General features: G+C 45.5%; 4 protein-coding genes and 1 pseudogene across 5 annotated transcripts; 2 read left to right on the top strand and 3 right to left on the bottom strand.

Annotated features, from left to right (window-relative positions):
* Nucleotides 1-15,547: 15,547 nt before the first annotated feature.
* On the bottom strand, nucleotides 15,548-103,982 carry NXF1 (nuclear RNA export factor 1). 2 transcript variants are annotated; one of them, XM_077287538.1, is made up of 21 exons: nucleotides 103,818-103,982; nucleotides 58,576-58,768; nucleotides 57,853-57,994; nucleotides 56,910-56,993; nucleotides 56,014-56,118; nucleotides 49,742-49,819; nucleotides 49,547-49,616; nucleotides 49,377-49,465; nucleotides 40,353-40,460; nucleotides 39,390-39,499; nucleotides 36,691-36,727; nucleotides 36,418-36,486; nucleotides 36,274-36,329; nucleotides 28,478-28,588; nucleotides 28,340-28,398; nucleotides 28,121-28,236; nucleotides 27,861-27,900; nucleotides 26,801-26,873; nucleotides 25,748-25,930; nucleotides 25,213-25,273; nucleotides 15,548-15,879 (listed from the first exon to the last, which is right to left on the bottom strand). In XM_077287538.1, exons 1-21 carry the CDS (start codon nucleotides 103,843-103,845, stop codon nucleotides 15,841-15,843), a joined length of 1,851 nt encoding a protein of 616 aa, XP_077143653.1. In that variant the 5' UTR covers nucleotides 103,846-103,982; the 3' UTR covers nucleotides 15,548-15,840. The 2 variants fall into 2 exon arrangements, with proteins under 2 accessions (XP_077143653.1, XP_077143654.1); XM_077287539.1 differs by lacking the exon at nucleotides 103,818-103,982 and adding an exon at nucleotides 61,034-61,097.
* LOC143806719 (ran-specific GTPase-activating protein-like) lies at nucleotides 17,266-22,771 on the bottom strand (annotated as a pseudogene).
* Nucleotides 82,952-89,701, bottom strand: LOC143808959 (uncharacterized). The gene is made up of 3 exons (XM_077292136.1): nucleotides 87,836-89,701; nucleotides 86,261-87,741; nucleotides 82,952-83,287 (listed from the first exon to the last, which is right to left on the bottom strand). Exons 1-3 carry the CDS (start codon nucleotides 88,503-88,505, stop codon nucleotides 82,952-82,954), a joined length of 2,487 nt encoding a protein of 828 aa, XP_077148251.1. The 5' UTR covers nucleotides 88,506-89,701.
* Nucleotides 96,556-99,043, top strand: LOC143806716 (uncharacterized). The gene is made up of 6 exons (XM_077287537.1): nucleotides 96,556-96,738; nucleotides 96,828-96,902; nucleotides 97,010-97,096; nucleotides 97,197-97,410; nucleotides 97,504-97,663; nucleotides 97,775-99,043. Exons 1-6 carry the CDS (start codon nucleotides 96,571-96,573, stop codon nucleotides 98,790-98,792), a joined length of 1,722 nt encoding a protein of 573 aa, XP_077143652.1. The 5' UTR covers nucleotides 96,556-96,570; the 3' UTR covers nucleotides 98,793-99,043.
* A 24,912-nt stretch (nucleotides 103,983-128,894) lies between the features above and the next one.
* On the top strand, nucleotides 128,895-135,108 carry LOC143806718 (protein RD3-like). The gene is made up of 3 exons (XM_077287540.1): nucleotides 128,895-129,029; nucleotides 133,078-133,391; nucleotides 134,671-135,108. Exons 2-3 carry the CDS (start codon nucleotides 133,087-133,089, stop codon nucleotides 134,978-134,980), a joined length of 615 nt encoding a protein of 204 aa, XP_077143655.1. The 5' UTR covers nucleotides 128,895-129,029; nucleotides 133,078-133,086; the 3' UTR covers nucleotides 134,981-135,108.
* The last annotated feature ends 9,071 nt before the right edge of the window (nucleotides 135,109-144,179 follow it).

Here is a 144,179-nt window from a genome sequence, read left to right on the forward strand (position 1 = left end):
CAAGCAGTAAAACTTATTGCAAAAGTTGCAGCTGTTTCCAGGACAAACTTTTCATTTATCCCTGGATTTTCTATATCATACTTTTGCAACATTCATCTATAACTAGTGATGAGCGAGTGTACTCGTTGCTCGGGTGGTCTCCGAGTATTTATGACTGATTGGAGATTTAGTTTTCATCGCCGCATCTGAATGATTTAAGCTACTAGCCGGCCTGATTACATGTGGGGATTCCCTAGCAACCAGGCAACCCCCACATGTACTCAGGCTGGCTGTAAATCATTCAGCTGCAGTGATGAAAACTAAATCTCCGAGCACTAACAAATACTCGGAGACCACCCAAGCGTGCTCGGGAAAACCCAAGCAACGAGTATACTCGCTCATCACTATCTATAACCATTCATGCAATGAATTATGATATTTTGTAAACATCCTTCAGTTACATCATTTGTAATATATAATAGGTTTTGCTCTTACAATCCATCCAGGATGTAATTATTTCAGCATTAAATTGTAGAATTTTCAGGTTTCTCAGTTTCACACTTCCCCGTGCTCTGTTGTATCCTATGGATAACGTGGTAGAGTATAATTCTGCATGGGGAGTGCAAAAAAAAAAATAAAATTGACACAAAGTGGATCCGTTACCAGATTACACAATATAAAGTGCATACACAATTAAAAAGATCTTACACTAATGAGGCTGGAGTACTTACTTTGAAAATCCATGTCATAAAAGATGTATAATCCTTGAAAAAAATTCTGCCTTATATTAAATGAGCATTTCTGGATAGCAGCACATTTACATGGAGATTAATCGGTTTACTGTGGATGGGAGGCTGCTGCTTTTCCCATGTATTATGTTATTCTTTCTAGTCGGGTTTGCACTTTTGCACTAAGAGTTTTCTTAGCTCTGCAAGTTTGAGCTTTACGTCTTAGGTAGGGATGAGCGGACCCCTGGAAGTTAGGGTTCTCTCTCTTCCCCCAAAAACCCTCTCTCTCTATTCCCCCAGAACACTCTCTCTTCCCCCAGAACGTTCTCTCTCCCTGTTCCCCCGGAACTCTCTCCCTCTCTTCCCCTAGAACTCTCTCTGTTAATCCAGAGTTTTCTCTCCACCCCCGGAACTATCTCTCTTCTCATCCCCCAAAACACTCTCTCTCTCTCTTTCTCACTTCCCACTGAATTCTCTCTCTCTGTTCCCCTGAAATTCTCTCTCTTCCTCCGGAACTCTTTTACGGTGTTCACTGAAGGGGTTAACTAGTGGGAGAGTTTTATAGGTTGGGCGATACTAAATATGTGCACTTTTATTGTTTTTTATTTTATTTACATAAAGAAATGTATTTATTGGAACAATATTTATTTTCTTTATTTAGGATTTTTTTTTGTTAAATATTTTTACACGTTAATTTTTTTCTTTTTACATTGTCCCAGGGTGGGACATCGCTGTATAGTGTCAGATCGCTGATCTGACACTTTGCAGAGCACTGTGTCAGGTCAGCGATCTGACAGGCAGTGCAGGAGGCTTGCCGGTGACTGCTCTCAGCCGGTAAGGGTCTTTTTTGATGACAAATCTGCCTGCCAGGACTTGAGCCAAACGGTACGACGGATGGCCACAACATTACTGGACGCCTGAGCGGCACAAGACGCGGCGTCCAGGGAAGCAGAGACCAAATATTCCCTAGCGTGGGAAATCTGGGTGGCAAGTTCCGCCAACTGTTCTGGTGGAGCTCCGGCCAGAATGCCCTGACGGAGTTGTTTGGCCCATTCGGATATAGACTTCGAAACCCAGGTGGAAGCAAAAGTCGGGCATAGGGTGGACGTTGCCGCTTCGAAGGCCGACTTGGCAAAGGATTCTATGATTCTATCGTTGGAATCTTTCACAGACGCTCCACCAGACAGCGGGAGGACTGTGTTGGTGGAAAGTCTAGTAACTGGCGGATCCACAGAGGGAGAAGAAGTCCAGTTGGCGATGAGATCCGGAGAAAAAGGATATAAGACGCCAAGGCGCTTTCCTCTTTGAAAGCGTCTGGTCGGATTCTCTCTTTCTCTGGTGAGAAGCTGATCGAACTCAGGATGACGAGCGCAAACCTTGGAAGGTGTGTTAGACCGTCTAAACGAAGCCGCCTGATCTGCGGGTTCCGTAGAGGAATCTTTGATGCCACAGGGCTGATTGATTGCTCCAATGAGACTCTGAATCATATCCCTCATGCTAGCGATTTGTTTCGAATCCAGCTCCAGATTATCCTTGGAAAGCGCATCAGAGAACGCCTCACCTGACTCAGGGGAGGAGGACCGGGGAGAAGCCGATTGCAGAGAACGATCATGGGGAGAGATGGAACGGGAAGAGGATTCAGACCGGCGTTTCTGTCTGGATCTTTTGCGGCCTATAATGGGAGGCTCGGACGGAGGTTCCTGCGCTGGCTACTGCGGGAGTCTGCAGGGTCAACCTATCAAGCACGGACACAAGGGTCTGTGACATCCGTGTTAGATCCATTACCGATTGTGACAGAGTGGAAGCCCAGCCAGGAGCGTAGACTTCACTCTCAAGCGGAGCGGCAGGTGGATCCTGGGTGGTGGGCATAATGGGTTTGCTGCAGGCCTGACAAGAGAGGAGAGGACTGACCTGAGGGAAGTTTGCAGTTACAAGACGAACACGCAAAGTGTTTGACTAAGGCAAAGGAAGTAGAGGAAGAAGGAGGAGGACGAGAGAGAGCTCCCTTAGAATTAGACATGACGAACGGGCCCCTGAGGAATGCCAGAAGGTTAGGGGACAGGAGGGCAGAGGAGAGTGTCAGTCTGCAGTACAGAGCTACTCACGGCAGACTAAACAGTTTCCAGAAGGAAGAAGCTGCCCAGCTGTAGATGGTCCCCCAGTGGAAGATAGCCCTTCAGGCAAGAAGGTAAAGCGACCCCTGCAGCGATCCAGTTAAGGAGACCTGGGACACAATGTCGTACAGGGAGCTGGTGAAGATGGCGACCGTAGATGGGGACGCCAGACTGCGCTGAAAAGGGCGGAGAGAGGCGTGCGTGGGGCCGAAATAAACTTCTGCAGCGGCACAGGGAGAAAAGGTGGAGCTAGCCGCGCGGAACAGGAGCACGAAGTTGGCGCCGGTGGGCGGAGCTAGCCAGGGGAATGATGGTCGGGTGGGAGAAAAACCCACCCGAAGAAAAAGGAAGTGGGCGGAGTCGCGGAGCCAGAACTAGGCCCGAGCAGAAGCCGGGGCCTAAATTAGAAACTGGCGCCCGCCGACGAGGATCACGGAGCCGGAACTAGGCCCAGCAGAAGCCGGGGCCTAAATTAGAAACCGACGCCCGCCGATGAGGATCACGGAGCCGGAACTAGGCCCAGAAGAAGCCGGGGCCTAAATTAGATAACCGGCGACCACCGACGAGGATCGCGGTGCCGCAACTAGGCCCGGGCAAAGCCGGGGGCTAAATTAGATGCCAGCGACCGCGGAATAGCTGCCGGCCGCCAGGAGAAGGAGCAGGGCGGCAGCCTGTAAAGGCCGCCCTGCCGATGCGGCGAGGACCCCCCGCCCGTGCCAAAAGGTAGTGCTCCTGGGATAGCTCCGCGTCCCTTTAGAAAATCAGGGCATCCCTTAAAACCCCAGGGGGTAGTGCAGAGTTAATTCCCTAATCTGGATGCAATACTCACCTAATAAATCCCACGCCGTCATCTACTACGGAAGCCTCACTCTCATGGAATTCTGAAAGGAGAGAGAGGTACCTCAGCTCAGGGAAGGTATCAAACGTCCGGAGCTGAAGGACATCGTCTCCGCAACCGATAGGCTCTGGAGGGCGAGTGGGTGGGAGACGGAGCAAGGACCGGTCTGGATCTCAACACTCTTCTGTGTTAGGGGTCTTGGTCCTGCTGTGGGATCTATGAGGATAAGGGGTGGCAGTACACGCCGTACTCATAGTCCACATTGTGGGATTACAGTTGTGACTATTCACACTGTATCCCTCTCGGAAATCTGAAAGGGAACAACGCACATTGAGGTAGATAAGGGTCTAATAAAAGACCCGTGTCCACCTCCTACTGACTCTAAGCTAAACTGAAGTTCATAATGCCAGTCGGTGGGGTGTACACTGCAGAGGAGGAGCTAACTTTTTTTGTGCATAGTGTCAGCCTCCTAGTGGCAGCAGCATACACCCATGGTTCCTGTGTCCCCCAATGAGGCGATAGAGAAAGTAGTTTTCTCCCACATATGAGGTATCAGCGTACTCCGGACAAATTGAACAACAACTTTTGGGGTCCAATTTCTCCTGTTACCCTTGGGAAAATACAAAACTGGGGGCTAACAATAATTTTTGTGGAAAAAATAGATTTTATATTTTCACGGCTCTGCGTTATAAACATTAGTGAAACACTTGGGGGTTCAAAGTTCTCACAACACATCTAGATAAGTTCCTTGTGGGGTTCTAGTTTCCAATATGGGGTCACTTGTGGGGGGTTTCTACTGTTTAGGTACATAGTTATTAAGGTTGAAGGAAGACTAAGTCCATCTAGTTCAACCCATAGCCTAACCTAACATGCCCTAGCATGTTGATCCAGAGGAAGGCAAAAAAAACCATGTGGCAAAGAGTAAGCTCCACATTGGGGTAAAAAATTCCTTCCCGACTCCACATACGGCAATCAGACTAGTTCCCTGGATCAACGCTCTATCACGGAATCTAGTATACATAAACTGTAACATTATACTTTTCATGAAAGGCATCCAGTACCCTCTTAAATTTTAGTAATGAATTACTCATTACAACATCATACGGCAGAGAGTTCCATAGTCTCACTGCTCTTTACAGTAAAGAATCTGCGTCTGTTATTATACTTAAACCTTCTATCCTCCAGACGTAGAGGATGCCCCCTTGTCCCTGTCTCAGGTCTATGATTAAAAAGATCAGAAAGGTCTTTGTACTGTCCCCTCATATATTTATACATTAACATAAGATCACCCCTTAGTCTTTGTTTTTCCAAACTAAATAGCCCCAAGTGTAATAACCTATTTTGGTATTGCGGACCCCCCAGTCCTCTAATAACCTTGGTCGCTCTTCTCTGCACCCGCTCTAGTTCAGCTATGTCTTTCTTATACACCGGAGACCAGAACTGTGCACAGTATTCTAAGTGTGGTCGAACTAGTGACTTGTATAGAGGTAAAATTATGTTCTCCTCATGAGTATCTATGCCTCTTTTAATGCATCCCATTATTTTATTTGCCTTTCCAGCAGCTGCCTGACACTGGCTACTGAATATGAGTTTGTCATCCACCCATACACCCAGGTCTTTTTCAGGTCGTTTTGCCCAGAGTTTTAGAATTAAGCACATAGTTATACATCTTGGTACTTCAACCCAAGTGCATGACCTTACATTTATCCCCATTAAAGCTCATTTGCCATTTATCAGCCCAAGCTTCTAGTTTACATAAATCGTCCTGTAATATAAAATTGTCCTCCTCTGTATTGATTAACCTGCAGAGTTTAGTGTCATCTGCAAATATTGAAATTCTACACTGTATGCCCCCTACAAGGTCATTAATAAATACGCTAAAAAGAAGAGGGCCCAATACTGACCCCTGTGGTGCCCCACTGCTAACCGCGACCCAGTCCGAGTGTGCTCCATTAATAACCACCCTTTGTATCCTATTCCTGAGCCAGCTCTTAACCCACTTACACATATTTTCCCCTATCCCCATTATTCTCATTTTATGTATTAACCTTTTGTGTGGCACCGTATCAAAAGCTTTTGAAAAGTCCATATACACTACGTCCACTGCGTTCCCTTGGTCCAGTCCGTAACTTACCTCTTCATAGAAATTGATCAGATTAGTCAGGAACGGTCCCTAGTAAACCCATGCTGATATTGGGTCATGAGGTTATTCCTCTTCAGATACTCCAGCATAGCCCTCCAGGATTTTACCCACAATAGAGGTTAAGCTTACTGGCCTATAATTTCCAAGTTCAGTTTTTGTCCTCTTTTTGAATATTGGCACCACATTTGCTATACGCCAGTCCTGTGGTACAGACCCTGTTATTATGGAGTCTTTAAAGATTAAAAATAATGGTCTATCAATGACTGTACTTAATTCCTGCAGTACTCGGGGGTGTATCCCATCCGGGCCCAGAGATTTGTCAACTTTAGTGATTTTTAGACGCCGCCGTACTTCCTGCTTGGTTAAGCAGGTGACACTTAATGGGGAATTTTTGTTATCACTGATCATATTGTCTGCCATGGAATTTTCTTGTGTAAATCCTGTTGAAAAAAAAAGTCATTTAGCATATTGGCTTTTTCCTCATCCTCATCCACCATTTCACCCAGACTATTTTTAAGGGGGCCAACACTCATTTTTTTGTTTCTTACTATTTATGTAGTTAAAGAATATTTTGGGATTATTTTTACTCTCTCTGGCAATGAGTCTCTCTGTCTCAATCTTTGCTGCCTTGATTTGCTTTTTACAGAATTTATTTAATTTCCTGTATTTATTTAATGCCTCATCACTACCTACTTCCTTTAATTCCCACCTCTTCCGACAAGCCTACAACCTGCAGTAACCACCGATCCACCAAACCGCTGCACGACCAGCTCTATCCTCACCTACTGTAGCCTCACCCATCCCTTGTAGATTGTGAGCCCTCGCGGGCAGGGTCCTCTCTCCTCCTGTACCAGCTGTGACTTGTATTGGTCAAGATTATTGTACTTGTATTTTTTATTATGTATACCCCTCCTCACATGTAAAGCGCCATGGAATAAATGGTGCTATAATAATTCTCTATAAATGCTTTCTTTTAGTAACTTATTGCGCCCCTTACAGCTCTATTTAGCTATAATGGTTTCCTCCTATTTAAAGTATGTTTATTCCCATACGGTATATACTGTGCACAGGTCCTATCCAGGATGCTAATCCCTTTTTGTGTATTTTTATGTCTCAGGATATCATCCCAGTTAACCCCCAAGTGTGGTTTGCGCGTTAGTGACCGGGCCAATTTTTACAATTCTGACCACTGTCCCTTTATGAGGTTATAACTCTGGAACGCTTCAACGGATCCTGATGATTCTGAGAATGTTTTCTCGTGACATATTGTACTTCATGATAGTGGTGACGTTTCTTTGATATTAACTGCGTTTATTTGTGAAAAAAACGGAAATTTGGAGAAGATTTTGAAAATTTTGCAATTTTCCATCTTTGAATTTTTATGCCCTTAATTCACAGAGATATGTCACACAAAATACTTAATAGCTAACATTTCCCACATGTCTACTTTACATCAGCACAATTTTGGAACCAAAATTTTTTTTTGTTAGGGAGTTATAAGGATTAAAAGTTGACCAGCAATTTCTCATTTTTAGATTATTTTTTTTTTTTTTTAGAAACTACATCACATTTGAAGTCACTTTGAGGGGTCTATATGATAGAAAATAACCAAGTGTGACACCATTCTAAAAACTGCACCCCTCAAGGTGCTCAAAACCACATTCAAGAAGTTCATTAACCCTTTAGGTATTTCACAGGAAAAAACGCATCCTGCAAGCACTTTTGCAGGATGCGTTTTTTCTGCAAAACGGCGCATAGCGACGTGCAGTGCACGACGCTAGTGTGAAAGTAGCCTTAGATGGATTGGTCTGCAGGAGTCACGTTGCATTTGCAGAGCCCCTGATGTACCTAAACAGTGTTTATTTTCCCAAGGGTAACCAGAGAAATTGAACCCCAAACGTTGTAGTCCAATTTGTCCTGAGTACGCTGTTACCCCATGTTGGGGTAAACCCATTTTGGTGCACGGGAGAGCTCGGAAGGGAAGGAGCATTGTTTTACTTTTTCAACGCAGAATTGGCTGGATTTGAGATCGGACGCCATGTCGCGTTTGGACAGCCCCTGATATGCCTAAACAGTGGAAACCCCCTAATTCTAACTGAAACCCAAACACACCCCTAACCAGTCCCCTAACCTGAACATACCCCTAACCCCAACACACCCCTAACCCTAATCCCAACCATAACCCTAACCACACCCCTAACCCTGACAGACCCCTAACCCTAATCCCAACAGTAAATGTAACACAAACCCTAACTTTAGCCCCAACCCTAACTGTAGCCCCAACCCTAATCCTAACTTTAGCCTCAACCCTAATGGGAAAATGGAAATAAATACATTTTTTTAATTTTATTATTTTTCCCTAACTAAGGGGGTGATGAAGGGGGGTTTGATTTACTTTTATAGCATTTTTTTGTTTCGCAGCTGTCACACAGTAAAAGACGCTTTTTATTGCAAAAAATTGTTTTTGCATCTCCACATTTTGAGAGCTATAATTTTTCCATATTTTGGTCCACAGAGTCATGTGAGGTCTTGTTTTTTGCAGGACGAGTTGAAGTTTTTATTGGTACAATTTTCGGGCACGTGACATTTTTTGATAGCTTTTTATTCAGATTTTTGTGAGGCAGAATGGCCAAAAATCAGCTATTCATAAATTTCTTTTGGGGGGTCGTTTATACCGTTCCACGTTTGATAAAATTGATAAAGCAGTCTTATTCTTCGGGTCAGTACGATTATAGCGATACCTCATTTATATATTTTTTTATATTTTGGCGCTTTTAAATGATAAGTATTTTATATAAAAAAATTATTTTTGCATCGCTTTATTCTGAGGACTATAACATTTTTTTTTTTTTTTTCGTTGTTCCGAGGGTCTCAGGGAAGCACGCAGGGAGCCCCCTCTCTGCGCAATGCTTCCCTATGCCGCCGGAACGCTGCGATCATGTTTGATCGCTGTGTTCCGGGGGTTAATGTGTCGGGAGTGGTCCATGACCGCTCCTGGCACAGTGTCGGATGTCAGCTGTGATAATCAGCTGACACCTGGCGACGATCAGCCGCGCTCCCCCCGCCTATGATGTACTATCCCTCCCCGGGAATTAAGTCCCAGGTCACATCGACGGGATAGTACGTCATATGGGATTAAGGGGTTAATTGCACCAAGATCATCTCATCCGTAGGAAATTTGCCTTCCTGTATCACACAGCATAGTATTAGATTCACGGCTCAGAAGACTGTATCACACAGGATAGGATTAGATTCATGGCTCAGCAGACATCACACAGGATAGGATTAGATTCACGGCTCAGCAGACAGTAACACACAGGATAGGATTAGATACACAGCTCAGTAACAGGATGTGCCAAAGGAGAGGACCTTTGCATTCCAAGAATTCCACTCATTCCATCTGATTTGCCTTTTGATTTTAAACGCCTCCAGTTTCCACTTTGACTGGCATTTGCAATGTCCATTAACAAGGCTCAGGGACAGTCCTTGAAAGTAGTAGGGATTGATTTGCAATCTCCATGCTTTTCTCATGGTCAACTTCATGTGGCCTGTTCAAGAGTTGGAACTTCCAAAAATCTGTTCATCTTTGCACCGGAAGGAAAAGCCAAAAATGTTTATCAAAAGGCTCTTGAATGAATTGAAAATAAAGTACTATCAATACTTGGGTAATCGTTTAGTTAATATGTGTTGCAAAACTGTAGTGTTGAGTATATGATGTGAAATGTTTTTATGTGCAATATAATCATTATAATTTGTTATAACTAACCACAGTTAGTTACTACGCCCGGGCAATGCCGGGCTCTTCAGCTAGTCATCACAAAGCGACACTGATCAGATTTTTAAAATTTGGCTTGCCACTAAGGTGTTAAAATGTGCGATTACTGCCTTAGGACAATTTTCAGCACTTGTCCAGGCTTAATCAGGGGTTGGCTCTAGTGATCACTGAGTTTCACCGCCCGCCTCCACCTGCAGGGTTCACATATTTACCATCATCCCAGTACTCTTGACTACTCACCTAGTGATTAAAAATTAGTAAAATATTTGCAGAAATAATGGTAATGGCCATACACACTGTAACTAATCACACTTCTTGGGTTTTCCATGGCAGGTTCCGAACATTATTGCTGGTTCTTAACGCAACAGTGCCAGGATAATGAAAAACTTGAAATGGCTTTTGTGATGGTGGATTCCGGTTTCCTATTTTGCCAAATAATCGTTCTTAACCCTCATGGCTCCGACAAGCAGCAGCTGAACCCAGACATCGATGACCACAAGCTCTTGAGCTCGCGATGTGGGCTGAGATTTGATGTGACATTACCATTCCAAAACACACAAAATGCAGCGGAATTTTGTATACGACCCCTCTGCCCCGGAGAAGAGACAGAAAACCTGGGGGAAAAGACTTCAAAACATTGCCCTCCTTTTTTGGTGACCTTATGGTCTGCACAGGCAGGAGGAGCATAAAGGCTTTTCAATAACTGATGGGGATTAATACTGGACAGTCAAACATTTTTTTTATGTTCTCTTTTATGTTTTATCTTCTCTGCATACTTACTGTCCTTTTAGGTAGAGCTTTCACCAAACTCATTATCGTCAGAGGCAGATTACAATGACAGATAACATCTCTATAGACAACTGATAGCAGTACTAATAGGCTATGTCACAGCTTCCCCACTGCCTTCACAATTGACCTTTGCACACTCTATTAGATGCCTCAATATAAAACGTAGGGTCAGATCCGGACCATTGTAGCTAATGTATGTTTGCAGAAATAACAAGAAATTAGAATATAAAAAAATAGATGTAAAAATTGTGAGATTTCTAAATATTATATTTTAAGAGATTGTGATATGGAATAATATTCCAAAATACAAAAAATAAATAAATGTGAAAAAATTATATAAACTTCAACTACTATAGAAAAGAAAAAATAAAGTGAGATTTATCAGCACATAATGGACGTAAAAACAGCAAGTCCTAATGCTGGGTTTTTGCACTACATCTGAAACCTTGCCCACACTGTAGCCCATGATGATAGCATGTAATGGCATTGGCTATCGTATGCTGGTTTTGGCTAATGAAGTTATATGAAATCCAGCCTAAGGGCTCGCTCACACTGGCGTATATTAGAGAGGAGTGTAATACTAGAAAATCCTGCATTGCACTCGGACCAGTGTTATTCAATGAGTTACAGCAGATGTGCAATTTTTTTCACATGCAGATTAGGCATGAAAAAAATAAAAGGAGAGATTAATCTCTCCATCGCCTGTCTTGGCATATATTCAAGTGCACTCTGATGATATCTGAGTGCAGTCTGATGTTTTTCACACACCCATTGACTTGAATGGGTGCGAGATACGCTGCCAATTGCAGCATTCAGCAATTTTTATTTTTCTCCTCACCTGTCATCCAATAATCCCATGCGAAAGGATCGGAGCACAGTGCACCGACCCTTGGCTCAAGTTCGCAGCATAGTTTGACCCGAGTGTCTCTTGCATTAGATGCTATACACCAATGTGACCCTCAGCCTTAAAAGTAGACCATTTTATGCATCTCCACTGGCGGACATGGACAGAAGAGGCCTCTTAACAAGAAAAATATATGGGCCCTTTGCAGTCAAATAGCTCCTGATAATGCACAATTCCACCTACTTTGGAGGGGACAGTCGCCCCCTTACCTCTTGGGTCGCAGGTTGCACCAATGTTATGACTGTCCCTGTGCATCTCCCAGAGAAACAGAATTAATCTATTATTGAGGACAGCTCTACTTTTCATAAAAACTCACCTTTAAGAATGTTTTTGTCATCAAAATGCTATTTTTGAACATTTTTGGACCAATTATTTTACTGTGCAGTAATAAATATTTTGACCTATCCAGAGGATTAATTTTCTTTATTTCATACAAAGATAATAAAAAAAACTTTTCCAAATTTTAGCTGTGTTTCAGTTGGTATTTAAAAAGACACACGATTTATCAAAGGAAAAAATATTTATTGAACTTTTTCACAGTGAGCGAGTTACTTTGTACAGGTCAATAAAGAAATACAAATAATGAGAATTGCTACTATGTGATGAGGACTGACAGACTGCAGATCTGGTGTAAACCATTCTACCGTTTGCAGTAAATTAATGAACATTTCCATTAGTGAGATCAATACAAAATCTGATAACTAGTCAACAAAAGTTTTGCTATACAAAAGGATACAATTCCTTAGCTAGTGATAAACTCTAGATCAGGGGATCAGCAACCTGTGGTGCTCCAACTGCTGTGAAACTACAATACCCAAGCGTGGCCCGACAGCCGCTCTCACGGGTGGCCATAGAGTGCCACGGGTTGCTGAGCCCCATCTTAGAGAGAGTAGGGCTGAACCCTCATTTGGCCGGCAGATATTCATCCCGATTGCCCCATCATACACATGTATGTTAAGCTCGGCCCAACATGCTTGTGTGCTCAAAGTTGAGGCCTAACATCTTGCAGATGTTTATATCCATCAAAACCAAGATCAGACATGTTGAAATCCAACATGCCCGATCAATCCGCCCCATGACAATACTCAACGGAAGAATAGTTGGGATACTGCCTTACACATTAGATGCTTGTCATGGTCCAGACAAAAAATAAAATAAAATTGTTGACTTTGGCTGACATTCATCTAATATATATTGCCAAATTTACCCAAAGTAAAACTCATCATTACACACTGAAACTGAAAATAAATAAAAACATTACTATGGTTAACAATACTAGTTTTTTTTTTTTGTCATCCATATATAGCATGCAAATACACAGTCTGTAAAAATGGTACAAGCCACAGTGACCGGTAGCGAGTCGGCCGTGCTACCGGCACAGCAGAATTATCCTCAGAATAGGCCGACCTGACTTTGAAGTTTGAGTTTGGAGTCAGAGCTTCGAATTAAGCAAATAAGATGTCGCTCGTCACTAGAATGATTGCCCAAACACCCTATTTACAGCCTTCATTTAGTAAAATGTCATGTTCAGTCCTATGTAAACCAATATATAATATAGTGGATCTATAATCTCTCTAGTGACACAAAGGGCCTGGAATGACAGGCATGAAACCAATACCTTCATCAGTCACACAAATACAACCCTACAAAATATATTGTCATGTCTGTACCCGCCCGGCTACCATACAACCTCCCCCATACCACTCATTTATGCAAACACACCCTATTCCCACCCAAACCCTACTATGCCTTGCCCACTCACACCAGCCATGCCAAATCTGCAAAATCCAATCATTACATCCCAATTTTACCCTTCTGAAAAAGAATTTACAGGAGATTTTAGCAATAACAGGTAAATTGCATGCATTTGCAGTGACTTTTGTTGACCCCGACTCCCCTATAATCCAAGGATCTTGTATAGTACATCCGCATTCACACGTAAGGCCCCTATATACATTACACTAAAATGGGCTGAACCCGCCGATACCGGTGTATGGGGGGGGGGGGTCTCAGAATTCTCTCCCCTGACATAACGTTGAAGAGAATGACCTGACACGTTGAATATCTAACAAAAGACCCTTTTGCTCTTTGGGAGAACAGATTCTACTAGAGTCTGGTATCGGCTGTATCTTAGAGAACAACGGTAATGTCTTTGTACGAGAGAGAGCCGTTGGCAGTACAATCGTCCAGCTGACCACTGTGTAATGTACATGGGGGCCTTTAGACTGGGCTTACACGTACAGATTATCAGATTATGGTCCATGTCAGAAGATTATCCCAACAAGTGCTGGGACCTGGCCAAAATCATCTACATTTGCTCCCATTCTATGGGGATCTTGTTTACTATGTAGATCTACAAATTACTATTTCCGTGATCAATTAACAGAATTACAATTTTTTTTTTTTAATGCTAGATAATTTTTTTTTTTTTACAGATTATAGGTATAAGAAATACATGTGAACGCAGTCTCATACTTCCCTATCCCTATTAATTGAAAAAGAGGAAGAGACAGACATCTTTAGGGCTCATTCACACTTCAGTTTTTCACGTATAAGTTCTGTGTTTTAGCACTAGTATATATAATGGCCTATGGGGTAATTCCCATGTCTAATTTGTTGCACACCGATTGATCAGTGCAAATTTGCTGAAATGTGTCTGATGTTGATCCGAGTGTCGGATCAAACTCAGAAATGTAAGCAATGTACAGTTCCATGAGAAAATCTGACAAAACTCAGATGCCATAATGGACTGATCGATAGGAGAAGGTGAAGAAACGTTTTTTTTTTCCTCCTTTGAGAAAAATTGATGACAGTGATGAAAAATCACTGATGAAATTTGGATGAGCCCTTACTCTAAGGCCACGTTCACACGTTCAGTATTTGGTCAGTAATTTATATCAGTATTTGAAAGCCAAAACGAGGAGTGGGTGATAAATATAGAAGTGGTGACGTGTTTCTATGATTGATCCACTCCTGGTTTTGCCTTATAAATACGGATGTAAAATACTGACCAAATACTGATCGTGTGAACGTGTCCAAACATAAGAAATGCAGATTTATGCGCACACACACACGAACCAAAAGAGATTTAGTCTCTTCAATGAACGCACATACACACACAAACCCACCCATGCGTTACCACCCCCACACGCACACCCCTCACCCCTCCACACAGGATACAAACCCCCCACTCACACCTCAATCTTAGGCTTGCCATTTTCACATCAAGAGACAACGTTGGGTGAATCATAACACAGTGAGAAACATCTTTTACTATTCTTACGCTAAGCTACTTGTGACAATAAAATAAAAATAAAAAACATGCCACTAAAAAAAACTAATTAACATGTAATAAAACTGGAACGCATAAGTACTGGGATAAGAAAAGAACAAAACTATAAAGCAAGGCTAGAGGCAGAACATCACTGCAATGACGTCTACGGACGTGTCGGTACTAGTAAAGGCTTAAATTCAATAATCAGATATTAAATACATTTTAAGATACTTTTCTCAACATAAATAAACAGTTTTATTGTAATTAAAAAAAAAAAACTAAAAAAACAACAATCACCCTAAATTAAAATCTCTATGGAATTGTGTTTGCAGAACGCTGTACAGCACTGCTCGTCGTGTTACTATACACAGGGGAGATTTCAAGTCTTCCCGACCTTGGATCATTCTGCTGTTAGAAAAGATCATTAAATCAGCAGGGAAATCACAAGTGGTCAAAGCTGGTGCAAAGAAAACGAGATCTGCGCAGAGATCAGCCTGCAACTTCCAAAGGGTCAGCTGCAATCTGATGTGCTGCCACCGCTCCATTTTTCCTGTGCACTAGTTTTGCCAATTATGTCCTGACCACCAGCACAAGGTTTAATACTACTTAGGCTTCCTCTTCGATCGGCATTAATTAAAGCTCTACTGATATCATATCACAGATCAGCAAGAGTGGACTATGAATATATCATAATGCCAATGTTCTGTTATGACTAATAGCAAGGCCCCTTTTATAATACAGTAAAAAAAAATGCATGTTTCAGTTTACATTTAGGTTTTATCTAACCAAAAGTGAGGTTGCTGGACTGGAGAGAAATGTGGCGTTTTCTTTGACTTGCAATCTCATCATCCACTTGTCACTTTGTGCTTTTTTTCCACTCTGGCATTCATCACAAACGTAAAAGTACTTCGTAGACCGGAAATGTCCATTATGTAGCTGCGAAGATGAAGGAAAGATCTAGGAATCCGTATGAGACAATCACTCACGCGGACGAAAAAAAGGAGAGCTTGTATGCTTCATCTGATCCGTGAAACAGATAAAGGAGTCTCGTAAGTAGGCAGGCCACTCAGGTTTTCCAGGAAAATAACAGACGAACTTTTTTATTTTTTTACCGAACTTGTAGACCGTCCTCTAGTCGGATGTGTTTGAATGATAAAACAGAATATTCGTAGTGCCCAGTGAAGTGGATATTAAACAGAGGGTCCTTGTATCCACGAGTACCTGTATGGTTGAGTTTACAGAGTCTTTATGTAGAGGCTTTAAAAATAGCAAATGTAGGAAAGATTAATGTGGACGTCAGTTAATGAACGCAATTTCTGGGATTTTACCCTCCGTCTGCAAGGAAAAAGAGAAAGAAACAAAAAAAAAAAAAAGACAACAAACTTAAAGATTTGATATATTGCAATAGACAAAGGTAAACTAGAGAATCAGTGTGTATCTATTTCAGAAAGAATATAACTCCCTTTTTAATTGATGGAAGTACCATGAAATATAATCTTCAGAGACCTTAGGGTGAAGATACAGATTTCTATATACTGATTAGTGCGGCCTTTTATAGCAATACTGTATATATATACCTTATATATTTTTTTTTTTTTGAATTTCAGCAAGGATTTTCGGACTTAAGAAATAATGTCTCTAAATCAAAGCTATGTTTCATGTACATATAAAGTGCATTTAGCGCGTAGTGGAACAAAGAAATGCCGTCCATATGTGGCCATACAGAAATGCAGTGTATATGTCTACTGCTTATGGTGATTCATACAGGACAATAATAATTGTATGTCATTGGATGCTTTCTAAACATTAAACAACCTCTGAGTCTCAATGCACTGTCAGATACAAGGCAGCATCAAACATTCATCTGCTTATTACGAATGCTTATGTTTGGATCCTTAAGGGCAGAGCAAGCCACTCACTAACCACAAATCAGAATTTGTGGCTCCTGGAGTCATCGCTATAGTCAGTTCTTCACTACAAGCATTTCAATCAGTGACTAACGAATGGAATAAAATGTTTCGGATTCTGGCCCTGGAACCAATTGCTCTTGCAGTTAGTATTATCAAAGGACAAATGGCTTTTGGCACAGAAGAAATTACCGGTCAAGTGAGATATTTGCCACAATAGGGCTTTGGAAGTGAATGTCTAATTCCATCTTACAGCAGCCTTAGCATAAAACATTTGTAGTAACAACCCTTCATATGCCTGGTAACAGAGTCAACAACATTGCCAAGTAAAAATGACAAACCATGCCATAACTAAAAGACTATATGGAACGATTCCCACAACAATCCATCAACTGGGAAGATAACGGCTTGCTGGTTAATGACACCGCATTCTTTGGTGGTCAAGTAGATCTAGTACCAACATATAAGATGTTGAAAATAGAAGTTGTGAAAACCTATTAATCCAAAAGTGACATTTATGAAAACTCAAGATTTATGAATTCGCAGTTCAAATTTATTTAATTTATCAGTCACCCTAGCAGGGTCAACAGAAAATAACCCATTATATACTTTCCAATGAAACACCTCTAAGGAAATGCAATGTTGGACTGTCTTCTATGGCCATTTGCATAGGACCACACTCATGAATATTCCTAGCCAAGACATAACCATTATAAATTTCAGTACATTTTCAAACTGGTTTTGTTACTTTGAATGACTATAAATAAGTGTTTCCACTATGGAAAAAGAAACTGAACACAGTACATTTTCATGACTGGGGAATGGATTTGTTTCTGAAAAATTCAGCTGAAGGACAAAAGCTTAGAAAAAACGACAACCTGAATATTTAAACTCAGTTCTTTTTTCTTAGTTATAGGTCCCTTGTAAAAAAAAAATAAAAGAACAAGGCTCTAGTTGACTTATTGCTTCTCTTCTGTTTTTTTCTTGCTTCGCATCTTCTTTGTCTTGAACCTTGCTTTCCTCCTTTACAGAAAGTTCTTCTAATTTCTCAGCACTATCATTTTTGGTCACATCTTTAGTTTTCTCCTTAACTTAATTTCCACATTCTTCAAATTTTGCCCTGAATTTCTGGGCATTTTCTGCATTTAAAATCGAAATGGCCAGTAATTCAGGTTTTGGTGCTTCATCGGCGTAATCTGCATATATATTACAGACCCAGGCTCTGTCACTACCAGCGTTGGGTTTCAGTTCCATTGATGGGGTCACATGATGATTCGCACAGATTTTCAGCGTCTTATCTCTCCTCATCAAAAGGCGGATTGTTCCCTTCTCCTTGTGTTTAAGTAGTTTAACCCCTTCATGACCCAGCCTATTTTGGCCTTAATGACCTTGCCGTTTTTTGCAATTCTGACCAGTGTCCCTTTATGAGGTAATAACTCAGGAACGCTTCAACGGATCCTAGCGATTCTGAGATTGTTTTTTCGTGACATATTGGGCTTCATGTTAGTGGTAAATTTAGGTCGATAATTTTTAATTTATTTGTGAAAAAAAACGGAAATTTGGCGAAAATTTAGAAAATTTCGCAATTTTCACATTTTGAATTTTTATTCTGTTAAACCAGAGAGTTATGTGACACAAAATAGTTAATAAATAACATTTTCCACATGTCTACTTTACATCAGCACAATTTTGGAAACAATTTTTTTTTTTGCTAGGAAGTTATAAGGGTTAAAATTTGACCAGTGATTTCTCATTTTTACAACAAAATTTACAAAACCATTTTTTTTAGGGACCACCTCACATTTGAAGTCAGTTTGAGGGTTCTATATGGCTGAAAATACCCAAAAGTGACACCATTCTAAAAACTGCACCCCTCAAGGTGCTCAAAACCACATTCAAGAAGTTTATTAACCCTTCAGGTGTTTCACAGCAGCAGAAGCAACATGGAAGGAAAAAATGAACATTTAACTTTTTAGTCACAAAAATGATCTTTTAGCAACAATTTTTTTATTTTCCCAAGGGTAAAAGGAGAAACTGGACCACGAACGTTGTTGTCCAATTTGTCCTGAGTACGCTGATACCTCATATGTGGGGGTAAACCACTGTTTAGGCATACGGCAGGGCTCGGAAGGAAAGGAGCGCCATTTGACTTTTTGAATGAAAAATTGGCTCCAATCTTTAGCGGACACCATGTCGCGTTTGGAGAGCCCCCGTGTGCCTAAACATTGGAGCTCCCCGACAAGTGACCCCATTTTGGAAACTAGACCCCCCAAGAAACTTATCTAGAAGCATAGTGAGCACTTTAAACCCCCAGGTGCTTCACAAATTGATCCGTAAAAATGAAAAAGTACTTTTTTTTCACAAAAAAATTATTTTAGCCTCAATTTTTTCATTTTCACATGGGCAACAGGATAAAATGGATCCTAAAATTTGTTGGGCAATTTCTGCTGAGTACGTTGATACCTCATATGTGGGGGTAAACCACTGTTTGGGTGCACGGCAAGGCTCGGAAGGGGAGGCGTGCCATTTGACTTTTTGAATGGAAAATTAGCTCCAATCGTTAGCGGACACCATGTCGCGTTTGGAGAGCCCCTGTGTGCCTAAACATTGGAGCTCCCCTACAAGTGACCCCATTTTGGAAACTAGACCCCCCAAGGAACTTATCTAGATGCATAGTGAGCACTTATAACCCCCAGGTGCTTCACAGAAGTTTATAACGCAGAGCCGTGAAAATAAAAAATAATTTTTCTTTCCTCAAAAATGATTTTTAGCCCAGGATTTTTTAATTTTCCAAGGGTAACAGGAGAAATTGGACCCCAAATGTTGTTGTCCAGTTTGTCCTGAGTACGATGATACCCCATATGTGGGGGTAAACCACTGTTTGGGCACACGGCAGGGCTCGGAAGGGAAGGCACGCCATTTGGCTTTTTGAATGGAAAATTAGCTCCAATCATTAGCGGACACCATGTCACGTTTGGAGAGCCCTTGTGTGCCTAAACATTGGAGCTCCCGCACAAGTGACCCCATTTTGGAAACTAGACCTCCCAAGGAACTAATCTAGATGTGTGGTGAGCACTTTGAACCCCCAAGTGCTTCGCAGAAGTTTATAACGCAGAGCCGTGAAAATAATAAATGTGTTTCCTTTCCTCAAAAATATTTTTTTAGCCCAGAATTTTTTATTTTTGCAAGGGTAACAGGAGAAATTGGACCCCAAAAGTTGTTGTCCAGTTTCTCCTGAGTACGCCGATACCCCATATGTGGGGGTAAACCACTGTTTGGGCACATGCCGGGGCTCGGAAGGGAAGTAGTGACGTTTTGGAATGCAGACTTTGATGGAATGGTCTGCGGGCGTCACGTTGCATTTGCAGAGCCCCTGATGTGCCTAAACAGTAGAAACACCCCACAAGTGACCCCATTTTGGAAACTAGACCCCCCAAGGAACTTATCTAGATGTGTGATGAGCACGTTCAACCCCCAAGTGCTTCACAGAAGTTTACACCGCAGAGCCGTGAAAATAAAAAATCATTTTTCTTTCCTCAAAAAAGATGTTTTAGCAAGCAATTTTTTATTTTCACAAGGGTAACAGGAGAAATTGGGCCCCAATGTTTGTTGCCCAGTTTGTTGTGAGTACAGTGATACCCCATATGTGGGGGTAAACCACTGTTTGGGCGCACGTCAGGGCTCGGAAGGGAAGTAATGACATTTGAAATGCAGACTTTGATGGAATGGTCTGCGGGCGTCACGTTGCATTTGCAGAGCCCCTGATGTGCCTAAACAGTAGAAACACCCCACAAGTGACCCCATTTTGGAAACTAGACCCCCCAAGGAACTTATCTAGATGTGTGATGAGCACGTTCAACCCCCAAGTGCTTCACAGAAGTTTACAACGCAGAGCCGTGAAAATAAAAAATAATTCTTCTTTCCTCAAAAATTATGTCTTAGCAAGTAATTTTTTATTTTTGCAAGAGTAACAGGAGAAATTGGACCCCAACAGTTGTTGCCCAGTTTGTCCTGAGTACGCTGGTACCCCAAATGTGGGGGTAAACCACTGTTTGGGCACACGTCGGGGCTTGGAAGGGAGGGAGCACCATTTGACTTTTTGAATGCAAGATTGGCTGGAATCAATGGTGGCGCCATGTTGCGTTTGGAGACCCCTGATGTGCCTAAACAGTGGAAACCCCTCATTTCTAACTTCAACACTAACCCCAACACACCCCTAATCCTAATCCCAACTGTAGCCATAACCCTAATCCCAACCCTAACCCCAACACACCCCTAACCACAACCCTAACCCCAACACACCCGTAACCCTAATTCCAACCCTAACCCTAATCCTAACCCTAATCCCAACCCTAACCCTAATCCCAACCCTAACCACAACTGTAACCCCAACACACCCCTAACCCTATCCGTAACCCTAACCACAAGCCTAATCTTAACCCTATTTCCAACCCTAGCCCTAATTCCAACCCTAACCCTAAGGGTATGTGCCCACGTAGCGGATTCGTGTGAGATTTTTCCGCACGACTTTTGAAAAATCTGCAAGTAAAAGGCACTGCGTTTTACCTGCGGATTTACATCAGATTTCCAGTGTTTTTTTGTGCGGATTTCACCTGCGGATTCCTATTGAGAACAGGTGTAAAACGCTGCGGAATCCGCACAAAGAATTGACATGCTGTGGAAAATACAACGCAGCGTTTCTGCACGGAATTTTCCGCACCATGGGCACAGCGGATTTGGTTTTCCATAGGTGTACACGGTACTGTAAACCTGATGGAAAACTGCTACGAATTCGCAGCGGCCAATCCGCTGCGGATCCGCGGCCAATCCGCTGCGGATCCGCAGCCAAATCCGCACATGCCATAACCCTAACCCTACCCCTAACCCTACCTGTAACCCTAACCCTAACCCTACCCCTAACCCTAGTTCTAACCCTAACCCTAGTGGAAAAAAAAATATATATATATTTTCTTTATTTTATTATTGTCCCTATCTATGGGGGTGATAAAGGGGGGGGTTTATTTATTATTTTTTTTATTTTGATCGCTGTGGTAGAACCTACCACAGCGATCAAAATGTACTTGTTAGGCTACGTTCACATTTGCGTTGTGCGCCGCAGCGTCGGCGCCGCAGCGCACAACGCAAACAAAAACGCGGCAAAACGCACGCTAAAACGCTGCGTTTTGCGCCGCATGCGTCCTTTTTGGCCGAAAGTTGGACGCAAAAAAAATGCAACTTGAAGCGTTTCTTGCGTCCAACGCTTGCGGCCATGCGGCGCAAAACGCAGCACAACGCATGTCCATGCGTCCCCATGTTAAATATAGGGGCGCATGACGCATGCGGCGCCGCTGCGGCGCCCGACGCTGCGGCGCTGACCGCAAATGTGAACGTAGCCTAAGGAATCTGCCGGCGGGTGTACTGAGCATGCGCCCGCCATTTTGGAAGATGGCGGCGCCCAGCGAGGAGACGGCCGGACACCGGGAGGATCGGTAAGTATGAAGGGGTGGTGGGGGGGTGTATTGGAGCACAGGGGGGGTGATCGGACCACAGGGGGGAGCGGACAGCAGGACGGGGGAGCCGGCAGGCGGACGGAGGGGACCGGACCCCATAACGGAGGACGGGGGGGGGGCGATCGGTGGGTGTGGGGTGGGGGGGGGGGGGGTTACTTCAGGTTTTCCAGCCATGGCCGATGATATTGCAGCATCGGCCATGGCTGGATTGTAATATTTCACCTGTTTTTTAGGTGAAATATTACAAATCGCTCTGATTGGCTGTTGAAAGTGAAACTGCCAATCAGAGCGATCGTAGCCACGGGGGGGGGGGTGAAGCCACCCCCCCTGGGCTGAAGCACCACTCCCCCTGTCTCTGCAGATCGGGTAAAATGGGAGTTAACCCCTTCACCCGATCTGCAGGGACGCGATCATTCCATGACGCCACATAGGCGTCATGGGTCGGATTGGCACGGGTTTTCATGACGCCTACGTGGCGTCATGGGTCGGGAAGGGGTTAACATCACCAGTGCCTCGTTCTTTCCACCCAACGGGGTCATTTTCAGAAGCAAATCTGAACAACTTTGCTCTCATTTTAAATAGCTATTCATGTGTCTTAATCTCTTGCTCTGGCAATGAAACAATTGGTTCGAAGTGAGGATCGTGATTGACTTCATATGCGGTCGTCAACAGAAGGTTCATGCTCTTCTTTGGGGTCCTTGGTGTCGGCCATCAGAAGGAGGATGCAGGTGGATTGCGCGGCACAGGTCTCGGCAGCAGGATGTCGCCCTCGCTCCGAGGTTTCGCGCTGTTTTACCTCCCTCCCACTAGCAGCACATAAAAGCGTGCGTCCAGCAATACTGTATTTTGGAAAGAATATAGAACATCTGGATCATGTCACTTGGGTCACTGCATGCTGGTGTAAGAGTAAGGCTACTTTCACACTAGCATTTTTTGCAATCCGTCGCAATGCGTCGTTTGGCCAAAAAAACGCATCCTGCAAAAGTGCTTGCAGGATGCGTTTTTTCCCCATAGACTAACATTAAGCGACGTATTGCGATGGATTGACACACGTCGCAACCGTCGTGCGACGGTTGCGCCGTGTTGTGGCGGACCGTCGGCACAAAAAAACGCTACATGTAACGTTTTTTGCTGCCGACGGTCTGCTTTTTCCGACCGCGCATGCGCGGCCGGAACTCCGCCCCCACCTCCCCGCACCTCACAAAGGGGCTGCGGAAAAATGCATCCGCTGCCGCCGTTGTGCGACGTATACAACGCAAGCGTCGGTAACCTCGGCCCGACGCACTGCGACGGGCCGAGCCCAACGCTAGTGTGAAAGTAGCCTAAGTCCGGACAAATGTGCTCTTCTCTCCTCACTGCTAAATCGGTATACGTTTTGTGCACTTTAAACTGCATAGAACTTTATGAGCACTAAGTGAGCAGTTTATAAGTAATATAATTGACATAGTAGGAACAGTTTTATAGATAGTTTATATGTGGATGACGCGTGTATTTTGCTTACAAAGAGGTACATGTGTTTTAATGATATTATAATGTGGTATTGCAATAAGATGGGGACAGTGTAAAGTTAGGATTTGAGTTTTGGAGTAGGATAAAATGATATAGTTAGGAACGGGAAAGTGTAGTGGAGGGCACAGTAGGATCAGGAAATAGATAAGTATGGAAGGGTAATAGTTAATGCAGATAGGAACGGCCCCAGTTTGGGTGGGGCACGGGTAAATATAAGGGAAAGCATTATATGGTTTTAGATAGTGCAGATGTTACCAGATAGGAGTTTTTAGGAGCAGACATTTGGGGCCAGAGGGCCACAGACTGTGGGAGCAGCATGAGAAAGGCAGTAACAAATTTTAATGGTTCATCCCGTAACGTCCAAGGCCAACAACGTGAAACAGGCATGGAGGAGCCTGCCTTGCCTTCGTTCCCTAAGGAAAAGCCGGACGGGGATTGACAAATCGAAACAGGGTCAGGATTCTGGGAAGCTGCGGAGCTTGGGTGGACCATCGCAGGGGCAAGGAGTGCCAGCAAGGAAAGGGATAGCGCAGGTGGAAGGAACCGTTACCGCTTTAACGTATTGTGCTGTATCAGTGACTAAACATGAACCTGATCTGCTGAGTAAAGCTGAATTGTTTAAAAAGGACAAAAGCATTTGCTCTTGACTGTGCGGCTGCATCTGGAGCCGCAATCATGTAGCTGACAGAGTCCTCTGGACAGAAAGTGAGTGTTATCCAATTCACACAGAGCACATAACAGACGGGGCAATATTTACTTGCGGGGTGTAAGTCAACAATCCAGCCCCTCGCCCACAACTACCGCCCTGTGAACCATACACTGGCCACGGAGATTGCAGCATATTGCGGTGTTCGCCTCACTAGGGAAGCAGTACCTCGCTTTGCCTTGTAAATGACTTGGGCAGAAAGACTTCCTTCCAGTGTGGAGAGTAATGCTGCAACCTGTCATTTACTCAGATGTCACCAAGAAGCAGAAACTTGTAAATGTTTACTGGCGGAATTATAACAAGGGATGTGGATGTGGGTGGTGGCATGTGTGGCCCCTTGTCCACTGCTAACAATTAGGAGGTGTCCATTTGTTGTACTTATTTCAATGGAGAGCTGGCCATAAGCATTGCTACAGAATCACAAGCAGATGTAGCCACAATTACACCGGGTATTGTCTGAGAAGTTCCAGGATATCAGACCTTTACCAATGTGACCTGATACAATCTAAACAATGGAGGACCTGCGTCGTCTCCGAGTCTCTCCGCACGATTGTACCACCGCCCTGCCTGTGAATCCCAGCCCCGCAGTGTCTTCTTATTTATTCATACTACGGGGCTGGGATTCACAGGCAGGGTGGCCGCACAGGAGCAGTCAGCTAGACTGCATATGAGGACGGACGGGCAGCGCTCACTGCGCCTGCTCAAGGCAGGAGAAAAGAGCGCAGGCGCCGGCAAATTTCATAACAGCGCTGAGGAGGAGGCGGCGCCCGGCGCCAAGAAGATTTGAGTGACGGCTGCCTCCTTGACTGAAGACAAGGTATTTAGGACAAATTACAAAACTGATTATTTCGGCAGTTACAGCACCCAGAACTAAAAGAGCCACCTTGTCAGAATGCAGCATTACTGCTGCACAAGGTGGCTCTTTTAGTTAAAAACGCCTGGGGGGTTGACAGGTTCCCTTTAATTAAGAGTCTACCATGTAATCAAAACCAAACTAAAAGAAAATACAATTCAGCCTTGATCAATCTGTCCTTACCTTGAGTTTCATAAAAATCCGAGCTGCCTGTTCGAAGTCCCAACCATTGTCCTGAAGACACCTGCGGGGGAAAGTTGTACAGTTATAAAGTGACCCAAACTATAGGGCACACGCAGCTGAATCTTGGCTCTTTATGGGCGCTAACTATTTTGTGCCAAGACAAGAAGCTGGATTCCCCCAAAAGGTTTCATTTTGGAAGGATTTCCCTGCTTTGCTCTGGCAGAGTTTAATCCTGTTCTTAGCCTACAGTATACAGCTCCTGGCTGAACGATTGTACAGTAGTCAGTGCCATCCTGACTCCATACACAGGAGGCTGCTGGACTCCGCCGAATGCTCCGGTGTTTTTTTTTAAAAGAGAACGCTGCCGGACTCCTCTGCAGCGGCTTATGTCCCAGGGACAAACGGTCTGGCCATAGGAAAGCTGATGTGCTAACATGTCTGGGAGCCTTTATGAGGTCCGCCTTTACTGTATTTGAGGGGCTTCATGTTTTAGAAGCAATCATTTTTTGTAATTCTTGAAAAGTTAAGTTCTTACTTTTGAGACCATTCAGAATTCATTGAAGAAAACAGTGAGAATGCTTGCACCAAATCTTGTGGCACTGCTGCAAGGACCGGTACTGGGCTGCTGGAAGGGGTAGGAGCTGGAGTGGCAAAGGCTTTCCGAATCTCCTCTGTCGTGGCATTCCTTATGAACTGTTCGTCATTCACTAAAAGGAGCCTGAGGGGGTACAAACATTTTATTTTCACACAATATTTAAAAGAAATCTCAACAAAGCATACACACAATAACAAGCTTGCTAAAAAGTGTCAGCCTTATATGGTGGAATAAGAGTAGACAATTCATAAATCGATCTGCCCGATTGGAAACATATCTAACTCAGTGACCGCTTTGCCTCGGATCAGCACAGCTCTATATTACCATTGTATTAGTAGGAAGGAAATTTGATGTGTATATTATCATCAGATATCCATCAGTTCCCAATGATGGACCCTGGACCAGGTCAGAATTCTGGACCCTTTTACATTGGACTACCAGGAAATAAAATATTACATTTTTGTTCTGAATGTTGATCCAGTCAATCAACACTCTGCACTCAGGAGGGAAACACTTTCTCTTTTATGGCAGTCTGCATCACACACTATGGATGTACCTATATCCCATTTCCTTTGTCCTTTCCTATCACTCGGTTAGACTTGATCCTTTTCAACCATTTGTCCTTTTCCATCCCATTTTCCACCATAGACCACTGTGGGACATTATCCTAGACAACCAGGCAATCAAATATCAACCTCCCTCCTTTAGTGAAAACTATACGCGCTAATGACATTTCGGCTAAATTCAGACATCCGTATGTCGCGGACCACCTCACGGACTGGCTGGGGGTCTCCTGGCCCAAACTCAACAGCCTAATAGGTATTTATAAGGATGTCGAGTTCAAGTCTGGAGACTGAAAACGGGTCTCTACTCAGGCTAACACACTCATGTGTGAATGTAGCCCAATCCCCTCTATATCCATCAGGGAAGTTCTAATTAGTCTGAAATTTTGTTTTTGATGTGCTTTTGGTCTAAAATGTGATTCTGACTTACCCTCCATCAGAGCCTGGCACAGCGATGAATACCCGAGTGAAAGCACGTACAGGGTCATTCGACTGCCCCTCAACTAAAAGGAGTAAAAGTAAAGTGATCAGTACATATTTTAGAAGGCGAACCCCTGATGAATTACAGCAATTACATTTTCACAAGAGAACTGACGGAGCCAGTTTTTCACCTTCGTCATTTATGGTGCTTCCTTATTGACACAAACTCATTAAATTACAGGGTTGGACAAATCAGTCACGAGAGTGGCAAGAAAATCATGGCTGGCAAATGAAAACTCATGGTCAGTCAACAGGGAAACTTGCTCATCAGGCATTCATATTGCTTCCGATGCATTGTAAAAGTGGCCTCTGCTTCATAGACACTGCTACCAATTGGATTTGCTATTGGATGTGCACTTTGGATACCTGATTGCTAATGTCGGTTTTAAAGATGCATTTTTTCAACTTGCCGATATACACATTTTTTAATGTTATGTCCAGTCTTTATTAGCAGAGCCTTGTTTGGCCAGCCTTTACCCTAGCTGCACAGCAAACCCCATCTATAATAATGACTACAGATGTGACTATACAGTGCCTGCGCCGTAAAGTAGAGTGAATGACAAATGGTCACATCCTCCTCCATCTGTTGCCATTTTATGGACAGGATAAAGGCTGTCAGATGAATAGGAGGTGTCTTACTGAAAGAAAAAGTGAGACACAACATAAAAATATATATAGCGGTAAATTGTACATAATTATCTTTAAAACTCACTTGTTATAAGGGGATATCCGGCACCGCTCACTTCCGCATGACGTTACGACCCCACAAACCTGCTGAGAAGTGTGCACGATCGGCAGCTATCACGCTCAGATCCTTTAATGAGGAGCAGGACACCGGCAATATATCAGGCGATGTAGAGCGTGGGGGTCGCAACGTCATCGGTACTGCGCAATCGGTTGCAGAAATTAGCATTGGATAATCCCTCTGTGGTCAGCCCCATTTATAACTCCTCCACTACTAACTGCACATAACAAAAAAAAGAAAAGCTAAAGAAACAGAAGATACGCACCTTTAAATACACCGTTCACGACAAAGCACAGTAGTGTGTTCTGTAAGAAAAACCATCATTACTGAGGTATAATGGGATATTTCCAGGGTTATCAGTAACCCTGAAGAAGGGTGCACAAGCTGCTTAATAGAAAGTGAAATACTATAGGCTAGAGAAAAAAAAAAAATATGGCAGTAGATAATATTACCTAGGTTATCAATGACACAGGTCATTGTATTAATAAGAAAAAAACAACAACCCTGAGATGCCGGCATACTCACAGACTGGGCAGTGACATCTACTACAAAAGAATTGAGGTCATGTTGCGTGCGGGGGAGCTCGTTCAGAAGGCTGACAACATTAAGGCGCTTGTATTTCAGCAGTTTAAAGCGGTGTGCTAAAAAAAATAAAATAAAATAAAAAAATTAACTCTGCTTTACACTTGAATTGTTTTGACAGTTTTTAATCCACACATTAAAAGTAGAAAACTCTATTCTTACTTGGATCACGTAATCTTTTTATATTTCTGCTGTAGTTGAAATAGTCCCCAAGACTACTCCTATATAGAGAGAGAAAAGCTACATTAGAGAGAAGACAAAAATTAGAGAGGGAGAAATGGAGGAAGGAGAATGACTGACCTGGAGGGATTCTGTCCTATCTGACTAGGGATGCTCAGCGAACAGCAAGCCTCATCGTGGTACACATTAAGAAGGCCTTGACGATCTTCGCTATCGTAACATGCATAGTATCTGGAAAAGGTACAGCATAGGCCACAGATGATTACAAGAAGAAAATGACAGCTTATTGACAATCCTATCCAAAAATGAAAATTGATCTTTGTATCGTTTCCTGCAATGCGCTGTAGATTTGCTTCCTCTTCCTATCGCAGTTGTCATGGATCCACACTACGTGGTGTCACTAATTCGTCACGTATCCGCTCTCAGCACGTGACTTGGGGTTGTGCCTGCAAGGGTTAATCTATAGCCCCACTCTCAGTCCAGCATTGAACCTCTGTCCTATGCTATAATGGGAGCATAAATCACACACCGACCCAGGCCACACCCTCTCTCATACACGCTGCTACCACTCATCGAACACACGGGCGATGAGTCCCGGAAATAATAATAATATTGTCTACCACTCATAAGGCTCACACACCTTAGGCTATGGATTTGTTAGAACATTCAAGGTTCAACTTGTTAAAGTTTATACTTTAATACAAAAAGGTTTAGTGCTTACAGTAAGAAAAAGGTATAAAAAGGAGATTTTTGTGTACTCACCGTAAAATCTCTTTCTCTTAGCCTCTAATTGGGGGACACAGGACCATGGGTGTTATGCTGCTGTCCACTAGGAGGCGACACTATGCATAATCTGAAAAAGATTAACTGTGGCTCCTCCTGTGCAGTATACACCCCTGGACGGCATCAGCCTTCTCCAGTTTTGTGCAAAAGCAGTAGGAGGAACGTAACATGAATAACATAATTATGCCTGTAAGAAGGCAACTATGTACGAGCTCAAGAAACAATATGAGAACTCAACAGTTACAACAGCCCGGAAAGGGCAACAGGGTGGGAGCTGTGTCCCCCAATTAGAGGCTAAGAGAAAGAGATTTTACGGTGAGTACACAAAAATCTCCTTTACTCTGTCGCCTCATTGGGGGACACAGGACCATGGGACGTCCTAAAGCAGTCCCTGGGTGGGAAGCAATGGACGAATATTGTGCAGACAGGCCCGTACACTTAGGGCACCGCCGCCTGCAGGACACGTCTACCCAGGCTCGCGTCTGCTGAGGACTGGGTATGAACCCTGTAGTGTTTAGTAAACGTGTGTAAGCTAGTCCAAGTGGCCGCCTTACACACTTGTTGTGCCGAAGCCTGGTGCCGAATGGCCCAGGAGGCCCCTACCGCCCGTGTAGAGTGTACCGTAATACCGGCTGCAAGAGGAGAATTCTTAAGGCGGTACGCCTCTTGTATGGTGGATTTGATCCACCTGGCAAGAGTAGCTTTGGAAGCTGGCATACCCTTGTGGCCGCCTTCCGGAAGGAGGAAAAGGGAATCAGACCTCCGGAAGGACGCAGTCCTAGACACGTATATACGCAAAGTCCTGACAAGGTCAAGCGTATGCAGAGCCTTCTCCACTCTATGAACCGGAACCGGACAAAGGGATGGTAGTGAAATTTCCTCATTGAGGTGGAAGTCAGACACAACCTTCGGGAGGAAGGATGGGACCGTACGAAGAACTACCTTGTCCTGGTGAAATGCCAGGAAAGGCCGTCTGCAGGAGAGTGCTGTCAGTTCAGACACCCTGCGTAGCGAGGTGATTGCCACCAGGAAAACCACCTTCTGGGAAAGAAGGCGGAGCGGGACCTCCTTAAGGGGTTCGAAGGGTGGTTCCTGCAATGCTGTCAGGACCAGGTTGAGGTCCCACGTTTCTAGTGGTCGTCTGTAGGGGGGAACCAATCGGGAAACCCCCTGAAGGAAAGTCCTTACTTGCGGCTTGGTAGCAATGTGCCTTTGAAAAAGCACTGAGAGGGCTGACACCTGGCTCTTAAGCGAGCCCAATGACAGCCTGGCCTCCAGACCCGATTGGAGAAAACCAAGTACTTTGGGTATGGAATAAGGGAGTGGGATCTGGCCACGAGATTCGCACCAGGTAAAGAAAGCTTTCCAGGTACGGTAATAAATCTTGGCAGAGGCTGGTTTCCGTGCTCTGATCATGGTTCCAATGACATCTGCCGAGAGCCCTGCCTGGGTCAGAACCCAGGTCTCAAGGGCCACGCCGTCAAATTGAGAGCCCCTGAGTTCTGGTGGTAGAACGGCCCTTGTGATAGAAGATCGTGGCGGTCGGGGAGACGCCAGGGGGCGTCTGCTGTGAGTTGTACGATGTCGGCGTACCATGTGCGTCTGGGCCAGTCCGGTGCAATGAGGATGGTTGGAACTCCCTCTTGTTTGATCTTCCTCACCACTCTGGATATCAGGGGGAGAGGTGGAAAAATATACAGAAGCTGGAACTGGGTCCAGTCCTGAACCAGAGCGTCTGCTCCGAGCGACCGCGGATCGTGTGTTCTGGCAATGAAGTTGGAGACCTTGGCATTGAAATGGGATGCCATTAGGTCCACATCCGGGGTCCCCCAGTGGAGACAGATCTGTTGAAAAATTTCGGGATGGAGAGACCACTCTCCCGAGTCTATTCCTTGTCGGCTGAGGAAGTCTGCTTCCCAGTTGTCCACACCCGGAATGTGGACCGCCGAAAGGACCGACCCCGTGTCCTCCGCCCAGCGGAGGATATGTGACACTTCCCGCATCGCCTGGGTACTGCGGGTCCCCCCTTGATGATTCACATATGCCACAGCCGTGGCATTGTCCGACTGTATCCTGATGTGAGAGGCTGCCAGTAAGTGATGGAAGGCCCTCAATGCCAGAAGGATGGCACGAATTTCCAGGATGTTGATGGGCATGGTCGCTTCCGCTGGGGACCACCTGCCCTGTGGTGTAGGTGCACCGCACCCCAACCCGTCAGACTCGCGTCGGTGGTCAGAACCTTCCATTGACCTGAGAGAAAGGATTTCCCCTTTGCTAGCGAGGTTGGCTTGAGCCACCAGTGCAGGGACCTCCTGGTTGACGACGTTAGCTGGAACTCCCTGTCGAGAGAGAAGGGATTCCTGTCCCAGGACTTGAGAATGGCTAGTTGGAGAGGTCTGAGGTGAAACTGGGCAAATGGGATGGCTTCTATTGCTGCTGCCATCTTGCCGAGGACTCTCATGGCAAACCGGAGAGATCGAGGGGGTTTGCGGAGGAGAGTGCGAACTGCTAGTCGGAGGGCCAGTGCCTTGTCCTTGGGAAGGAGCACCAGACCCCTGGAGGTGTTGAATAACATTCCCAGGAAGGTCAGGGACTGACTCGGGGTTGGTGATGACTTTTGTAGGTTGATTAACCAGCCCATGCGACTGAGAGTATCGGCTGTGATTGAGACGCTGAGCTCGCAGTCCTTGAAGGTGGGAGCCTTGATGAGTAGATCGTCCAGGTATGGAACGACTACTATGCCTCTGGAATGCAGGACGTCCATGGTTGCTGCCATGACCTTGGTGAACACTCTTGGAGCCGTGGCGAGTCCAAAGGGGAGAGCCACGAATTGGTAGTGGTCCTGGCCTATTGCGAACCTGAGAAACCTCTGATGGGCAGGTGCAATGGGTATATGCAGGTATGCGTCTTGTATGTCTATGGAGGCGAGATATTCTCCCTTCTCCATGGACGCAATGATGGACCGAAGGGACTCCATGCGGAAGTGACGGACCCGTACATATTTGTTGAGCTGTTTTAGGTCTAGTATGGGCCGTACGCTGCCTCCTTTCTTGGGAACTACGAACAGATTGGAGTAGAACCCTCGGAAGCGGTCGGTCGTGGGTACCGGTACGATGACTCCTGATTGATAAAGTGAGGAGACCGCTTGGTGGTAGGCTCGAGCCTTGGCTGGCGGTTTTGGGGGGACAGAGAGGAAGAACCGGTCCGGTGGGTTGGAGGTGAAGTCTATTTTGTATCCGGAAGACACTAGTTCCATGACCCACCTGTCTTCTGTAATAGGCAGCCAGACTTGATGAAAGAGCAAAAGTCGGCCGCCTACTGGTGTGGTGTCTTCCGGAGTCCGTGAGTCAAGAGGAAGAGAAAGTCTGAGATTTTCCTCCTCTGGGCTTAGACTGGCCTGCTTTTGACTGCCAGGTCTTGTCCGACCTTTGCGTCGATCGTGAGTTGTCCCTGCGTGGGGAACGGTTACGATTTTGTACTGGTCGTGAGACGGACCAGCCGGAGGAATTCCGAAAGGATCGGAAGCGAGTTTGGATACGCTTCTTGTAAGTGCGTTTAGGTTTCAGTTGGGGAAGAGAAGTACTCTTACCCCCTGTGGCGTTGGATATCATAGTGTCCAACTGTTCACCGAAAAGTCTCCCACTGAGGTAGGGGAGGTGCGTGAGGGACTTCTTTGAGGCTGCGTCCGCTTTCCATTCCCGCAGCCAGAGGATACGCCGAATCGTGATGGCGTTTGATGCTATCCCCGCGATTCCCCTTGCTGAATCCAGAGCTGCATGGAGCATGTAGTCTGCTACAACAGCAATTTGAACCGCTTGGTCCGACAGTTCAGGAGCGGATGCTTGGAAGGCTTGTAAATTCTTTGCCCAGGCCAGGATGGCCTTGGCAGCCCAAACTGAGGCGAACGCGGGAGCCAGGGATGCCCCTGCTGCCTCAAAAATTGAACGAGCCATGCGTTCTACCTGCCGGTCTGCTGCGTCCCTTAGGGTTGAGCTATCTGGCAGTGAAAGAAGGGTCTGTGCTGCTAGCCTGGAGACTGGGGGATCCACTTCAGGTGGATCTGTCCATTCCTTGGTGTCCTTCTGTGGGAAGGGGTACCTCGCCTCCAGATATTTGCGATTAGCAAATTTTTTCTCAGGCTGTGAGAGCTGTTTTTTTAAGGATCGCCTTAAACTCTGGGTGGTTAGAGAAAACCTTAGGCGGCTTCAGAGGTCCTTCAAAGGAAATCTGATGTTCTGGGGCCTCTGGTGGCGGATCAGAAATGTCCAACACCCGATGGATGGACGATATTATGTCCTCAACTAGCGCTGTATTGCTAGGAGGGATTGGGATCAGGGACCCCTCCGTTTCTCTGTCTGAGTCAGAGTCACAGATGCCTTCCGAATCCTGTGTATCACTGAGGCGTCCCCTGCTGGGTGAGCTGGGGAAGAGGCCTTCTCTGGTTGGGGATTGCGGAGATCTGCAGTGTCTGTCCCTGGAATGGGACGGTCTAGATGACCTGGAGCAACGGTGTCTCTCCCTAGAGGGGGATGACCGAGTGCTATGGGATGACGCAGATGGACTTGATCCATGGATCCGCTTGCGTCCTGACCTAGACGTGGATGTGCCAGGGTCATCTTGTTCCTGAGTCAAGCTCTCCCTTTGCTGGGTAACGGTCATAGCCGGGGCATGACCCTGCAGAGCCTGAAGCAATGTGGAAGTTAGGTTTATTTATAGACTGCGTCATAGATTGCGATATCTGAGTAGCCCATTCCGGCGTGGCATTAGACACCGAGGCATTGGCAGGGGCTTCTTGAGGCTGTGACACAGTAGTTTGTATACAGTTCTGACAATGCGGGTACGTGCTACTACTGGGGAGAGCGGTCCCGCAGGCTGTGCAGAATGCATAATAGCAGTTCTGCCTGGTTCTCTTAGACCTTGAGCCCGGCATAGTGCACAGAGTGCAGAAGTGCTGCCAGCAGATGGACCTTACAGGGGTAGAGAACCTACAGGGGAGCCTTATAGGTAATATGGATTCACAGCTGAGTAAAAAATAACCCAGCTGTGATCTTACCCCACCAGTGTGCCCCGAGGTCCAGCGCCGAAGATCCACAGTCCTGTGCCCCCCGGAGACTGGCTGCCTGGTCCTGGTCCCGAGACCGGGAGATGCAGGGTTAATCTGCAGCCGAAAATGGCTGCAGAGACAGAGAAGAGAGGAGGAGAAGGGGGCGGAGAGCTGTAAAAAGACGGCAAGGCTGTGTAAAAACGCGCCCTTTCTGTCTCGATCCGCCCCTTGTATGACACGGTAGAGTGTCATATTTGTCATCCGGGGGGCGGGCCGGGGGGTGGAGAGGAGGCTGTGGCTTCAGCTAGGCCGAAGTCGGGGCCTAAAGTAGATGCCTGAGGCCCAGAAGGGCTCCAGGCCGGCGCGAAAGTCCGGGAGGGGGTCGGATCTGAACCGGACCCCTCCGGATTTAAAGGCAGGATGGCGGTGGGGCTATAAGCGAAAGGGGGAGCCCGGCTGGGGTCCCCCTGAGGCAGAATAGAGCTGGTGCTGCCGCAGAGACAGGGACGCAGGGAGCCCTGTGTCTGTAATCCCGTCGAAAAAACGGAGTAAAAATCTTTAGGAGAAGGCTGATGCCGTCCAGGGGTGTATACTGCACAGGAGGAGCCACAGTTAATCTTTTTCAGATTATGCATAGTGTCGCCTCCTAGTGGACAGCAGCATAAGACCCATGGTCCTGTGTCCCCCAATGAGGCGACAGAGTAAATATAATAAAAAGACATACAACTTATGCAAAACAGTGTAACATAAACAGGAGAAAACTTACAGAAATAGCCAACTTGGTAGTCTGCTTTCTGCTCCCTGAGAGGGGGGGGGGGGGGGGGGGTGAATATGGAGTTGGTGGAACACATCAGCTTCTCAGGCTGCCCTCACATGTGAACACAATTCTAGGTATACAAGTCTAATTTATAGCTTTGGTCTGGAGGTCAGATTTCTAGACCAGCCCCTCAGGTTAATATCACAATTGCTTGTTTTTTGATTGGACCACGGCCACGCTACCAATGAATATGAATATATTATTTTCTCCTGAGATCCTTTGTGTAAACGTTCTCACAGAGATACTATCAGGCCGTAATTGACATCTCTCTTCCAAGAGCTAGGAGGTGTCAAGTGATAGGCTGCTTTCACACATCAGGTTTTTTGTTTCAGGCTAAATCCGGCGAGTGTTGGAAAAACTGGATCCGGTGCAGATTGTGAAAAACTGATGCGACGGATCCGTTTTTTTTTACGGATCCGGCTAGCCTATCTAGAGTATTGGCTAAAAAAAAAAAAGTTTGGGGCATGCTCAGTTTAAAAAACCGGATCAGGCCGCCGGATCCGGAAAAAGGCGGCTCCCATAGGCTTTCATTATAGCAAACAGCCAGAAGCGCCAAATCCGGCGCTTCAGGCTTTTTCGCCAGAGACAAAAACGTTGCAGTAGATGTTTTTTTCAGAAGCCGGAATTGGAATTTTAGCCGGATCCGGAAAAAAATGGAAGGAACGCTGGGCCATGCGGCCCGATTCGGCGCTAATACAAGTCAATGGGGGAAATCCGGTTTTTATTTTTTCCGGTTCCAGTTTCTCTCTAAAGAGCCGGATTTGGCCTGAAACAAAAAACCTGATGTGTGAAAGCAGCCTTACCCTTTCTTCTTGGTCCTAGCTAGACCCCCTGGTGAGATTTGGAGACAGAAGTCTGCTTGTCTCAGGAAAATACATATTAACACCTGGGTGAGACATACAGCCTTCAGGACAGATGTCACTAGTCACACAATACCTATACATAGGTCACTGTGTGTGTGTGTGTGTGTGTGTGTGTGTGTGTGTGTGTGTGTGTGTGTGTGTGTGTGTATATATATATATACACACACACACACACACACACACATTTCACCAAGGCAATCATCCCACATATTGCACTGACTTTTCTTGTGTCATATCAGCTCGTATTCTCGTTCAATAGAAGCTGATCAGCAGTGCCAGACGGTGACTACTAAACAGTGCAAGTTGCCGTGATGCCAGCTGATTGTGGGGGTGCCAGTCCTCGACTAATCATATATTGACGATCTATCCTATGGAGATATGTTAAAAAAGGAGGTCTAGATCTACTCACTGTTGAAGAAATCGTAAAATCAGTGCTTTAATATCATCTCCTGCAAGATAACTGCCCTAAAAGAGAAAAAAAAATCAATAATTGGACACTGATCATAAAGCAATAGGTCCAGGAGAGGAAAAAAAATGTAAGAAAGAATTTTACCTTGGAAGGCGGGAGCGTCGTGGGGGTCTCTACATCAAATGAAATGGGTGGAGGAAGGTCATGTCCATCCTATTAAAGCATTGTAAAGTGGAAAAGGCAGAAGAAGAAAAAAAAAAAAGAGGAATAGAAAGTATATAGAGAGGAAAATTGTAGTTGAAGAATAGAGGAGTCAAGAATGGATAAAGAAGATCATGTTAATTTTACTCCATTAGATGCCACTCACAAATCATCAACCAACCAAGCGCCGACACAGACAACACACTGTGATCTCACCAGCTGCAGGAGTTTGGGAAAGCGTTCTCGCATGGCACTGTCATCCAGGGCAAGATCCGCAGGTTCGACGGACAAATAAACAGGAACACAGAGAATATTAGTTCCGGCAAAATAATAAGTCCAGACCCGCCATGGCTGAGCTTTTACAATACCCTGATGGCAGGAACTGGTGAAGCACTGGTGTCTACTAAAGGGGGATGAAGAGCTGCCGCCTTGCACTCTGCCTTATGTCTGCAGATGAATAGACTTACATGCACTGGAGAATGAAAACTGGTCCGTTTAGAGACGAGACCTGAATTCTAAAGGTTGCTTTAGTTGTCAAATGCTTGATACTGTCACAAATAGCAACAGACTAAAGTGACAATTTGCAAAGAAATGACTACTCTTTAGAATGCTAAGAAGGTCAGCTCACATCAGGCTCAGCCATGACATCAGATCAAGGCTTCTTTCTCGGTGTGGTCATATGATGAGTACAAGACAGAGATGGTGCACAAATACAGAGCAAAGCTAAGACTACATGCACTGGCTGGCTGGGTGAGTGGGAGTTACTGTACCATACTAATCCTTCTTATAGGGTCATTTATGGACACTGGTTATAGCGAGCTACCAGAAAAAAGTCTGAATTATTATTATTGTTGTTAAAATACCCTTGAGGCAACCTATATGGTCAGTGATTGATAAAATAAAACCAAAATAATGTGATGAGAAATTAAAAGAAAAAGCAGTAGAAAAGATGACAATGAATGATGATGTAGGCGCACGTGGCATTGCATGGCAAGGTATGGTAAGCAGAGAGGAAACAAACATGGCAAAGTCACCAGAAGAGAATAGAAAGTAATGATGACCATGGGTACAAGCCTATGACAGCACTGAATAACCATATGCGACATCTGATGTCCATCAACCTCTAACTCCTCCACAATAAATCCTCATTGCTTCACGTTTATAGGCAGGGTCCAGGCCGGGTTATAGCACTCATTTAACCACTCCTCAGGATGGGAGCGCTACTGCCTGGGCTAAGAGGCTCATTTGCAGTCCTTAAGGGCACACAGCCCACCCTCCTGGCAAGGAGGGCTCCAGACACTCGATGGTTACACGGATGGGCAATGCTTTAGACATAACGTTTCGGCCACCTCCCTCTGTCTTCATCTTCTCGCGGCTGTTGCGAGGTCTGCCTTAGGTTGCTCCCGCCTGGGGAAACTTACCCGTCATAGACCAAACAACCACAATGCGACACAAAAAAAAATAAAAGAGGGAGGCGTGTTCAAGTTCTGTATGGAAATGGCGACAAGTGATCTTGATCGAAAGGCAATAATTGAGTCCTCCAAACCCAAAGCATCAGGAGGAGCCGGAGGAAGATCTGGAGAGCAGACGGCAAGGAATCATAGATGCACTGACATAGGCCTTATCGCATGGAACGAGTAAGGAATGAAATGCGGAGTGGAATAAAGGTAAGAAAATGCAAGGTAAAATTAATGTGGTAAAGAAGATCAATACAAAGAGGAAAACAAGGAAACAAAAGAAGGAAAAAACACGATACAAATGTGTGTTGCAAGTGTGTATGGAAATGTACAATTTATGTATACTGCTAAATAGAAAATTATTGGGTAGCTCTTAACTTGCTTCATCACAACTACTAGATAGGGCTACTAAATGATCAGTTCTTTATATAGAACCGATGATGGAGACATGGGAATTTACTGTTATGCCTCAAGAGAATAATTACACCACAGCCCTAGAGGCCAAACGTGCGGGAATAACGCCTGTCGGTAAGAGTGCATCCCTCTGCCGGAGTCTCATCAGTTACGGGCTCATACATATGAAGCCACAGTAGCTTTCATGTCTTTTAGAAAGCCGACATTTTAGCGTTTTAATAAGCAGCTCATTTTCTTCACAATATAGATACCGGGATATAAAAAGGTATTTGTTAAATACCAGCGTGTCATTCTAAATCAGCGTTAGAAGATATTTTATAATGAGATTTTTTATTTTCTTAATCGGCTCACCTAATCCTGAGTGAACCAGCTGGACTAAAATGAAATATATAAAAGCAGTGACATGGGGTATAGTGAAAAAATGAATAAAAAGTTTGACAAGCGCAATTCTGCCTTTCGTAATGCTTATGACTATGCTGTACAGGCGATCAGCTGCCCATTGTAGTGCGATGACACACAATAATGGGTGTTGTGCTCAGAGCTCCACCTTGTACAATGAGCACAATGTCCATAAGTATTTGCCTTGTAAAGCATTGTTTTTCTACTTTCTGCACAAGCAGTTTTGGCGCACAATCCTACGTTCAATTCTGCTTATCATTTACAAAATGTTTTTATTTTAAAGGCCTGAAAACTGATGCTGATGAATGGGGGTACAGGTCCTGACAACACCCACCACACACCCAAAAAAGTGCTCGTAAATGCGCAGCTGCTGCAGGAGCATGCACACGGAGCGGTGTATGGGCTCAACCGTATGTCTAGGAGTCTCAGAAATAACAGTGTACTAACCAATAGAGTTTCTAATGAGGCCGTGCACTGTTGCAGGAGCTGAGCACTTCAAAACAGTGCTTTCAGCAATGGGTTGGTGGGGTGGGGTGTCTCCGGACCTGAACGCCCACCAATCAGCAGCACATGTATTATATAAAAACTTTTTGCCCAGAATAGATTTAACTAACTTCAAGGCCGGGGCAAAAGTTCCAGACTGACCTGATGTATGCAGTTTGGTTTTTGAAGAATTTGCACAGCGGATTCCCAACTAGCCAGAGCATTTCCAGTTTAAGTCCTTTAATATTATCCAGATCCTTTTCCGACTTCAACTGAACATAGAAGACAAAAAAAAAAATGGCACAGGTAAATTTTGCATTGGCGCAAGGCAAATGCTTTCTTGAAAATAGTTTGCTGAGATACCTTAATAGGCATACACAGCTAACAATGTTTGCTTTCAAGTTGAACCCTCTACCCCCTCAAAAAAAAAATCTCGAATCAAAATGCACAAACTATCCGCACGTATCCTGACTTGAGCTTGTCAGCTTCATGTATTTCACGCTCACTCACATGCTCTGGTCGGGAGACATGCAGCCAGTCTGTGCATTGCTATCAGAGATCGGACTGATGATTGCGGACGTATTAAAGAACCCTTGATGGTGGTGGTGGGGGGGGGGTGAAGAGGATGAGCAACACTTTAAAGGCCAGGGTCACACTTGCAAGTGCAATGCGAGAAACTTGTGTTAGTTTCTCGCATCAATACCCGGCACTGCCGCTGGCACTTGGGGCCGCGTTCAGCAGCTAGAAATACATGAAGCCGCACACCCGGTCCCGAGTGCCGGCGGCAGTGCCGGGTATTGATGTGTGAGTTTCCCGCATTGCACTCGCAAGTGTGACCCCAGAGTAAACATTGATATCCTTAAGAATAAATTGAGTGCACAAAAAAGAAACTTTATTTTTCCAGAAACTGCTATAGTGATGCCGGAGTGCGATATTGCAGTACAGAGAGTCATTTCTTATGGACAGCATGTTTGGGGTTTTTTCTGTACGACTTCTTTGCATTTAACACAATATACAGTGTCGTATAATCACTTTTGGTTGTGTTGCTTGTATACAACTAAAGTAACAATAAAGACATTGTATAAACCTCATCTTATAATCTTAAAGCGATATTAAAGCACCCACCAAGTTTTCAGACAAGTTAAGAATCTTCAAATTGGGAGCTTTAAGATGAATTTCTGACAAATTGTCTCCTTTATAGAGTTTGTTGTTACCAAGGTCCAAGGACAGCAGCTGTATAGATATAGGGAAAAAAACCCAATGAGAACAGACATACCATTTTCGGATAATGACAATTATATTGTATGCTTTATAAAAATCAAACATTTGAATTAAAACATTTCTGGTACATCAGTCAAGTTTTGTGTTTTCTTCTTTGTACAAAACATTTTGATTTCCAGAAAAACAACTATATCTCTGGCTTTTTTTGTGCGATTTAAACTTTTGACAGACACTAATGTACTCAAACACGTTGCAAAAAACTCCCTCCAAAACAGGAATTTTTGTGTACTCACCGTAAAAATCCTTTTCTCCGAGCCACTCATTGGGGAACACAGACCATGGGTCTTATGCTGCTGCCACCAGGAGGCTGATATTAAGTTAGCACAAAAAAGTTAGCTCCTCCTCTGCAGTATACACCCTCGTGCTGGCTCCAGAACCAGTTCGGTGCGAAAGCAGTAGGAAAAAACATTAACAACATAGAAGAGTATAACATAACTTAAAGAACAAGCATAAGCCATATAAGCCAGTGCTGCGTCCCCCAATGAGAGGCTGGGAGAAAAGGATTTTATGATTAGTACACAAAAATCCCTGTTTCTCCTTTGCCTCATTGGGGGGACACAGACCATGTGACGTCCCAAAGCAGTTCCTGGGTGGGAAAACAAAGCAAAGGATTAGGCTTCATGTAACAACTGCCTAGATGTGCGCCACCGCTGCCTGCAGAATTCTTATGCCCAGACTCGCATCCGCTGAAGCCTGAGAGTGAATATTATAGTGCTTTGTGAAGGTATATAAACTGGACCAAGTCGCAGCCTTACAGACCTGCTCTGCCGTCGCCTGATGCCGAATGCCCAAGAAGCCCCCACCTCGAGTGGAGTGTGCTCTGATCCCCGCTGGGATGTGTAGACTTCTGACTCGGTAGGACACCTGGATGGTGGAACGAATCCACCTGGCTATCGCGGCCTTTTAAGCGGCAAAACCTTTCCTCTGACCTTCCGGGTGAACGAACAGAGCATCCGTCTTTCTGAAGGACGCCATCCTTCTTAGAGCTCTGACTTGCTCCAGAGTGTGAAGAGCTCTTTCTACCCTGTGAACACCCCTTGTAGAAAGGTCTTAACCTGAAATTTTGACGCGATCCGTCTTTGAAATAAGACCGATAGAGCGGAGATTGGGCCCTTGAGAGAGCTGAGTGCCAGACTAGAGTCCAGACTGACCTGTAGGAACTCAAATGGTGGGAACTGAGAAAACGAGAGGGGAAAGACCACGATCCCTGCACCAAGCAAAAAATGTCTTCCAGGTACGGCGATAAATGCGTACTGATGTGGGTTGACGGGCACTAACCATAATGGAAGCGACCCGTTGAGAAAACCCAGCCTGGGTCAAAACCTAGGATCCAAAGGCCACGCCGTTAAACACAGGGCCCCTAAGTTCTGGTGGTAGATGGGGCCCTGGGAGAGCAGATCTGGCAGCCAACAGGGTATGTCGGCTACAAGGCGTACCAACTCTGTGAACCGTGTGCGGCGTGGCCAGTCGGGAGCGACCAGGATCACTGGGACTCCTTCCGCCTTGATCTTCCCGATTACTCTCGGGAGTAACAGTAGCAGGGGAAAAATGTACGGAAGACAGAATTGGCACCACGAAAGAACCAGAGCATCCACCGATTGTTCTTGGATCTCGAGACCGTGCTATAAACTGGGGAACTTTGGCCTTCAGTCTGGACGCCATCAGACCCACATCTGGGATCCCCCCAGCGAAGACAGATCTGGTTGAAGACTTCTGGATGAAGCTCCCACTCCCCCCGAAGGCGAGCCCCTGATGGCTGAGGAAGTTCGCCGTCCAGTTTTCCACACCTGGAATGTGCACAGCTGAGATTAATGAGTGGTTGTTCTCTGCCCATCGGAGGAGGTGAGTTACCTCAGACATGGCCGCCTGCTGCGGGTACCCCCTTGATGATTGACGTATGCCACCGCCGTGGCGTTGTCCAATTGAATACAGATGGGGTGACCCGCTAGAGAATAATGGAACTGTTGCAGGGCCAGCCGAATAGCACGGATCTCCAGAACATTGATCGGTAGCCTCGACTCTCAAATTGACCAGGGGCCCTGAGCAGTGTGGTGGCAGAAGACTGCTCCCCAGCCCTGAAGACTGGCATCGGTAGTCACCACAAACCACTGAACAGGGAGAAAAGACTTCCCCTGGTTGAGGGAAGAGTTCAGCGTCCACCATCTGAGATCCTGCCTGACCTTCATGGATAACTGGCAGCTGCAGTCGAGGGAGAACAGGTTCCTGTCCCAAGCTGCCAGGAGAGCATGCTGCAGGGGAGGAAGGTGCAGTTGCGCAAAAGGGACCGCTTCCATTGCGTTTTTTTTTTTAATTCATATAGTTTTTATTGATTATAAAATGCAATAAAACATTTAACAATAATACATGTGTTTTTCAATTCCCCCCCCAGCATTAACTCCCCTTTACCCATCCCTCCCCCCTTCATCCCCATCCCTCCCCCCTTTCCCACTTAGACAGCGCACGTCCTTCTTTTAACATGTCTTATAGCAGTATATACTGTACTTTAGTATAATATAATGTCCTTCACTATGAATCTATAGACCATTATTTTATAGGCGAAACCTCCTCAGGCCTGTTTTCCCTTAATCTCCTTCTAACCCAATTCCAACCAAGGCGTCCAAAATTTGTCATACAAGGCCATTTTCCCTCTTTTACTCCCTTTTCTAAGGCTATGACCTTCCCCACATATTTGATGAATTCTCCCCTCGAGGGAGGCTCCTCTTTCATCCAATTTCTTGCTATGACCTTCCGAGCCATGTATAGCAGTCTAGCGATTGCTATTTTCAACTTGGTATCTACAATTATCTCATCCACATATCCCAGCACGCACACCACTGGTTCCCTTGGAATTACACATCTGTACGCCCCTTCTATCCGGCTGAGAACCACTAACCAAAAAACAGTCAACGTCGGACACGACCAGAGCATGTGAAACATTCCAGCATTATCATTCCTACACCTAGGGCATTCCGAATTGGATCTCAACCCAGCTCTGTACAGGACATCCGGAGACCTATATACTCTGTGTATAACATAAAGCTGAGAAAGTCTATACGGCTCATTCATTGATAGCTTCGGTACGCATTCTAAAACAGCTTCCCATGTTTCATCCTCCAAGCGACCCAACTCTCTTTCCCATTTAGCCCTCGCCCCAAACAGATATCCCAATAAGTAAGTATGGAGTAAGTCCTTATATAAGGAAAAGATAACACCCCTCGATGTCCCCGCTCCGCAGATATATTCCAATACTAAGTCACTTTGAATTTTGAGGCAATCCCCCTTATTCTGAGCCACAAAGGCATGTCGAACTTGTGCATATTGATAACCCCCGGATGTCTCAAGGCCAAACTCAGACTGCAGCTGGGAAAAGGACTTCAACTCCCGCCGCTCTAAAATCTGATAGACATATCGAATCCCTTTAGCCTGCCATCCTGATATACATCCCATTGCCAAAAAATCTGGTAAATTATTAGACCATAGCGGAGAAAACCTGGTAAGGCAAGTAACCCCACGAATATGTTGGACTCTCCCCCATATTTTATATATCAAAAGCAATGTTGGATATATTTTCCCAAGCATCCCAAGGGAACCATCCTCTAAACACTGTACCGCCGGACTTCTTTTAGTAACCTTTTCTATTAAGAGTGGAACCCCCATTGGCAGACGTCACCTGCTCCCAGCCCTTTAAATGTTGACATTGGGAAGCAAGGAAATATCTCAGGATTAGGCAAGGCCAACCCCCCCCCCGCGTCTTTAGGTCGCTGAAGTGTCTCCAACCTAATTCGTGGATGCTGTCTCCCCCATACCAAACATCTAAATAATGAGTTGATCAGTTTGAATTTCCCACGTGGTATCCAGATAGGTGAGTTATGAAGAACATACAGTATTTTAGGCATCAGAATCATTTTGATAAGATTAACTCGACCTACAACAGACAAATGCAGCTTAAACCATACCCCTACCTTTGCCTAAAGAGTTTCCAGTACCGGTGTCAGATTCTTATGCAAGTAATTTGTTATCAGCAAAGAAATTAGTAACCCCAGATATTTGAATTGGTCTGCTATCTTAAGTCTACTCCCCCTCCGCAGAATCACCCAGCTCAACCCCCACATCATCCACCATGAATAGAATTGATTTATTCCAGTTTATTTTTAGTCCTGATAGAGAACCAAATCCCTCGATGAGCCGCATAGCATTGCTCAATGAGTTATGTGGGTCCCCCAGAAACAGCAGTATAACACATGTAAAGCGCCATGGAATAAATGGCGCTATAACAATAAATAATAATGATAGTATATCGTCCGCGTAAAGCGCTATCATCTCTTCTATCGACCCATATTTAAACCCTGAAACCTCGGTGGACTGTCGAATTTTGGCAGCCAACGGTTCCACGGCCAAAGCAAACAAAAGAGGGGAGAGCGGACACCCCTGTCTCGTTCCTCTATGCAGCTGTATCGTGTGAGAAAGCTCACCATTCACTCTCACTCTAGCTGATGGTTGCTCATATAGCAGCTGAACCCAAGACACGAAGTGCGGACCAAAGCCAAAACAATGCAATACCTGCCACAAGTGCCCCCATTCCAAACTATCAAATGCCTTATGGGCATCTAAGGAAGCAATAACTATGCCCACCATCATCGGCCCTCAGTTGTAAATTCAAAAAGAGCCTTCTTAGATTCACGGCCGTAGACCTATCAGGCATAAAGCCAGACTGATCTGGGGTGGATTAATTTAGAAATAACACCCGTTAATCGGGCCGCTAACACCCCGGCCAGAAGCTTAACATCTGTAGTAAGTAAAGAGATCGGGCGATACGATTCAGGCCGTCGCAAATGAGGGGAAGGTTGGCAAAGTGCGCGGGCTCCTTGTTGAAGGGCTAGGACCTTGTCTGGAGGAAAAATTACCAACCCCCGAGGCGAGTCCAGGGTCATCCCTAAAAAGGATATCTGCTGGGCTGGGACAGGGGAGGATTTGCTTAAGTTATCAGCCAGCCCAAGCGACAAAGGGTATCGCAATTGATGCGAATGGACTCCGCGCAGTCGTGGAAGGACGGACCTTTGATCAACAGGTTGTCCAGATAGGGCAGAACAATCACGCCCCAAGAAGTGCAAGATGGACATGACAGCCACCATGACGTTTGTGAACACTCTGGGAGCCGTACCGAGGCCGAAGGGCAGGGCCATGAATTGGAATTGCTGATTGCGAAAGGCGAAGCGCAGGAATCTCTGGTGAGGGGGAAATAAAATCGGAATAAGCAAGTAAGCGTCTCGGATGTCGATTGATGCCAAGAATTCCCCTTCTTCCAGTGAAGTGATAACTGAGCGCAGAGACTCCATGCGGAAATGACGGACCTTGACAAACTTGTTTAGAAGTCTGAGGTCTAGTATGGATCTTACTTTTCCGTCCTTCTATGGGATGACGAAAAGGTTCGAATAGAAACCCTGAAACCTTTCGCTTTCTGTGACGGGGACAATGACGCCATCGAGACGCAATGCGTCTATGGCCCGGGAAAAAGCCTTTGCCCTTGACTCTGAGGAAGAACGGGAGGGAGAGAAACGAGATTGGGGGGGGGGGGGGAGAGGGGGGGGGCGCGTAGCAAAATCGATCTTGTATCCAGATGACACCAGGTCTTTGACCCACTCGTCGGAGACGACGGAAGGCCAGACCTGAAGAAACAGAAGTAGGTGGCCGCCTACCCTGCTGGGACGATAGTGCCAGTAATCAGCAGGAGGAAAATCTCTGAGACCTAGGTCCTTTATGTCTCGGCTGTTTGGGTCAAAATTTCCAATGCTGGTTAGGTTTGTACGAGACCTGAGCTCCTCCATCTCTGCGTGAAGAATGCCCTGAGCTGGAAGAAGTAGTGGTAGTGGACCAGCCTGGATTGGAGCGAAAGGAATGGAAACAGATTTGTTGCGGTCTCTGAAAGGGACGCCTAAGTCTCTGTTGGGGAAGAAATTTGCTCTCCTCCCGTAGCATCAGAAATAAGCTGATCCAGCTTCTCTCCAAATAAGAGGCCACTCTGATAAGGAAGGAAAGTGAGAGACTTCTTTGATGCAGAGTCCGCTTTCCACTCTCTGAGTCATAATGCTCTTCTGTTCATGATAGCGGCTGCTGACAGAGCAGCCCCGCGGCCGCATCCAAAGATGCATATACCAGGTAATCGCCTGCCAGAGAAATTTGGCTGGCAAGGTGCGCCGCCTCTGGAGGAAGATTACTGCTCCGAAGTGAATTAGCCAAGGTCTCCGACTATAAGACCATTGCCTTAGCTACCCATGCTGCGGCGAAGGATGGATAGAGAGCCGGCCTTGAGGCCTCAAAGACAGAGCGAGCCAAATTTTCTGAAGGTCCGTGGGATTTTTGATGGATGAGCCATCTGGCACGAACAGAAGGGTTTTTGATACTAGGGGAACTACTACAGGAGTTTCAGCCCAAACTTTCTTCAGATCACCTGAGAAAGGATACTTTGCTCCAAGAGACCTTTGTCCTGTGAAGAGTTTATCCGGTCGTTCCCTGTGCCGATTAACTATGGCCCGAAACTCAGGGTGAATAGCAAATGCCTTATGAGAGCGTTTAGTCCTCTTAAAGGACACTGTTTGATCCGGAGCGGAGCTGGAATCTTCCATCAACCTTTAAAGGCTGGTTGACCGCCTCAATCAGCGAATCCACCGTTTTCTGAAAATCTTGCGAATCCGGATCAAAGGAACCATCAGATTCACAATCAGATTTGCGCTCGCTACTGACCTCTAGAGAGGGAGAGCAAGAAACAGAGCTCTAAGGCGACAAGGCACGTGTCTGCTCGGGAGACGTAATCTCAAAGAAAAATTTTTTTTTTCTCCAGAGCACCTCATCTTACAGTGAGCACCCCTTCTATATTTTCTGCTCAGGAGACGTGCTACGGATCCATTTTCTAGGCACCTGTGGAATTCTAGAGTGCTTTCGGCCCCTGCTAACCGACTGCTCCTGCCTTGGGGAAGATCCATGTACATCAGTCCTGCGAACGCTCTGGTCCCCTGAAGGATCACGGAGGGACTCAATCGCTTTGGCCAGAGAAGCCATGGATTGAGAGTGATGAAGCCCACTCTGGGACAAGGTACACTGGGCTCGGTGGCAGAGGAGGGCTCCTGAGCGCAATTGGGGTCACAGGCATTGCAGAGCGGCGAACTCTGAGCCTTAGGAAAACGAAGACTGGCAGGAGCAGCATGAATTAAAGAATATAGCCATAGTCTTGTAAGACCTTTTAGATACTGTAGGCTGGTACATGATGTACCCTTCTATGTGGCCCTATGATAATAGGGACTGCTGAATAGCAGCATCACTCCTGAAAAGGGTTACAGCAGGGAGGAGGATGTATATAGCAGCGCTCTCTTACCCAGATCGGTGTCCCCCGGTCCTCCTGCGTGGCTCTCCAGCTGTGCAGCCCCTGCGCTGTGAACACCTGCTGCCAAGATCCTGATGGCAGTCTGGATGTCCTGATGCAGTCATGGGGGGAGGAAGATGGCCGCCGAGAATATCAGAGGCGGTTCTTGTTCTGTGCGAGAAGCGCCAGGAAGGGTGAGCGGAGTTTCCACAGCGAGTCATAGCATGGGTGGGGATTGGGGTTGAGGCCTAGGAAAGGGCCGAACCCAGGGACTAACCCAGGGACTAAATTTGCAGCGCCGATGCAAGAAGGTGCGTATGCACGCCGCCGCTGCCAGGATGGGCCCCCTTATCCAGCGCCACCCCAGACCACCTGTATGGAGCCCTCCAGCCCCAGCACTTGCCAGAAGCTGCCGGGTGGCAGGTAAGCCAGCGATATAAGCAGGTCCTCCTGCCACTGCTGCTGGTCTTGGACGGTGCAGGGATAAAGGGTAACATTCAATCTACCATCCCTTTAATAGGGAGGTGGAGAGGAACCGTCCGCCTCATTGTACCATCCGCTTTAACAGTGGTGGTGCAGTGGGGGCTGCTCGGACGCCAAAAAAGGGGCCACTGTACATCCAAGGGGTTACATCCTCTAGGATGGGACAGGGCTGAATGTCCAGCATTATGCCTGGCTGCAGAAGAGGATACATGGAGGTGACACTCCATGCGCTCGTCCGTTAAGGGTACGGGGAGATCTGTCCCCTTTAAGGGCCCCGTTTCACCCCAAAAATCAGCCCAGGCATGGCATCCCACATCGCAGGAGAGGAGACACTCCACGCCTGTTGATGGTTCGGGGATATCGGAACCTTGAAAGGATCCGTCACCCCTTCATTCCACTTGGAAAAATGTAAAAATTGGTTAAAAAGGTAAAAATAAAATAAAGGAGCTTTCGGTATGAAGACCAGACCCGTGTACCGCCTACGGACACTAAGCAAGAACTGGTTCTCCTGGAGCCAGCAAGAGGGTGTATACTGCAGAGGAGGAGCTAACTTTTTTGTGTTAACTTAGTGTCAGCCTCCTGGTGGCAGCAGCATAACACCCATGGTCTGTGTCCCCCAATGAGGCGAAGGAGAAATACAACTTCCACCATTGTTTTAGGGCTTTGTTTCTACAATGTTCACTTTGACTTAATGACCTGTTAACTTTGCTCTATGAGTAGTTATTAACATTGCAAATGTATATATATTTATATTTTTTACCACTTAAAAAAAACAAACCTTAGCCTTTACTTGCCATATTTTGAGAGCCAAACCTTTTTACTGTTAAGTTGATTGAGTTGTACGAGACCTAGTTAGATGCGGGACAAGCTGTTTTTTTTCTCTCATTACAATCATTTTGGGGTCCAAACAAATTTAATATCTTTTTATTACACTTTTAAGGGGGGAAATAACGTGACCAAACAAAAAAAAAACAAACAAAAAAAACCACAGCAATTCTGCCACTTTTGCAGTTTATAACGGTTCTCACCTCTGGTACGTTCTCTTCTATAATTTGTAGCATAGCACTCATACAAGACTTCCGGTTCAGAATCATGTCTATCTTCTTTTCAATTAGATCTAAACCAAGACAAAGGGGAAGACTTCAAAATGTTTGAATAAAAATGAAAAATGGAAGAAAAAAACGGCTTGTATTTTTACCTGGATCAGTACGTATGGACCTCATGTTAAGAGATTGTTGAGCTCCATCATATCGTTTCTGCATACAGGTCTACAGAGAAAAAAAAAAAATTAAACCTGGTAAACCTCATATGGGCACAAAGTCAGCCTAACATCCTTATAGCCTTTGTCTGCACAGTTCAGCTAATAAGTAATGATACAAAAAATGCAAAATACCTTTAAATGTGCAACTTCTTCTTCTGTCATGTCCTTTGGCACATCTGGGGTTGGACATCGATTTGCAAGAATGGTAACCTGAAACAGAAAGACACCCTGATAAAATATTTAAGTGTGTATTATACATTAAATGTCACATTTTCATCAAGTGAGGGAATCAACCCTAGCACACGAGATAAGATAACCCATCTAACGATATGTTGGGAAAGTCCTAAATTAATAGCAGCACTGGGGTCCTGGGTTTAAATGCCACCAAGGACCACATCTGCAAGATGTCTGTATGTTGTCCCCATGTTTGCGTGGGTTTCCTTCCACACTCCAAAGACGTACTGATAGGGAATCTATAGATTGTGTGTCCCAATGGGGATAGTGATGATAATGAAGGTAAAGTGCTGCGAAAGAGGGATTTTTGTGTACTCACCATAAAATCCTTTTCTCCGAGCCAATCATTGGGGGACACAGACCGTGGGTGTTATGCTGCTTGCCACTAGGAGGACACTAAGTGATACAAAGAAAGTTACCTCCTCCCCTGCAGTATACACCCTCCTGCTGGCTCTCAGCTAACCAGTTTGGTGCAAAAAGCAGTAGGAGATCAGTAACAACATATTAGCTTACAGCATGTCATATTATATACAGTATGAGAGTATAGCACATCAGACTATAAAAAACAAGCATAAGCCAATACCAGGGTGGGAGCTGTGTCCCCCAATGATTGGCTCGGAGAAAAGGATTTTACAGTGAGTACACAAAAATCCCTCTCTTTCTCCTTCGCCTCATTGGGGGACACAGACCATAGGACGTACCAAAGCAGGCCCTGGGTGGGGACAACATCAGATCAGGCCCTGTGTAACCGCTACTTACAAGTGCGCCACCGCGGCCTGCAGAGTTCGCCAGCCCAGACACACATCTGTGGAAGTCTGGGAATTATAGTGCTTCAAGAATGCATGCGGACTGGACGAATCCGCAAGCTTGCAGGCGTGTCTTGTCGACGCCTTGGTGCCTAGAACCCACGATAGACAGGGAGATAGGCTGACATCTAACACGGAAGGACTCCTGGATGGTGAAAGGAATACACCAGGCTAAATGGCCGATGAAGACGGCTAAACCCTCCCTGTAAATGTCAAGAAGCCTTCCTCTTACCGTCAGGAAGCCCAAGATAAGGTGTCCAACCTTCGGAAGGACGCCGTCCTCGAGACGTACCTACTCAGAGCACTCGCTTCGTCCGGAATATGGGGAACTCATTCCATTTTGTGGACTGGTGCCGAAAGAGATGAGGGAAGAACTATGCCCTCACAACAGTGGTAATACAATACCACCTTGGTAACAAGGGACGGGGATGGCCTAGGAAAACCTTGCCTTGAAGGAAATAAGGGAAAAAAGTCTGAAAGGACCCGTTCGCACCGAAGACTCGTCAGGATGAGGATATCGCAGACAAAAAAGGGGCGACCTTCCCTAATAGTAAGGTCTGTCCGAATCGAAAAAAGGAGTCTACTGTAATACTCCTAGGACCATTAAGGTCCCAATGATCTAACGGTATGCGATAGGGAAGAACTAAGTGTGAAAACTTCCTGCGAGAAAGTCCCTACTTGCAGTTTTGTTGAAGAAAGGCAGAAGGCTACCAGCTCTGCAAGCAAAAAAACTGATGTGGTCAGTGTGGATTTCCGAGGATCATTGGGGCCCTTTCTGCTTCTGATAAACTTTCGGAAGTAGTGGAAGGGGAGTTATGGAAACTGGTACCACAGAAGAACCAGAGCATGCAGTGCGAACCACGAACTCGAGTACACAGGCGATCAGTCTGGACGCCATCCGAACTACAACTGGAGAGCTCCAGTGAAGGCAGGTCTGATGGAAGACTTCCGGGTGAAGTTCCCACTCATTTGAGGCAAAACCCTGACGGCTGAATATGTTCGCCGCCCAGAGTTATACTCCTGGGATATGTACTGCCGAGATCACCGAGTGATAGATCTCGGCCCATCAGAGAATGTGAGGTACCTCCGTCATGGCGCCTGAACGTGGGTACCTGCTAGATGATTGACGTATTGCACAGCCGTGGCATTGTCCAATTGAATTCAGATGGGTTGATCCCCCAGAAGGCAGTGGACCTACTGTAGGACAACCGTTCGGGTCTCCAGAGCAATGATCGGGAGAAGAGGACTGGCATTGGTAGTTACTAGTAACCACTGAACCGGGAGAAAAGCCCTGGATGAAGAAGGAGCTTAGAGACTATCGTCTGAAAGTTTGACTTGCTGAAAACAAGTGGAGCAAAGGAAATTTCTTCCACTGTTGTCTCCATTTTTCCTCAGATTCCTCCCAGCAAATCGAATGAAATGAAGGGATGAGTGATCAAGTGCGCAAGCTCCCTGTTGAAGGACCATGACCTTGTCTGGAGGGAGAATTACCACCCTTCTGGAAAAGTACCGGATCATCCTCAAAAAGGATATCTGCTGGGCTGGAAATGAGAAGTTGTTTAAGTCTAGCCACCAGCCCAGGTGAGAGGGTATCGCAAGTGATATAGACGACTTAGCGTAGTCCTGGAAGGGCAGGTAGACAGTCGGCCAAACAGGGCAGGACGACCACGCCTCTAGGGTGCAAGAGGAACATGACAGCCGCCATGACCCTTGCGAACACTCTGGGTGCGGTAGCAGGGCCTTAGGACAAGGTCGTGACTTAAATGCTGTTCACGAATGGAAAAGAGAAGGAATTTTTGAAGAGGGTAAGCATCCCGAATGTCGATGGATGCCAGAAACTGCACCTTTTTCTGTTGAAGTAATGGCTGAGCGGAGGAACTCCATTCGAAGAAGAAAAACCTTGTGAAAGGTTGTTAGAAGTTTGAGGTCCGGGATCGGTCCTACTTCTCGTACACCCTTTTTTGGAACCAAGATCCCTTAGATCTAGACTGTCCTGGACAACCCTTTCACTGCTGGTCGGGACTGTAGGAACATACGATCCTTTGTTAGTCTCCCACTCAAAAGATTTGATTGACCAGCTGTACTGTCTTCAGGAAAGGGTTACTGGTGTGAATCAAAGTAGTTAAGGTCTCCAGCCAGGAGACCGTTGCTCTAGCAATCCATGCGGCGGCTAGGGAGGGTAGAGGGCTAGACCCGAAGCCGCAAAACGGAACAAACCAGATTTGCTATTTGCCAGACTGTGGCATTTTTAATTGATGACACATCGGGCAGGGATACTGGTAGGTAAACCACAGGAGATTGTACCCGGTTAATCTGCCAAGTGGCAGAATGCGCGGCTGCATCCAGCAGGTCATTGCAGAGTTAAAAATTAGGAACCCTCGATCCACCATCCTCTTAACAGGGAAGTGGAGAGGGATAATCCGCCTTCTTGCATCTTCTGTTAAATAGTGGTGATGCAGAGGGGGGTGCTCAGACGCCCAAAAAGGGTGCCTCTGTACATCCACAGAGTTCAGGTCTCCGGGTGGACAGGACAGGTTGTCTGGCGTTAGGCCTGGATGCAGAAGAGGATACCTGGAGGCGACACTCCGTGTGCCAGTCTGTTGATGGTGTGGGGAGATCGGTGCCATTTAAAAGGGCCCGTCGCCCTTAAAAATCAGACCAGGCATGGCGTCCCACGTAGAGGCTTCTGTCCAGTGAATCGCATATCCGGACTGGATGGCAAATGCTCTACAAGGGAGTTTAGTCTCCTTATGAGGGACACTGTGTCTAGAGCAGGACCGGAGTCCTCATCAATGTACAGAGATTGGATGATGATATAAATAGGCGAGTCATCCTTTACTGAAGCTGTGGCAAGTCCAGGTCCAAGGCAATATCCGATCCGTGTTCAGAGTCTTGTTGTCAGCAAATCCTTGGACAGAGATCATGAAATGAAAACTTCCGTTTTGTAGATGCCTGTACGTTTCTAGAATACTCGCGGCCCCTGCTAGCCGACGGATCCCATGTAGGAGAGGGACCATGTATATCGGTCCTGCGAGCACTCCGAGCCACGGAGGGATTCAATTTCTTGGTCAGAAAAAACATGGTTTGCGGCACTGACGAAGTCCACTGAGGGAACTAGTTACACTGGGATAAACTGGGATCAGCGGCGGAGGGCTCCTCATTTATGACCGGCTTCGGATTGGTCATGTGCCTTTAAGACCAGGGAATACTGGTCGTGTGCCTTTAAGACCAGGGAATACTGGTCATGTGCCTTTAAGACCAGGGAATACTGGTCACGTGCCTTTAAGACCAGGGAATACTGGTCACGTGCCTTTAAGACCAGGAATACTGGTCACGTGCCTTTAAGACCAGGAATACTGGTCACGTGCCTTTAAGACCAGGAATACTGGTCACGTGCCTTTAAGACCAGGGAATACTGGTCATGCGCCTTTAGATAAAATGTCGCAGAGAGAAGCGAGAAGCACCAATTCGGGGGTGGAGCCACAGGCACGACGTGGGCGGAGCCTTGAGACTTCCATGAATAGGCCCAAGCTGGGGCCTAAATTTCTGCAGCCGGTGCCAGCGTAGAAGTGAGGGGCGTTGCAGTGGCCGAGAAAATTGAGCGCTTCCGTGCCAGGCGAAAAGCACCAGGAAAACGGGCAGATCCGCCTTAGGGCGCCACAGTGCGCTTCCGGGGTGCGGCCTACACATCGGCCGAAGCCGGGGGCTAAATTTTGTAGCCAGCTGGAGCGTTACCTCAGGGAGGTGGGCCACAGGGAAGCCTGAGACTGCCTGTGAATATCCCGCTACAGAAGCCCATCGCTGGCAGGATCCACTCACCATCGGTGCGCGTCCCGGCATGGAGCCGCCGCGGATGTCGGGTATTGCAGCGTGGACTGTGCAGGGATAGAGGGATAAACCTCAATCCATCATCCCTTTTGTTAGGGAGGTGGAGAGGAACCATCCGCCTCCTTGTGCCATCCGCTTTCACAGTGGTGGGACAGTGGGGGCTGCTCAGACGCCATAGAGAGGGGCCTCTGTACATCCACGGAGTTCAGTCCGGGTGGACAGGGCCAGTTGTCCGGCATTAGGCCTGGCTCCAGGAGAGGATGCATGGAGGAGACACTCCATGTGGCCGCCTGCTGCTGGTGTGGGGAGATCGGGACCGTGAAGGCACCGTCGCCCCTGAAGTGAGCTGGGCGGGGCTCCAGCGGTTGGCGGGGATTTCAACTGCGGCCTAGTCTGGCTGAAAAAGCCGGGGATTCCACGCAGGCAGCGTGAGGAAGGAAACTACTCACCACCACCGAGCAGAGATGCAGCCTCTATTGCGAGGGGATAAGCTCAATCGATCCTCCCTTGGCCGGGGGATGGAGAGTCTCTGTCCATCTTCATATGTGCCTGCCTCAGGGGACTTGCAGCTGTGCCTGGCACAAGGGGCTTACGGCTGTGCCTGCCGCAGGGGGCTTACGGCTACTGTGTGACTACATGACGCCAACAGGTGAGGGCTTAATTGCGGAGGAGCCCGGGAGATGCACATAAGAGGTATACTCTATGTGCTCGCCATCTTACAGGGGGGAGATCGGGACCGTATAGGAACCGTCGCCCTAGCGTAGATTAGGCGTGCCCCAGTCGTCGCAGGAAAGGTACGGGGAGGTATACTCGCCGTGCTTGCCTGTTGATGGTTTGGGGGAGAGCGGACCCTAGAAAGGAATCCGTCGCCCCCTTCACTCCGTTAATTAAAAAATAAAAATTTACAGAAAATAAAAATAAAAAATGTTGGGGTCTGAAAACAGACCCAAGTGCCTCCTACGGACACTAAGCAAGAACTGGTTAGCTGAGAGCCAGCACGAGGGTGTATACTGCAGGGGAGGAGCGAACTTTCTTTGTATCACTTAGTGTCAGCCTCCTAGTGGCAAGCAGCATAACACCCACGGTCTGTGTCCCCCAATGAGGCGAAGGAGAAATTAATGGCGCTGTAGAAGCGAGCAAAATAAATAAAAATTAACAGGAGACTTACTAGAATAGTTGAGGACTAGCAGGAAAGGGTCATGTCTCTATATTCATAAGTACGTCCCATGAGCTCCAGGGAACACTGGACTAGAAATTACATATAGATCTTCAGGCCTACTAGATGTCAAAGCCATCTATCCTTTTATCCATCTCACTCGAAAACACATCCCCTCACCGCCTGCAAGTGTATCCATATTGTGTGGGTTTATTACATTATTAATACCTTAAAAAAAACATACCATAAGATACGGCCTTCCCAAAACCCTGTCTGATGACAAAAGCACATCTAGAAGGATGAAGGGTTTAGGGAAGGTCATATCTTATGGTATGTGTTTTTTTGAATTTTTCTATGTTAGCTGTTTTTGATATTAATACCTTGAAGTTTTCTCGGTCTGTAAACGTCCGCGATATCTGTTTTAATGCTTTTGCAACTGCAGGATCCTCCACAAAGAAGTGAGCCCGGGAATGATCACAATAATACTTGAAAGAGAAAAAAAATAGATCTAGATAGATATAAATCTCTCGGCGCTGACATCAGTGATAGCAAATGACTGAAGATTTCTTACTTGTGGTGGATAGAAGTGGTGGATAACATTTACGTCTGCATGGACCTTCATCACATAAATGCTGTGTTGTTGAAGTGGAAGGAGAGTAGTCAATACTCATGGGGATGACACTATAAATGGACTGAAGGTGGTAAGTGGTATGTCTGCGCTGGGGTATGGTGGCGCAGACATACCTCTTCGTTAGCATTTATCTGATGAAGGTCCATGCGGACCGAAACGTTATCCACTAGCTGTTGATCCAAGGACTGTAAATAAATTCAACTGGTTTTGCAACATATCCTTTTGAGTGCAGAGTTTCATTGCGGAACATTTTTTTTTTTTTTTTTTTACCATCACTGACTCCGCTGCCAAGAGGTGGGCAGGATTATAGGCACGGGGGGGGGGGGGCAGTGAATATTAATTTCCCTTTAATGGGAATTTCACTGCTTCTGCCCCCGCCGACTTCCTGCAGCAGCAACCCTGCTGGTGCCTCCTGTGATCCCACTCCACCGCCGCCTATCCAGACCAAACAGTAAGCTAAGTACATTCGGACTATAAGATGCACTCCCATTTTCCTCTCAAATTGGAGGGGAAAAAAGTGCTTCTTATAGTCAGAAAAATACGGTTTATAAAAACATCACAAAAGAAAAAAAAAAAAAGAGAAGTGAAGTGAAAGACAAAAGACCATTTCTTGCCTCAATCTGTTAAAAACAAAAGACAACTTACCCCTACAGGAGCGAACGGTAGTGAGCAGGCACTTTGTAAGAGACCTAGTAACCAACCCTTATCATATTTTTTCCCATGAGGAATCTAGATAGGTAAAAAAATAAAGTTAGTGGTAGCGCACAATGAGAAAACATACGTTTATCCATTCCATTAACTGAAAATATATTCCACTATTAAACACTAAGCAATGACCTTGATATGCAAATGCTAAAAAAGAGAAACATTTTCAATACATCTTATTATATTCAGTATCGAGCATGAGCGCCACGTGCAGGAACACCCGCACTGCTATGCCTTGGCTGCTCTCAGTGAAGTACAGTAATTTGTGGTCGTCTGCGTACTGTTCTGCTGTGGTTAATACACTTGGACAAATCATCAAGATCTGCTGCTGGCAGACCACGAGGGCAACGCCATGAAAAAGGAACGTAAAACTTATCCAGGATCCGTTTACACAAGACGATAATTCCCGGCGCATGCTGCTCCTGGCCTAACCGTGATACAATGGCCTGCAGCATCCCAAGACTTGTCTCCCATTGATCCCATCTGGGACGTCATGAGTCGGCAACTGCACAGGACTTGCCCACGTGCATTCAGAGAGGCCAAACATTCCTCAGATGACCAATAAGAACCTCAATGATAGCAGGTGAGGCTGTAAGCGGATCCCCCAAGTGTATTCTGTGCATGATGCGCATTCTCCATACTGAATAAATCATAAGGTTCTGAAAATTTTGTTGCCATTTTTTCATCCTTTACATATCATTAAACTTGTTTATGGATCCTGTGATTTTCATAATTTCACAACTTTTCTTTCTTGCTGCTGCAACTTCCATGTTGAGAATTGTATAATATGCAGCAGGTATGAACAATTAATTATTTTCCATGATCACTGAATAATGTGCAAGACTTAAAATTAAAAAAAAAAAATTAAAAAAATCTGTCTCACCGTGATCTTGTGCCAGCTTTTTTCATCTCCATCATCATTTCTTTGATAATGGGGAGCGTCCCTAGAAGTGTTCCCATGCATGCCTCCTCTGTCTCTTACTTGTCGGTCATCCCTTTTTCTCCCTCCACGACTGTAAGGATTGCTGGAGGTGCAATAAAATGGGGGAGACGCATTAAAATTACAGAATATACACATATTTTAACCTCATGGATCTTCATCTTTACTGGGAACAACTAAACAATTTGCTTTGGATTCTGACACCACTTCACAATCCAGTAAGATACAGGTTCCATTTCCAGCATACAGCTGATTTAGCTGGGGAACACCCATAGCAAGACAAGTATTTTAAAATCGTGATCACACAATACAGTGGACGCAGCGTTAGGATTCTGGTTTATCCATGGGATGTGCATTTTTTACACCAAACACAAAACTAGGAGTAAACTGTATTCTTCTATCACTCCTATTACTCTGTCAAATACTATTCTTCCCAACTCCCGCATACATGCTCTGCCGAACATACATGCGATTTCAATTGTAAGGGAAATAAGCTGCTTTAATTATCAATTGCTATATGGCCTAAGGTAGGATTGTGATTTTGTTCACTAATGATAGGTTTCTTAGTTGCTTTTTGCTACCTTAGATACCATATGATAACTTATCTGGTCTCTAGCAAATAAATCCATTGTGTCAGCCTCACTTAGCTACTGTTTGCATACTCACAATCTTGAGCGGACAGTTTCATGGGCGTCACTCATAGCAATATCTCCATCATCGTCCAATCTGGAGCGAGGATTTGGTGGGTAATTACCACGATTCTGATACTTCGGAGGACCTTCGCTGTACATTTTGGCCCGGAAAGGGCCACGTCCTTTCCTCTTCTTGAAATGACCTCTGCTGAACCGGTCATCATGGTCTGGAGGGGAAAAAGAAAAACGAGGTTAGCAAAAACCACAAGACAGAACATGGATAGACATAGTATTATAACCTGGCGTTGGCTTGTATTATACGCACTGTAGCATTGAACAAGCTGTCTGATCTGTATAGAGCTAGAAGATCTGAATTGACAGTTTTTTAGAAGGAAAACATCCATTCTAACTTACTGATCGAAATCCCTGCTCATTGTGACGATCTTACTAGTGAGTGACAGCTGTCTCCATATGCATGCTCATACAAGGAAGCTATCAATTTGAGAAAAAAGGCTCAACTCCTCCCCCAGCAGGCTACACCACCAACCTGCAAGGAGCTAATCAGTTTTAGCTTAGCGTCCAAAGGAGGCAGACATCTCTATCTTTTTATTGCGCTTTATCAATCATTTCCCTTTTTCTTTCAGATACAGATTGTGACTACAGGTGGCAGTGTAACTGGTCACTCTGATCTCCCACTGAGAGCACAATGTGGGTGTCAATACTGTATCCTCTCTGGTCTATGAGGCAGGACCCTTGAGGCAAGTGTTTGGGGCTCCCCGATGGTCGGTCTTTGCCACCATTCCCCTGCCCACTCGCCCCCCAGAGCCTGACAGTGCAGGGAGTGAAGAGGCTATCGTAATTGCCCTTCAGTCTAACCCTGCTGTTGCCCTGGAGTGCTTGTGTATCAGGGGCCCCATAAAAAGGTCCAGTCCGGGTCCCCTGCAGACCTCACACATTGCCACTAAACCAGCTGCGGCTTCCGCACCGCCCTGGTTTCCTTCGGCGGCCACACTTTTAAACTTAGCCCCCGACTTTTGCCTGGGCCAAGCCACGCTCCCAGCAGCTCAGCCAAATGCATGCACCAGCTTTCTCTCGCCATCCGCCCACAGCTCTCAGCCTATCAAAGCGTTCTGTTCATTTACATGCGCAGGAACTCGGCGCACGCTTTCTAATGCCCTCCTCTTCTTTTTGGCACCATCACCTTCCCCACCCCACCTCCTACCCTTAGCAAACATGGGTTGTCTGTCCGCGCTCGGTCTGAGCCCACCCCTTCCGATTTCTCTGGGCACCGATTTCATATCGAATAACTGCTGCTCGCTGACGCAGATATCTCCTGCAGCCCGGGTCTTCAGTCAGGTAGATCTCAGGCAACAATGCTCCTGTTGGAGTGTATACAAGAGCCACACTACCTCTCCCCATGAAGTAGACCACAGCTCCACACAGAGCTGTGCTGTAACCAAGCCACAGCAGTACCGCCATGAGTGTTATACCCAGTTAGTGCCCCTACAGGTGTTAGAAGCGATGAATCACGCAAAAAGTCAAATAGGTTGTCTTTTTTCTGTGAATGGTCAACCCCAGGATCACAGTGAGCCCATCACCCACTCCCAGGCTCCACAGGGAATTTACATGTTAACCCCTTCACGACATGCGACGTACATGTACTGTGCATGGCATGTCCCTCCCTTTGATGTGGGCTCAGCGCTGGAGCCAAAATCAGCTGTTTTGAACAGCTGACATGTGCCCCTAACAGCCGCAGGTGGAATCGCGATCCACCCGTGGCTGTTAACCCGTTAAATGCCGCTGTCAATCTCTGACAGCAGCATTTAATGTGATCGCGGCGGAAGCGCATCACTGATCACACTCATCGGTGACCCGGTCACATGATCGCAGGTCACCAATGGCTCGGTATGACAACCAGATGTCTCCAGCAGACCTCTATGGTTGTCATAGCCAGATTGCTGTGAGCGCTGCCCGGGCTTCTAGTCTCCGATGGAGACTATTGAAACATGCAAAAAGTGTAAAAAAAAAAAAAAAAATTTACACATATTAAAAAAATGTTTTTTTAAATAAAAGTTCATATCACCCCCATTAGCCTCATCCAAAATAAAACAATAAAATATATATTATACACACATACATTTGATATCGCCGTGTTCAGACTCTTCCGATCTATCAAGCTATGAAAAGAATTAATACAATCGGCAAACAGTGTAGCAAAAATTTTAAAAAATACGCCAGAGTTTGGGTACGCTATCCCAGACCTTGGCACTCAGGCTCAATGCGGTACCATCCAGTCAGTCCATGTGTAAAACTGCTGGATAACTATGCACTTGCAGGTTACAGGATCAGCCAACGTGCCCAGTTTCCAAGTTCTTGGGTTGACAGGGCTGTCTATCTGCCCAGTGCGCCAGGTTTCCCTCTGGGCTACTACAACAAAGTTGCCGGATCTAGAAAAGAATTGCTCACAAGAGTCAGTAGCTTATTTTTCTCACCTTACATCGACCGGCAGCAACCAACCACACCAGGATAATCTGTTGTGTGGTGGCTCAGCTCTGGATACACAGGTCTCACAAGGAGAGAATACAAATGTTTTGCCTTCCTGTTCAGGGCAGTTACCTGTCTTGGACCAAGTCGGGCTAAAGGTCACCAGACGCCTGTACAGGAAAGCACCTGGTTCAACAGGCTAAGCCAGTCGACTAAGCAAACAGTCAGTCAATGTCTTTTTTTCAGTTTCTCTCCATTCGCCAAAGAGAACCTCTGCTTAAGAGATGAGAGCCCCTTCTCAAGCAAGTACTAAGATGCAGGCAGTCGGCAATTTACCATTTCCAGAGGTTTCGTATTCTCCCCTTTCTCATCACGGAAGGAGGGTACAGCTCGTTTCACTCTGGATCTCAAGCCAATTACATGGGTGACTCCATGTCCTTTTGGGGGTTTTTTTAAATTTTTTTTACAAAAGTTCTGGCCTTAGTCTTGACTGTACCCTGAATAGTGTAGTTACTCACCGATAACGGTGTTTCTCAGAGCCCATGACAGCACTACCAGAGAGATGGAGTCCGCCCTTCAGGGACAGGAAAACCTACAGGATAAAAGGGCGGTACCTCTCTCCTGCCTCAGTTTAGTTTACAGAGCATCAGAGGTCCTCCAGGTTAGTGACAAGAAATACACATATTTTTAGTAAAATACTTATGAAGATTACACCGTGTCTAAATCAAACACACACTTCGTATAATAAGGTGCTCACCGCACACGTGATAAAAGGGGGGGGAATAAGCAGGTGCTGTCATGGGCTCTGAGAAACACCGTTATCGGTGAGTAACTACACTATTCTCAGTCGCCCATGACAGCACTACCAGAGAGAATTGCAGAGATTATTGCTTTAGGGAGGGACCACAGCCTGTAAGACCCTTCTTCCGAAGGTTAAGTCCGACGAAGAGGCTAAGTCTAAGCGATAGTGCCTAAAGAAGGTTGAAGGTGTTGACCAGGTGGCCGCTTTACAGATTTTATCTATTGGTACCTCCGACCTTTCGGCCCAGGAGGTCGCCATAGCCCTTGTAGAGTGTGCCTTGAGTCCTTCAGGAACTGCGTTCCCCGTGGACGAGTATGCCAAGGCTATCGCATCAGTGACCCAACGAGCTATAGTGCTTTTGGAGGCTTTGAGTCCTTTCCTAGGCCCCTGAAAACAGATAAAAAGACTGCCTTCCTTCCTACACTGACGGGAGGACTCTAGGTAGTGTATTAGACACCTTCTCACATCTAAGGTGTGGAATTTTTCCTCTTTTTGATTTTTCGGGTTTGGACAGAAGGAAGGAAGGATTATTTCCTGGGACCTATGGAAATTGGAAGCAACTTTGGGTAGATAAGCAGGGTCTGTCCTTAATACTACCCTATCTTCCATGATTTGTGTGAATGGAGGGTTTGCAGATAGAGCCTGAAGGTCACTAATCCTACGGGCAGATGTTAGAGCTGTAAGAAGGGCCATCTTAAGGGATAAGATTTTAAGCGGTATCGAATCTATGGGTTCGAATGGGGGTTCTGTCATCGCTGAAAGGACTAAGTTTAAGTCCCAAGATGGAGGGTTTCTGATTTTTATTGGCCTAGAACGTGCAGCAGATTTAATGAACCTTGCTACCCATGGATTAGTGGCAATACTATGATTGTATAACGCCCCTAAGGCCGCTACTTGCACCTTTAGGGTGCTCAACGAGAGGCCCATATCCAAGCCTTTCTGTAGGAACTCTAATATTTTGACTATTGGAACCCCATCTTGTAGCCTTACATCGGAGGTGGACAGAAACTTTTTCCAAGTTTTACCATAGATTCTAGTTGTTATTGTCTTCCTACTTTTTAATAGTGTGGAGACTAAATTATCTGAGAATCCCCTTGCCCTTAGTAGTGACCTTTCAAGTTCCACGCTGTCAAGTGTAGATTTGCCGACTGAGGGTGGAACACCGGCCCCTGTGATAAGAGGTCCGGAAGGACCCAGGGATCTGTGATAGATAGGATTCTCAGCCAGGAAAACCAGGCCCTTTTGGGCCAGAAGGGTGCTATTAGAATGATTCTCGCCCTGTCCTGTCTTATCTTCCGCAGGACTGCCGGTATAAGTATATGAGGGGGAAAGGCATATGTCAGACCGTGAGTCCAGGGAATCGAGAATGCATCCAGTGTTCTGGGGTTCCCTCTGACATCTAGAGAACAAAACTGTTTTACTTTCCTGTTCTCTATACTGGCGAAGAGGTCTATTACTGGTACCCCCCAGATTTTTGTGATCTGATTGAAGACCCTTTGGTTCAGAGCCCATTCCCCTTGTTTTAGCTGGGTACGGCTTAGAAAGTCTGCCTTTTTGTTCATTACGCCTCTTATGTGTAACGCTGAGAGGGATAGGAAGTGATGTTCGGCTATGGTGAAGATTTGGGAAGTAGTTTCCATCAGGGCTTGGGATCTGGTCCCCCCCTGGTGGTTCAGGTAGGCCACCACTACTTGATTGTCCGAGAAAACCCGGACATGTTGTCCCCGTAGTTTGGGAAGAAAAACTGACAGAGCATGGTTCACTGCGGAAAGTTCTTTTTGATTTGAGGATACCTGGTATTCTCGATCTGTCCAGACTCCCTGAGTGAAACTGTTTCCCAGGTGAGCTCCCCACCCCGTGGGACTGGCGTCCGTGGTAACTACTTGATGTACCTCTATCACCCACGGAACCCCCTTTGATAGATTGTTGGAATCTAGCCACCAGTCTAGGGAACGAATAGCGTCTGAACTTAGAGTCATGCGATATTCCAGGCGTCCCCTTAGTGTAACCTGATTTCTCAAGACATCCCACTGGAGGTCTCTCGTGTGGATCTGAGCCCACTGTACTGCCGGGAGACAAGCAGAAAGGGACCCTAGTAGAGACATCGCTCCTCTTAAGGTCATATGAGGATTTGAGCGAGCTCCAGACACAATGTTTAGTATTTTTTGTTTCTTCAGGTCTGGAAGACGACATTCCTGTGAAACCGAGTCCAGAGTTAGGCCCAGAAACTCTTGTACCATAGTCGGTTCTAGTTTTGACTTCTGGAGGTTTAGGAGCCAACCTAATTCTGTTAGGGTTTTTATCACTCTGGTGCACTGTTGGCGACAATGTTGTGCTGTATCGCTGACAATCAGGAAGTCGTCTAGGTAAGGTATTATAATAACATCCTCCTCCCTTATATGGGCCATCATTTCTGCTACCACCTTGGTGAAAATACGGGGTGCTACTGAAATGCCAAACGGGAGGGCCTTGTACTGATATTCCTTCACTACTCCCTCCATGACTACTGCTAGTCTGAGGTATTTCTGTGAGTTTTTGTGGATGGGGACGTGATAGTACGCGTCGCTGAGATCCAACACTACCATGAAACAATTTGGAAATAGGTTTTTTATTGTAGATCTTATCGATTCCATTTTGAATGTTTGATTCTTTACATAGCTGTTTAATCTCCGGAGATTTATTATTGTGCGGAAGGAACCGTCCGGCTTTGGGATCAGAAATAGTGGGGAGAAAAAACCTTTCCCTCTTTCCGGTAGAGGAACTTCCCGGATCACATCTTTGGAGATGAGTTTCGAGATTTCTAGTTCCAAGGCCTGTTGTTGCCGCCATGAAGGTTTCAATGGAGTGACCACATAGTGTTGGGGAGGAAGGGTGGTAAAGTTTAATTGAAGTCCCATTTTTATTAGGTTTAAAATCCATGTATTGGAAGAGATTTTTTCCCAGGCCGGAAGGTATTGAGACAGTCTCCCTCCCACCCTGGGGGAGGCGTCACTTAGGGGCTTTTTTATTTCTGGGGGAGTTGCCAAAGAGGAAGCCTCTGTCTCTATTTCTCCCCTCCTCCCACCTGTTCTGTTCTCTAGGGGGACGTCTGCGGAAAAATTTCCTGTTCCGAAAGGGCCGCCTAACATATGGTGTGGCCAGGTTAGGGAATCCCTTCTTCTTATCCCCTGCTTTCTGTAAAATGTCATCTAGGGTTTCCCCAAACAGAAATGTTCCCTCACATGGGATTGAGCAAAGTTTTTGTTTCGTCTGTAGATCGCCTGGCCAATTTTTCAGCCACAGCGTTCTACGAGCTGCATTGGACAGGGCTGCCGATTTTGAAGTCAGTTTTATAGAGTCCGCCGAAGAGTCAGCCAAGAAGGCTGCCGCCCCCCTAATCATGGGAATTGATTCAATGATTTTTTGTCGGGATACTCCATCCCTTAACTGTTTTTCCAGATTGTCTAACCAAATCATTAGAGATCTGGAAGTACATGCGGCCGCTATGGCGGGTCTTAAACATCCCCCTGCTGACTCCCAGGCCCCTTTTAGGAAGGTGTCGGCTCTCTTATCAAGGGGGTCTTTTAGCGTACCCATGTCCTCAAAGGGCAGAGCAAATTTCTTTGACGCCTTAGCGACTGCCACGTCCAGTTTAGGGGCTTTATCCCATGCTGTAGAGTCATCTTCCGCAAAAGGATATTTCCTTTTAAGGGAGGGTACGGATGAATTTTTCCTTTCTGGCTTCTCCCACTCCTTTTTAATCAGGGCCTGCACGTTTTCGTTAAGCGGGAAAACTCTGCGTTTTTTCTGGCCCAGGCCGCCAAACATAATGTCCTGTACCGTTTTGTCAGGACGTGGGTCTAGAACCCCCATAGTAGATCTTACAGTCTTTACCAGGGCATCTATTTCATCTAATGGGAAGCAGTGGCGGCCTCCACTCTCAGAGTCTGAGGAGGAGGAGGAACCTTTCTGACACATCCTCATCAGAACTAGAAGGATCAGAATGAGACAGGGGAACAGGTGATCTCTCCTTAACCCCCTCCCCTTTAAGGGATTTGAATGCTGTTTCTACCTCTGATCTTATTACCGAGCGTAATTCAGAGGCAAAACTGGGGGTTTCTTCACAGAGGACTTGACCTATGCAGGAACCGCATAGTTTTTTATCCCAGCTCTGTGACAGGGGTTCTCCACATAAGGGGCAGTCTCTATGTTTGGTTTTTTCCGTTTTTTTTCTTGCCAGTTCTGGAGGAGGCACGGGATCTTGAATGAGACCCGAAGTAGAAGGTGTCGGCTGGCTGGACATATTGGAGGCTTTACTCTGCGGCGTAGAATGGCTCCTGGAGCGGTTGCTTCGGGTGCCTGCAGAGGTCCTTCCGCCCGACTTGCGCTGGTGGTGACGCTGCTGTTGCTGCGGCGGTGGCTGTAAGGGCTGCGCCGGCTGGAGCTGCTGATCGCTATCCATAGTGGGACTGCATGCAGCGGCAGGCGCTCTCACAGCTGTGGTTTTTAAACAGCGCGCCGATCACCCCTCCTCCAGGCTGCGTTGCAGGGAAGCGCTGGTCCCCAGTGCGCATGCGCGCTCGTCGGGACCCGGAAGTAGTCACATCTATATCCGGTGCGGCGGCCATCTTTGTGCTCTCATACACCAGGCCGTCGCTCCGGACCAGGCCTCTCTGTAGAGGCACGCCGGGTCCCTAAGCCCCTACCCCAATCCGGGGAGGCAGCGGCGCTTCCCTCCGCTCGCTCTGCAGCCCCCTCGGACCCAGAAGCGGCGGCGTCGGACACCGAGCCAGCGGTGACAGGGGCCTCCCCGCCGTCAAACCTCCACTGGTCGGCTCCGGCTACAGGTACCGATCCTGAGGGTTCCCCTGTCAGGGACAGGAAACAAACTGAGGCAGGAGAGAGGTACCGCCCTTTTATCCTGTAGGTTTTCCTGTCCCTGAAGGGCGGACTCCATCTCTCTGGTAGTGCTGTCATGGGCGACTGAGAAACAAAGGGATTAATTACTGGGATATCATTCCTATAACGACGTCTCTTACCATGCCTGCTGCAAGAGTCATCTTATTCTTAATAATTTGTCTCATTGCAGCTGGATCATCAACAGATTACGGTTGTCCATGATCCCGGCCAAACGTCTCGGCCCTTCTCATCAACATCCAGTCTCTCAGGTGACCATCTCCCTGCCCCATTCAGCTCTGCATCAGTGTGTGGGACAAAATGGTGGCAGCATTGGAAGAAGTTCAATTTGCTGAGTCCATACTCATTCTCTTCTGCTGCCTCTTCCTTCACAATTGGACAGAACAGTTGCATTCCTAGATTGGCCCATAGTCCACCCCCACTCAGGTAATGAATTCCTGGCAGGCAGAAATCTATCCACCCCAACCCATCTGTAACATACTCCCATCCTGCGGAACGGTGGAAGGTCTTGACAGAGTTCCGCCTTCTGGGTTGTGGAGCAGTCTTTCAGGAGCTCGTGGCCCAGGGCTGCTGGAAACACCAGGAATCCTCTCTATAAATCTGCTGAAGATTAGGACCATTTACATAGACATAGCCATGGCTTAAGGCCCCGTCACACATAACGAGATCGCTAGCGAGATCGCTGCTGAGTCACAAGTTTTGTGACGCAACAGCGACCTCAGTAGCGATCTCGCTATGTGTGACACGTACCAGCGACCAGGCCCCTGCTGCGAGATCGCTGGTCGTGTCGGAATGGCCTGGACCGTTTTTTGGTCGTTGAGGTCCCGCTGACATCGCTGAATCGGTGTGTGTGACACCGATCCAGCGATGTCTTCACTGGTAACCAGGGTAAACATCGGGTTACTAAGCGCAGGGCCGCGCTTAGTAACCCGATGTTTACCCTGGTTACCAGCGTAAATGTAAAAAAAAAAAAACAAACAGTACATACTCACCATCTGATGTCCGTCAGGTCCCTTGCCGTCTGCTTCCTGCTCTGACTCTGACTGAGATCCGGCCGTACAGTGAGAGCAGAGCGCAGCAGTGACGTCACCGCTGCGCTCTGCTCTCACTGTACGGCGGCACTCAGTCAGAGCAGGAAGCAGACGGCAAGGGACCTGACGGACATCAGATGGTGAGTATGTACTGTTTGTTTTTTTTGGTAACCAGGGTAAACATCGGGTTACTAAGCGCGGCCCTGCACTTAGTAACCCGATGTTTACCCTGGTTATCCGGGTGCTGCAGGGGGACTTCGGCATCGTTGAAGACAGTTTCAACGATGCCGAAGTCATTCCCCTGATCGTTGGTCGCTGGAGAGAGCTGTCTGTGTGACAGCTCCCCAGCGACCACACAGCGACAAAACAGCGACGCTGCAGCGATCAGCATCGTTGTCTGTATCGCTGCAGCGTCGCTGTGTGTGACGGGGCCTTAACATCAATCACCAGAGCAGAAGACTGAGCAGGGCAGTCTTGTCAAAAAGGTATTCGGCATCCTGGTTTAGTCTGAACTCAACTTCCCAGCTCACTCCGCAGTCCACATCCAGGTTTGCCCAGAAAAGCCTGGTAATGTCCCCCACAGATGTTCCTAGTTTGTCCAGACCTCCTTTCCCAGGGTTACCTCTTCCAAAATTCACACTCTCAGTTTACGGCATGGCTGCTAAAGTTGCAGTCCTGTAGATCTTGGTTTCTCTGATCACATTAATCAAAGCATGACTGAAGCGAGGTACCAGTCTTCTACTGCATAGATCATCGCAAATTGAAGGGTTTTGTTTTTTTGACGGTGCAAGACCAACCACATCCCGCCACTCTTTTCTCCTCCCTCTCTCCGAACTATCAGGGTAGTGTAACAAGTGACGAAAGGTTCGGTCCTACTTGGGTCACTGCTCACTCCTGGGGGTTTCTCGGGCTGTTTGCCATCAGGATGCTGCATTACAGCTGCCAGGCTGCTCCTGGTCTCAGTCCTTACCGTCTGGAAGTTCTACATGGTTCTCACCTAGGCTTCTGCGGACATCAGCCTGGGCAGGAAAGTTCTGCCTACAGCAAAGGGCTGGCCTTAGATCCATTAGTAGATATTTTTCTTCCCCAGTCTAGGGACAGCTTTAGGACATCCCATGGTTTCTAGTGTCCCCCAATGAAGTAATAGAAAAAAGATGATTTTGGGGACTCTCCATAAATGCTCTCTCAGAGCCTTCATTGGGGGACACAGCACCCGCCCTTGTTGATTCAATTTAGAGTAGCGTGTTATCTACTTTCTCACCAACTGATTAGCTCCTTGCCGGTTGGTGAGTGTACCCTGCTGGGGAGGAGTTAACTTTTTTCTGCCTAGTGTCAGTCTCCTATTAGTAGCAGCATACACCCCATGGTTTGTGGTGTCCCCTAAGGAAGGCTCAGGGAAAAAGGGAAAAAAGATTTTACGGTGAGTACCCAAAAATCTTTTCCGGACTGTATGATGGTTTTCCACATGGTCCACATGAGCATGCACTAGTAGTATTTTTATGGCAGAAACCCCCTGACTTCATCCATAAAGCAGATAAAAACACAGAGCTGCAAACAAACCACGTCTCACTTTTGGAAGAAAAAAAAAATCCTATGCCAGCCTAAAAGCTGGTGACATACAAGAGAAGCCAAACACACCCAAGAGCGGCCAAATATATGGACTGTACTTCTCCAGCTCCATATCCTGTTTACATGCAACTGGCACCAGAGGCAATTACAAATGATCAGTGGGGGTTGGTTTTGCCAGAACCAAACAATCTTATTATTTATGCGAAAAATACTAAAATAGAAGGGAGTCCGTTACACAAAAAACTTACACGTATATAGGGGACTTAGCACCTAAAGAAATCATATGACACTGCGCACAGTTGGGCTCTTGCAGTGCCCATGTGGAGGTACGGAGACACTATGCATACTGAGCACTTTGCTGTATCTTGATTGACAGATCTCAAATTGAGGGGGGAGTAAAAAGTGCTCTGAGACTTTGGTCATGCCAAGGGTGTACCAAAGACCCCTTATTTGCATACAAAATAAATTTTGTCTAGCAACTAAAAATCTGTAATACACGTAATGGTGTGCTGCCTCCAATCGCTGGATATCTAATTAAGGCTTGGTGGTTACTTTGGAGGTTCTGCACCCGACTGGTGGTTGCTAATGCTGCTCTTACTTTTCCAATTTTATAATACTACAGGTATGATTTTAATACAAATCAAGTCCCCTACAAACCTATAAAAGTGGTTTAACTAGCTATTTTGGGGGAGGGAGGGGGAGTGATGACAAATGGCCTTTAAAATGCAAGTGTCTTCTAATCTTGGCAACTGAAATTGATGGCATGGCCGCTTAGCTATGCGCCATCAGTGGGGGTCTGAAAACAGGGCCCCTCCACATAGTAATCACAAGAGCAAAGCATTTTCCCTGTAATGTGCAACTCCCAGACTGAATGCTGCCCCATTTAATTAACTTTCATTATACAAAAGAGACAAACTTTATAGAAACTGGTCATTAGCACATTATGGCAGCCCAAATTCTGCCAATGTAGAGCAGAGACAATACACCGACTATTCGTTCATTTACAAATTGCAATATTTTCTTTAGTCACGGTTGGGACTTTACATGGGACTGCTTGGAGAAAAAAAAATTTGAAAACCGCGTTTGCATGTGTAACTAAACAAACTTGAAATAAACCAAAGCACTTAGGTCAACAAACCCCCGCTGTCAGAGCAGAATTGGCTCTAGTTTGGTTAAACAAAGTGTAACTTAACCATAGACCTGACAGACATAGGAAAGTCACAGCTTGGAAGAGGAAAAAAACAGATCTCTGCTGGCTAAATAAACTTGGCATCCAATTTGTAAGTCCTACAGAGTACATAATGTACAAGACCCCCGAAATGTCAAATAGCCAGAGGACAATTCATACACAACATATTCTGTCTCAGCAAAAAAAGAATCATCATCTGAAAAAGACCCTAAAAGTAAAACCATTCTCAAGAATGTAAGGAGCGTGATGGCCTCTAATGGGTTATACTACCATTTTAATTCACTGTATGGCAGGAGGCTGAATATACGTTTTTCACTCTCCACTTGCTGTTATCGATGATTATAACCTCCCAACACATGCACCAACATCATTGGCAGCATCCAGGAAAGCATCAGCAGCTGTTCCAAAGTTTACCTTGCAAATATTAATAACAGACCGTGTACACAGCAGAGCAGCTAACGTTTCAAAGGTCAAGGAATAAATTGGCGCCGATACATAGCAACATCTGCACGCACAATTATATTGTTAGAGAAGCGTAAGGACAAACACACTAATAGCCTCTCCTCCTTTGCTTCATCGAATAACATACATACATAACTAGGAAAGTGATCATCAGCAGACTCCTCGCTCATATCCTGCACAGGAAAGAGCAGGAGACAATAAAACCTGTAGTCTGCGGCCCAAGTGCTGCACAAAATGGATTTGGTCCATCTTTCATTTCAGAAAACAACCCTTTCAAGGGCTCATACACACACACACACACACACACACGAGCATATACATTGGACACATGCTACTCGAAAATCAGTGAAAAAAATTGCATGTTGCCCGCACCCATTCAAGTCTACTGGTGGGTGGAAATCAAACTGCACTTAGATGACAACTGAATGCAGTCTTATTTCCACAAGATTCACAGAATGGAGGAGATTGAGACATTTTTTCTCCATGTTCTCATTTAAGAGAATCTGATCACACTAAGGTGACAGTAATCAGATTTCAAAAAGGTCATTCACACACTGCGATTTTTGTCACCTGTACTATGTCAATTCTCTCTGCATTTTTGCTGCGCTTTACACCCAATTGAATGGGGGGGGGGGGGGGGAGAAACGCATGTACCGTATATTGTATGTAGCGATTTTCATGCAGGAAAAAAAATCTGCAACAAAAAACGTGACGTGTGAATATGCTCCTGGGTGAAGTTCTCCGGATGCGTTTTTGACACTTCATATTTTTGCTGTGCAAAAGTAAAGCAGCATCTTACAGTTCAAGCAAGGAGGATTGGATTTATAAAAAATCTCAGCCATTTTGCTTTTTTGCTAAAAAAATAAACATTTTACGCTGCATGAACTGACTTACGGTGCATTTTATAAATTTGCAATGCGTCAATTTCTCTTGCGGGTACACTAAGTTTTATGTGCAAAATTTGCCCATAATATTGCATTAGATGCAGAAAATCCGCAGATAAAAAAAAACAACTCATGCATTTTTAGTGCATTTCTGCTGCGTCAAACACGCATGTAACTTAACAGGTGCAGAAATGCTGCAACATAAAAACCCCTCATTGTATGAATGTAGCCTAAAGCTCATTTAGATGAGCATATAATGAGGAACGCGCATTCGTTAGAATGTTTATTTGCTGATAGCCGTCTTGGGTAAACATGCTGGATATCATCTAATAAAGGAGCAAACAGCTTTTTCTTTGGGCGATTGGATCATTCATGCCACCATTAAAATAATTGTTCTTGGCAGCATATTGACCTGTGCAAAAAAGGTGACGTGCTGCCGAGAACAATGATATTAAGGGCATAGAATAAGCATATTATCCATCGTTCTGCGATTATTTTTGTTGTATTGTCTACACAAGCAAGTGGCAGTCTTTATGTGCTCGTCTGAAAGGGCTAAATCTAATGTACAGACTAAAAGTCTGCAATAAGACATAATGATAGGGAATTTAGATTGTGAGCCCCAATGGGGACAGTGATCATGTCTGTAAACTGCTGCAGAATATGATGGAGCTATATAAGTGAGTAAAATAAAAATAAATGGTTTCCTGCCTGGCATTTGTTGAGGTTATACAAAAAAAAACAAAAAAAACGTGTGAACACAACCCAAACATGGCAGTGACATCATCGCAGGTCCTACAGCTATTTGCTGTGCAGCAGATCCATCCTGGTGTTCTGTGGATGTCTTTTGTTCTCTGGTATCAGCCATTACATCAGACGGCCAGAGCTTACTGCGTCTGCGCAGGACACCAGTACACAACGCAGGTGCCGGATTTGAAACGATAACAGCGCTGAGGGGGCGCCGCCGAAAGCGCAGGAAGATGTGAGTGACGGCAGAGGAGCTGGCCAAGCTGGGGAGTGAGGACCCGCCTACCTGGCTAGAGACAGGAATTGTGGCTAAGTATCAAAACGTTTTATTTGGGGTATGCTTGAACCTAAGGGTACCGTCACACATTGAAATTTTCATCGCTGCGACGGCACGATTCGTGACGTCGCAGCGTCGTATAATCATCGCTCCAGCGTCGTAGACTGCGGTCACACGTTGCAATCACGGCGCTGGAGCGATGCCGAAGTCCCCGGGTAACCAGGGTAAACATCGGGTAACTAAGCGCAGGGCCGCGCTTAGTAACCCGATGTTTACCCTGGTTACCAGCGTAAACGTAAAAAAACAAACAGTACATACTCACCCGTCGGTGTCCTTCAGGTCCCTTGCCGTCTGCTTCCTGCTCTGAGTGCAGCCGTACAGTGAGAGCAGAGCGCAGCACCGCTGTGATCTGCTCTCACTTTCCGGCCGGCACTCAGAGCAGGAAGCAGACGGCAAGGGACCTGAAGGACACCGACGGGTGAGTATGTACGGTTTGTTTTTTTACGTTTACGCTTGTAACCAGGGTAAACATCGGGTTACTAAGCGCGGCCCTGCGCTTAGTTACCCGATGTTTACCCTGGTTACAAGCGAAGACATCGCTGTCACACACAACGATCCAGCGATGTCAGCGGGTGATCAAGCGACGAAAGAAAGTTCCAAACGATCTGCTGCGACGTACGATTCTCAGCAGGGTGTCTGATCGCAGTAGCGTGTCAGACACAGCGATATCGTAACGATATCGCTAGAACGTCACGAATCGTAACGTCGTAGCGATGGAAATTTCAATGTGTGACGGTACCCTAAAACTAAAAGAGCCACCTTGTTAGAATGCAGCATTACTGCTGCACAAGGTGGCTCTTTTAGTTTATAACGGCTGGAGGGGGGTGACAGTGGCCCTTTAAGAGGTTAAAGGGAACCCTGTCACCCCCCCCCAGGGCGTTTTTAAGTAAAAGAGTCACCTTCAGCAGCACTAAGGCTGCGTTCTGTGAAGGTGGCTCTTATGCTTAGTAACCCTTGGAATGCTGAAATATTCACTTTTATAAATTGCCCGCCATACCTCTATTGTGTCCCGGAGGTAGATCTTCTCCCCTGGTGTCAACCGCCTCAGAGCCATCAATCATCTCCCTCTTGTGTCTGTGCACCGCCTCCTGTGTTCCTGTTACATGCCTGGCGCCTGCGCTCTGCCAATATTTCTTGTCTGATGCAAGTTCACGGGCAGCGTGCACGGCGCATGCCCGAGAAATGTTGGCAGAGCGCAGGCGCCAGGCATGTAACAGGAACACAGGATGCGGCGCACAGACACAAGAGGGACATGATTGACGTCTCGGAGGCGGTTGACACCGGGGGAGAAGACCTACCTCCGGGACACAATAGAGGTATGGCGGGCAATTTATAAAAGTGAATATTTCAGCATTCCTAGGGATACTAAACATAAGAGCCACCTTCACAGAACGCAGCCTTAGTGCTGCTGAAGGTGACTTTTTTACTTAAAAACGCCCTGGGGGGGGGGGTGACAGGTTCCTTTAAACAACGTTTTGGGGGCATGTTTGACAGTGTTCGTTAATGCATTTAGCACAGTAACAGATTCTGTGTCTAAAGCACACCAATTGTGCTTTTTATGCATATTTTAAGTCTCCTCATAAAAGCATAAAGGGAAAAAAGCAATTTTAACAGTGTTTTTAAACAGTGAGTTTTCATAACATCACATCCATTTTGCTTAACCTCAAATACTGCAGATTTTGTGCAAAAAACAAAAAATGCCTACAATGTGTGAATATGGCCTTAGGAAGCTCATACACAGACAAACCTGCTGATTTTGGCGAAACCTAACAAATATCTAATTTGTATAGTGGTTTCCCCAACTCTCCACTGATGTCAGATGTTCTTTGTTCCTGTGGGAGAGAAGCTGCTGACAACATGTTATTCCATTCCACTCCCCACCGAAAACATGTGCAGATTAAAGCCTCATTCAAACTTGTACCCATTATAGTCTGAGGCTGATTCCATTTATTATATTTTTTTTTGCAGATTAACGAGTCAGGCGCTGCGACGTACCCCCAGCCAGAAATCTTACTACAGTCCCCAACTGGAGTGAGAATTCAGGCGTAGGTAACGCCACAGCTCGTCATGTATTAGACGGGTTGAGGCTACACCCCCCGCTCTGCTCATTTTAGGGTATGTGCAGACATTCAGTATTAGGCAGCGCTTTGGACGCAGCACATGTCCGCTGCGTCCAAAACGCTGCTGACTATTGAAAGGAGGCAACTCCACATGTGTTCATTGCACAGTGCGGAATCACGGTGTCCAATACATTGGACGGGTGAAATCTATCTTGCGGAAACTCGTGTCTCCGCAAGATAATTGGACCTGCTGCAGTCTGTAAAGATATGCCACATGTCCGGCTCCGCATAGTGGACGTGGGATTTTTTCAAATCCCATCCACTATGCTGTAACATCTGGAAGCTGCGGGTTGGATGCTGCGGATGTACACAGCCTCCAACCCACAGACTTTACTGACTGTGGGAACATACCCTTAGCAGAACTGGGAGAAACTATCCATATATTGCAAAATTTTGCACAACCCCAAGTTGAAAAAAATGTGTGATTTTTTCTAAGCAATTTATGTCAGAATTCTGACCCAAAATTGATGATAATCTGATCTAGTAACTTAAAGAATATGGACCGATATCCAAGTACAAGAAAAACTGAAGTCTGAGACCTTTAGTTGTATGGGCACCCTTTGAAAGGACTGAAGTCGCAGATATCTAAATCTAAAATCACTACAATGGTAAAAAGTTCTTGTGAATCGGTAGATATTTAGATAAGCAACATCTACAATCATAAGCGTCTCTCATTATGGTTGAGTCATGGATGGATGGGGTGGACGATCTAGAACCAGTAATGTGCAGCTAGGTGTAATGAGCACTGACTCAGCTGCCGGGCTTTATCGGTAAGTAGGCTACGTTACATAAACGGGTTTACTAATACTTATAATGCGCACAGCAGCTTATATACACGAGGATCTGTATGCTGGCACAAATTAATCACTTCTGGACTAGCTGGCTTCTCACCCTGCCACGGTCAGGCCAGATAGAACAGTTTTCTTATGCAAATTCTAACAGACCCATCATTATATTGCCAGAGTACACTAATAATGGGTGTCATGTTTCAAGGATGACTACAGCTTACATCTGCCTACACAGTATAATTGTATTGGCATTGCACAGGCATGTCCTGTTGGCCCTATAGAGAACAGTGAAGGTACCTTCACACTAAACGACTTTGCAACGATAACGATAGCGATCCGTGACGTTGCAGCGTCCTGGATAGCGATATCGTTGTGTTTGACATGCAGCAGCGATCTGAATCCCGCTGTGATATCGCTGGTTGTTGCTGAAAGTCCAGAACTTTATTTGGTCGTCAGATCGGCGTGTATCGTCGTGTTTGACAGCAAAAGCAACTATGCCAGCAATGTTTTACAATGGTAACCAGGGTAAATATCGGGTTACTAAGCGCAGGGCCACGCTTAGTAACCCGATACTTACCCTGGTTACCATTGTAAAAGTAAAAAAAAAAAAAAAACACTACATACTCACCCTCTGATGTCTGTCACGTCCCCCGGAGTCCGCGCTGCTGCTCAGAGCTTCCTGCACTGAATGTGTCAGTGCCAGCCGTAAAGCAAAGCACAGCACAGCGGTGACGTCACCGCTGTGCTTTAGGGCCGGCGCTTACACAGTGCAGGGAAGCGGACGCCGGGGGACCCGACAGACACCGGAATGTAAGTATGTAGTGTTTGGTTTTTTTTACATTTACACTGGTAACCAGGGTAAACATCGGGTTACTAAGCGCGGCCCTGCGCTTAGTAACCCGATGTTTACCCTGGTTACTAGGGGACTTCGGCATCGTTGGTCGCTGGAGAGCTGTCTGTGTGACAGCTCTCCAGCGACCACACAGCGACGCTGCAGCGATCGGCATCGTTGTCGATATCGCTGCAGCGTCGCTTAATGTGACGGTACCTTAAGGCTATGTGCACAGGTAGAATGGTCCTCTGCGGATTTTTCCGCAGTGGATTTATCAAATCCGCTGCGGAAAAATCCACAGAGGACCATTCTACGTGTGCACATAGCCTTACTGTTCTCTATAGCGCCAACAGGACATGCCTGTGCAATGCCAAAACAATTATACTGTGTAGGCAGATGCAAGCTGTAGTCATCCTTGAAACATGACACCCATTATTAGTGTACTCTGGGAATATAATGATGGGTCTGTTGCAGTGCAAAAACGCAGCGTTTTTCCTGCGGATTTACAGCGGTTTTAGTGCAGATTTCACTGCGGTTTTACACCTGCGGTTTTCTATTATGGAGCAGGTTTAAAACCGCTGCGGATTCCGCACAAAGAATTGATATGCTGCGGAATGTAAACCGCTGCGTTTCTGCACGTTTTTTTCCCGCAGCATGTGCACTGCGGATTGCGTTTCCCATAGGTTTACATTGTACTGTAAACTCATGGGAAACTGCTGCGGACCCACAGCTGCGGATCCGCAGCAAAATCCGCAGCGTGTGCACATACCCTAAAGTCAACTTTTTCAAGCGGATTTCTCAGTACAAATCTGTTAGACCTGATGAGGCTGGCGTACGCTCAAAAGCGGCTGGTGAGGCTGGCGTACGCTCATCCATTAGTTTTCCGGTAGTACTCACTTCTGCATCGGAGGCAAGTGGTGTTATAACATTATGACCCCACTCTTTCTGCAACTTGTGCACGAGCGGCTGGTAACACGTTACGTGTCTTAGGGCTCATTTCCACATGCGAGACATACGTCCATGTCTCGCAGGTTAAAACCCTCTTCTGGCGCCGGCACTTGGGAGCGGAGCGTGCAGCTCCATGTGTTGCTGTGCGGCCGCATGCTCCGCTCTGGAGTGCCGGCGCCAGAAGAGGGTTTTAACCTGTGATACCCGGACGTATGTCTTGCATGTGGAAATGAGCCCTTATTCTAACAAAACAGTGATTTTGTCTCACCAGCTTATAGACTTGTAACGTCTTGAGCACTGGTAACCACCGATGAGACGGTAAGCAGCAGTAAAGATCCCCTTTAACAGAGCAATAAATGTTTGATAAGATCGCAGCCAAATCTCTGACTTAAAGGGACTGTCCAGACTTGGGGCACCAGTCTGCAGTCGCGCTATGTGAATGCAGACACACTGAAGAATCTCTGGTACTGAGAGCAAGGGGTCATGTGATTTGCATAGTTCCAGACAGTCCAACTAGATGTGCCCACCCTCGCTCAATTCACTTTCATTGAGCAAGGCAGTGCATGCCTAGTTTATCACATGACTGCATGCATGCAAAGCACATACTTTCCCAAATTATTAAAAATATTCACCATATACAGCATTGTACTACTGTACCCAAATTATATATTTTAGAAGTCGGAATCTGTCCATTTTATACTGACTCCAACTCTGCCAAAATGGACACCGACTCCACAGTCCTGAAGTGAACGCATGCATGCGATTTGCATACTTGCAGTCACTCGCCAACTAGACACATTTGGCTTCTCTCAATCGAAGTGAATTGAGAGAAGCTGGATGAGGCTATTTGGCAAGTAACTGCAAGTATGCAAATCGCATCCATGCATTCACATTATCTCCTGCTCACACCGTCAATACTGAGGACTGATGACGGAGTACAGCGCAGGTTGTTTTTGATTCAGCAGACTGTAGTCACAGAGTCACTGCAAACTTTGCTCTCAAGCCTGGACAACCCCTTAACCCCTTTCTGTCATTAGACGTACTATTCCGTCCATGTGGGGTGGGCCCTACTTCCCAAGGACGGAATAGTACGTCATACGCGATCGGCCGCGCTCACGGGGGGAGCGCGGCCGATCGCGGCCGGGTGTCGGCTGCATATCGCAGCTGACATCCGGCACTATGTGCCAGGAGCGGTCACGGACCGCCCCCGGCACATTAACCCCCGGCACACCGCGATCAAACATGATCGCGATGTGCCGGCGGTGCAGGGAAGCATCGCGCAGGGAGGGGGCTCCTTGCGGGCTTCCCTGAGCCCCCCGCAGCAACGCGATGTGATCGCGTTGCTGCGAGGGTCTTACCTCCCTCCCTGCCTGCTCCAGACCCGGATCCAAGATGGCCGCGGATCCGGGTCCTGCAGGGAGGGAGGTGGCTTCACAGAAGCCTGCTCAGAGCAGGCACTGTGAAGCAGCCTGCACTTCTCGCAGATCGGTGATCTGTCAGAGTGCTATGCAAACTGACAGATCACCGATCTGTATTGTCCCCCCCTGGGGCAAAGTAAAAAAGTAAAAAAAAAAATTTCCAAATGTGTAAAAAAAAATAAAAAAAAATATTCCAAAATAATGAAAAAAAAAAAAAAAATATTATTCCCATAAATACATTTCTTTATCTAAATAAAATAAAAAAAACAATAAAAGTACACATATTTAGTATCGCCGCGTCCGTAACGACCCGACCTATAAAACTGGCCCACTAGTTAACCCCTTCAGTAAACACCGTAAGAAAAAAAAAAAAAAAACGAGGCAAAAAACAACGCTTTATTATCATACCGCCGAACAAAAAGTGGAATAACACGCGATCAAAAAGACTGATATAAATAACCATGGTACCGCTGAAAACGTCATCTTGTCCCGCAAAAAACGAGCCGCCATACAGCATCATCAGCAAAAAAATAAAAAAGTTATAGTCCTGAGAATAAAGCGATACCAAAATAATTATTTTTTCTATAAAATAGTTTTTATCGTATAAAAGCGCCAAAACATAAAAAAATGATAGAAATGAGATATCGCTGTAATCGTACTGACCCGACGAATAAAACTGCTTTATCAATTTTACCAAACGCGGAACGGTATAAACGCCTCCCCAAAAAGAAATTCATGAATAGCTGGTTTTTGATCACTCTGCCTCACAAAAATCGGAATAAAAAGCGATCAAAAAATGTCACGTGTCCGAAAATGTTACCAATAAAAACGTCAACGCATCCCGCAAAAAACAAGTTCTCACATGACTCTGTGGACTCAAATATGGAAAAATTACAGCTCTCAAAATGTGGTAACGCAAAAAATATTTTTTGCAATGAAAAGCGTCTTTCAGTGTGTGACGGCTGCCAATCATAAAAATCCGCTAAAAAACCCGCTATAAAAGTAAATCAAACCCCCCTTCATCACCCCCTTAGTTAGGGAAAAACAAAAAAAATTAAAAAATGTATTTATTTCCATTTTCCCATTAGGGTTAGGGTTAGGGCTAGAGTTAGGACTAGAGTTAGGGCTAGGGTTATTGCTAGGGTTAGGGCTAGGGTTGGGGCTAGGATTGGGGCTACAGTTAGGGTTGGGGCTAAAGATAGGGTTAGGGTTTGGATTACATTTACGGTTGGGAATAGGGTTGGGTGTGTCTGGGTTAGAGGAGTGGTTAGGGTTACTGTTGGGATTAGGGTAAGGGGTGTGTTTGGATTAGGGTTTCAGTTATAATTGGGGGGTTTCCACTGTTCGGGCACATCAGGGGCTTTCCAAACGGGATATGGCATCCGATCTGAATTCCAGCCAATTCTGCGTTGAAAAAGGAAAACCGTGCTCCTTCCCTTCCGAGCTCTCCCGTGTGCCCAAACAGGGGTTTACCCCAACATATGGGGTATCAGCGTACTCAGGACAAATTGGACATCATCTTTTGGGGTCCAATTTCTCCTGCTACCCTTAGGAAAATACAAAACTGGGGGCCAAAAAATAAGTTTTGTGGGGGAAAAAAAAGATTTTTTATTTTCACGGCTCTGCGTTGTAAACTGTAGTGAAACACTTGGGGGTTCAAAGTTCTCACAACACATCTAGATAAGTTCCTTGGGGGGTCTAATTTCCGATATGGGGTCACTTGTGGGGGGTTTGTACTGTTTGCGTACATCAGGGGCTCTGCAAATGCAACGTGACGCCTGCAGACCAATCCATTTAAGTCTGCATTCCAAATGGCGCTCCTTCCCTTCCGAGCTCTGTCATGCGCCCAAACAGTGGTTCCCCCCCACATATGGGGTATCAGCATACTCAGGACAAATTAGACAACAACTGTTTGGGTTCAATTTATCCTGATACCCTTGTGAAAATACAAAACTGGGGGCTAAAAAAATCATTTTTGTGAAAAAAAAAAAGAATTTTTATTTTCACGGCTCTGCGTTATAAACTGTAGTGAAACACTTGGGGGTTCAAAGTTCTCACAACACATCTAGATAAGTTCCTTGGGGGGTCTAGTTTCCAATATGGGGTCACTTGTGGGGGTTTTGTACTGTTTGGGTACATCAGGGGCTCTGCAAATGCAACGTGACGCCTGCAGACCAATCCATTTAAGTCTGCATTCCAAATGGCGCTCCTTCCCTTCCGAGCTCTGTCATGCGCCCAAACAGTGGTTCCCCCCCACATATCGGGTATCAGCATACTCAGGACAAATTGGACAACAAATTTTGAGGTCCAATTTATCCTGTTACCCTTGTGAAAATACAAAACTGGGGGCTAAAAAATCATTTTTGTGAAAAAAAAAAAAGAATTTTTTTTCACGGCTCTGCGTTATAAACTGTAGTGAAACACTTGGGGGTTCAAAGCTCTCAAAACACATCTAGATAAGTTCCTTAGGGGGTCTACTTTCCAAAATGGTGTCACTTGTGGGGTTTTTTAATGTTTAGGCACATCAGGGGCTCTGCAAACGCAACATGGCATCCCATCTTAATTCCAGTCAATTTTGCATTGAAAAGTAAAATAGCGCTCCTTCCCTTCCGAGCTCTGCTATGCGCCCAAACAGTGGTTTACCCCCACATATGGGGTATCGTCGTACTCAGGACAAATTGCACAACAATTTTTGGGGTCCAATTTCTTCTCTTACCCTTGGGAAAATAAAAAATTGGGGGCGAAAAGATCATTTTTGTGAAAAAATATGATTTTTTATTTTTACGGCTCTGCATTATAAACTTCTGTGAAGCACTTGTTGGGTCAAAGTGCTCACCACACATCTAGATAAGTTCCTTAGGGGGTCTACTTTCCAAAATGGTGTCACTTGTGGGGGGTTTCAATGTTTAGGCACATCAGGGGCTCTCCAAATGCAACATGGCGTCCCATCTCAATTCCAGTCAATTTTGCATTGAAAAGTCAAATGGCGTTCCTTTCCTTCCGAGCTCTGCCATGCGCCCAAACAGTGGATTACCCCCACATATGGGGTATCAGCATACTCAGGACAAATTGTACAACAAATTTTGGGGTCTATTTTCTCCTGTTACCCTTGGTAAAATAAAACAAAAATGGATCTGAAATAAATTTTGTGTGAAAAAATGTTAAATGTTCATTTTTATTTAAACATTCCAAAAATTCCTGTGAAACACCTGAAGGGTTAATAAACTTCTTGAAAGTGGTTTTGAGTACCTTGAGGGGTGCAGTTTTTAGAATGGTGTCACACTTGGGTATTTTCTATCATATAGACCCCTCAAAATGACTTCAAATGAGATGTGGTCCCTAAAAAAAAAATGGTGTTGTAAAAATGAGAAATTGCTGGTCAACTTTTAACCCTTATAACTCCGTCACAAAAAAAAATTTTGGTTCCAAAATTGTGCTGATGTAAAGTAGACATGTGGGAAATGTTACTTATTAAGTATTTTGCGTGACATATGTCTGTGATTTAAGGGCATAAAAATTAAAAGTTGGAAAATTGCGAAATTTTCAAAATTTTCGCCAAATATTCGTTTTTTTCACAAATAAACGCAACTTATATCGAAGAAATTTTACCACTATCATGAAGTACAATATGTCACGAGAAAACAATGTCAGAATCGCCAAGATCCGTTGAAGCGTTCCAGAGTTATAACCTCATAAAGGGACAGTGGTCAGAATTGTAAAAATTGGCCCGGTCATTAACGTGCAAACCACCCTTGGGGGTGAAGGGGTTAAAGGCTGGTTTCATATGTTTGTGAAACAAACATCATGATCGGATCAGAAACCCCAGCCTGACCACTGGGTCTCCTGGCTTCAGCAAAGTGCTGCAGATAAATTTGAATCAGTTATCGCAGGTCAGGAGACAGGTCTTCAGTTCCAAGAAAGTTCTGTAGCAACTATGCCATTAGCTGCCACCCCAAACATCTGGTTGCTAGGGCCAACAGAAAGCACCATTAATAAACTGTTAGTGATACACTGCCTGTATGCCACCAAACGTATAAGATAGTTGTTGGCCAAAAGATGGTTCAGGACAGTCATCTCTCCCATCTGCCCGAACACCGAAGAAATGGCTTGGCCAAGTGCTCCTGTGCTCTCTACGAGAGCGAGACTGCAAGACTCCTTTGGAAAAAGTTCACCTCTTAAAAAAAAATAAAAATCATCAAATGGAAATCCAATGTGCCAGATTCTTCGCTCCCCCATCATCATCTGTCAGGGAAGAGAGTCGGGAAGCCCATACACATTACACTGTTGGCTGACTATGGTCTAATGTGTATGTACGTCTTGAGGGGTTGTCCGAACCAAATCGATGAGTCTGCAGTCAGTCACTTTGTGTGACTATGAATCCCCCCCGATGCAGGCACTGAGCGCTGCAGGGATTCGCCAGTTTCTGAGCCGGGACCAGAGCGTATGTATGAGTTATACATACACCCAGCAAGTGGATAGGGTCATACATTTGTATGGAGAAAGGCTGCACCCTCTAGTCAGCCATGCCCACTGGACGGCCCTGACCACTGACTAGGAGTATGTATAACTCAAACATTCCCTCCAGTCTTGGGTCAGAAACCGACAAATCCCAGTAGTGCACTGTGTATGCATATGTGGGGATTCATAAGTCTGCAGTCACACAGAGTGACTGAAGACTTATTGATTTGGACTGGCCAACTCATTTAAGCCATGACTCAAAGCCGCAAACCACATTACCACAAATTTGAATACTAGACCTTAGGACCATCCTAATTGGGCACTTTGGAATTGGTGGTATGGCTTTTACGTTTTTTTTTTAATCAAAAAGAGCTACCGGTAACGGGATTTCTCAGGACCCATGACAGCACCACAGAGAGGGGGGGAGCTGCCCTTCAGGGACAGGAAACCTACAGATAAAAAGGGTGGTACCTCTCCCTCACATCATTTGGTTTATAGAGCATAGGTGGACCTCCAGGTTATTGCCAAAAAATAAACATTTTAACCATAATACTAATAAGCAGCACCTGCGCTCCCCCCACACACACCCTGAAAGACCTCCTCGGTCCCAGCGGTGGCGACTTCAGGACACCGCACCAGCCGTAGCAAGGGAACCCCATTGCCTGTACCGGTCTGGCCAGGCCTGGACACCGTCTATTCTTCAGGTACGCCATACTGATAGTTCCCTATCAGGGACAGGAAACCAACTGATGAGAGGGATAGGTACCGCCCTTTTTATCTGTAGGTTTCCTGTCCCTGAGAGGCAGATTCCCTCTCTCCGTGGTGCTGTGATGGGGGAAGGAGAATAGCCGGATTACTTACGGTAATGCTCTTTTAATGAGTCCATGACAGCACCCACTGGAGAGATAGGGATCCGCCCCGAGGAACAGGAAACCTACAGAGACATAAAAGGGGGCGGTCCCCCTCTCCTCCTCAGTTTAATTTCAGAGTACCCGGAGGACCGCCAGTGTTAGTCAATCATCACAATGTATCATCAGAATATAAACTTCATAGAAGTAATTACATTGGCTTTTATTAGGGAGGGATGTGACTGGGTGCTGTCATGGACTCATTAAAAGAGCATTACCGTAAGTAATCCGGCTATTTACCCTTCGCCATGACAGCACCCACTGGAGAGATTTCCAGAGACCAACACCTAGGGGGGGACCACCGTGCTGAGGATAGTCCTGCCAAAGTGTAGGTCAGAGTCAGAAGACAGGTCGAGCCGGTAGTGATTATAGAAAGTGGAAGGAGCCAACCAAGTTGCAGCCTTACATATATCTTCGATTGGCACGTTCCCTTTTTCGGCCCAGGAAGAAGCCATGGCTCTGGTGGAATGTGCTTTGATGCCCTCCGGAGGTTCTTCATTTTTCATGGAATAGGCCAACCGGATAGCGTCTCTTATCCACCTGGATAATGTTGCTCTTGTGACTCCATATCCTTTCTTTTTGCCCTGGAAGGATATGAACAGAGCCCTACTCTGCCTCCAACTACTAGTTTTCTCAATATATTGCAAAACTACTCTCCTGACGTCTAGAGTATGGAATTTTTGTTCTTCAGGAGTAGAGGGGTCTTTAAAGAAAGTAGGAAGATGTATCTCCTGTGACCTGTGGAACTTCCCTGCTACCTTAGGAAGGTATAGGGGGTCCGGTTTTAAGATTAGTCTGTCATGAAATGTGAGAAGGTAAGGTTGATCTATCGACAAGGCCTGAATGTCGCTGACTCTTCTAGCCGATGTTAAGGCTACTAAGAAGGCTGTTTTTAACGACAAGTGTTTTAAAGATGCTGTGTCTATAGGCTCAAACGGAGATTCTGTTAGAGAGTCTAAGACTAGATTTAGATCCCACGGAGCTACTCTAGGTATGTGGATAGGAGTAACTCGTTCACAGGCCGTGATGAAGCGGGATACCCATTTATTACCAGCAATATTATGGCCATAGAGGGCACCCAGAGCGGACACCTGGACCTTTAGTGTGTTAACTGACAGACCTAACTCTTTCCCTTTCTGCAGAAATTCTAGTATAGATTTTATTGGGACTTCAGAGGGGTTTGAACTAGTATGGAACTGAAGAAACTTCTTCCATACTTTGGTGTAAATTTTTGTTGTAGATGGTTTCCTGCTAAGCAGGAGTGTATCAATTAGGCCTTTTGAAAACCCCCTGGAATTTAATATCTGCCTTTCAAATTCCAGGCCGTCAGGTGGAGGCTGTCCACCTGAGGGTGGAAGAAAGGTCCCTGGGAGAGAAGGTTTGGGATTGAGGGAAGGACCCAAGGATCCGTCACCGACATCGACCGCAGGCACGAGAACCATGGTCTCTTGGGCCAGAATGGCGCTATTAGTATTATCCTGGCCTGCTCTTCCCTGATTTTCCGTATTACTTGTGGAAGCAGAATTATCGGAGGGAAAGCATACGCCAGCTTGAATTGCCATGGTGTTTGAAGAGCATCTAGAATGTCCGGGTGATCTGCACGGGACCGAGATGCGAATTTGTGGACTTGTTTGTTTTGTTTTGTAGCGAACAGGTCTATTTGGGGTTTGCCCCATAACAATGTTATCTTGTGGAAAATGTGAGGATTGAGACACCATTCTCCTTGATGAAGAGTGTGTCGACTTAGGAAGTCCGCTTGTTGATTGTCCTCTCCTTTGATGTGGACTGCCGAGAGGGACAACAGATGCTTTTCGGCCAGGATTAAGGTACTGTTTGCGGAAGACATTACATTTGCGTCTGATCTTGTGCCGCCTTGTTTGTTTAAATACGCCACTGTCGTAGTGTTGTCTGAACAGATTCGGACGTGGCTTCCTCGTAGCTGTGGGAGAAATTGACGCAGTGCATAGTTTACCGCATTCAATTCTTTTAGGTTTGATGAATATAAATCCTCATTCTTATCCCAGGTTCCCTGGCAGAATCTATCTCCCATGTGTGCGCCCCACCCGTGGGGACTAGCGTCCGTAGTTATCGTGTGGGATGGTGATATTACCCAAGGGACACCCCCCGCTAGGTTGTCTTTATTTAGCCACCATTCTAAGGAGGATAAGACTTTCTCAGATAAAGTTATTTTCGATTCAAGATGCCCCAGAAATTTTCTCTGTTCCCGAAGTATCTGATGTTGTAATGTTCGGGTATGAAGTTGTGCCCACTGAACGGCTGGAGTACAGGAGGAGAGGGATCCTAGCAAGGACATTCCTGCTCTCAGGGACATTTGAGGTTTGTGAATGGCCGCCACAACTTTACCCTCTATAAGAGATATTTTTTCTTGGGGAAGTAGACATTTTTGCTTTATGGAATCTAGACTAAATCCCAAAAATGTCTGAAGAGAAAGTGGGGTGAGTCTGGATTTTTTATAGTTGACGATCCAGCCCAGGCTTTCTAAGGACGAGACAGTGTCAGCTAATCGTTCCGCACACTGAAGGGATGAATTTCCTACAACTAAAAAATCATCTAAGTAGGGAATGATTAATGTGTCTCTCTGGCGAAGGTAGGCCATTACTTCTAACATTACCTTCGTGAAGATCCTGGGTGCCGTGGAGAGACCGAAGGGCATGGCTGTATACTGGAAATGATGAATCTCCCCCTCAAGAGTTACTGCCACTCTTAAGTATTTTTGATACCTACTATGGATAGGGAGATGGTAGTAGGCATCTTTTAAATCAATGCCGCCCATTCTACAATTTGGAAAAAGGAGCTTAATGGCCGATCTAATAGACTCCATTTTAAACGTATAATTTTTAATAAACGTATTGAGTTTTTTAAGATTTATAATTGTTCGAAATGAACCATCGGGTTTAGGGATTAAAAATAACGGAGAGTAGAACCCTTTACCCTCTTGTCCCTTTGGCACCCTAACTAAAACATTTTTAACTATAAGACTTCTAATTTCCAGTTCAAGGGCCTTCTGTTGCACTGGTGAGGAAAGGGCTGTTAAAATAAAGGAATCATGGGGAATTTGGAGGAATTCTATTTTCATTCCTTCCTTAATAATATTTAGCACCCAGGAACTTGACGTGATTTTTCGCCATTGGGGAAAGAAAAATTTTAACCTGCCCCCTACTGGGGTGTCTGGTGTTTCAGAATTTATTGTCTCTACGGAAGGGGGGGCCTTTGAACATAGTGCCACCCTGTTTTCCCTCTCTTGTGGCCCATCGTGACGATCTTTCATTTTGTGTTCTTTTCCCGAACGGCCTCTTCCTAAAGGTCTTCCTATAGAAAGGAATTGAGGGGTCAGGGAAGGCTTTTTTCCTCTCTTTTGCTTTCTTGAGGATCTCGTCTAATGCTTTCCCAAACAAAAACTCACCCTCACACGGAATAGCGCAGATCTTAGCCTTTGACTGCGTATCCCCCTGCCAGCTCTTCATCCATAACGCACGTCTGGCATTATTAATTAGACCGGCCGACCTTGCTGCAAGGCGAAGAGAGTCAGCTGAAGCATCGGCCATGAATGCTGCTGCACCTCTAATTAGTGGTATCGCATCCCGCAATTTTTGTCTGGAGACCCCCTGTTCGATTTGTTGATCCAGCTGATCAATCCACACAAGCATGGATCTAGCTGTGCACGTGCTGGCAATTGATGGCTTAAATATGCCCGTGGAAGCCTCCCATGATCGTTTCAGTGACGACTCTGCCTTCCGATCTAGAGGATCAGAAAGTAGGCCCGCATCCTCGACTGGTAGGGCTGACTGTTTTGAGGTGGAGGCGACTGCAGCGTCCACCTTAGGGATTTTAGTCCATGAAATTAACTCCTCATCATTAAAGGGGTACTTCCTTTTGGAGGCTGACGGGAGAAAACCTCTCTGGTCCTGTTTCTCCCACTCCCTCTTTATCAGAGCCTTAACCGCAGGAATTACTGGGAATGCTCTTCTCTTCCTCTCCGCCAACCCTGCAAACATGATGTCTTGTGCAGTTTGGTCGTCTTTTGTATCCTCACAACCTATAGTATTCCTGATGGACTTTACTAGGTTGTCCATCCCATCAAGAGGAAAACAAGCTCGACCCTCAATGTCGGAATGTGTTGAGGAAGAGGATGACGCCTGCGAGGAGTCTGAGTGGATAACGCCTTCCTCCTCGGACTCAGAGCTGGATATAGCCTTTTCTTTCCCGGATTTTTTAGGGGGGGGGTACTGGCTTGTGAGATGGCCTGTAATTCCTCTCTAATTATGGCCCGTATATCTGTGACCGACATGGATGGACTCTGCATTGTTTCCGCCATACACTGATTGCAGAGTTTTTTGGGGTGGGAATCTGGGAGAGGCTCGTCACATAACGCACATTGCTTGTGCTTAGATTTCTGTCTCTTTTTGGCCTGGGAGAAGAAGACATTTGTGGAAAAGGGTGTCAGCTTTATAGGCAGAGGGGAAATCACACTCACCCAGTGAAGCTGTACGGTACCGAAATAGGAGGCTGCGACTTTCTGGATCTTGAATCCTTGGTCTCACTCCTGTGGCTGGCATCTGAGGACCTTCTGCTGGCTGGCTCACCTGCTGGGTCCACAGTCTTGCCTGGGGACGACATGTTGCATCGCCTGTGCGTTGCAACTTCCCCCTTTTTATAGGCCAAGATCCGGTGTTTTTTTTTTTTTTTTTTTTTTCTTTCCCCACAGCGGTGTACTGCGCATGCGCGAAACCGCGCTTTCCCTCACCGCTGTGTGGGTGACCCGGAAGTGCTCACCGGCCCCGGGGCAGTATGGGGATGTTTTCCCCCACCGCTACCACACACGCGCGGCCGCCATCTTTGTCCGGCCTGCGCTATGGAGCGGTGTGCCGGCTGCCGCTGCAGCTGTGCCTCAGAACTCGGACCTCATACCTGGCGGTCCGCGTTTGGAGCTCCTTTTAGGGCCGCACATCTGCCGCAAAGCCTGTGGAATCGAGCAGCCTCCCGGACCATGCGTTCCATATGCCGGCCAGACGAGGGGGGAGCCGTCTAGCGGAATCTCCCCCGACGCTGCTTCTGGACTGCATCCCCTGCCGTTCTCACGGACACCGCACAGGCGGATGCGTCTAGCCCAGGTATGCCTGTAGTATCGAAGAATCCAGAGATCCTGTCCCCTGGGAACAGGAAACCTAAACTGAGGAGGAGAGGGGGACCGCCCCCTTTTATGTCTCTGTAGGTTTCCTGTTCCTCGGGGCGGATCCCTATCTCTCCAGTGGGTGCTGTCATGGCGAAGGGTAAAACAGTGTTTACGAACTACTCTGCTATTTATATGCACTATTGATTTTTACTTCTAGCAAGGAATATGTTTCTCTCTGACGTTTTCACATTGCCACTAAGGCTACTTTCACACTAGCGTTAACTGCATTACGTTTCAAAACGTCTTTTTTCAGAAAAAACGCATCCAGCAAAACTTTTTGCTGGATGCGTTTTTTTCCCATAGACTTGTATTGGCGACGTATGGCGACGGATTGGCATACGTCGTGTACGTTTTACGACGGATGCGTCGAAATTTGGCGACACGTCGTCTCAAAAAAACGTAGATTGTAACGTTTTTTGTCTCCGCCTAAAAAACGTGTCGCGACGCATCCTGCGGCATACGTCGTTGGCTGCAATGGAAGCCTATGAGCGACGGATGCGTCGGGACACGTCGTACGACGCAATGCAGCGCTGCAATACGTTTTTTTTACACTGAGCATGCTCAGAAGAAGTATTTTGTTGCCAATTGGTCAGACACCCCCAAATCTATATAAACCTGGCCTGGGCCTTGAACCCCACATATGCCAGCAAGACACAGAGAAGCAAAGAAGCCTGCCAGCAAGAGCCAGCCTGCCACAAGACCCCAGCCAAGCACAAGACCCCAGCCAGCCTGTCACAAGACTGCAGCCAGCCTGCCACAAGACTCCAGCCATCCTGCCACAAGACTCCAGCCATCCTGCCACAAGACTCCAGACATCCTGCTACAAGACTCCAGCCACCATAGCCAGTGTGAGTATTGCAATTTTAGTGTGCATCTGTGTGCCTGTGCATTTCTGTGTGTATGAGGTACTACTGACTACAGCAAGAGCTTAAAACCTGAAGAGAACCTGAGGCCTGCCATCGTCCTGCACCAGCCAGTGCCATGCTAGAGTCCAGATCCACCATGATGCCAGCCACTGTGAAGACCTGCTGCTTCAGCCAAAGGATTGTCAGCCTTTTGTATGTGTGTGTGTGTATGCGTCTTCTGATTGGTTTCACCTTTCTGCCTTTGTTGTACATATGTGTATTTGCATAAAGCTATGTGCGTGCATGTGTATGTGTGCATTTTTGGACGGCTGTGTGCTTTTGTACCATGTGCCTGCACCATATTATGCCTTTGCCAATTTTATGCCTGTTCATGTGGGAGGGTATGTGTCCATGTGCAGGATTGCATCAGGATGTGGTCAGGATTTTCCATCAGTATTTGTACGCCAAAACCAGGAGTGGGTGATAAAAGCAAAAGTGTGCCTGTTTTCGTATTATACTTTACCTAATTTTTACACTCCTGGTTTTGGCTTACAAATACTGATGGGAAATCCTGCCCAAATTCTGATGCGATCCTGAATGTGGACACATACCATGCATGTTTTTTGGGTACGTCTTGTTGATGGCATGTGCATTTGTCCATGCTGTATAATTGGTTATTTGCCTTTTTCTGATGTATTGACTGTATAGTGGTCTGTGCAGCATGTGGTTTAAATTTTTTTTTTTTTTTTTTTTTTTTTTTTTAAATCTGATGTGTTTTTTAAAAAAGTCTAGCGGTGTGCAGCTTGTGGTTTGAATGTGTGAGTGTGGGGTTTTTCTATTTAATAAAAGTGTTGAATTTTTTTTTATTACAGTTATAACCATTTGCAGTTGAAGTACTTGTATTTAAAATAAAGAGCATGTCAGCTCCTTGTGATTTTTAAAAAAAAAAGTGCAAAAAAAAAATTATAATAAAATGTCCGTAGTATTATTTCATAAAGGTAAATTTAAAACTGGTGTATGTACCAATGGTTACACATGCAATACAGGGTTGGTTGAGGGCTCATTTTTTTTAATAAAGGTTAACCTGTAAAGTATTTTTTTTTTTTTTTGGGGGGGGGGGGGAGAGGTTATTTATTTTAAATAAAATGTGTCAAATATATTTTTTCATGGTGTTAACATTAAAAAATTTTGTTTTTTGGGACATGGAAATGAATGGTATAACGTGCAACTTTTTGGGGGGGTTTTGGTGTTCACCTGTATGAACATTTCTGACATCATTTTAGTAGGGTGTTTATCATTGAACATTACCTAGTTCAGGGGGTGGTCTAACTATAGATCCATTATACATATCTAATATATAAAGCTGAATGTGTGTGTGTGTGTATGTATGTATGTATGTATGTATGTCCGGGATTGGCATCTGAACCGTAGCAGCTACAGCCACAAAATTTTGCACAGTCACACGTCTGGACCCCGAGAGCGTCATAGGCTATGTTGTGAGGTGAAATTTTAACCCCGCGCTTTCCAATTCACCAAACAATTTTGCCCCTATCTACATAATGGGGAAAAAGTGAAAGGAAAAGTGTTGGAGGCGTCGCAGCTACAGGCACAAAATTTTGCACAGTCACACGTCTGGACCCTGAGAGCGTCAAAGCTATATTGTGAGGTGAAATTTTAACCCCGCGCTTTCCAAGTCACCAAACAATTTTGCCCCTATCTACATAATGGGGAAAAAATGAAAGGAAAAGTGTTGGAGGCAAATTAACAGCTGCCAGATGTGAACAAGGGGGACTTAAAGAATGACAGCGATGGCACCAAAGAGTATATACTGTACAGTTGCTAAGGTGGGGCCCCAACATGGGATAATCACACCACCACGGGGATATGAACACACACACAAAATGCGCCACACACTACCACGTGCTCGAACACATATACCACCCTCAGTGCACATTTCACCACACATACACCAACCTCGCCACATAAAAGTAGAAACACAAAAGTCGCCGCTCAAAACTCGCCACGCGCAAAACTCTCCACATGCAAAACTCGCCACACGTGCAAAACTCGCCACACGCAAAACTTGCACACGCAGAAAAATTGCCACACGCAGAAAAATTGCCACATGCACAAAAGTTGCAACACATGCAAAAGTTGCCTCACACAAAACTTGCACATACTCAAAAGGCACCACACATAAAACTCGCCACGCGCAAAACTCGCCATGCGCAAAACTTGCTGCACACAACTTGCTACACTAACCTGTCACATGCAACTCGACACACAAAAAGTTGCTACACGCATGTCGCCACACAAAACTCATCTCACAAAAGTCCCTACATGCATGTCGCCACACGCAACTCAACACACACAACTTGACACACGAAACTCGCCCTAAAACACACACAAGTCTGGTATCCTTCAAAAATAAAAATCTGATTAATAAGCAGACAAACTACAAGAGCAACAAATGTACCATATAGGAATCCGGCAGCTGTCAGTCACATGACCAGTCTATTATGTGTATGTGTGAGCTAATATATACTGCCAGGGGGTGGGCTTACTGTTGGCTGGGGATTTATCAGGCTGCCATTTTAGCTTACAAATACTGAGGTAAAAATACTGACCAAATAACGTGTGAACGAGGGCTAATACAGGAGGAGATGGCATACAGCTATATACTATATACAGGAGATGACACACAGGTATATACTATTTACAGGGGAGATGACACACAGGTATATACTATATACAGGAGGAGATGACACACAGATATATACTATATACAGGAGAGATGACACACAGGTATATACTATATAGAGGAGGAGATGACATACAGGTACATACTACATATAGGAGGAGATGACATACAGGTATATACTATATACAGGAGGAGATGACACACAGGTATATACTATATACAGGAGCAGATTACCTACAGGTATATAGTATATACAGGAGGAGATGACACAGGTATATGCTATGTATAGGAGGAGATGACATACAGGTATATACTATATACAGGAGATGACACACAGATATATACTATATATAGGTGAGATGACACACAGGTATATACTATATACAGGAGATTACATACAGGTATATCTAATATATAAAGCTGAATGTGTGTATGTATGTATGTGTGTATGTCCGGGATTGGCATCTGTACCGTCGCAGCTACAGCCACAAAATTTTGCACAGTCACACGTCTGGACCCCGAGAGCGTCATAGGCTATGTTGTGAGGTGAAATTTTAACCCCGCGCGTTCCAATTCACCAAACAATTTTGCTCCTATCTACATAATGGGGAAAAAGTGAAGGGAAAAGTGTTGGAGGAAAATTGACAGCTGCCAGATGTGAACAATGAGGACTTAAAGAATGAGAGCGATGGCGACAAAGAGTATATACCGTACAGTTGCTAAGGTGGGGCCCCGACATGGGATACTCACCACACACGGGGATATGAACACAAACACAAAATGCGCCACACACTACCACGTGCTTGAACACATATACCACCCTCAGCACACATTTCACCACACACACACACCAACCTCGCCACATAAAAGTCGAAACACAAAAGTCACCACTCAAAACTCGCTACATGCAAAACTCGCCATATGCAAAACTAGGCTCACGCAAAACTCGCCACACGTGCAAAACTCACCTCATGGAAAACTCACCTCATGCAAAACTTGCACACACAGAAAAATTGCCACATGTACAAAAGTTGCACCACATGCAAAAGTTGCCTCACACAAAACTTGCACATACTCAAAATGCACCACACATAAAACTCGCCACGCGCAAAACTCGCCATGCACAAATCTTGCTGCACACAACTTGCTACACTAACCTGTCACATGCAACTCAACACACAAAATGTTGCTACACGCATGTCGCCACACAAAACTCATCTCACAAAAGTCGCTACATGCATGTCGCCACACGCAACTCAACACACACAACTTGACACATAAAACTCGCCCTAAAACACACACAAGTCTGGTATTGTCCTTCAAAAATAAAAATCTGATTAATAAGCAAACTACAAGAGCAACAAATGTACCATATAGGAAATACGGCAGCTGTCAGTCACATGACCTGTCTATTATGTGTATGTGTGAGCTAATATATACTGCCAGGGGGGAGGGCTTCCTGTTGGCTGGGGATTTATCAGGCTGCCAATAGCAACCAATCACAGCTCAGCTTCTATTTTGCTACAGTTAATTAACCTGAGCTCTGATTGGTTAATATAGGCAACAAAGACATTCTCAGTATAACAAAGCTAATATATGTTGTGAAATGCTTCTATTTGCTTAGTTTTTGCCTTTTAATAATTACATTTCTATCTATTTGTTTTGTGGTTTTTGTGTGCAGAATAAATTTTTGTTAACACATTCTATTTTGCTAACAGCAGTCATTAACCCGGGCGAAGCCGGGTAGTACAGCTAGTAACAGATAAACCAGGACCGCAGCCGCTGCCCACCAGGACACAGCCGCTGCCCACCAGGACCACAGCTAAAGAGCTAGAAGTAAGTTTTGAAGACCCCAATCTGCTACTTCAATGTGTCGAGCAGATTGCAAGTGTGTCTTTAACTTACAGAACCACCAGGACACAGCCGCTGCCCACCAGGACACAGCCGCTGCCCACCAGGACACAGCCACTGCCCACCAGGACACAGCCGCTGCCCACCAGGACACAGCCACTGCCCACCAGGACACAGCCGCTGCCCACCAGGACCACAGCTAAAGAGCTAGAAGTAAGTTTTGAAGACCCCAATCTGCTACTTCAATGTGTCGAGCAGATTGCAAGTGTGTCTTTAACTTACAGAACCACCAGGACACAGCCGCTGCCCACCAGGACACAGCCGCTGCCCACCAGGACACAGCCACTGCCCACCAGGACACAGCCGCTGCCCACCAGGACCACAGCTAAAGAGCTAGAAGTAAGTTTTGAAGACCCCAATCTGCTACTTCAATGTGTCGAGCAGATTGCAAGTGTGTCTTTAACTTACAGAACCACCAGGACACAGCCGCTGCCCACCAGGACACAGCCGCTGCCCACCAGGACACAGCCACTGCCCACCAGGACACAGCCACTGCCCACCAGGACCACAGCTAAAGAGCTAGAAGTAAGTTTTGAAGACCCCAATCTGCTACTTCAATGTGTCGAGCAGATTGCAAGTGTGTCTTTAACTTACAGAACCACCAGGACACAGCCGCTGCCCACCAGGACACAGCCGCTGCCCACCAGGACACAGCCACTGCCCACCAGGACACAGCCGCTGCCCACCAGGACCACAGCTAAAGAGCTAGAAGTAAGTTTTGAAGACCCCAATCTGCTACTTCAATGTGTCGAGCAGATTGCAAGTGTGTCTTTAACTTACAGAACCACCAGGACACAGCCGCTGCCCACCAGGACACAGCCGCTGCCCACCAGGACACAGCCACTGCCCACCAGGACACAGCCGCTGCCCACCAGGACCACAGCTAAAGAGCTAGAAGTAAGTTTTGAAGACCCCAATCTGCTACTTCAATGTGTCGAGCAGATTGCAAGTGTGTCTTTAACTTACAGAACCACCAGGACACAGCCGCTGCCCACCAGGACACAGCCGCTGCCCACCAGGACACAGCCACTGCCCACCAGGACACAGCCGCTGCCCACCAGGACCACAGCTAAAGAGCTAGAAGTAAGTTTTGAAGACCCCAATCTGCTACTTCAATGTGTCGAGCAGATTGCAAGTGTGTCTTTAACTTACAGAACCACCAGGACACAGCCGCTGCCCACCAGGACACAGCCGCTGCCCACCAGGACACAGCCGCTGCCCACCAGGACACAGCCACTGCCCACCAGGACACAGCCACTGCCCACCAGGACCACAGCTAAAGAGCTAGAAGTAAGTTTTGAAGACCCCAATCTGCTACTTCAATGTGTCGAGCAGATTGCAAGTGTGTCTTTAACTTACAGAACCACCAGGACACAGCCGCTGCCCACCAGGACACAGCCGCTGCCCACCAGGACACAGCCACTGCCCACCAGGACACAGCCGCTGCCCACCAGGACCACAGCTAAAGAGCTAGAAGTAAGTTTTGAAGACCCCAATCTGCTACTTCAATGTGTCGAGCAGATTGCAAGTGTGTCTTTAACTTACAGAACCACCAGGACACAGCCGCTGCCCACCAGGACACAGCCGCTGCCCACCAGGACACAGCCGCTGCCCACCAGGACCACAAAACGATGTCCTCTTCTGACAGCCCTCCTCCACAGCAACAGCGTGTATCGGTAAGTTAACACAAAATTTTTTTTTTTTTTTAAATTTCTTTAAATTAAATTTTTATGGATAACTACATGCATACATTATGTTTCAACAGGAAGCTGAATCAGATGAGGAGCTGTCAGAAGGGGGCGAGACGGGTGGAGAGATGCAAGTGGAGGAGGAACCAAGTGTAAGTAGTGGTGAAACAGTTGCTTCGCACATCACACTGCACCATACACAAAACAGATTACTAAACACCTGCCTACCTTAACTGAGAATTTGTTTCCTTCATTTCAGGCTGCTGCTGCTGCTCCTGCTGCTGCCGCTGAAGGCTCTCCCAGACAGTCCCAGAGTCGGCGGACTCGTCGCCACGGTCGGCCATCAGTGAGTTGTTTTTTTGGGGGGGAGGGGGATTCTATTGGTACTTTAGTATTTCAGTGTACTAATTTGTTTGTTTTCCTTTTTTTTTTTTTTTTTGACACAGGCTTCACAGCGTGCTCCCGCAGAAGAGGAGGATGATGATGATGACATTGACATCGATTGTCTCATCGAGGAGGTTCGCGAGCGGGAGCCGCTGTGGAACATGGCTGACCGCAGGCATGCTGATACCGGTGTCACCCGTCGGCTCTGGGACGAAGTGTGTCGCAACCTGTTTCCAAGGCGGGAGAGCCTTCATCCTCAGCAGCAGAGCAAACTAGGTAAGTATTCACTTTCCAGTGATGTTTTGAGCTGACTGTAATGTATTGCATTTACCAATTTTTTGTATTTTCTTTTGATTCTTGTCTTCACAGTTGGAAAGGTTAGGAAGCGGTGGCGGTCACTGAGGGATCGCTTTAAGAGGGAATTCAATGATGAGATGAAGGCCCCGAGTGGCTCTGCAGGAAGGAAGAGGAGCAGATATAAATATGGCCAGGCCCTCTCCTTCCTGAGGCGAACCATGCTAAGCAGAGTGTAAGTATTCTACAGCCCAATTATAACCATGTTAACCTGTCTACTTAGTTTGCTTTCAGTCAGGGCTTTTTCATTCCAATGTATTAATTTCTTTTGTTTTTTCTTTCACAGCACCTTCTCCAGCCACCGGGCGCCTGCATCTTCCTCTGCGCCCTCTGAAGCGATCCCTCCTGAGTCCGCCACTGAGGGCCACGTCGGTAGGCCCCACACCTCTGTCCCCTCCTCTGACCCCTCTGTCCTCTCCTCTGACCCCTCTGTCCCCTCCACTTCATCCGCCCCAAGCAGTGGAGCATTATTGCAGGCTTCATTGCTCGCATCTGATGCTGAACAGTTAGCGTTCCCTTTACCCCACCCCTCTGATCCTGCCACCTCGACACCACCATTAGGTTCGTGGCGGCAGCGCCAGAGGGGTCAGGAAAGGAGCTATGCTCCTGAGTTCTTACACCTGAATGCATCCTTCCAAGGCTCTTTCAAAATTTTGGGAGAGCAAGTGACTGCTGGTTTCAACATGGTGCAATCACGCATCAGTGAAACAAGCCAGGAAACCAGCAGTCGCTTGGATAGGCTGCATTCAGCTGTAAGTCCCGATCCGGCCAACCTTTTTTTCCAATCCATGCTCATGAGCATGGAGAAGCTTTCTTTTGAGCAACAGATGCGGGTAATGAATACCTGCCATAATGCTGCACTGCAGGCCATTAATGAATCGACCCACACACCTCACCACACCTCCACTCCAATTCCACACCAGGCCCCATTTCCACACCATACCCCCCATTACCAAACCCAGCCCCAATACCCACACCAGCAGCATTACCAAACCCAGCTCCAATCCCCACACCAGCACCATTACCAAACCCCACGCCACTCCCACTACCCTACCCAGTCACAATACCCGACCCAGTCCCCACAACAATCCCGGCCCCTAGACCAAATTACTTCCCCAATGTTTTCCTTACTGAACTTTTCTCTTCCACCTACCCCAACACCACCCCCCTCTGGTCAGCCTCTTGGTTTAACCCCCACTTCCACTGCACCCCAAACAAGTAGGGTTTCCCCACCTATCGATGTGGTCCAACCTTCCGGCACATCCTCCTCTCATATCTCCACCCAACACTTTGAAAATTTGTAAAGTGTGTAAATAAGATTCTAAAAAATGTTCTAATTTTTCTATAAAAATGTTGGAAAATATATATATATTTTTTTTGCAAAACAAAAAAAAAAAAAAAAAAAAAGAGTTAAAATAAAATTCGGATTACAATTCTACTCTTTGTGTGTGTGTGGATTTATTAAGGTAATATAATAAAAAAAGGTTTAATAAAAACAAACACCAGACATGTAAAGGGTATAACATAATGGTTTTACTAGCAAGAAAACCACGCTTTTGGGCCTTTTTTTGGGGGGGGGGGGCAGAAACACTTTTTTTACATAACCAAAACACATGGGAAACAGGTTACACATGGGAAACAGGTTACACAATCATGTCTTGCCACGGGATCCGCCCGACAGGTGAGACAAAATAATCGGCAAACTGGTCCCTCATCCTTGTAACTGAACTTGTAGAGCGAACCGAGCTGCTGCGGTAGTCCCACAAGGTGGTCTCCAACTCTTCATCATCCAAAGAAACGGGCTCCTTTGACAGGACAAAGTTGTGGAGCACCACACAGGCTTTAACTACCTCGTCTATAGTTGTTGTTTTCAGCTTGATAGCCGTCAGCAGAACTCGCCACTTCGCCGTCAATATGCCAAAGGAACACTCCACTACTCTTCGTGCTCTAGTAAGCCGGTAATTAAAGACCCGCTTGGTATGGTTTAAGTTCCGGCTACTGTACGGTTTCAGTAGGTGCAGCGACAGTTGAAAGGCTTCATCACCTACAAAGACATATTCCAGGGCTGGGTCACTTGTTCCTGGCAGTGGTCTGGCTGGCGGGAAATCGTAGCTCTCTCCATAAAGGCAACGACCCATCGGAGAGTTTTTAAACACTTGCGAATCATTGGACCGTCCATACGCTCCAATGTCCACGGCAAGGAACCTGCAGTTGGCGTCTGCAATAGCCATAAGGACGATGGAGAAATACTTCTTATAATTATAATACTCCGATCCTGTTCCTGCCGGTTTCGCAATCCTTATGTGTTTCCCGTCAACTGCACCCACACAATTAGGGAAATTGCAAATTTGCTGAAACTCTTCAGCACTTCGCAACCAGATTTCCGTGGATGGTTGGGGGATATACTCTGGTTGCAAAGTGGTCCAAACAGCCCGACATGTGTCCTTCACTATTCCAGAGATAGTTGAAATGCCCAGCCTGAACTGATAATGGAGCGAAGTCATAGATTCACCCGTAGCTAGGAAACTTTATAAAAAAAAAAAAAAAAAAAATGTTAAAAATTGTTTGTCTGTGCAATTTTTTATAATATGGCACTGTTAATTTTTTTTAAAATGACAGGAGACCCAATAAAACCAGCATGAATCCGGTGTAAAAAAACAGTGGAATGTCCGCCAAGAAAACCCAAATTACATGCTGCAGAAAATAGTGCGCAATATGTCAGCGCAGTATTGTCTGCAGCATGTAATATAACATTCAAAATGACCAATGACAGGAAAAAAGCAGTTGCATGTCATCAAACCCAAAAAACCCCAAAAAAAAAAAACTGCAGAAAATGCAACGCAATATTTCAGCGCAGTATTTTCTGCAGTCTGTTATCTAACATTCAATATGAGCAATGACATTTAAATAAAGCAGTTGAATGTCCGCCAAGAAAACACAAACTACATGCTGCAGAAAATAGTGCGCAATATGTCAGCGCAGTATTGTCTGCAGCATGTAATATAACATTCAAAATGACCAATGACAGGAAAAAAGCAGTTGCATGTCATCAAACCCAAAAAAACCAAAAAAAAAAAAAACTGCAGAAAATGCAACGCAATATTTCAGCACAGTATTTTCTGCAGTCTGTTAACATTCAATATCAGCAATGACATTTAAATAAAGCAGTTGAATGTCCGCCAAGAAAACCAAAACTACATGCTGCAGAAAATAGTGCGCAATATGCCAGCGCAGTATTTTCTGCAGCATGTAATATAACATTCAATATCAGCAATGAAATAAAAAAAAGAGGCTTACCGCAGGGTCACCATCAGCCGCTCCGCCGGTGTGATGGCAAGCCTCATCCTTGTATCCTGTCTTCGGATGACATCCTCCAGTTTTGCAAGCAAAAAATCAAAATGTTCAATCCTCATCCGCACGTAGTTGTGGAATTTGTGTGGATTGTGCCGCAACTCCAGGTACAGAGTGGACTGGACACCCCGGGTCATCCGTAGTTGATTAATCGGATGAATCCACATTCGTCTTCGTCTCCGTTGCTGCAGAAGCATCCTACGCCTTTCCGCTGCCGCCTCCTTCTCCCGCACTATGATATCCAGGCGATTTGTCTCAAAGATAACGTCGGTAACCAAACTAGCAATCCTCCCAAGAACACCTTCCATCGCTGCCACAAAACTAAAACCCACAAAGATGGGCTGTAAATACAGTACTATATAGTTTTTCAAATTTTCCAGTAGCCAATCAAATTTTGGGAGCCTCCCCTTTTAAAAACGGATCCGTCGGAAAAACGGATACAACGGATGGTAAAACGGATACAACGTATGCAACGCATCCAGTATTTTCGACGGAAACGTTTAGCGGATTTGCGACGGATCCGTCGAAATGCTGGATGCGTGGCATACGTTTGTCACCGTTTTTCAATTTTTTGACGCATCCGTTTTTTCGGCAAAAAAACGGATTTGCGACGTAATGCAGTAAACGCTAGTGTGAAACTAGCCTAATGAAGAAAGGTCCAAAGTAATGTTCAAAATCATGATCAGAGGTTAGAGCATGTAAACCACTATTTTATCCCCATATAGACTCTCTTAAGCTTACTTCAAAACAGATAAAAATGTAGGAATAGGTATTCTGGAAACTATCAATCAAACCACCGTTACACCCTTGTTTTATATCACTGTATCATTATCTATTCAGTCTAGTACTAAGTAAACAACACTGTCCCCATAGATTAAGGGACCCATAAGACATACTGTACCCCAGGTGCCAATTCAGGACTTGCATAATATATTCCCAGTGGAGCTAATCAAGTGCAGTAACTGCTGCATAATTTATTCTAAAAACTGAAATTATCTGTCTCATTACAAAAAGCACCCCCACTCTACTGACCTCATATTTCATTATTTGCAGCAGTCCCATACAAGCCCCAGCCTGTCTACAAACGCTGTGCAAGAAAAGACTCACGGGAAGATAGTCAGGCCTTATACAAGGGTGACAAGAAGAAAAGTACAGTGGGCTGCGATATTCTTGCAGTGAAACATATTGGGTCCAGCAGACACCAACATAAGTCAATAGGATTTATGACTATTTGTTGGAAAATGGATTCTATGTAGCGTTCATAAGCCATGACACCAGAGATAGCAGAACCTTAAAGGGACTCTGTCACCCCCTCCAGCCGTTATAAACTAAAAGAGCCACCTTGTGCAGCAGTAATGCTGCATTCTGACAAGGTGGCTCTTTTAGTCATTGGTGCAGTCAAAGCAGAAATAAAGCGTTTTACAATTTCACAAAAATACCTGTCTTTAGCCCTGGAGGCAGGTCTTAACCCCCCCTGCTGCACACGTCACACTGCCGTCACTCAAGGCTTCTTCGGCGCCGGGCACCGCCCCCTCCGCACTGTTTTCAAATCAAATCCGGCGCCTGCGCTGTTTTGTTCTGCCTGGGGCAGGAGCAGTGAACGCTGCCCGTCTGACCTCAGATGCAGTCTCGCAGACTGCGCCTGTGCGGCCACCCAGCTTGCGAATCCCAGCCCCGCAGTGTGTTATGCATTATGCACTCACCCAGGGGCGGTCCCGCTGCAGTCCAGGTCCAATGGGTGTCGGGAAAGGTCAGAGAGGCCCGGCGCCTGCGCACTGCAGTACTTTGCTCTGCCCTCAACAGGGCAGACAAAGTACGCCTGCACAGGAGCCATGGCCTGAATGCAAGAAGAGGACGTCATCGTAAGAAGATGGGAGGCCCCGGACCAGACCGCGACACCCATCGGACCCGGTCCGCCCCGCCCCTGGGTGAGTATAATCTAACCTCTTTTTCTCATCTTTCAGGATACATTGGGGGCTTATCTACAGCATTCCAGAATGCTGTAGATAAGCACCTGATGCTGGTGGGCTTAGCTCAACTTCGATTTTGGGGGTGACAGGTTCCCTTTAATAAGTCATATACCGCATTGGAGGGTGTCAGATTCCCTTTAAGGGTTAAACCACTGAAACATCAAGAGTTATAAAATGTGTGTGAATGAAGCTGTCCAATTCACACAGGGGACCTTGATTGTTGGTGATTCCACCATGTTCCTGGTGATTATACATTTATTCTCTGGGAAGGTGATACACTGAGACAATTCTTGCAGGGCAACCATTGTCTCTTACTGACTGCCTCTGTGCCGTTATAATAGTCCACAGTGTCCATGACAAACCAGTATCAAAGGGTAATTGTCATTTACATTTTCAAGGTCAAATTGTTCACATGTGAATCATTTTTTCATTTTCTGTGTTAGATAATTTTGTTTCCTTACTCTTCCTTTCAGGTTCGACCATTTCCTCAGCTACTGCTGATAACAGGATAAAGACAGTTGCAGGTGGAAACAGCCAAAATACTGTCAAAACCACACAATATTTGGGCAGAGCAGCAAGAAAACACATGGAAAAGGAGGGGATGCTCGCCACCCACGTTAGGTGACCAAATATAGCGAGGAGCCCCGCGCGGCCGCCTCGCCCAAGAGGAGCCCCGCGCGGCCGCCTCGCCCAAGAGGAGCCCGCAGCAAACCCCACGAGCCCCGCGCTGCCACCTCAACATGCCCTGTGTACCCGCTTCACCCCCTCGTGTCCTCCTGCCCCCTTTATAAGCCAGCAGCTCTATCAGGCACCTCCCCATGATACCGCAAGTATGGTGCCCCTGCTCCCGCCTTATATCGAACCTCAAGTGCCGTCCCGGGAAGCTCCGCACATGCGCGCCCACACACTATGAAATAAACCGCTGCTCCGACTCGTACAACGGCCGATATTAATCTCCAGAAGAATCACCTCAGTCCGGCACACAGAACTCCCGTCTAATAAACTTACCAATATAGGACCGGCCGCCATCCGCCATGTCTAGCTCGCTCGAACTCAGGCTCCGACCTCTCGTCACTTCCGCCTAGAAGGAGTCCGCCTCTCCACGATTCACCGTAGCAACGAGGCCGTCTCCGCACCGGAAGTGACGCAAGCGGTGAGCGCAGGCGTGTGTGCGGGAGGTGCAGCAGAGGGGTCACATGGTCTGTGCACGGGTGGGGTGGACTGAGCCAATCAAGCGCCGCTTAGCGCGCAGGGGGCTCAGGGGGTTTAGGGGGTTTGCGGCGGGCTCCTCTTGGCTGAGGCAGACATCCGGCATTGAGGCAGGCTCGGGCTGTGTTGCGGGACTAGGGGGTGTAGCGGGCATGTGAGACTCAACGGTGTTGAGGTCTGTGCGGGCCTCTCGGGGGTCTGTGCGGGCTGCCAGGGGTCTGTACGGGCTGCCAGGGGTCTGTGTAGACCTCGGGGGTCTGTGCGGGCTGCCGGGGGTCTTTGTGTGTGTGTGCGCGCAGGCATCGTCCGATGGGACTACAAGTCCCATCAGGCTCTGCCTGCTACAATGACAGTGATTGACACATTAGCCAATGATGGAACAGTAGTAGTCCCATCATCCGGTTAATGTGTTGAATGTAAAAAAAACAAATATGACATGCAAGATATAACATAACATATAACGGAACATATAACATACAACAGTACATATAACATATAACAGAACATACAACAGTACATACAACATATAATATAACAACATAGAACATACAACAGTACATACAACATATAATATAACAACATAGAACATACAACAGTACATACAACATATAATATAACAACATAGAACATACAACAGTACATACAACATATAACAACATAACAGCATATAAAAGAACATACAATACATACATACAGTACATTCATACATTACATACAGTACATACATATCACATAAGAGTACATACTCACCATCACCTTGTCACTTTGATCCCCCAAGCCAGTGTCACCTGTGAAAAATATTAAAATAATAAACACTATACTCCTTGATCCGCAGAAATCCAGTTAAAACGAGTGTCCCATGACGAGCTCCTGTGGAGAGTAGCAGCATCAACTGATGCGACCGCTCTCCAGGGGCTCCAGGAATACAATGACGGAAGGTATCCTTCCTCACTGTATTCCTCCGCCACTGTAAAAAAAAATAGTCCCTAGTCTCACTTGTGGCACTGCTCTGTGAGAAAGTTCCCACGCAGCAATTGCCATAAAGCGAGACCCTGAACTCTAGTAACCTCTCAGTGATGCACTGCAGGAGCCATTGTCTCCTGTCAGTGTGTCACTGAGGGTCCTATAGAGCAGTGACATCACCCGATGTCACTGTTCTATAGGGGAGATTGTCGTGGGACACTCATTAATTGGACTACGGCGGACAGGTAGTATACGGTTGGTTTATTATTTTAAATTTTTTTGCAGGTGATCGAGTATGGTAAGTATGGTGAAATTAAAATAATAAAATACTTTTTTTCTGGCTGTGTGTTTATTTTTATTTTATAACCCTTTCACTACTCTAGGATTAATAATGGATAGGCGTCTTATTGACGCCTCTCCATTGTTAACCGGTCTTAATGTCACCTTACAATAGCAAGGTGACATTAACCCCTTATTACCCCATATCCCACTGCTACTCGGGAGTGGGAAGAGAGGGGTAAGTGCCGGAATTGGTGCATCTCACAGATGCGCCATTTCAGGGGGGCATGGTATTTGTAGCCGGGGGGGCAAATATCCATGGCCCCTCTCTAGGCTATGAATATCAGCCCGCAGCTGTCTGTAGCCTTTCTGGCTAAAAAATATAGGGGGACCCCACGTCATTTTTTGGGGGGGTCCTCCTATTTTAATAGCCAGTAAAGGCTACGCAGACAGCTGCGGGCTGATATTCATAGCCTGGGAAACTCCATGGGTATTTCCCCCTTCCCAGGCTACAAATATTGGCCCCCGGCTGTCGGCTTTCCCCCTCTGGCGCAGAAAATTGCGTGGGAGCCCTATGCCATTTTTTTCCATTTTTTTTTTTTTTTAAATTCATTAAGAAACATAGGCCTTTCTATTATAGATCTATGGATATAACTATGGATATATCTATAGATGGATGGCTATATCTATCTATAGATATATTTATAGATAGATATATCTGTAGATACATAGATGTATCTATCCATATATCTATCTGGCTACTTTCACACATCAGGTTTTTGCCGTCAGGCACAATCTGGCGAGTTTTGAAAAAACGGATCCGTGTTTTTTTTCCGCCAGATCCGTTTTTCTCATAGAGTTGTTTTAGTGCCGGATTGCGCCTGATGGCCTCCTGTTTCATCCGTTTTTTGCCGGATCTGTCAGAAAAGCTGTTTCCGGCGGACGGAGAAAACGTACAGAAGAATGTTTTTTCTGTCCGGCGAAAAAGCACCCAGCGACGGATCCGGCGAAAAACGTATGAAACTGAAATGTGAAATGATGAATCCGGCCTCCGAATCCAGTTTTTCATGCATTTTTCCACGAGACACGTGCGCGATTCTTGTTAGTGAAGACCTTCAGATACCCATCAGTCTGCCGTTGATGCAATGCCTGCTACTTCCTGATGAAGGAAGTGAGAGGTGTCGGACAAACCCTTTAATTAAAAATTGCCATCTGTGGCACATGGAAGTCAAGATAACACCTTGAACACTTTCTGAACATTTTGTAGTGTGGCAGGCAATGGTATAACTTGAAGCTCATGGACCCTAATGCAAAAAACTCTAATTGTTGAAAGTCTTTATAACACTGGTCTTTTCATGTAGGCCAAAGAGACTTTTTGTGCCCCCTTAGGCTCCAGGGCCCGGGCACGATTGTAACACTTTCACCCATTGTATGCCCCTGGTGGCAGGGCACATTATCCTGCGGAAGGATTTACTGCCATTAAAAGGGTCTAATTGGCACAAGATTGGAAGGTAATGCATGGACTGGCCGGCAGCTCTCCTCACCCAAGCGTGAGAGCCACATAGGAATACATGGAGCTGTCATGATCTGGCCAGTCCGTGCATTGTGTTCCAATCTCACGCCAATTTATACTGCCCTCTGACCACACCCTAAAGCCGAACACGGGGGCAGCACAACTCATTGTCATTAGTACAAGTCTTTTTCTGGGACCGTCCCATTGTGGAGTGTAGTTTGCAGTAGAATTCAGCCCTCACATTAATAAACCTGGATTGGAAGTGTCGTGTTCTGGCTTAAACTGAAGAGAGTGAATATGATTAAGGGTTTGTTTCTCCCTTAAGCCTTTAGGCCAAAAGTTTATCTGGCTTCTTAGCTCATTTAGAATAGGGTGCTTGGGGCCAAAGCAACGCCCTCTGAGCAGTGTGTGTTAAGATGACATCAAGTTCTGACTCAATTATTTGAAATTTAAAGGGAATATGTAATAAAAAATGTTCCCACTGGCCACTCGGGCGTAATTGTAGACTGCTCTTCCAGGAAGAGTTATCAGCAGGCTCCTTATCATCAGAGACAGGATTACAATGACAGGTAACACCTATCTACACAGCTGATAATGCAGGATCCACCAATCACCTTAGGTCATATCACAGCTCACCTCCTCCCCCCTCAAGAATCAAGTGAAATAAATTAGTAAAAAAAAATATTGTTTTTTGTCCTTTTTTAAATGAGCAAATGCATGCAATATCACATGCCTGTAAGTGACAACAGTATGTGAACCTTTGGTGGCAGGACCTGGTGTTTCTCTTTGTGCAGCAATAACTGAATCTAGATGTTTCTGGTAATTGATGAATAATTGCGCACGCCGAATGGAGACATTTTAGCCCATTCCTCCCTACAAAACAGTTTCCCCTCTGTCATGTTGGTGGGTTTTCTCCCATGAACTGCTCGTGACAGGTCCTTCCCCAACATTTCTATAGGATTAACATCAGGACTGTGACTTTATTTTTCTGTAAAAGGGTTTTCCACTACTAGGACAACCCCTTCTTGAACTAAATGTTTGGCTCCGATAAAATAGTAAAGCTTATACTCACCTCCAGTGCTGGCGCCGTTCCAGCCGTGTCAGCACTCGCGGTCCCAGGGCTCCCGCCTGGTGTTGTGACACGTGATGCCTGGCGCCCAATCAGCGCTGGCGTCATTATCTCCACCTTTGTTGGGATTAAACATGAAGATGAAGCCAGGGATCAGCCACAGCCTGGATATCCTCTTCATGTTCAATCTGTTCGAAGGCGGGGTCAGTGACGCCAGTGCTGAGTGGGCGCGGGGCACCACATGTAACAACACCGCATGAGAGCTCCGAGACTGGAATGGCGTCAGCACGGGAGGTGAGTATAGGATTTTATATATGTTGGGGCCAAGCATTTAGTTCAAGAAGGGGTTGTCTCAGTAGCGGACAACCCCTTTAACCATTCTTTTGCAGAATGACTTTTGTCTTTGGGTCTTTGTCTCGCTGCATGAATCACGTTCTGTTGAGACTTAATTCATGGACAGACGTCCTGACATTTTCCTTTAAAATTTCCTGGCATAATTTAGAATTCATTGCGTCGTCAATGATGACAGCCGTCCCGGCCCAGGCGTAGAAAAACAGGCTAAACCATGATACTACCACCACCATGTTTCACAGATGGTATGAGGTTTTTAATAGTGTAATGCAGTGTTTTTGATTCTGCGAATATAGCAGCAAACTTTTAAACTGAAAAGCTCTGTATTGTTCTGATCCGTCTAGAAAACATTGTTCCAATTGCCTTTTAGCTTGTCCAGGTGATCATTAGCAAACTGCAGAAAGTCAACACTTCTTTTTAGGGAGCAGTGGCTTTCTAATAGCAATCCTGCATTTCACACAATTGTTATTCATAGTCCTGGTGGTGGATTTATTAACATTAACAGCAAATGAAAGAAAGGCCTTAAGATGCTTAGAAGTTACCTTGGATTCCTTTGTAACCTCACAGACTATTTTATGCCTTGCTTTTGGAGTGATTTATATTGGTTGATTACTCCTGGGAAGTGTAACAATAATGTTGAATTTCCTCAATTTTTATCCAATCTGTCTGACTGTGGATTGTTGTAATCGAAGTTCTCTAAGGCTATGTGCACAGGTTGCGTATTGTATGCGTTTTTGCCGCGTTTTTTGCTGCGAAAACGCATACACAACACAGCCTATTGAATTAAATGAGATTCTGCAATGCTGTTCTAATGCCGCGTATTTTTCCCCGGCGAAATCGCATTGCAGAAAAATACGCAGCATGCTCATTCTTTGTGCGGAATCGCCGCGATTCCGCACACATAGGAGTGCATTGATCCGCTTACTTTCCGCATGGGGCTATGCCCACCATGCGCAAAGTAAGTGGATCATGTGCGGATGGTACCCAGGGTGGAGGAGAGGAGACTCTCCTCCAGGCCCTGGGAACCATATACCTGATAAAAAAAAAGAATTAAAATAAAAAATTGTGATATTCTCACCTTGCGGCGTCCTTCGCAGCCTTCCCGCTCCTCGCGATGCTCCCTTTCCCAGTGATACTTTGCGACAGTAACCTGTGATTACATAGCGGTCTCGCGTGATGCTACGTCATCTGGGGTCATTTGTTATGACCCCAATGGCGAGGGTCTCAGAGGAACGTGGAAGTCTGCAGAATACAAAAATCCAGCTCATAGGGCAGTGGTAACTGGGTTGACCATATATCTACTCCTAACGCCAACACTAGAAGTAGCCGGGGATCATTCCTACGTTGATTCTAGATGACACGCGCCAGCCGGAGAATCTAGCTACCCCTAGTAGAGGAAAACAAAGACCTTTCTTGCCTCCAGAGAAGGGGACCCCAAAGCTGGATAGAAGCCCCCCACAAATAATAACGGTGAGGTAAGAGGAAATGACAAACACAGAAATGAACCAGGTTTAGCACAGAGAGGCCCGCTTACTGATAGCAGAATAAAGAAAGGTAACTTATATGGTCAACAAAAACCCTATCAAAATCCACACTGGAAATTCAAGAACCCCCGAACCGTCTAACGGTCCGGGGGGAGAACACCAGCCCCCTAGAGCTTCCAGCAAAGGTCAGGCTATAGATTTGGAACAAGCTGGACAAAAATACAAAACCAAAACAAATAGCAAAAAGCAAAAAGCAGACTTAGCTGATATAACTGGAACCAGGATCAGTAGACAAGAGCACAGCAGACTAGCTCTGATAACTACGTTGCCAGGCATTGAACTGAAGGTCCAGGGAGCTTATATAGCAACACCCCTAACTAACGACCCAGGTGCGGATAAAAGGAATGACAGAAAAACCAGAGTCAAAAAACTAGTAACCACTAGAGGGAGCAAAAAGCAAATTCACAACAGTACCCCCCCCTTAGTGAGGGGTCACCGAACCCTCACCACGACCACCAGGGCGATCAGGATGAGCGGCATGAAAGGCACGAACTAAATCGGCCGCATGAACATCAGAGGCGACCACCCAGGAATTATCCTCCTGACCATAGCCCTTCCACTTGACCAGGTACTGAAGCCTCCGTCTGGAGAGGCGAGAATCCAAGATCTTCTCCACCACGTACTCCAACTCGCCCTCAACCAACACCGGAGCAGGAGGCTCAGCAGAAGGAACTACAGGCACAATGTACCGCCGCAACAAGGACCTATGAAATACATTGTGAATAGCAAACGACACAGGAAGATCCAGACGAAAAGATACAGGATTAAGGATTTCCAATATCTTGTAAGGCCCAATAAAACGAGGTTTAAATTTGGGAGAGGAGACCTTCATAGGAACAAAGCGGGAAGAAAGCCATACCAAATCCCCAACGCGTAGTCGGGGACCCACACCGCGGCGGCGGTTGGCAAAGCGCTGAGCCCTCTCCTGTGACAACTTCAAGTTGTCCACCACATGATTCCAGATCCGCTGCAACCTATCCACCACAGAATCCACCCCAGGACAGTCAGAAGGCTCCACATGACCCGAAGAAAAGCGAGGATGGAAACCAGAGTTGCAGAAAAAAGGCGAAACCAAGGTGGCGGAACTAGCCCGATTATTAAGGGCAAACTCAGCCAACGGCAAGAATGTCACCCAATCGTCCTGATCAGCAGAGACAAAACACCTCAAATAAGCCTCCAAAGTCTGATTGGTTCGCTCCGTCTGTCCATTAGTCTGAGGATGGAAAGCAGACGAAAATGACAAATCAATGCCCATCCTACTACAAAAGGATCGCCAGAACCTGGAAACGAACTGGGATCCTCTGTCTGACACAATATTCTCAGGGATGCCGTGCAAACGAACCACGTTCTGGAAAAACACAGGAACCAGATCGGAAGAGGAAGGCAGCTTAGGCAAAGGAACCAAATGGACCATCTTGGAGAAGCGATCACATATCACCCAGATAACGGACATGCCCTGAGATAGCGGAAGATCAGAAATGAAATCCATGGAGATATGTGTCCAAGGTCTCTTCGGGACAGGCAAGGGCAAGAGCAAACCGCTGGCACGAGAACAGCAAGGCTTAGCTCGAGCACAAGTCCCACAGGACTGCACAAATGACCGCACATCCCTTGACAAGGAAGGCCACCAAAAGGACCTGGCCACCAGATCTCTGGTGCCAAAAATTCCCGGGTGACCTGCCAACACCGAGGAATGAACCTCGGAAATGACTCTGCTGGTCCACTTATCCGGGACAAACAGTCTGTCAGGTGGACAAGACTCAGGCCTATCAGCCTGAAATCTCTGCAACACACGTCGCAGATCCGGAGAAATAGCTGACAAGATAACTCCATCTTTAAGAATACCAACAGGATCAGCGACTTCAGGAGCATCAGGCACAAAGCTCCTAGAAAGAGCATCGGCCTTCACATTCTTTGAACCTGGTAAATACGAGACAACAAAATCAAAGCGGGAGAAAAACAATGACCAGCGGGCCTGTCTCGGATTAAGGCGTTTAGCAGACTCGAGATACATCAGATTTTTGTGATCAGTCAAGACCACCACACGATGCTTAGCACCCTCGAGCCAATGACGCCACTCCTCAAATGCCCATTTCATGGCCAACAACTCCCGATTGCCCACATCATAATTTCGCTTGGCAGGCGAAAACTTCCTAGAGAAAAAGGCACAAGGTTTCATAACAGAGCAACCAGGGCCTCTCTGCGACAAAACGGCCCCTGCTCCAATCTCTGAAGCATCCACCTCAACCTGAAAGGGAAGTGAGACATCGGGCTGGCACAAAACAGGCGCCGAAGTAAACCGGCGTTTCAACTCCTGGAAAGCCTCCACGGCAGCAGGAGCCCAGTTAGCTACATCGGAGCCCTTCTTGGTCATATCCGTCAAAGGTTTCACAATGCTAGAAAAATTAGCGATAAAACGACGGTAGAAGTTAGCGAAACCCAAGAACTTCTGAAGACTCTTAACTGACGAGGGCTGAGTCCAATCAAGAATAGCTCGGACCTTGACTGGGTCCATCTCCACAGCAGAAGGGGAAAAAATGAACCCCAAAAAGGGAACCTTCTGTACACCAAAGAGACACTTTGAGCCCTTGACAAACAAAGAATTTTCACGCAAAATTTTAAAGACCAACCTGACCTGCTCCACATGCGAATCCCAATTATCAGAAAAAAACAAAATATCATCCAGATAAACAATCAAAAATTTATCCAGATACTTCCGGAAAATGTCATGCATAAAGGACTGAAAAACTGAAGGCGCATTGGAGAGCCCAAAAGGCATCACCAAGTACTGAAAATGACCTTCGGGCGTATTGAATGCGGTTTTCCATTCATCACCTTGCTTAATGCGCACAAGGTTGTACGCACCACGAAGGTCTATCTTGGTGAACCACTTGGCACCTTTAATCCGGGCAAACAAGTCAGACAACAGCGGTAAAGGATACTGAAATTTGACAGTGATCTTATTTAAAAGCCGATAATCAATACAAGGCCTCAAAGATCCGTCCTTTTTTGCCACAAAAAAGAATCCCGCACCAAGAGGGGAAGAAGACGGACGAATATGTCCTTTCTCCAGAGACTCCTTGATATATGAACGCATAGCGGTATGTTCAGGTACCGACAGATTAAACAGTCTTCCCTTAGGAAATTTACTGCCTGGGATCAAATCTATAGCACAGTCACAGTCCCTATGAGGAGGCAGTGCACTGGACTCAGACTCACTGAAGACATCCTGATAATCAGACAAATACTCAGGAACTTCCGAAGGCGTAGAAGAAGCAATAGACACAGGCAGGGAATCCCCATGAATACCACGACAGCCCCAACTTGAGACTGACATAGCCTTCCAGTCCAGGACTGGATTATGGGTCTGTAACCATGGCAGCCCTAAAACAACCAAATCATGCATTTTATGTAAAACCAGGAAACGTATCACCTCGCGGTGTTCAGGAGTCATGCACATGGTAACCTGTGTCCAATACTGCGGTTTATTTGCTGCCAATGGCGTAGCATCAATACCCCTAAGAGGAATAGGATTTTCTAATGGTTCAAGAGTAAAACCACAGCGCTTAGCAAATGACAGATCCATAAGACTCAGGGCAGCACCCGAATCTACAAACGCCATGACAGGATAAGACGATAGTGAGCAAATCAAAGTTACAGACAGAATAAACTTAGGTTGCAAATTACCAACGGTGACAGGACTAACAACCTTAGCTATACGTTTAGAGCATGCTGAGATAACATGTGCAGAATCACCACAGTAGTAGCACAAGCCATTCCGGCGTCTATGAATTTTCCGCTCATTTCTAGTCAGGATTCTATCACATTGCATTAAATCAGGTGTCTGTTCAGACAACACCATGAGGGAATTTGCGGTTTTTCTATCACATTGCACCGAATTAGGTGTCTGTTCAGACAACACCATGAGGGAATTTGCGGTTTTGCGCTCCCGCAACCGCCGGTCAATTTGAATAGCCAGTGCCATAGTATCATTCAGACCTGTGGGAATGGGAAAACCCACCATAACATTCTTAATGGCTTCAGAAAGGCCATTTCTAAAATTAGCGGCCAGTGCACACTCGTTCCAATGTGTCAGCACGGACCATTTCCGAAATTTTTGGCAATACACTTCAGCCTCGTCCTGCCCCTGAGACATAGCCAGCAAGGCCTTTTCTGCCTGAATCTCAAGATTGGGTTCCTCATAAAGTAAACCGAGCGCCAGAAAAAACGCATCAATATCAGCCAATGCCGGATCTCCTGGCGCCAGCGAAAAAGCCCAATCCTGAGGGTCGCCCCGTAAGAACGAAATAACAATTTTTACTTGCTGAGCAGAGTCTCCAGATGAACAGGGTCTCAGGGACAAAAACAATTTACAATTATTCATGAAATTCCTAAACTTAAACCTGTCTCCGGAAAACAGTTCAGGAATCGGTATTTTAGGTTCTGACCTAGGATTTCTGATAACATAGTCTTGTATGCCCTGCACACGAGTAGCCAGCTGGTCCACACTTGTAATCAAGGTCTGGACATTCATGTCTGCAGCAAGCATAGCCACTCTGAGGTAAAGGGGAAGAAGAAAGAAAAAAAAAAACTCAGAATCTTCTTTCTTATAATCCCTCTTCTGCAATGCATTAAACATTTAATACTGGCCTGGCAAACTGTTATGACCCCAATGGCGAGGGTCTCAGAGGAACGTGGAAGTCTGCAGAATACAAAAATCCAGCTCATAGGGCAGTGGTAACTGGGTTGACCATATATCTACTCCTAACGCCAACACTAGAAGTAGCCGGGGATCATTCCTACGTTGATTCTAGATGACACGCGCCAGCCGGAGAATCTAGCTACCCCTAGTAGAGGAAAACAAAGACCTTTCTTGCCTCCAGAGAAGGGGACCCCAAAGCTGGATAGAAGCCCCCCACAAATAATAACGGTGAGGTAAGAGGAAATGACAAACACAGAAATGAACCAGGTTTAGCACAGAGAGGCCCGCTTACTGATAGCAGAATAAAGAAAGGTAACTTATATGGTCAACAAAAACCCTATCAAAATCCACACTGGAAATTCAAGAACCCCCGAACCGTCTAACGGTCCGGGGGGAGAACACCAGCCCCCTAGAGCTTCCAGCAAAGGTCAGGCTATAGATTTGGAACATACCATATGAGATTTGGAACAAGCTGGACAAAAATACAAAACCAAAACAAATAGCAAAAAGCAAAAAGCAGACTTAGCTGATATAACTGGAACCAGGATCAGTAGACAAGAGCACAGCAGACTAGCTCTGATAACTACGTTGCCAGGCATTGAACTGAAGGTCCAGGGAGCTTATATAGCAACACCCCTAACTAACGACCCAGGTGCGGATAAAAGGAATGACAGAAAAACCAGAGTCAAAAAACTAGTAACCACTAGAGGGAGCAAAAAGCAAATTCACAACAGTCATTGTCACGACTCGCAAGGCATCACTGGGAACGGGAGCATCGCGAGGAGCGGGAAGGCTGCGAAGGACGCCAGAAGGTGAGAATATCACAATTTTTTTATTGTTCTTCTTATTTTTAACATTAGATCTTTTTACTATTGAGGCTGGATAGGCAGCCTCAATAGTAAAAAGTTGGTCACACTTGTCAAACACTATGTTTGACAAGTGTAACCAACCTGTCAATCAGTTTTCCAAGAAATGCTACAGATCGTTTGGAAAACGCTAGCATTCTGCAAGCTAATTACGCTTGCAAAATGCTAGTGTATAGCAGGAAAACGCATCCCAATTCTGCATGCGGTTTACCCGCAGCAGGGAGTTGCGGAATTGCTGCGGAAATTTCAGCTGAAATTCCGCAACGTGTGCACATAGTCTTACAGTGTAATTTTCCTCCTACTGAAGCCCTAGATGACCCTTTCTTTGCAGCCATAAAGTATGATGCCAACAACAGTGCCACACAAACACTGTATGGTACCCTCACAATGACTTCCGCCGCAGAGTCCAAAACAGTGTGATTCCCCAACTGTGACATCCACACAGCTTTTCCATGCAGTATAATGGGCCTGCATAAAGTATAATAGCCCCACACTTCACCACATTGTATAACGGCCACCTCTAGCCCATCAAACAGTATAATGGCTTCCACACAGCCCTCCACACAGTATGATGGACCCCACACAAACCTTCACACTGTATAGTCCTGCAAACAGTGAAATGCACTTCCCATAGTCCAGAATATAGCATACTGCACTCCCCATAGTCCTCCATATAATATTATGCACTCCCCATAGTCCTCCATATAGTATACTGCCGTCCTCATAGTCCTCCATACAGTTTACTGCACTCCACATAGTCCTCCATACAGTATAATGCACTCCCCACAGTCCTCCATACAGTATACTGCTCTCCCCATAGTCCTCCATACAGTATACTGCACTCCCCATAGTCCTCCATACAGTATACTGCATTCCCCATAGTCCTCCATACAGTATACTGCACCCCCATAGTCCTCCATACAGTATACTGCCCTCCCCATAGTCCTCTATACAGTATAATGCACTCCCCATCATTTTAATTAGTATTATGGCGCTGACCTGACACTGCCTGTAGGTTACTGTGCACAATTCTGCTGACAGGTTCCCTTTAAAAGTGTATTTGCAGGGAAATTAGACTCAAATTTAATTAATGTTTCTCTCACCTCCGTTTAATTTGCCAAAAAAATGAGTTTGGGCCTGATATTCAGTACCTGCATTATTTGACACCCAACACCCCACGCCAATCAGCTGTTCCTGGTGCTGGTGGCAGCCAAACCATGCTCAGTTACAGAACTGCACAGCTCCATCGACTGAATAGTGGCCGCAGCCGGGTACTGCACATCCACCCCCTATTGAATTGAATGCGTGGCAGATGTGCAGTACCCGGCTGCGGCCACTATTCAGTCGATGGAGCTGTGCAGTTCTGTAGCTGAGCAGTTTTGGCTGCCTCTGACATCGGGAATGGCTGATTTGCATGGGTTCAGGGTGTCACAGTCCCACTAATCAGACATTGTTGACTTATCCTAATGATATTCCATCAATGATAACACCATGGGCAACCCCTTTAACCCTTCCTTCTGACATGGCTCCTTAGGAGAAACTGATTTTCACTTACCATTGCAATATCTAGTACAAGAAATCAAACATTCCCAGACCCAAAACCCCTGTAGGGACTAAAAACTAATGTGAAAAGTAAAATAAAAGTTTAAAAAAGTTAATCAACCCTCCTTTTCTGCTTTTAAAAATAAAGAAATTAAAATAAAAAAGTCTGATCCGTTCAAATATAACATTATTTAACCTGTAAAGTAAATATAAAATGCTAATATTGGTGCCTCCACAAAAAAATACAATAAAAATGATTAAAAAAAACTCATTTAGCCAATGATATCAATAAAACTACTCAAGGAGGGCGAGTAAAGCACAGTTGTTGTTGTTGTTTTTTTTGTTGTTGTTTTTTTAAACAAACTACAGCCGGATGACAGGGGCTTTCAGAAACTGAAATTCCCCTTTAAGCATCATAAAATTCATTAAAATCCAAATGCATTACTCATAACCTAAACTGGGAGGAAATAAACACAGGCATTGCTAAATTCACTCATTTTTATTATTTTCTCCTTTTTATGGTTTAACCTAAATTTTTTACACATGTCTGTTAGTTGTTGGAGTTACACACACAGATAGACACCTAGTGGTAAGCACAAGTATTTCAACTTCCTTTCACAAAGGAGCCGTTTTCCGACTGAGAATCAATTTTTTGAGCACAAATTCATCATTTGTTTTTTTTTTTAAGTCACTTTTTTCCCTTGCGATATTCGTCGTATCGAAGAACTGAAATAAATTAACTTTTTGATGATATTCTAATTTTGAGAGTAGCACCTGTATGTATCTATGTACAGTATGTATGTATTATTATTATTATTTATTTATATAGCACCATTGATTCCATGGTGCTGTACATGAGAAGGGGGTTACAAGTTACAGATATCACTTACAGTAAGCAAAGTAACAATGACAGACTGACACAGAGGGGCGAGGACCCTGCCCTTGCGGGCTTACATTCTACAGGATGGTGGGGAAGGAGACAATAGGGTGAGGGTTGCAGGAGCTCCGGTGTTGGTGAGGCGGTAGCTTCAGAAGTGGTGAGGAGGCAGCGGGGTCAGTGCAGGCTGTAGGCTTTCCTGAAGAGATGAGTTTTCAGGATGAAGGATCCGAATGTGATGGATAACCGGATGTGTTGGGGCAAAGAATTCCAGAAGATGGGGGATATTCGTTGGAAGTCTTGGAGGCAATTTGGTGAGGAGCGAATAAGTGTGCAGGAGAGAAGGAGGTCTTGGGAGGACCGGAGGGAAGATATCGGGAGATTAGTTCAGAGATATATGGAGGAGACAGGTTATGGATGGCTTTGTAGGTCAGTAATAGTAATTTGAACTGGACATGTGGCACCCCAGGAGTTCGGGTACCACAGTAGTGCTGTCTTCCTCTCGGGGAGGATAGTGCTATGTCTGGAGACAAGTGAGATTTCCTTTGGTAGGTTTACACACACAACACCTTCCACTTCCAGGCCAGGAGGGGGAGCTCCAAGCCCTGTTTTAGGGCAGCTTCCCTGAATAAAGATCTTGGTTTGGAGGCGGAGAGAGCTCAGTTTGTAGCAGAAGTCTGTGTGCGAGGACAGACAGGAGTGGAGCACAGAGGAGAGTGAAAGCTCCAAGAGGCCATAAGCAAGCCTCTGAAGAGTATCAGCGCAAGAATCCGGGTACCGGGAGCCCGAGGCTTTTGTGGATTATAAAACACAGAGCAGAACCGGAGGTTATTGTTCTACAAGGACTTTGCCCATAATTTCCTGTGGCACAGCAGCACCTAGGAGCCTGGAGTCACCGAGAACAGACCCCAGTTCACACGGCCCGAGCTGCCTGCCATACAGGTACCTGTCCTAGGACAGCAGAACGACCTTGTTGAGATGCTTAGTGGCAGCAGGGACTTAAAGACAGAAAGCGCAGAGTGGTAGGCTCCCACCTGACTTGCCTAGGGGAACTTGCTTGTCTTTGGACTGCCCGGACTTCTCTGCCTGCACTGTGATCTGGTGCCCTGGACTGTGGATGCTGAAGTCTTCAGTAAAGGTAAAGAAACTGCAACCTCACCATATCACTATCTACACACCAGGAGCCCTGGGGATATACTTCACCTTTGGGAAGATATACCATCTAGCTGCCATAACATCACCTGTTGTGAACTCTGTGTTCAGGCTCCCTCTTGTAGTCACTGGTGGTATGGTGTGACTTTTGCTTTGGGCTCCCCCTGGTGGCTTTGTCTGTTATCCTGCTGGTCTCTGGCTATCAGCTGGTTCGTTATCCTCTGGGAGGTTCCTATATAGCTCTGTTTTACTTCCACTTGTTGCGGGCTGTCGATGTAATCAGTGCTACTCAGATTCCTTCTGACTACCTTGCTCCCAGTCCATCTAGGATAAGCTAAGTTTTGTTTGCTCATTTTTTGTTCAGCAGTGTTTATCATGTTTTCTGTTCCAGCTTGCTAAAATGTAATTCCCTCACTTGCTGGTTGCTCTAGTGGGCTGAGTTTCTCCCCACACACCGTGAGTTGGTGTGTGGGTTCTTGAAATCTCAGGATGGATATTTTGTAAGGGTTTTTATTGATCGCATAGACCCCTGCTCTATTTTCTGCTTTCTAGTACTAGTGGGCCTCTTTTGCTGAATCTGATTTCATCCCTATGTATGTGCCTTCTTCTTACTTCACCGTTAATATTTGTTGGGGGCTTCTATATCTTTGGGGATTATTTCTCTGGAGGCAAGCGAGGTCTTTCTTTCTCTTTAGGGGTAGCTAGTTCCTCAGGCTGGCTCCAGACGTCTAGGAATTTTTAGGCACGTTCACCGGCTACCTCTAGTTGTGTTGGATAGGTTCAGATTTGCGATCAGTCCAGTTACCATCTCCCTAGAGCTCGTCCTTAGTTTAATCACTTGCTGACTTATATGTGATCCTCAGCCACTAGGGATCATAACAATCACCCCAGCGGACCCCCTGAAGCAGCGTCGGTCATCCTGACTGTATACCACAGGTGGCGTCACAAACATAGACTCTATCCCTTTAAAGACCTTTCCCTTTTACATGGGCGCCCAGGGCCATGGACCGGGTCGCAGCCACCGTGACATCCCCCTGTGAACCACAGGAAACCCCTGACCCGTGGGGCGACTCAGATACGCTGAGGGAATTGGAGCCAGTGAAGAGATTTGCAGAGGGGAAGCAGAGGAGTAGCGAGGAGAGAGATGAATTAGTCGGGCAGCAGAGTTAAGGATGGACTGGAGAGGTGCAAGGGTGTTAGCAGGGAGGCCGCAGGAAAGGATGTTGCAGTAGTTGAGGCAGGAGATGATGAGGGCATGCACAAGCATTTTAGTAGATTGACGGTTGAGGAAAGGACGGATTCTGGAGATCTTTTTGAGCTGGAGGCGAACGGAAGTGGAAAGAGCTTGGATGTGCGGTTTGAAGGACAGGGCAGAGTCAAGGGTTACTCCGAGGCAGCAGACTTCTGGTACGGGGGAAAGCGTGATGTCGTTAATTGTAATAGATAGATCAGGTAAGGAAGATCTATGAGATGGAGGAAAGATGATGAGTTCAGATTTGTCCACATTGAGTTTGAGGAAGCGAGAGGAGAAGAAGGAGGATATGGCTGATAGACACTCCGGGATTCTGGACAGCAGAGCGGTGATGTCTGGGCCAGAGAGGTAGATCTGAGTGTCATCAGCATAAAGGTGGTACTGGAATCCATGGGACTTTATGAGTTGTCCCAGGCCAAGTATATAGATTGAGAAGCGTAGGGGTCCTGGAACAGAGTCTTGGGGGACTCCAACAGAGAGAGGATGGGATGAGGAGGTAGTGTGGGAGTAGGAAACGCTAAATGTGCAGTTGGAAAGGTATGAAGAGATCCATGTATGTGTGTGTGTATATATATATATGTGTGTCCACCAATCGGCTGGTATCAGGTCTCGTTGGCATCTGATGTTAATATATACGGGCCTGCACCACCACAGCGCCATATACTGTGTAGTGGCCATTCTCAAGTACTGCAGCTCAGCTCCCATTAACTTCAATAGGAGTTGGACAACCGCATTAACTAAGCGCCTTCATAAAATATTTCCATTTACTCCCAATCACATAGGTTAGGAAAGTTAATTATGGGAGACAGATCTACCGTATATACTCGAGTATAAGCCGCGATTTTCAGCCCATTTTTGGGGGCTGAAAGTCCCCCTCTCGGCTTATACTCGAGTCATACCCAGGGGTCGGCAGGGGAGGGGGAGCGGGGACTGTCTAATTATACTCACCTGCTCCTGGCGCGGTCCCTGCAGGTCCCTGGCTCCCCGGCGCCCCAGCTTCTTCCTGTAATGAGCGGTCACATGGTACCGCTCATTACAGTAATGAATATGCTGCTCCACCTCCCATAGGGGTGGAGCCGCATATTCATTACTATAATGAGCGGTAATGGTGACCGCTCAGTACAGGAAGAAGCTGTGGCGCTGGGGAACAGACCTGCAGGGACTGCGCCAGGAGCAGGTGGAGTATAACAGGGAGGGGAGCGCAGCGCTGCGTGATATTCACCTGCTCCTCGTTCCGGCACCGCTCCGTCTTCAGCGTCTTCTGCAGTGACGCTCAGGTGAGAGGGCGCGGTGACGTGGTTAGTGCGCGCCCTCTGCCTGAACGTCAGTGCAGAAGACGCTGAAGATGGAGCGGCGCCGGAACGAAGTCAGGTGAATATTGAAAGTGCCGGGGGCCTGACCGACGAGAGGAGAGTATGTGATTTTATTTTATCACAGCAACAGCAAATGGGGCAAGTGTCTGTATGGAGTATCTTATGGGGCCATAATCAACATTTGTGCTGCACTATATGGGGCAAGTGTCTGTATGGGGCCATAATCAACATTTGTGCAGCACTATATGGGGCAAGTGTCTGTATAGGGCCATAATCAGCATTTGTGCAGCACTATATGGGGCAAGTGTCTGTATGGAGCATCTTATGGGGCAATAATCAACGTTTGTGCAGCACTATATGGGGCAAATATCTTTATGGAGCATCTTATGGGGCCATAATTAACGTTTGTGGAGCATTATATGGGGCAAGTGTCTGTATGGAGCATCTTATGGGGCTATAATCAAGGTTTGTGCAGCACTATATGGGGTAAATATCTTTATGGAGCATCTTATGGGGCCATAATCAACATTTGTGCAGCATTATATTGGGCAAATGTGTCTATGGAGCATCTTATGGGGCCATTATTAACCTTTATGCAAGATTATATGGGGCATATTTTAATATGGAGCATCTTATGGGGCCATCATAAACTTTATGGAGCATTATATGGGGCTCCTGATTCAATATGGATATTCAAAAACACTAAATCTACTGATGTCTCAATTAATTTTACTTTTATTGGTATCTATTTTTACTTTTGACATTTACCAGTAGCTGCTGCATTTCCCTCCCTAGGCTTATACTCGAGTCATTAAGTTTTCCCAGTTTTTTTGTGGCAAAATTAGGGGGGTCGGCTTATACTATGGTCGGCTTATACTCGAGTATATACGGTAATTAAGTGCATATCCCTGATGCTTGGCTTCTACCTGTTCATTTAATTTCCTGTATAATAGGATGAGGAGCTGCCCTCCTTCTCACTGGAGCTGCTCACCAGAAAGGATTATACCCCTTAATCGCCATGATAATAGAAAATCCTTGTCTTCTATCACTTCATTAGCAGATTAATGCGGTTCTCCACAGGTCCCTGAGGTCATGCTAAGGCTACTTTCACACTAGCGTTAACTGCAATACGTCGCAAATGCGTCGTTTTTGCGAAACGCCGCATCCAGCAAAAGTTTTTGCTGGATACGTTGTTTCGTCATAGAGTAACATTAGCGACGCATTCGCGACGCATTTGCGACGCATTTCCAAACGGTGAATGCGTTTGGCGGCGTTTGGGCGTATGGTAGCGGTCCGTCGGGAAAACAAAACGCTACATGTAACGTTTTTTGCTCCCGACGGTCCGCTTTTTCCGACCGCGCATGCGCAGTCGGAACTCCGCCCCCACCTCCCCGCACTTCCCCGCACATCACAATGGGGCAGCGGATGCGTGGGAAATATGCATCCGCTGCCCCCGTTGTGCGGCGGAGACCACACTAGCGTCGGGAACGTCGGCCCGACGCGCAGCGACGGGTTGTTCCCGACGCTAGTGTGAAAGTAGCCTAAGGCTACTTTCACACTAGCGTTAACTGCAATACGTCGCAAATGCGTCGTTTTTGCGAAACGCCGCATCCAGCAAAAGTTTTTGCTGGATACGTTGTTTCGTCATAGAGTAACATTAGCGACGCATTCGCGACGCATTTGCGACGCATTTCCAAACGGTGAATGCGTTTGGCGGCGTTTGGGCGTATGGTAGCGGTCCGTCGGGAAAACAAAACGCTACATGTAACGTTTTTTGCTCCCGACGGTCCGCTTTTTCCGACCGCGCATGCGCAGTCGGAACTCCGCCCCCACCTCCCCGCACTTCCCCGCACATCACAATGGGGCAGCGGATGCGTGGGAAATATGCATCCGCTGCCCCCGTTGTGCGGCGGAGACCACACTAGCGTCGGGAACGTCGGCCCGACGCGCAGCGACGGGTTGTTCCCGACGCTAGTGTGAAAGTAGCCTAAGGCTACGTTCACATTTGCGGTCCTCGCCGCAGCGTCGGGCGCCGCAGCGGCGCCGCATGCGTCATGCGCCCCTATATTTAACATGGGGGCGCATGGACATGCGGCGCACTTGCGTTTTGCGCCGCATGCGTCGCTGCGGCGCCCGCGTCGGGGCGCAGAGGACGCAGCAAGTTGCATTTTTGCTGCGTCCAAATTAAATGAAAAAAACGACGCATGCGGCGCAAAACGCAGCGTTGTGCATGCGTTTTGCTGCGTTTTTATTTGCGTTGTGCGTTGCGGCGCCGACGCTGCGGCGCACAACGCAAATGTGAACGTAGCCTAAGTAACAATCCAGAGTGAGATCTCCTGCCGTTCCCCTTATTTGCTATGTATTGTATCAGTGAGGATATTATTGTATTCCCTAATAGAGCGATCTTCTTTTTTTAACTCATGTAAGATCATTATCCTTTATACATTTTATTAGGTTCCATTTATTTTTTCTTTTTGCAGACTTTTGGCTTGCCTGTGATGATACGTGAGGAATACAGCGATTATTGATTATATCAGCACCTTCAGATGTTCGAATGGTTGAGAAAAGTTACAATAAGTTCACGCAGAGTTTTGTTTTTGTGAATTTTGGAGCGGATCATCTTCAAAATCAGCATAAAAATAAATTAATGTGAACTTACCCTTTGAATATTCTTTGAAATGGATTTAAAAAAATATTTGTGCACACTGTCTTTTTAAGGCAGAATGGACCCAAAACAGCACTCATAAGGTGAACATAAAGCGGAGGTCACACGACAGATTTTTTTCTTATTTGAGAAAATCGATCCAATGATACTAACCACATTCTGATCAGCGTGTGATCCAATTTTCTCAGATATGGAGAAAAAAACAATTTCTCCATTCTGTCATTCCATGATAATCGGAACGCATTCTGATGTCATCCGAGTGCAGTCCGATTTTTTTTTTTCCACTAACCCATAGACACGAATGGGTGCTGCCTTTTTTTCTCCAATCGACTCAGTACAGTAATAAAATTGGACATGGGCACAGCTCCATAGAATAACATGGTGATGAGTGATATCAATCAATACGACAGATCACCGGAGCATCACAGCGCCATATATTTTTATGAATCAGCCAGGCTCGGGTCGGAAGAACCACGGCCAGTCCGTGTAATGCGGTCCCAGATTAGACCGTAATCCACGTCCGTGCATCTAAAAACCACATCCAATTAAGTTGCTCATTGAACAATTACATGATTTTCCAGGGATCAACTGTTTTTCCAGCAAAACTGCTCGGCCATTACATTTGGTCGTGTGAGAGGCAGAGACAGGGTCATAGTCATGACCGAGGCCAGCTATGTAGTTGTGCCCGGGTCATTCATCACATGAAAACAGTACTCATTGCTCTGCATACCTGTGGCTTCACATTTGGCACAGTCATGGTCTCCTCTGCGTTTTTGTAGACTCCCTCTAGATGAGTTTGCAGAAATCAAGACACAGTCCACTTCAACTTTCAAATGAACAACTTTACTGGCTTTCTTACACAACACATCCATATTCATGATAGCATCATCAACAGATTCCATTAAGCACACTTCTTTCTCTTTCCCTGTACTCCTTTCTCTGTCATACGGCATGTGCCCGGGTCAGACCGTATCATACGGTTCCTCAGCATCCTGCCTGTCCAGACTTACTTTGCTTTGAGTTCCCTCAGCCGTTTCGCGCCGGATCTGAGGGCATCTGTCCATGCTATAAGTTGCCACATGGTGAGCGACCTGCCCGTCTGTACTGCCGTGATGTTCCTCTCAGCTCCAGTTCTCACTACTGCTGTACTGCTGCTGTTCTGTCCTATTGGTACTGGATGGCTGGGCTCCAACTTAGAACGTTAGGTGATCACTGCTTCAATCCCAGGCTCTATAGCCCATCCAGACGGTTTGGGCACCCTGGCCGACTGACTCCTAGAGGAAGTCCTCCCTCCCTTAACTGCAGCTGACCCCTCCTATGTTAAACGATGTACATTGTATGAACTAGCTAGAGTATATCAGCACTCCATCTAGTGGACTACATGGGTACTGCACTTTCCCTATGTCAGAACTATTATACACATATAGGCAAAGGGAATATTAACACCAAAGAAGGGAGTGGAGTATTACATGGTCCTGGTATACCCCTTACAGTCGCATTGTTTTTCTGCGTGAAACAGCTCCCCAAAGTTTGTTAAACAATCACATATTTGGCTTTGGTCGTGGCACTCCGTTGGGTCTTTTGTAGGAATAAGTAACAATAATTAATTCCTTTAATTTATTTAAAATTTATTATTTAAAATTACTGTGTAACAATTAATAATTCCTTTAAATTAATTTCCTACAATCTAAGTGACAGTTGCTGTGCAGTACCCGGGCATGCGGCTGATCATTGTGACCATAGACTGAGTGAATATCACATTAGCGTTTTATAACCCGTGGCGCAGGTAACACATGTTACTCTCAGGTGTTCGGTGTGAGCTCTTGGCAGCTGCAGACATGATTATGCACCAATGATACCGGGGATTACATGACTGATCCATATGACTGTCAGTCAATAGACACATGGCGAAGCGTATCACTGCGGGCCGGGGTCATGTAATAGTCACTTGGCTCAGGAGTCAGCACTGTGGACTTTGAAATAATACAATATCGCTGTTATTTGTTAGATTTCACACTGATATTTTCAATCTGGTTGCTCAATTATTAACTGGTTGTGTTAGAGCCATATCTAAACCCCCAGTAGTACCAGTTATAGTTTGATACTACCTGGTCTTTTTTTTTGTCGGTCCCTTGTATCCTGTATTTCCTGTCTGTCAGTTTAAAGTGGTTGTCCGGCCTTTGGCTAGAAGTCTGCAGTCACTCTATGTGGTTGTGAATTCTCCACTGGTGGACGCGTGACTGCAAGTATGTGGTTTGCATCATGTGCTCACGTGCCGACTAGACGTGTACAACACAAGTAAATTGAGCGAAACCTGACACGTCTAGTTGGAGTGTATCCAGAAGAATCCAAATCGTATACTTGTGGTCACGAGACTGCCCGCTCCCAGCATCGGGGGAATCCTGACAGCGTGCATAGTGAGGAGTCACAAGTCTGCAATCACATAGAGAAAATGCAGGCTGCCATATTTCACCGTCCATATACGGACCACAGTGCTTGGAATAAGTGCTGGTCTCCTGATCCAAACTTAAAGTCATAAGCACATATGGGGCTGCAAATTCGGGTTGGGAGATCCTTAGTCAGGTGGGACATATGCACAAAAGTCTTACTTTGTATTATACCCGCGGAGATCAAATGTTCAAGGTTCAAAAAAGTGGAAAAGTCATTGTCAAAAAAAGTGAAAATCATCCATTTACCTTATAAAAGTCTTAATTATCATATTATTTATCCCACCCATTCATGTATGTGTTCTGCGTTTTTTTTATGGACATCATACATACCCATTACAATCTATGCACAGTTCACACGTCTGTTCTCGCCACTGAAGATCAAAGTGATCAAGCTCAACCATTCAAGTGAAAAAAAACTAGCTGCACTCTGATGTCATCCATGTGTCATCCGAGTGCTTCCCTTTTTTTTAACTGCATAATAAATAGGAGAAAGCTCCAAAACTTTTTTTTTTACTTACAAGAAAAATGGATGGCAACTTGATGGTAAAAATAGACAAACAGACAAAAAAATGGAAGAAACAAATCCCCCCCCCAAAAAAAGGCAAAACCTACAAAAACCTACAAAAAAACAAGCAACAAGACAAGTTGTTACATATCTTTGCAAAAAAAAAAGTTATGGCTTTAAGAACATAGTAGCACCCAAATATATATATATATATATATATATATATATATATATATATATATATATAATGTGTTTTAGGGTGCAATTTATGGTGTGGGTCTCCAGTGGCAGAAGGTGGGCACAAGATATTGAGCGTTTTAGATGGCATATCTGCGAATAAATTGTAATCTTCACTTTGCACCGTGTCTGGGCATTCATTTGTCGGAAATCGCTGTGGGGGGATGTAGTTTACAAAATAGGGTCATTTTTTATTCATTTTTTTAACCTTAGAGTCTCTAAAACTGTTTTCCAGTGCTGTGTAAGGCTGAATTCCCATGAAGAGTATTTGGTGCGTTTTTGATACTGTAGATTTCCTGCACTATTTTTTAGGATTAGTTGCATCTTTTATTGTGGTTTTAGTTATATTTTTTATTACTTTTTTTTCTGCATGCATTTTTTTGTGTATATGCATTTTTTATCTGTGGATTTTCTGCATCTCTTTCAATGTGGAAAGTCTGTAAATAAACCTCATATTTGTTACCATAAGAGAAACTGACACGAAGCAAGTCTAAAAATTGCACAATGGGCATGAGACATAAATCCCTTACACTTTGCCGGATCTCTTCATTTTTTGTACCATCCTGGAGAAAAAACAGGGAGGATGAGAACAAGTCATCCCTCTACTAATTCTCCCTGCTCGCTCTGCCAGTGAAATGCAGAGATGAGTGACAGCACTTCCAGACTAGTTGGATACAGGAGCCCCAGTAATAAATTTAAAGGGAACTTATGTTCTAAAAAACCTGCAGATATAGGATTAAACTGCAGGATAATAGCGTTACAATGCTGCCAGACCACCTTAATGAAAGTGCAGTTACTGGAAGAAAATTATCTTTATTCCTCCCAGGAGCTGCCGGCTTTCAGTCATTCAGTCACTAATCAGTACACAGTGAGCAGTGGCTGTAAGCACGCCCCAGCGTTTAATTGACAGCTTGCTCGGCAGCACATCTCTGCAGAATCAAAGTGCCGGATGTGCTTACAACCACCTCTCATAATGCTGTGAGCCGTGACTAACTGCATCTCTATGACTGAAAGCCAGCGGCTCACTGGAGAAATAAAGATAATTTCCTCCAAATAGCTATGCTTTCAGTAAGGCGGCCAGACAGAATTGGAACAATATTTACCTGCAGATTAACCCTATATCTACAGACTATTAGCTTAACAGGATCACTTTAAGTTTTGCAGCAAATATACAAAGACACATTTATAATAAAGACATAGTTACAAACGTCATTAGGAAGCGGATACGGTGCCCATATCACTATATGGGAGTAAATCCTGTTATCAGCTTCCCTTTAAATGTAACAATCATAAATGAAACATCATAAAGTCTCTAATTTTTTTTTGTTATAATGTCATAAATTGTGCAAATATGTCCCAAATGTAGAAGCAGTGGAGGGGAGAAGTGGCCACTATTGGGATACGTGCGCCGGTGTGTGTTGGTTATATAACAGGTTCAGTGTCTCGCGGTGCGGATTATGCTGACTGGGTGGAATCCTCAGATTACAAAGTATTAAATGAAGCTTTAAAAGTAGAGCTGGTGAAAAGACACTAGTGTGGGAGACAGAAGAGGAGGAGGGGGACCAGAGATTACCGGGAACAGAAGACCGTAAGCAGGAGACAGAGAAAGTGGGACAATAGAACACCTGGATCTACCAGGAATAGAACTGAAGATAAAAAATAAGGAGCCGTAACACCTGAAGAAGAGAGAAGGCACCAGGAGGAGGAGAACTTGGCTGCGGCACATTTCAGGTAGTGACCGGTCTACGTTTTCATTGTATAGTGTCAGTGTAAGGGCTCTTGGAGATAAAGGTAAAATCGGAAGAGGGCAATCTGTCGTTTTGATGAATAGCACTCATCCCAATGTCATACTATGAGCCGTACACGTCCATTTTTTTACTCGGAGCGAGGATAAAAGCCCAGTATGCAAGAGTTTTATCTAATTATTGGCCATTCATGTCTAGGGTTCCGTGGTAAAAAATTGGACTGCGCTAGGATGACATCCGAGTACTGTTCGATTTTCACGGACTGATAGAATGGAGAAAATGAAGGGTTTTTTTCTTTTATTCTCCACATCTGAGAAAATCGGATCAAACTCTGATGAGAGCGTGATTAGCAAAATCGTCCCGATTTTCTCAGATGAGAGAAAATCATTCATGTGATGCTAGCCTTACATAGGTCATTTACTTTTAAGACTTCCTCCAGGTTTAATTTATTTATTTAATTTGAGGGCAGCACGGTGGCTCAGTGGTTAGCACTGCAGCCTTGCAGCACTGGGGCTTTGGGTTCAAATCCCACCAAGGACAACATCTGCAAGGAGTTTGTATATTCTCCCCGTGTTTGCGTGGGTTTCCTCCGGGTTCTCCGGTTTCCTCCCACACTCCAAAGACATACTGATAGGGATTCTAGATTGTGAGCCCCATCAGGGACAGCGATGATAATGTGTACAAAACTGTAAAGCGCTGCGGAATATGTTAGCGCTATCTAAAAAAAAAAAATAAAGCGAGATTATTAATGAGAATTTACTTTTTTTAATTTTTATTACTTTTCACATGGATAAGAAAATTGCAGTAGCTGTACAAATTGTGAAAGTAAATTGTTGGACATGGAGAGGTGACATGGGACCAGATAAATTGTAACAGTAAATGAAACCTTGATTCGGCCGGCTGAGGTCCCCATGAGGTAAAACAAGGAAAGAAAGACCGAAAATAGAGAGGGAGAGAAGGGAAGTTGAGATCCACCAGATGGGCAACTGTAGCTGGTAATAAACTCAAGAAAACAACTGCGTATGTGAAATCCAAATAGCCACACATCATGGAATTTCTCTTGCCAGTCTTGAAGAATAGATGTGAATCTTTCGTTTATCAAGTACCAAACAGGCAATCCCTCCATGTGTTGAGGCTGTCGAAGAGCCGTGAGACATGCAGCCGCGGGGACTCGAACATAGTATTCGAGTACGCTGAAGTCACTCGGTTAGCACCCGAGCATGCTCAGATAACACCTTAACCCAGCACGTTCACTCATCATTATTAACCATCATAAAGCAGAGAAGAATCTAGATTATGTCTATATGTCTCAAATATGAAAGGGCAGGGAAGAAGAAAGTGGAAAATAAGAGGTATCTAGGAAAGCTAAGGAGAAAGTGGGGAAAAAAGCCAGACATCAAGTCTTAAAAATGTCCCTACTATGAATCCTAGCCATATTCCCACCACCATATATCAATCTCGTGAGTTTCTCCTGCTCTATAACATGCCCCCCATAGGAACTGAGTGGGTGAAATATAACTACAGGACATTTCTAAGACTTGACATCTCATCTCATTGTCATGTTTTTCCATCTAAATTTGAAGATTATCTTAAAGAACTGAGAGCTCGTGGAAGCCATTGGAGTTTTCTTAATTCATAGCATTGTCGTGCATTTATCAAAAGAAGAAACTCGGAGTACACTTTTTTAATTTAGATTAATAACCTGCAATTATGAAAATATGCAAAACTGTCAATTAAATAGTTAGGCTGCCGTCACACTAGCAGTATTTGGTCAGTATTTTACATCAGTATTTGTAAGCCAAAACCAGGAGTGAAACAATCAGAGGAAAAGTATAATAGAAACATATGCACCACTTCTGCATTTATCACCCACTCCTGGTTTTGGCTTACAAATACTGATGTAAAATACTGACCAAATACTGCTAGTGTGACGGCAGCCTTAAATTGAGGAAGGTTCATTGTAAAAGACATTCTATGACTTTTTTCCAAAAAGTATATATATATATATATATATATATATATATATATATATATATATATATATATATATATATATATATATATATATATATATATGGTATATATACATATATATACAGTCATGGCCAAAAGTATTGACACCCCTGCAATTCTGTCAGATAATACTCAGTTTCTTCCTGAAAATGATTGCTAACACAAATTCTGTGGTATTATTATCTTCACTTAATTTGTCTTAAATGTAAAAACACAGAAAGAATTGTCCTAAAGCCAAATTGGATATAATTCCACAACAAACATAAAAAAGGGGGTGGACAAAAGTATTGGCACTGTTCAAAAAATCATGTGATGCTTCTCTAATTAGTGTAATTAACAGCACCTGTAACTTACCTGTGGCACCTAACAGGTGTTGGCAATAACTAAATCACACTTGCAGCCAGTTGACATGGATTAAAGTTGACTCAACCTCTGTCCTGTGTCCTTGTGTGTACCACATTGAGCATGGAGAAAAGAAAGAAGACCAAAGAACTGTCTGAGGACTTGAGAAACCAAATTGTGAGGAAGCATGAGCAATCTCAAGGCTACAAGTCCATCTCCAAAGACCTGAATGTTCCTGTGTCTACCGTGCACAGTGTCATCAAGAAGTTTAAAGCCCATGTCACTGTGGCTAACCTCCCTAGATGTGGACAGAAAAGAAAAATTGACAAGAGATTTCAACACAAGATTGTGCGGATGTTGGATAAAGAACCTCGACTAACATCCAAACAAGTTCAAGCTGCCCTGCAGTCCGAGGGTACAACAGTCTCAACCCGTACTATCCGTCGGCGTCTGAATGAAAAGGGACTGTATGGTAGGAGACCCAGGAAGACCCCACTTCTTACCCCGATACATAAAAAAACCAGGCTGGAGTTTGCCAAAACTTACCTGAAAAAGCCTAAAACATTTTGGAAGAATGTTCTCTGGTCAGATGAGACAAAAGTAGAGCTTTTTGGGCAAAGGCATCAACATAGAGTTTACAGGAGAAAAAAAGAGGCATTCAAAGAAAAGAACACGGTCCCTACAGTCAAACATGGCGGAGGTTCCCTGATGTTTTGGGGTTGCTTTGCTGCCTCTGGCACTGGACTGCTTGACCGTGTGCATGGCATTATGAAGTCTGAAGACTACCAAGAAATTTTGCAGCATAATGTAGGGCCCAGTGTGAGAAAGCTGGGTCTCCCTCAGAGGTCATGGGTCTTCCAGCAGGACAATGACCCAAAACACACTTCAAAAAGCACTAGAAAATGGTTTGAGAGAAAGCACTGGAGACTTCTAAGATGGCCAGCAATGAGTCCAGACCTGAATCCTATAGAATACCTGTGGAGAGATCTAAAAACGGCAGTTTGGAGAAGGCATCCTTCAAATATCAGGGACCTGGAGCAGTTTGCCAAAGAAGAATGGTCTAAAATTCCAGCAGAGCATTGTAAGAAACTAATTGATGATTACCGGAAGCGGTTGGTCGCAGTTATTTTGGCTAAAGGTTGTGCAACCAAGTATTAGGCTGAGGGTGCCAATACTTTTGTCTGGCCCATTTTTGGAGTTTTGTGTGAAATGATCAATTTTTTGCTTCATTCTCTTTTGTGTTTTTTCATTTAACACAAATTAAATGAAGATAATAATACCAAAGAATTTGTGTTTGCAATCATTTTCAGGAAGAAACTGAGTATTATCTGACAGAATTGCAGGGGTGTCAATACTTTTGGCCATGACTGTATATATGTATATATATTTGGTGCAGTATCTAAATCTAATATTAAACCTAGTGTAGTCAGGTTCACATTTATATAAACGTGAACATAGTTTAATTCTGTATATAAGGCATTGAGAAGTGATGAGATCTGTTCTAGCTGGAAAGTCTTTTAGTTTCAACTTTGCAGTTTGGCCAAGTGAAAATTGATTCATGTTCAGTCTGGTCTTTCTTTCCACCAACTGCAGGCATTGGGGGACAATAAATAGGAGGTTGTCTCTTTTCGGGGAAAATCAAAGCACTTACATAGTTTTATTATATGTGATTTTACCAGGTGTCAAGAATGTTCCTGGCATCACTTTTTGGCTGGAATGACCCAGATGGGTCTACGGTGAAGTTGGCTCCCAGGAGCAGTGCAGAGCTGGTTACAGAGACTCTAATGTTAGAGCTGGGATCCCACCTAAAACGAGCTGAAAAGCAGCAGCGAGAGCGCCTCATCGAATACCGACGAGTGAAGAATGGAGTAGACTACACGTGGCTAGCATCTGTACCACGCCAAGGCTTCGAAGTCAGCCCAGGGGACCAGCTGGAGCTCAGAGACATCTGTTCCAAAATAAGTCCTTCTCAATGTGGTCCTGTCATACTCAGGTAATGTATATATTGGGTTGCTGGAAAGAATAAGGTGCCTGCAAGGAGTTTGTATGTTCTCCCTGTGTTTGGTGGGTTTTCTCTGGGTTCTCCGGTTTCCTCCCACACTCCAAAGACTTGTGACCTTCGATTGGACATCATAAATCTGGTCATTTATCTACCTGGATTTTTAGATAGATGTAACATAGAGTATTTCTTTAAAGGGAACCTGTCACCTGAATTTGGCGGGACCGGTTTTCGGTCCGATGAGCGGTGTTTTCGGGTGTTTGATTCACCCTTTCCTTTCCCGCTGGCTGCATGCTGGCCGCAATATTGGCTTGAAGATCATTCGCTGTCCTCCGTAGTACATGCCTGCGCAAGGCAATCTTGCCTTGCGCACGCGCAGTATGCTTTGCTCAGCTGCGGGCAAAGCCGAAAAGCATTAGTGCGCATGCGCCGGCGCACTATGTCCCGGAGCACAGCGAAATACTTCCAGGACATAGTGCGCTGGCGCATGCGCACTAATGTTTTTCGGCTTTGCCCGCAGTTGGGCAAAGCATACTGCGCGTGCGCAAGGCAAGATTGCCTTGCGCAGGCGTGTACTACGGAGGACAGCGAATGAACTTCAAGCCAATATTGCGGCCAGCATGCAGCCAGCGGGAAAGGAAAGGTTGAATCAAACACCCGAAAACACCGCCCATCGGACCGAAAACCGGTCCCGCCAAATTCAGGTCACAGGTTCCCTTTAATATTGCGGCAGTAGGCTTCATCCCCTTACCCTACAGGGGGGAGAATAAACATCATAATTATCTCTGGGGTCCATCAAGGACACGTGGTATTGGTATGTATATTGTAGGGTAAAGAAACTCCAGTTTTAAGCATCTGCATCCAACTTTGACAATGTAGAAGTTGGGGAAGAATGGCTGGACACCCTCTTGTTAAATAATTTTGATTTTGTCAAGAAGGGTCAATTGTATCCAGAAAGAAAGGATCTTTAACAATATTACTAAAAGTGGATTTGTAAAGTGTATGGATAAGGTAGCTCACCAATGCCAAAACTTTTAGAGAACACAAAAAACTTTTTACGAACACAAAATGTACAAATCTATAATATGAACGAACTGAAAGGTTATTCTTAAATAGTGACTTGGATAAAAAAAAAAAATACTTGTAATTTATCCTTTTTGAAACTTTAGTTTGGGCTCAACAGCATTGTTCGTTACTTGTATTTTCGCATGATCGTGTAAGTGATGGAAATGATCGAATGTAACAGTTAATGTCATTTTATCATCCTGTCCAGGTTTCGTAGGCTGATGTTGGAGTTTGAGCCCGAGGGTACGGAGATCCCAAGGCTCTTTCGGTCAGTTCTTCAGGATTTTTTGAGTCAAGAAGAGGAACAACGAAAAACGCAGGAAAGTCGATGGGAGAAGCGCCGAAGAGCCAAAAGCCTGGCCACGTTCAGCTTTAAGCCCCTTCGCTTACGCGTCAATCCTTTTCAACTGGAAGACACACATAATTCAGATACGGAGAGCGAGCTGATAACTGCTGGGAGAGCAAGAAGCAAAAGTATGCCGGAGTTCAGCATCACCAGGGAAGTGCATTGTGACTGATCTCTGTACACACCGGAATCTACCGCAAACGGCATGGTGCCCAATGTACAACGTAAGGCTGCCGTCACACTAGCAGTATTTGGTCAATATTTTACATCAGTATTTGTAGCCAAAACCAGGAGTGGGTGATAAATGCAGAAGTGGTGCATATGTTTCTATTATACTTTTCCTCTAATTGTTCCACTCCTGGTTTAGGCTTACAAATACTGATATAAAATACTGACCAAATGCTGATCGTGTGACGGCAGCCTGAGGGCGCAATCCCAAGTGTCTCCAGTCATGGTAGATCCATAGAGTTTGGGAAATGCTTTTTCTTCGATCAGCTCCAATTTTTGGACAGAAAGATGAAATACAGATTAAATCAGGTCATTGAAATGCACCTTAGACATCCCCTCCTCAATATCCTTAAAAAGACCAACCTGAAAATGTCATTTTAGTATGGATGTTGACGACACCTTCTAGCACTGTAGTAACTTTGATGAATTTCACTTTTTTCTTATAATTCTGTTCAGCCCCAACGTTAGGTCAATAAAAGATCAATTTACATCTTATTTTCTCATTTATATATCACCATCATATTCTGCAGCCCATTATCATCACTGTCCCCATTGGGGCTCCCAATCTGCATTCCCTATAATTGTGTCCCTTTTGTATTTGGTCAAATGGGGTGACATCTTTTTCCTCTGAATGAGGACGGCCTCTGTAAATATACCCGCTCCATTCGATGTTTTTACAGAAATTGCATCGTATATATATAAAAAAAAATCTCTCTCTTAAGAGTTGTGAATTTTTTATTTTTTTTTACAGTAGTTTAAAAAAAAACATTATTGGCTGGGCGTGCAACTGTTCTCATAGGAAAAAGCTATATATATATTTATTTTTTTTTTACTTAAGGTATTTTGAAATCCAACATGGCTAATGCTTCCTTTCCCCCAACTTCTACAGGTGAGGAGAGTTAGGAAATCCCCATTAATGTTAAATTAAACCAAAAATCTTGTGCAGCTGAAATCAGGTCCCATAAATTCTGTATATGAGCAGAGTCTGGATGAAGGCATACCGAGTGCTTGCAGATGTTTATGTGTGACATGTTACAACTTTGGAAAACTTGAAGCTTGTACGAAGCCTTTGGGCTCATGCAGACGAGCGTATAAGTCCAACTTGAGCTATCAGGTTTTTAATCACTGATCCATGTTAGTCAATAGGGCTGTTCAGATGAATTTTTTTTTCCTCCGACCGTGTGTCTGTGAGAATCAAATTGCAGCATGCAGTACTATCATCCGAATCTCGGACGAGACTCACACATTCAAGTCTATGGGTGCGACAAAGAAAAAAATTGGATCCCACAAACACCATCAGAGCGGCTTCCGATCTGTACAGCTAGATTTATAATAGAAATATAGGAAACTGTATGTGATCATGTACATTTGTTAATGTAGTTGTATCAAAACCGATGGCACATGGATAAAAATTAGAAAAAACTGTCTGACTTTTCTGGATGAAGTTCGGACGAGTTTTCTGTATAAAACACGGACGAGTTTTCCAGATAAAATGCGGACGAGTTTTCCAGATGAAACGCGAACGAGTTTTCATACGCTCATCTGCAGACGTCCTTAGAATATGTCAGCATAAAAAGACCCTTCAAAGCAAGCACTCGGTGCATCTGTCATTACCGAGCAGTTCAGTGCTGTTTCCTACCTATTTGTCTTCCAGCTCGCTCCTGTAAAGCCAATAAAAGACAAGAACACACTTAGGCCTCATTCACACATCAGTATTTATATGCAGAAACCAGGAGTGTCTACAAAACACAGAACAGGTGTCAATCTTTCAATTAGGGTACTGTCACACAGTGCCATTTTGATCGCTACGACGGCACGATCCGTGACGTCGCAGCGATCGTATGATTATCGCTCCAGCGTCGTAGACTGCGGTCACACGTTGCAATCACGGCGCTGGAGCGATGCCGAAGTCCCCGGTAACCAGGGTAAACATCGGGTAACTAAGCGCAGGGCCGCGCTTAGTAACCCGATGTTTACCCTGGTTACCAGCGTAAACGTAAAAAAAACAAACAGTACATACTTACATTCCGGTGTCTGTCCCCGGCGTTCTGCTTCTCTAGTCTCCACTGTGTAAGCGCCATAGCCGGCAAGCACAGCGGTGACGTCAGACGTCACCGCTGTGCTCGCTTTCCGGCCGGCAGACGCTCACACAGTGGAGAGAAGCTGAGACGCTGGAGGACTGACACCGGAATGTAAGTATGTACTGTTTGTTTTTTTACGTTTACGCTGGTAACCACGGTAAACATCGGGTTACTAAGCGCGGCCCTGCGCTTAGTTACCCGATGTTTACCCTGGTTACAAGCGAAGACATCGCTGGATCGCTGTCACACACAACGATCCAGCGATGTCAGCGGGTGATCAAGCGACGAAAGAAAGTTCCACACGATCTGCTACGACGTACGATTCTCAGCAGGATCCCTGATCGCTGCTGCGTGTCAGACACTGCGATATCGTAACGATATCGCTAGAACGTCACGAATCGTACCGTCGTAGCGATCAAAATGGTACTGTGTGACAGTACCCTTATACTTTTTCTGCAAGCTCCACTCGGCTGTGGAATACACTGAAGTGTGAATGAGGTCCTACTCTACTGTTATGTGTAAATACCTCCTGAATGTACATATTATATATATATATCTGTATATAGATTATGTTAATCTGTTATGCACAATAGGATTCATTTATGCAGCAAAACAGGGTTTATATTTTCTTACAGGATTTATGTCAAAAGTGGGTATGGAGGCCAGCAAGAAAGGAAATGTCATCTCAACCATCCCCGTACCCTTTAGGGTAGCCATGATCATGATCACAGGGGTCCCACTGCTTCTGAATGCCTTTGTAAACTTTCCATTTCTATACAAGGGATTCAATACATATTCACTTTTCTAGAATTATTGGTACTGGCAAGTATAACAATTTTTTTTTAATAAAATGTGATATATTTACAAATATTGCTCCCATGTAGTCTATTTGTACATGTATGATGGGGATGTAGATCTATTAAACATGGATGTAGAATCAGATGTCAAGTGAAATAACCTAAATGCAGCCACATAATGAAAAGATTTTTAAGAACAGACATTGGAAGCTTGGAAAATTATTCTCTTCTTGTAAAGAATATGAAAAAAGATGCTCATGAAGGGAATCAGCATATTAAATATTAGTGCCTATCAATATAGATATAAACTTAATATATGCTGACATAAATATGGACTAGTCGCTGACCAAGAGGAAAGGGGAGGTATAAATACCAAAAAAACGACCATTAAGGCCACAGATTGTTAGAAAAATATATAAACTTTATTAGGAAAAGTGCACAACACAGGTGGGGAAAACGTGTGCCATAAGGCACAATCCATTGCACAAATGAATGACTGCACAAAGGGCACTCAGAGACAGGAGAGCTAATAAATCCCACAGTAAAAAAATAAAAATTACATATCAAACCTTAATAGAAACTATGGAATAAGTATGGGAAAGTCTGCAAATGTAGACAGCAATGAGACTGCCAATGGATGCTACATGCACATGTGATAAAACCTAGATAGATGTACTTGTACCTAACATACAGGTCCTTCTCAAAAAATTAGCATATAGTGTTAAATTTCATTATTTACCATAATGTAATGATTACAATTAAACTTTCATATATTATAGATTCATTATCCACCAACTGAAATTTGTCAGGTCTTTTATTGTTTTAATACTGATGATTTTGGCATACAACTCCTGATAACCCAAAAAACCTGTCTCAATAAATTAGCATATCAAGAAAAGGTTCTCTAAATGACCTATTACCCTAATCTTCTGAATCAACTAATTAACTCTAAACACATGCAAAAGATACCTGAGGCTTTTAAAAACTCCCTGCCTGGTTCATTACTCAAAACCCCCATCATGGGTAAGACTAGCGACCTGACAGATGTCAAGAAGGCCATCATTGACACCCTCAAGCAAGGGGGTAAGACCCAAAAAGAAATTTCTCAACAAATAGGCTGTTCCCAGAGTGCTGTATCAAGGCACCTCAATGGTAAGTCTGTTGGAAGGAAACAGTGTGGCAGAAAACGCTGTACAACGAGAAGAGGTGACCGGACCCTGAGGAAGATTGTGGAGAAGGACCGATTCCAGACCTTGGGGAACCTGAGGAAGCAGTGGACTGAGTCTGGTGTGGAAACATCCAGAGCCACCGTGCACAGGCGTGTGCAGGAAATGGGCTACAGGTGCCGCATTCCCCAGGTAAAGCCACTTTTGAACCATAAACAGCGGCAGAAGCGCCTGACCTGGGCTACAGAGAAGCAGCACTGGACTGTTGCTAAGTGGTCCCAAGTACTTTTTTCTGATGAAAGCAAATTTTGCATGTCATTCGGAAATCAAGGTGCCAGAGTCTGGAGGAAGACTGGGGAGAAGGAAATGCCAAAATGCCTGAAGTCCAGTGTCAAGTACCCACAGTCAGTGATGGTGTGGGGTGCCATGTCAGCTGCTGGTGTTGGTCCACTGTGCCAACCATCCATCGGCTGAAATGCTTTATGGAGATGAAGATTTCATTTTTCAGCACAACCTGGCACCTGCTCACAGTGCCAAAACCACTGGTAAATGGTTTACTGGCCATGGTATTACTGTGCTCAATTGGCCTGCCAACTCTCCTGACCTGAACCCCATAGAGAATCTGTGGGATATTGTGAAGAGAAAGTTGAGAGACGCAAGACCCAACACTCTGGATGAGCTTAAGGCCGCTATTGAAGCATCCTGGGCCTCCATAACATCTCAGCAGTGTCACAGGCTGATTGCCTCCATGCCACGCCGCATTGAAGCAGTCATTTCTGCCAAAGGATTCCCGACAAAGTATTGAGTGCATAACTGAACATTATTATTTGATTGTTTTTTTGTTTGTTATTAAAAAACACTTTTATTTGATTGGACGGGTGAAATATGCTAATTTATTGAGACAGGTTTTTTGGGTTATCAGGAGTTGTATGCCAAAATCATCAGTATTAAAACAATAAAAGACCTGACAAATTTCAGTTGGTGGATAATGAATCTATAATATATGAAAGTTTAATTGTAATCATTACATTATGGTAAATAATGAAATTTAACACTATATGCTAATTTTTTGAGAAGGACCTGTATAGGTGTAGACAATAGGTGCCATGGCATCATAGTATCACCTCAAATGAGTGGCAGACAGGGCTCCCTGCGTCCATGGGTCCACCCCAACGCGCGTTTCGGATGCTCGTCCTTCGTCAGGAAAAAATAGGGAAGATTGAATACCCAATGGTATAAATGCAGACCGGACTGGAACTGACAGGGCTGCGGACCGGAAATGACACATCCGTCACCATAACTACCAGGATGCCAGACGGTGTCCACGTCATGAGGCAGGCGGCGCGAGGCACAGGGAAGAGTGCCATGACGTCAGTCACCACATAGAGATGCGGAGAGTCGGCAGGCCCCCCGAAGCTGGGCGCCCATGCGTACAGGTCAGCGGCGCCACCAGAGTGGAGAGATGTGATGAAGCAATCTGTGATCAGTAGAAAATGGATAGGAACGTACTATAGATCGAGATGTGTAATAGAATTTATGGAATATGACTGCTGAAGATACAAAACAGGTAGGAACACAGAATAGGCGAATTATAAAAAAAAAAAAACATTGTAAAATACTAGTCAGTATCACAAATCTGGTCATATAACAGTATGCTAACCAGCACATAGAAGTCATCCTTACACATCATATACAGAGGTGTTATTTACTACTAGGATAAACATTATAAAAAGAAAAATTGTTCATGTGTCATAGACCACCTAGTAAATAACCCAAATGGGCAAATAAATATATCATATATATGCGCCCAGATTATCCTGTAACTATCCGCCAGTGTATACGTGTGTTTACATGTTATAGGTATGTATATACAGTACAGACCAAAAGTTTGGACACACCTTCTCATTTAAAGATTTTTCTGCATTTTCATGATTATGAAAATTGTACATTCACACTGAAGGCATCAAAACTATGAATTAACACATGTGGAATTATATACTTAACAAAAAAGTGTGAAACAACTGAAATTATGTCTTATATTCTAGGTTCTTCAAAGTAGCCACCTTTTGCTTTGATGACTGCTTTGCACACTCTTGGCATTCTCTTGATGAGCTTCAAGAGGTAGTCATCGGGAATGGTCTTCCAACAATCTTGAAGGAGTTCCCAGAGATGCTTAGCACTTGTTGACCCTTTTGCCTTCACTCTGCAGTCCAGGTCACCCCAAACCATCTCGATTGGGTTCAGGTCTGGTGATTGTGGAGGCCAGGTCATCTGGCGTAGCACCCAATCACTCTCCTTCTTGGTTAAGTAGCCCTTACACAGCCTGGAGGTGTGTTTGGGGTCATTGTCCTGTTGAAAAATAAATGATGGTCCAACTAGACGCAAACCAGATGGAATAGCATGCCACTGCAAGATGCTGTGGTAGCCATGCTGGTTCAGTATGCCTTCAATTTTGAATAAATCCCCAACAGTGTCACCAGCAAAGCACCCCCACACCATCACACCTCCTCCATGCTTCACGGTGGGAACCAGGCATGTAGAGTCCATCCGTTCACCTTTTCTGCATCGCACAAAGACACAGTGGTTGGAACCAAAGATCTCAAATTTGGACTCATCAGACCAAAGCACAGATTTCCACTGGTCTAATGTGTTTTTTAGCCCAAACAAGTCTCTTCTGCTTGTTTCCTGTCCTTATCAGTGGTTTCCTAGCAGCTATTCTACCATGAAGGCCTGCTGCACAAAGTCTCCTCTTAACAGTTGCTGTAGAGATGTGTCTGCTGCTAGAACTCTGTGTGGCATTGACCTGGTCTCTAATCTGAGCTGCTGTTAACCTGTGATTTCTGAGGCTGGTGACTCGGATAAACTTATCCTCAGAAGCAGAGGTGACTCTTGGTCTTCTTTTCCTGGGGCGGTCCTCATGTGATCCAGTTTCTTTGTAGCGCTTGATGGTTTTTGCAACTGCACTTGGGGACACTTTCAAAGTTTTCCCAATTTTTCAGACTGACTGACCTTCATTTCTTAAAGTAATGATGGCCACTCGTTTTTCTTTACGTAGCTGCTTTTTTCTTGCCATAATACAAATTCTAACAGTCTATTCAGTAGGACTATCAGCTGTGTATCCACCAGACTTCTGCACAACACAAGTGACGGTCCCGACCCCATTTATAAGGCAAAAATCCCACTTATTAAACCTGACAGGGCACACCTGTGAAGTGAAAACCATTCCCGGTGACTACCTCTTGAAGCTCATCTAGAGAATGCCAAGAGTGTGCAAAGCAGTCATCAAAGCAAAAGGTGGCCACTTTGAAGAACCTAGAATATAAGACATAATTTCAGTTGTTTCACACTTTTTTGTTAAGAATATAATTCCACATGTGTTAATTCATAGTTTTGATGCCTTCAGTGCGAATGTACAATTTTCATAGTCATGAAAATACAGAAACATCTTTAAATGAGAAGGTGTGTCCAAACTTTTGGTCTGTACTGTATATACACCTCTGCATACACATACATATAAAAATTATGACCATATGGACAGCAATCAAAAATATATGACACAGGCAAAAAAAAGGGGAAAAAAAAATAAAAAAAGAAAAATCCAGTAAATTCCATCAGTCTTCCGGGCAGTCTAACAAAGTGCAGGAAAAATCAGTGTGCGTGTGAGAAAACACCTAAAATATAAAAATATAGAAAACATAATTAAAAAATAAAGCCAACAGTCGGCAGGAATACAAATGGAACTGCAAATATACAGCAGGCAGGCGATCATAAAAATGGGGCGAAACTAATATTCTCATTGAGGCCGTGTGGATGGACCATTTTGAGGGTCCAAATCCACCACGCCTCAAGTTGTGCCAAACGTTGGGAAACTTTTCCACCGCGGACACCTGGATCTAGCAAGTCTATACCCATGACCCTCAGTCTTCTACTGTCGCAATTGTGATGCAATTTAAAATGTCTAGGTATTGCTTTTAGTGTAGTGGTGTCCTCATGGTTCACTGCGGCCTGTATACCAAGCACGTGCTCCCTTACACGGACCTTAAGTTGGCGTGTAGTGAGTCCGACATGTATTAGGGAGCACAGGCATGTGGTATAATAAATCGCATTTTTTGAAGTGCATTTTTTGAAGCGCCATATGGACATGATTTTTTATATGTATGTGAATGTCCGCGTTTCTGCCCCTCCTTCGACCCGTTTTTTGGACATATGATAGGAGTCTCAGGAGAATTGTTAGGAGTGTTCACTGAGGATTAGCCCTCCTCCTGATCATCATTCATTTATTGACAGTTTTGGACCATGTTGTGTGGGACAATAAGTTTATGTGGGTTACTTGTGTTGCGCCCCTGGGGTCTGGGTGCCACAGTGGTATTGCCTTCATCTCGGGGAGGGTGATGCCATGCCTGGAAGCGAGAAGAGATCTCCTTAACAGGCAACATGAGCATACAACACTTTCCTGACTCCAGGCCAGAAGAGGGAGCTCAAAACCCGGTTTCAGGGTAGCTTCCCTATAAGTTCTGGTCTGGAGGAGAAGTTAGAAGTCAGTCTGTGTGAGACAGTGAAGAGAGAGGAAGTACGTGAGGAGAGAGAGGCTGGGAGTGGAGCTGCGACTGAGCTCACCCCCAGGATTGAGTGCAGGAAACCAAACACCGGAGTCCATGGTTGTGTGGGAACTGTATGCCCCACAGCAGAAACCGGAGGGCAGAAGATTGCAGGTCTCCTGGCCACAACAGACACCCGAAGGCACAGCAGCAGATTAGAGCCCGGAGTCACCACGAGAGAGAGACACCTGTAAAAAGACTCAAGCTGCCCGCCATGTGAGTAGTGTTCCACCTGAGATACAGATTGAGAGAGGAACTTGAGGAAAGGTAAAGCATCAAGAACCTAAAATACAGTGCAGAAGGGAAGGCTTCCAACCCCACCTGGCTACAGAGATTCAGAACCGCTTCCAGGCTACCCGGATTTCAAGATCACCTGTAATCTGTGCCCTGGACTGCAATTCCACCAGTAAAACGTAAAGAGACTGTGTCCTCCAATTCTTTCCTGCTCCTCAACATCTACAACTCCTCTTAAGGTACCTTCACACATAACGATTTCGTTAA

Source organism: Ranitomeya variabilis, chromosome 2, assembly GCF_051348905.1.
Source record: "Ranitomeya variabilis isolate aRanVar5 chromosome 2, aRanVar5.hap1, whole genome shotgun sequence".
In the NCBI taxonomy this organism is placed as follows: Eukaryota; Metazoa; Chordata; class Amphibia; order Anura; family Dendrobatidae; genus Ranitomeya; species Ranitomeya variabilis.

Bases quoted from the DNA above. Each gene is read 5' to 3' on its own strand.
- LOC143808959 (XM_077292136.1), bottom strand. From the start codon at position 88,505: ATGGACAACCTAGTAAAGTCCATCAGGAATACTATAGGTTGTGAGGAT. The intron at 87,742-87,835 runs GTGAGTTTTTGT...TCCTTTCTATAG, and splicing joins CTGCGCTATTCCGTGTGAGG to GAAGACCTTTAGGAAGAGGC. The intron at 83,288-86,260 runs GTAATGTCTTCC...CTTCCCTGACAG, and splicing joins GCACAAGATCAGACGCAAAT to ATGATGATGGGGGAGCGAAG.
- LOC143806716 (XM_077287537.1), top strand. From the start codon at position 96,571: ATGTGTCGAGCAGATTGCAAGTGTGTCTTTAACTTACAGAACCACCAG. The intron at 97,097-97,196 runs GTGAGTTGTTTT...TTTTTGACACAG, and splicing joins GTCGCCACGGTCGGCCATCA to GCTTCACAGCGTGCTCCCGC. The intron at 97,664-97,774 runs GTAAGTATTCTA...TTTCTTTCACAG, and splicing joins CGAACCATGCTAAGCAGAGT to CACCTTCTCCAGCCACCGGG.
- NXF1 (XM_077287538.1), bottom strand. From the start codon at position 103,845: ATGGCGGATGGCGGCCGGTCCTATATTG. The intron at 49,820-56,013 runs GTATTAATATCA...TTTCTGTTTCAG, and splicing joins CAGACCGAGAAAACTTCAAG to GTTACCATTCTTGCAAATCG. The intron at 28,589-36,273 runs GTGAGTAGATCT...TACCTTTTCCAG, and splicing joins ATTTTACGATTTCTTCAACA to ATACTATGCATGTTACGATA.
- LOC143806718 (XM_077287540.1), top strand. From the start codon at position 133,087: ATGTTCCTGGCATCACTTTTTGGCTGGAATGACCCAGATGGGTCTACG. The intron at 133,392-134,670 runs GTAATGTATATA...CATCCTGTCCAG, and splicing joins TGTGGTCCTGTCATACTCAG to GTTTCGTAGGCTGATGTTGG.